Raw genomic sequence first — 122,934 nt, forward strand, 5'->3', positions numbered from 1 at the left:
CTCCTGGTCTCCGGCCCCGGCTCGGACACTCACCTTCTCCGCCTCGCTCTGAGCTCTCCCCGGCGTCATGCCAGCGGCCCCGAGACTTGGGCAGGTGAGAGCGATGGGGAACGTACACCTGAGGCTGCGCGGGGCAGGCGCGCACGAGCTCTGCGTGCGCACGAGCGCAGAAGTACGAGAGCCACGACAACGTGGGCCGAAATTGCGCCCGCCCCCGACCCTAATTGGACGGTGCTCCTGGAACACGCACCCTGATTGGACAGAGTTCCAGGACTCCACGCCCTAATTGGCGGGTTTCCAAGTTTCTCCTGACCCTTGATTGGGCAGTTCTCCAGTCCCTACTTTCAGATGAGAGGTTAGTCCTCCAGGCCCCGCCCCCGCCGTCCCTAAGTGGACAGCGTCACGGACTCCCTGGGAACCCGAGCAAAAGGCCAGCTGAGGTCACGTGTTGTCTGCCTCAGACGGTACCTACGTGGCCTCCTTCCCGGGACGTGTCTCCGAGCGGAAACCCCTCCCGGCAAGGCGGACTTGCCGTCCGCCCGCCACTCGGCGGCCACTCGTCGTCCTCCTGCTGGACCTGGATGTCCTTGACTCAGTTTCCTTGCGGAGCGCCCCATGTCCGGAGTGGGGCCGGGAAGGACGAGAATGGGACAGGGTAGGGGGTGCTGTTCTGGTGACCTTCGGAGTCCCGATGCGAGGTCATCCTGGGTCTGTGCCCTTTGTTTAAGAACAGACTCAGTGATGTCACCGCGTGCAACGAAGGGTCAGGCTTCATCCCACAGGTGACCTTTGACACGGGGAGGGCCCGCCTTCTATCCCCTTCCCCATCTCTTGGGCTGGAGGTCAGCAGCCCTCAGCCAGGGACCTTTGCCCCATGGGAATTCGGACCCCCAGGCCCCAGACTCCTTGCAGGACCGGTCTCAGCACAGCCACAGGTATGAGAGGCCACAGACCTCAGGTGTGCATTTTACACTACAAGGAAATTTATGTCAGATCAGGCTTTAGTCAGTCCATGTGAAATTTGAAACGTTAAAAGCTATTATTTCCTTTTTTAGATTATAGAGTGATGGTTGCACAGGTGAGCGACATACACAAAACAGTTTTACACTTAAGAGTGAACGTTATGGTATGTGAGTTATATCGCCATTGAAAAAGAATTAAAAGCAGCAATAGCCATGATAACTCTTACCTCCTGGTCACCACTAAAATGTTTTCTGATTCTAGATTTGCCTATTCTGGATCTTTTATATATATATATAAATCATACAATATTGGCCTTTTCTTCCTGATTTTTTCCTCAGCCTGTTTTCAAGGTTCATCCACGTTGCAACATGTGTCAGAGCTTCCTTCCTTTTTGTAACTATTATTCTCATCTTATGTACAGGTTACACTTTATCCATTCATCCACTGATGGACATTTGGAATGTTTCACCTTTTAGCTATTTTAAATAGTACTGCAACCAGCATTCATGTACACGTATTTGAGCATGTTTCAGTAAAGGCAGGAGTGGAATAGCTGGGTCATAGGCTAATTGTGTTTAACTTTCTAAGGAACTACTAACATCTTACTTGCAGTGGCTGCACCATTTTACATTCCCACCAGCAGTGTACAGGGTCCTAATTTCTCCATATCCTTGACATTTCTTTTCTGATTTTTTTATTCTACTCATCCTGGTGGTTGCAAAGTGGTTTTGACTTGCATTTCCCTGATGATTAGTGATGAATATTTTTTCTTTTTTTTAATCTTTAAACAAAATTTTTAAGTTTTTTAACATCTTTATTGGAGTATAATTGCTTTACGATGGTTAGTTTCTGCTCCACAACAAAGTGAATCAGGTATACATATACATATGTTCCCATATCTCTTCCCTCTTGTGTCTCCCTCCCTCCCACCCTCCCTATCCCACCCCTCTAGGTGGTCACAAACCAGTGATGAATATTTTCATGTCTTTATTGGCTATTAGCATGTTATCCTTGGATAAATGTCTATTTAACTCCTTGGCCCGTTTTTTAATTGAGTTGTTTGCATTTTTGTGATTGACATGTTAGGCTTTTTAATGTGCTCTGGACAATAAAACCTTATCACATTTATGATTTGCAAATACGTTCTTCTATTCTGTAGGGATGTCTTTCCAGTATCTTTTGATGCACAAGAGATTTTAATTTTGATGATGTCCAATTTATTTTTTCTTGTGTTGCTTGTGCCTTTGGTGTCATATTAAGAAATCATTATGAAATCCAGGTTCATAGATTTATCCCTGTGTTTCCTTCATTCACTGGGTTACCCAGGGTAGCCCGCGGGGTGGGGATGGGATTCTCAGCAGACACTTCCAACTCCTGGAACTGGAAAGAAGCTCCTGGTAAAGCAGGTGTCCTAGGTAAATTTTTAATGTGAAAGCCCGTGACGTTTAAGGTATATCACTCTTTTAAATGGTAATCATCCATTCCTATGGGAACATACTTTACTTTCATATTTTCATAATTAAGATACCAAGGTAAGTTTTTTGTTTGTTTGTTTGTTTGTTTTCTGCGGGACGTGGGCCTCCCACCGCTGTGGCCTCTCCCGCTGCAGAGCGCAGGCTCCGGACGCGCAGGCCCAGCGGCCATGGCTCACGGGCCCAGCCGCCCCGCAGCATGTGGGATCCTCCCGGACCCGGGCACGAACCCGCGTCCCCTGCATCGGCAGGCGGACTCCCAACCACTGCGCCACCAGGGAAGCCCCCAAAGTAAGTTTTTAACCCTTGATCATTTTAAGCTAACCACACCCCAACGTTCAGAAAAACACTGCTACTACTAAACATTTGTTCTTATTTGTAAAGCTTAGAAGTGAAATTTGTGAAGTTCTAAGAAACACTGATTGTAGAAAAAAGGGATTTTATGACGACGCTATAGCCATTTGTGAAGAACTGACATCATGGTGATACTGCTCTCTCCTTTCTTAGAACATGCTTTACCTTCCCATTTATTTAGTTTGATGTCATTCAATATAATCCTACATTTTTTACATTAGGTTCAATCTTTCATTAGACTTATTTTGACATGAGTGTCATTTCTACTTTGGGACACATTATCTTTTAAATTAAATCCTCAACCTCTTTTCCATAGTGATTAGAAATCTAATGACTTTTTTGTTTGTTTGTTTGTGTTGGGTCTTCGTTGCTGCGCGGGCTTTCTCTAGTTGCGGTGAGCGGGGGCTACTCTCCGTTGCGGTGCGCGGGCTTCTCATTGCGGTGGCTTCTCTTGTTGCAGAGCATGGGCTCTAGGCACGTGGGCTTCAGTAGTTGTAGCACGTGGGCTTAGTAGTTGTGGTTTACATGCTCTAGAGCTCAGGCTCAGAAATTGTGGTGAACGGGCTTAGTTGCTCCGTGGCGTGTGGTATCTTCCCGGGCCAGGGCTTGAACCCGTGTGCCTTGCATCAGCAGGCAGATTCTTAACCACTGCACCACCAGGGAAGCCCATGACCTTTATTTTTATAGAGTTTGCATCCAGAAAACGTGTTAATCGTCTTTTTTCCTATGGTTCCCTTATATACTTTTGAGGTTCTATATACACAATTGTTTCAGCTATGAAACAAGATGAGTTACTTTTTTCTTGCTTTATAATTCCTGTACCTATTTCTCATGGCACTGGCTAGGATATCCAGTAGACTGCTGATGGGGGCAGGACTATGGGTATTCTTGTTTTGTGTATAATTTTATTAGACAAGTGACCTTTTGCCAATTGACAGTTCTCATCTATTCCTTACTAACCAATATTTCAGAAACAGAGGCCTGATTGAAATACAGAGGCATTGACTTGGGATTTGTTAGGACTGCAGCCTGGGAGATGCAGATTCAAGAAGTGCTTGAGGGACTTCCCTGGTGGCACAGTGGTTAAGCATCTACCTGCCAATGCAGGGGACATGGGTTCAAGCCCTAGTCCAGGAAGATCCTACATGCCGCAGAGCAACTAAGCCTGTGCGCCACAACTACTGAGCCTGCGCTCTATAGAGCCCACGAGCTACAACCACTGAGCCCGCGTGCCACAACTACTGAAGCCCATGTACCTAGAGGCCGTGCTCCACAACAAGCCACCACAATGAGAAGCCCGTGCACCACAACGAAGAGTAGCCCCTGCTCGCCGCAACTAGAGAAAGCCCGCGTGTAGCAATGAAGACAATGCAGCCATAAATAAATAAATAAACAAACATTTATTTTTTTAAAAAAGCCTCTGCACTCCCAATGATGGGGGCTTGGATTTGATCCCTGGTCAGGGAACTAGATGCCACATGCATGCCACAACTAAGGACCCAGTTAGCCACAACTAAGACCCAGCACACCCAAATAAATAAATAAATATTTTTTAAAACAAGAAGTACTTTAATTGGATTTTGCCTGACTACAAAATGGAGGACGATTATAGAGGCAAAACTGCAAGGCGACACTTAGTTGTTTGTCAAAAATTATAATTAGATCCGGCAAGAAGGGTGCTTGTTAAGCAAGGATGTGTTGGGGTCTGAAATTGTTACATAGTTCCAAAGGAGGACCTTGAGAACATAAGGTGTCAGATTGGTGGATTGTGTTCTGAATAAAACTGGTCGTGTTCTTGGGTCTGGTCATGTTCAAAGAAAGTTCAAGTTAACAGTGGAGGAGGGACCTGTCCAAGACCAGATCCTTGATGGCTGCCTGACCCCATTTCTGTATGCCTGAACTAAGACTATTCCCTTATAATTACAACTTGCCTTCATCATAAATTATTAAGAAATTAGTCATTCATAAATGTTGACTAGTATAAAATGTTTTTCCACATCTATTGAGAAAACTTGAGATAGTGGTTTTTTTTATATGGGTTATGGTGCTACTGTGGTGAGTTATATTAATTGACATCATAGTATTTTACTAAAACACACATGAAGAAAAATGCAAGAAGTATACATTTGACAGAAATATTATGATATAAGCATCCATGACATCACAAACCAAAGTACATGTGACATCCCACTTGGGTTGGTGCCCTGTCAGAAGCCCCACCCTGCTCACAGCCACCAATATCACACTTTTTAAAAAAATTGCATTAATTAGTTCAGGGAAGAAATCTTCACTCTTTTTTTTTTTTTTTTTCCATGACCCACACCACATAGCTTGCAGGAACTTAGTTCCCCAACTAGGGGTAGAACCCAGGCCCTCAGCAATGAAAGTGCGGAGTCCTGACCACTGGGCTGCCAGGGAATTCCCACCATACAATATGACTGACTCTATAAATGCTATATATTACATCCCTGTGACTGACTTTAAAAGGACTGGAAGTTTGTTCCATCTCCCTCACCTATTTCACTCATTCTCCTTACTACCCTCCATTCTGATGACCACTTGTTTCTCTGTATCTGTGAGTCTATTTGTTTTGTTATGACTCTCCATTTTTGTTTTCTTCATTCCACATGAGTGAAACCACACAGCATTTGCCCTTTCTCTGCCTGAGTTATTTCACTTAGAATACCCTCTAGTGCCATATGTTGTCCCAAATGCTAAAATTTCATTCTTTTCTATGGCTGAGTACTATTCCATTGTACATACATGCACCGTCTTCTTTATCCACGCTTCTGTTGAGAGACATTGAGGTTGCCTCTGTACCTTGGCCATTGTAAATAATGCTGCAATAAACATAGGGGTGCATATGTTTTGTTTTGTTTTTTATGGGTGTGCTGGGTCTTCATTTCTGTGCGAGGGCTTTCTCTAGTTGTGGCAAGCGGGGGCCACTCTTCATCGCGGTGCGCGGGCCTCTCACTATTGTGGCCTCTCTTGTTGCAGAGCACAGGCTCCAGACGCGCAGGCTCAGTAATTGTGGCTCATGGGCCCAGTTGCTCTGCTGCATGTGGGATCTTCCCAGACCAGGGCTCGAACCTGTGTCCCCTGCATTGGCAGGCAGATTCTCAACCACTGCACCACCAGGGAAGCCCAGTGTTTTTGAATTACTGTTTTTGTTTTCTTCAAAAAATACCCAAAGTGGGATTGCTGGATTGTACAGTAGTTCTATTTTTAAGACACTCCATGTTGTTTTCCATAATGGCTGCAGCAATTGATATTCCCAGCAACAGTGCACTAGGTTACACTTTTCTCCAAATGCTTCACAACACTTGTTATTGGTGGTCTTCTTGATAATATCCATTCTGACAGGTGTCATTGACAGGTGTTATCTCACTGTGGTTATGATGTGCATCTCCCTGATTAGTGATGTTGAGCAGCTTTTCATGTGTCTGTTGGCCATCAGTACGTCTTCTTTGGAAAAATGTCTATTTAGGTCTTGTGCACATTTTTTAAGTGGTTTTTTTTGTTCATATTTAGTTGTACAAAGTCTTTACATATATGTGTGTGTGTATGTATATGTGTGTGTGTGTGTATATATATATGGCATGAGAAAAAAGTCCAGTTTGATTCTCTTACATGTAGGTGCCAGTTTTCCCAACACTATTTATTGAAGAGGCTGTCTTTTCCCCATTGTATATTCTTGCATCTTTTTTCCTACATTAATTGACCTTACATTGTATTTATTTCTGAGCTCTCTGTTCTGTTCCATTTATGTATGTGTCTGTTTTTCTACCAGTATGGTTATTGACCTGGGTCCTTGGACTCTAATCAATAGAAATTGAAACGAGGCCAGACGAGAAATTCAGGCAAGGCTTTATGGGGACTCATACTGCTCATCAAATGTATGTGTAGTTGGAGCTCTTCCATATGGGCAGAGCCAGAAGTCAGAAAACTGTGCTAGAACTCAGGGCCAGTAGGCTGCCATGCATCTCTGTCTCCTGATGGTACAGAAGACCCGAGGATCATGGTTTCCTTGGGGACTTCCCTGGCGGTCCAGTGGTTAAGATTCCATGTTTCCACTGAAGGGGGCAAGGGTTCAATCCCTGGTCAGGGAACTAAAATCCTGCATGCCAAGTGTTGCAGCCAAAAAAATAATGATATTAGTTTGAACAAAAAGTTCATTCAGTTAGTGAATACATTATTCAATAAAATTCTTGGTGAAAATGAAAAATGTGAGTTTCTATTTTTACTTAAAACTGAATGAACTTTTTGGCCAACACAATAATAAAATTTAAAAAAGGAATCATGGCTTCCTCACTTCTGCTTTCCAGACCTCATGCATCTTCCTCTTCTCAAGAACTTTAACTCAGAACCACTAACAGAAGGACTCTGGATATAGTTTCCTACCTTACCCAAGATGACAACACAGTTCAGTAGAACAATCTGGACAGGAGCTTTCATCTTCACCCACCAGGTCGCCCTTTTTTACTTTTTGGGGGGCCGGGGGGGTTGGCCACACAGCATGTGGGATCCTAGTTCCCCGACCAGGGACCAAACCCGCACCCTCTGCATTGGGAGCTCAGAGTCTTAACCACTGGACCGCCAGGGAAGTCCCTCAGGTCGCTCTTCTTAACTCAATGTATTGTGTTCGATTTGCAACCAAGATCATGGACATGAACAGAGGTCAGATTATGAACATAATCTGGTAAGCCTGTCATCTTCCATGACCTTCCACAATTACTAATTTCTGGGAGGAACACATATACGGTATCTGCTAGCAACAAACAACTTGGAAGACACACCTTTCAGTAATGAAGACTCAAGGAGAGGGTAAATATTGATTCAGGAGATTCCAGTATCTCTTAACAATGGACAAGGGAAGATATTTAATTAATGCCAGCCTCATATCATGATCACATATTAGGAACATAATGGAACATAATGGAAAAGAAGAATCAAAAATCTGTTCATCAAAAATGAAAGAAATCACAAGTTTGCACATGAAAAAAATCACAAACCAAAAGCCACTTAGCACCGCTGGTATCAAAAACATTCTAATGGAAATGAGACAAGTTTTATATGATTGTACAATGATATAAACTCAGAGATAACAAAATGTAAGTGGTAAAGATGAACATGGAGGGATACTTATTATGTGTTCAGATCAGCAACATGAAGTACAAATTAATATACTGAGACCAGTATTGAGGATAAGACACTTACAAAGGAAAAAAAATTTTCCAACATTTTTTCCTTATATAAGATTGCTCAGCAATTCCCTGGTGGTCCAGTGCTTACAACTCTGTGCTTCCACTGCAGGGGGCCTGGGTTCGATCCCTGGTTGAGGAACTAAGATCTCACAAGCCATGTGGTATAAAAATAAATTTCTTGACACTGTTTTCCTCCCACTTCTAAGTTTTAAGAAAGGCTTTCCCACTATTCTTGGATTCAAGTTTTCCCACAGTATGTGTCTTCATGTGTCTTTGCAGGGATATAACAGTAGGCTTTTTCACACTGCTGACATTCACACGGTTTCTTTTTACTGTGTGTTTTCATGTGTCCTTTCAGATATATGGGATATTTGACGGCTTTCCCACACTGCTTACACTGATGGGGTTTCTCATCACTGTGGGTAATCATGTGTCCTTGCAGAGATCTCTGAAGCCTGAAGACTTTTCCACAATGCTGACACTGATAGGGCTTCTCTTCACTGTGTGTTCTCATATGTTCTTGAAGGGATGAGGGAGTAATGAACACTTTCCCACATTCTGTACATTCATAGGGTTTTATTCCACTGTCTTATGTGCCTTCTAATGTACCTGGGACAATGGAAGGCTTTTCCACATTCATTACACACATGAGAAGGCTTCTCTCTAGTGTGCATTCCCATGTGTCCTTGCAGGGATTTGCAATATGGGAAGGCTTTCCCACACTGCCTACATTCATAGGGTTTCTCTCCAGTGTGCATTCTCACATGTTCTCGAAACTGTGTGCTGCGAGTGAAAGCTTTCCCACATTCTTTACATTCATAGGGTTTCTCTCCAGTGTGAGTTCTCACATGCTGTGCAATCTGGGAATAATAACTGAAGGATTTCCCACATACTTCACACATGTGGATTTCCGTCCATAATGACCTCTCTTATGTCACTGAACAGATGGCAGGCAAGTGAGAGCTTTTCCAGATTTCTTAAGCTCTAAAAACTGTTTACTACTGTCACTCTTCATGTACCTCTTAGATGTTCTCCCAGCATCCTGATGTTTATCATATTTCTCTGCAATGTCTGTTTCCTCAGGAGGATTTAGGCACAAGACAGAGCTGCAGGCTTGCCCACATCCTTTGCATGGATAAGGTTTGTGTCCAGGGTGATAGCTTTGCTGATTCCTCTGGAAAGAATGATCCCTGAAGGTTTTTCCACACTTAGTGCATTTATAGGGCTGAACTGCAGTGGGATAACCCTTATGCACAGTAACACTTGTAATCTGGTTCAGGGTTTCTCCATATTGATCATCTTCTTTACCTTCACAGAGACTCTCCACCAAATGATTTCTGTTCAAAATGGGAAGCACACTATTAGGGATTAATACTTATCAGTAATTTACTAATTAATGATTTACCGATGACTGTTAGTATTTGTGTTGACTAAGTGTTTGCCATTGGCATGTTTCCAGCATGCTCTTCAACTGTTACAAAGTGCAACAAATTTAATACTCTAGCTGAGGGCTCAAATAGAACCGTAACTTTCAGTGTTTTCCAGATGAGGTTTCCTGACCATTGTTTCCTACTGAGTTATGTTTCAGATGCTTAATATCAACATCATATTTATGAAAGTACTGTCTTGTGAAAATACTCTGAATACACAATTGTTTAACTAGGTTTCTATTCAATTTCAAGTGAGTCTAACACTCTTGACGACACCCACCCCACCGCCACCCCCGTGGGACTGCCACTCACCTCAAACGCCTCTCCTGGGTTACATGCGGATCACGCATGTTATGAAATGCCCAGTTTTCTCCAAAAACAGACTAGGAATCATTTCTTCTGAATCTTACTATTTTCTGTTCACTGCATAGTTCATTCTCCGAAATATCCCACTGAGGACTTGATCCACTGGTTTTAACTTGAGGGCAAGAACCTGCAACAATTGGTAGCATAACTAAATCCTTGGGGAAGAAATGGTGGGGAAAAGGAAAGAAAAGAGACCATATGTAGATGTCTTTCCACAGACTGATTCAAAAATGTAAAACTAACTTTATAAGGAAGGATGGTCATTTGCAACATTGTGGCTTATAAGAAATACATACATATATTTTTGGTCATTCCAATGAATGACATATATTTCTCAGATAGATCAGGTCCTCATCCACAGTTTCCTGCTCAAGCGTCCCAAAACTCTTGGAATTTCCTGAGCAATAAAAGCAGTGGAATAATATTTGGTCTCCTGTCCTCAGTTCCTGAAAATGCTTCAGGGTCAGAAGGGTGAAATGAGTGTTTTGTTACTCATAACAAGCCCTTTCCATCACAATTCATGAAGGTGACTGCTGGAAAGCATCGAAGGATGGGGGCTGGTTGCAAATGGAGACACCATGTGATTAAAGGGTGGAACTTTCAGTCCCACTCACACCACTGGACACAGCACCAGCAATGGGGAAGGGAGAGAGGCTGTAGGTTGAATCACTTGCCAATGGACAGTGATTCCATCAATCAGGCCTAAGGAATGAAGCCTCCAACCAATAAAAGGGGGGTTCAGAGAGCTTCTGGGTTGGAGAACACATGGAGCTGTGGGGAGAGTGGCACCTGGACAGGGCGTGGAAACTCCATGCCTTCCTCACACAGCTTCCCCTATGAATCTCTTCCATCTGGCTATTCTTCAGTGATATCTGTTTATGTTAAACTGGCAGTGAAGTAAGTAAAATGTTCCCCTGAGTCCTGTGAGTGTGGTAGCAAAATAACTGGACCTGCGGAGGGGGCGATGGAAAGCTCTCATTCACAGCCAGTTGGTCAGAAGTAAAGGTTAACAACCTGGGCTTACAAATGGAGTCTGACGTCTAAAAGGAGGTCACTGGAATCTCCAATGTTAGATGTTTGGTCAGAAGCACTGGCAACAGCCTGGCCTTGTGATCCGCATGTGACGTGGGGTGTGAAGATGCAGCGGTGGAGGGGGGAGTGAGTCTTGTAGGACTGAATCCTTCAGCCATGGAATCTGTGGCTATTGCTGGGTAGATAAGCTGAGCATTGAGCTGAATTCTATGATGCCCTGCTGGTGTCCAAAAATTGTTTATTGGTGTGCGGTGCCTTAACACATGCCCACAACACATGGGAACTGGGTCCACACCTAATTTAACACTCAAGCCAAGAAAATGTTATGAGGACCATGGCTATTTGGAACTTCCACCATGGTAGGGAAACTGAGTCAAAGTGGCAGCCTGATCATTAAGAAATACTTCAAAAGAGATGGAGATTGGGGAATTCCCTGCCAGTCCAGCGGTTAAGACTCTGCACTTCTACTGCAGGGGGCACAGGTTTGATCCCTGGTCGGCGAACTAAGGTCCCGTATGCTGCAAGGCGTGGCCAAAAGAATTAAAAAATAATAAAATGTTGCTTCTTTTAAAAAAAAGAGAGAAAGATGGAGACTGATATTGAGATCAATATTATCAGAGAAGTAAAGTAGGAAGGAACTGGGTAAAATGCACATTCTCAAATGCTCCCTTTGTAAAAGGAGCTACAGAAAGACTTCCCAAGTAGGCAAGGATGGGTGAAAACTCCAAGAGGGAAGCCAGGTTAATGACAAATGTCACCTTCTCAAAGAAAGAGTCATGTTTCTAACAGGTATGTCCAAATATCACTCCCTGATCCAGAACCTGCTCCTCCCGAGGTGTGCCCTCCTGGTGATCGCAGGCACAGAGGCCCTAGAGGAAGCCTATCTCCACTGACCCAGCTGCCACTGGGAAATCAGATGGTGCGTGGCTGCTGTCCTGCTCATGGAGAAAAGCTCCATAGGGGGAGGATGGAGGACCACAAGCCATCCATCAGATGGGTTGCTTCTCTGGTCCTCAAGTCACTGAGGATGGGTGAGTGTGAGTTTAACTACAGCAAGATTATCATCTCAAATGTGTACTGATCACAGTGTAACTTTCACAGGGTGAAAACTGAAACACTGCTCTCATCGCCCCAAAGTGACACTGGAGACCACGCTCACATTTATACAGTTAGGGAGCCTCAGGATTCTGATCAAGAGTAACAAAGAGTCAATCAATACAGTAAACTTTGTTTTCATGGAAAAGCTACCTGACCCTAAGTAGGTTTCATGAAAGCTTGGACTGTGTCTTTTCCCCAACATATTCCCATCCTTGTTCCTAATAAGACAGGACAATTGTTAAGAAATATTTGTTCCCTAAAGACCAAGTACAGGGAGGAAGCCATCCTCACCCACAGAGGCCAGGTTCCTGAAGGTCTCCAGCATCACGTCTCTGTAGAGCTTCCTCTGAGCCGGGCCCAGCAAAGCCCACTCCTCCACAGTGAAGTTCACAGCCACGTCCTCAAAGCCCACCGAGTCCTGAAACAGCCACAGGTTCCACATCAGCAAGGCTCCCTCTTCACCCCCGTGTGTGGGAGGATGGGGAGGCCAACAGTCGGGAACGGGACTCAATTCCTACGACTCCTGAGCTTACACTCTTGTGGGAAACGAACACACACAAGCCAATCAAATGCATTTTACTCAGTGATGGTAAGTGCTGGAAACTGAAGCAAAGTGTAATAGCAATATTAGATAAACACTCATGCACACATAATGAAAAAGAACTGTTTTTTTTACCAAATATAAAATAGATAAACAGGGACTTCCCTGGGGGTCCAGTGGCTAAGACTCCACGCTTCCACTGCAGGGTGCATGGGTTCAATCCCTGGTCGGGGAACTAAGTTCCCACGTGCCGTGCGGCATGGCCACAAAAAATAAATAAATTTTAAAAAGTAAACGTGTTTTAAAAAATAGATAAACAAGGATTTACTATATACCACAGGGAACTATATTCAAATCTTTTAATAATCTATAATAAAAAAATCTGAAACAAAGAATATATATATACATGCATGACCAAATCACTTTGCTGTATACCTAAAAGTAACACAATATTGTAAATCAACTATACTTCAATTCTTTTTAAAAATTGTTTTTGGTGAGAGAGCAGAACCTGAGGTGGTAAAGACTGAAAATAAAATCATCATTCAGATAAAAAGGAAATGAATACTTGGTTTGGTCAAAAGTTATTTCCTTGAAACTCCAAGAACAGGAGCAAACTGTCAGGAGGTTGTTAACACTGATTTTCCAGGGCCACTGCATCTGAACAACTCTCGCCTGGACTGAACAGCATGTAAAAGCCTGGGCCAGTCCCTTCATATCCGACAGAGGCAGAGACACGACCCCCTGCCAGGATGAGGTGGACACTGAGGGCACAGACGCAGGCCAGGGCCCAGGGCCTGGGACAGCTGTGGGGTAAGAGGCGGCCTGTTTTCTGAGGGATCTGTCAAGCCAGCAAGGCCTCTCAGATAAATAATCATGTGCCCAGAAATCGAGGAAAATGTTCCACAAAGAAGAGTCGCAGAATGATGTGACAGCAACAGGGCCAAAGGTAACTTTAACATAGAGAAAAAAAAACACCTAATTATTATCTGTAGGACAATATGGATGACAACAGACCCCTGAAATACAAAGCAAGCAATTATTTTTATAAATTAGAATTTTAATCCAAAATATATTCTGACAATCTAAATTATAAAAAATTCCAAATACATCAGCTACAAAGAAGGCAAGGCTGCCTCACCTGGGGCTGCAACTGGGGTTTGCTAATCACACACCTGATAAGAAACTTGTATTTTAAATACATTTTTAGGGACTCCTCTGGTGGCGACGTGGTTAAGAATCTACCTGCCAATGCAGGGGACATGGGTTCCAGCCCTGGTCCGGGAAGATCCCACATGCCTCGGAGCAATAAGCCCATGCACCACAACTACTGAGCCTGTGCTCTAGAGTCCGTGCTCCAACACAAGAGAAGCCCCTGCAATGAGAAGCCCTCCCACCACAACAAAGAGTAGCCCCTGCTCGCCGCAACTAGAGAGAGACCGCACACAGCAACGAAGACCCAATGCAGCCAAAAATAAATAAATAAAATATTTATTTTTAAAAAATTTTAATTAAAAAATAAGAATGAATACAACTGGCCAATCAATAAGCTCATGAAAAGATGCTGGACATTACTCATCAGGGAAATGCCAATCAAAGCTACAAGCAGACATGTCTTCACACCCACCAAGATGGATATAAAGACAGAGAAACAAGTGCTGGCGAGGATACGAGGAACTTGGAACCCTCACCCAGTGCTGGAGGGAAGGTAAGATGGTGAAGCCACTTTGGAAGACAGTCTGGTAGTTCCTCAAAATGATGAACACTGAGTCACCAATTTCACCCTAGGTATCTATCTACTTGAGAGAGGCGAAAGCAAACACCAACATGAAAGCTAATAGACAGCGATTTCCCTGGTGGCAAAGTGGTTAAGAATCCACCTTCCAACGCAGGGGACACGGGTCTGATCCCTGGTCCATGAAGATCCCACATGCCATGGAGCAACTAAGCCCATGCACCACAACTACTGAGCCTGCGTTCTAGAGCCCGTGAACCACAACTACTGAGCCCACATGACACAACTACTGAAGCTGCCACAATGAGAAGCCCACGCACCGCAACAAAGAGTAGCCCCCACTCACCGCAACTTGCAAAAGCCTGCACATAGCAACAAAGACCCAACACAGCCAAAAATAAATAAAATAAATAAATTTCTTTTTTTTTAGTTTTTAAGGGTGCATATATGTATAACTGATTCACTTTGCTGTACACCTGAAACTAACATAACATTGTAAATCAACTATACTCCAACAAAGATTTTTTTAAGATAATGAGCAGAATAAAAACAAAGAAACAAACATAAATAACAGAACTTGGGCACATAAAAGACAATGTGAATTGCATAAGGAGCAAAATTACAGATGTTTCAGAGATCCAGCAGGTTAAGGAGATATTAACAAACCAATTATTAAGGATGTACATGCCCCACAAGGCAAAACTGCTTGCCAGCAACTGAAATACCAGTCTTGGGAATCTATACATCATCTGCTTTGTAAGTTCCTTCCTATTATTCAACAGGGAACTGCTCCTCTTTACTGAATAGATATCTGTGTACATCGCTGGGCTGCTTTGTGTCAAGATGTGATTGACAATTGACCATGACAGCTTTCAGGGTATGTAGAACTGGAAAATATATTTTTAAAAATCTGCCCAATGCATTTGAGCAGAAGTGCTGGTTTCTATTTAAAACCTGTTTTTCTGCTCTATATACAGGGATGGAAGCAAAAGATGCCTTAATATGTCACGTGTCACGTGCTGGAGACAAGCAGCTTGGTAAATGGCTGTTTATCTTCTCTTCTGTGTTTCTAGTATGGATGACTGAGGTCTTGAGTGGTTTATCATAAAACCACACTTCAAGTCTTGTTTCTGCTCACAGAATCTTTTCAAATATCCAAATGTATTTCTCATCCTGAGCTCTTGGTAGTAATAGATATAGAAAGCTCTCTAATGGTGATCAGTAGTACATGCTTGATTTTTTTTTTTTTTATGACTGTGTTGGGTCTTCGTTTCTGTGCGAGGGCTTTCTCTAGTTGTGGCAAACGAGGGCCACTCTTCATTGCGTTGCACGGGCCTCTCGCTATCGTGGCCTCTCTCGTTGCGGAGCACAGGCTCCAGATGCACAGGCTCAGTAATTGTGGCTCACAGGCCCAGATGCTCTGCGGCATGTGGGATCCTCCCAGACCAGGGCTCGAACCCGTGTCCCCTGCATTAGCAGACAGATTCTCAACCACTGCGCCACCAGGGAAGCCCCATGCTTGATTTTTAAAAATCATTAATAGAAGATCAATGATGTGGTTTTACCAGGAAAAAAATACAGGCAGACCTCAGAGACATCAGTTTTTACTCCAGACCACCCAGATAAAGTGAATATCGAAATTAAGGGAGTTACACAAATATTTTTGTTTCCTGGTGCATAAAGTCATGTTCACACTATACGGTAGTCTACTAAGTGTGCAAGAGGATTGTGACTAAAACCTTGTACATACCTTAATTTTTTAAAGACTTTATTGCTAAACCATTAGTTTACCCATTAGTAAGCAAATGCTCTTGGGGAAAAATGGCACCCAAAGACTCGCTGGATGCAGGGTTGCCACATACCTACAATCTGTAAAAATCAAAGTATTTGCAAAGTGCAATAGTCGTAACAGGATAAAACACGTGCTTTTATTCATAGCTCAAATGACTGTCTATGTCTACCCAAAAAGGATATTAAGATAATCACAGATGGGAGGGAGATGCAAGAGGGAAGAAATATGGGGATATATGTATATGTATAGCTGATTCACTTTGTTATAAAGCAGAAACTAAAACACCATTGTAAAGCAATTATACTACAATAAAGATGTTTTTAAAAAAAGATAATCACAGAATCAGATTTTTAGTACATTTCCATAATGCAAACTCATAAATCTCAGTGTACTTTGATCATTAGAAATAAGTAGTTGAAAAGTAAATGTTTAAAATTTTATAAACATAGACTTTTAAAACTACTTGGGGGAATTCCCTGATGGTCCAGTGGTTAGGACTCTGTGCTTCCACTGCAGGGGGCACAGCTTCGACCCCTGGTCAAGGAACTAAGATTCCGCAAGCCGCATAGCGCGGCCAAAAAAAAACCTACTTGGCATTAAAACTAATTTTCTTTTGAGATGCTCAACATTGCTAATTATTAGAGAAATACAAATCAAAACTACAATGAGGTACTACCTCACATTGGTCAGAATGGCCATCGTTAAAAAGTCTACAAATAACAAATGCTGGAGAGGGTTTGTACAAAAGGGAACCCTCCTACACTGTTGGTGGGAATGTAAAGTGGTGCAGTCACTAGGGAGAATAGTATGGAGGTTCCTTAAAAAACTGAAAGTAGAGCTACCGTTATGATCCAGCAATCCCACTCCTGGGCCTATATCGGGAGAAAACCATAATTTAAAAAGATACATGCACCCCAATGTTCATTGCAGCACTATTTACGATAGCCAGGACATGGAAGCAACCTAAATGTTCATTGACAGATGAATGGATAAAAAGATACACACACACTCACGTATACTACTCAGCCATAAAAAAGAATGAAATAATACAATTTGCAGCAACACGAATGGACCCAGAGATTATCATACTATGTGAATTAAGACGGACAAACTAATATCATATGATACCACTTATATGTGGAAACTTAAAAAAATGATACAAATGAACTTATTTACAAAACAGAAACAGATTCACAGACTTAGAAAACAAACTTATGGTTACCAAAGGGGAAAGGTGGAGGAGAGGGATAAATTAGGAGGTTGGGATTAATATATACACACTACTAGACATAAAACAGATAATCAACAAGGACCTACTGTATAGCACAGGGAACTTTACTCAGTTTTCTGTAATAACCTAAATGAGAAAAGAATCTGAAAAAAATATATATATAGTATAACTGAATCACTTTGCTGTATACCTGAAATTAATATATTGTAAATCAACTATACTACAATATAAAATGAAAATTTAAAAAAAGAAATGCTGAACACCACTGGGTTATCAGTAAAAACCAATATACCATCACAAGGAGATCCCGTTTCAGACACTTGAGATGGACAAAATTAAGGTGGATTCTCCAAGTGCTGGAAATGGCGTGGAATAAACACTCGACTCCAGCCCAACATCCACACTTCCTAGTATTTTTAAAACATCCAGGGGCTTCCCTGGTGGCGCAGTGGTTAAGAGTCCGCCTGCCAATGCAGGGGACACGGGTTCGTGCCCCGGTCCGGGAGGATCCCACATGCCGCGGAGCGGCTGGGCCCGTGAGCCATGGCCGCTGAGCCTGCGCGTCCGGAGCCTGTGCTCCGCAACGGGAGAGGCCACAGCAGTGAGGGCCCGCGTACCGCAAAACAAACAAACAAACAAAATCCATAATCTACAACCTGGCAATTTTTGCCCACGAGTAAAAAATTTGTGACATATTTGACCCAGGAGACAAAATGGAGTGTAACAGCATTAGTGACAGATCAAAAATTAACATGAGACGGAACTTCTCAGGTGGCGCAGGGGTTAAGAATCCGCCTTCCAATTCAGGGGACGAGGGTGTGATCCCTGGTGGGGGAACTAAGATCCCACATGTCTGGGGGCAATTAAGCCTGCGCACCACAACTAGAGAAGCCTGCGTGCCGCATCGAAGAGCCTCGCAGGACAAAACATTTAAAAAATAATAAATAAATTAACATGAGACAACCATGAGCAAAATCCACAAGGACTGGATGGAGGAGTTAACCGGGGGAGCCCTTTCCTCTGACTGCAGCACGTGTGAAACAGACTGCGACTGAGAGCCACACAGAAGCCTTCCATGTGATGTCGCTGTTGTAGCACTGCTGATATTCACTTATCGCAAATTCAGCAGAAGCAAAATCAAATAAAACACTGCTCAGTGATGAAGGACAGACGTAAAGCTGCAAAGAATACCAAAAAGACCAGGACAGCTGTCACCCCAGGGGCTGCCCACTGGGAGATAAATAAGTTTATTGGACTTGTCTGTGGCTTTTGTTATACCTTGTCTGAGTTACAATTCTTTGCCGTTCGCCAAAGAAAAGAAAATTTTTTCCTGCTGGTAAATAACTGACTCATTTTTAAGGTCAACAGCCATTTCTTACCCAAACTTTGCTCAGACTTCTCCTCCAGAGACTTTGGGCCCCTCCTCAGCCCCCCGCACCCCGACCCTGAGCAACACTGAGCTGCAGAACAAGCCCCTGCAGACCTGGGTCCAGAATGCACTCACTGACCACAGGGGGCCCGGACCCGACAAAAATCCTTGCTCTCGGGCTTCCCTGGTGGCGCAGTTGTTGAGAATCCGCCTGCCGATGCAGGGAACACGGGTTCGTGCCCCGGTCCGGGAAGATCCCACATGCCGCGGAGCGTGAGCCATGGCCGCTGAGCCTGCGCGCCCGGAGCCTGTGCTCCGCAACGGAAGAGGCCACAACAGTGAGAGGCCCGCATATCACAAAAAAAAAAAAAAAAAAAAAAAAAAAAAAAAAAAAAAAAATCCTTGCTCTCAAATCCTCACAAAGAAGAGAAAAGCCCTTGGCAGTGGGTTAGAGGTGGTGGCACGTTTTTACACAAACATGTCTCCCAAATTGCGATTTTTAAGACCCCAAACAAAGTTCTTTGTTCTTTGCAGCCTAAATACAGATTTTCTACAGGCGACAGGAGGGCCTGGGGACCTCTTGAGTCAGGGGTCAGTCCAGTGGGCAAGGTCGCTGTGGATCGGTGCCTTTTTTTTTTTTTTTTTTAGGCGGTGGGGCATGCCAGATTGAGATCCCTGAGCAGGGATAGAACCCATTCCCCTGCAGTGGAAGCGCAGTTTTAACCAATCGACGGCCAGAGGAGTCCCTGGATCGGTGCCCTTTGTTTAAGCACAAAGACACTCTGCGATGTCACTGCGTGCAAGGAAGGGGCGGTCCTCGTGGGTTCTCCCCTGATACCCTCCCCCCATAACTGGCCTTGCCAGCTTCTCCGCATCCCATTTCTTCCCCCACATCATCAGGCTCACCCCCGCAGCACCTAGGGTACAATGAAGTTCAGAACAAGACCCTGGTCAGCTTCTCAAGAGAATGGGCCCACCCATGGGACCCTGTCGAGTCCAGCCTCGCTGGTCCCGCAGTCCGCGCACCGCCCTCACTAGCCCAACTTCCCTCTTCACACAGAAAAGCCCTTTTCTGTGCGTTTGGAGAGGCGGAGACGCTGGCACATCTCTGGGATCTGAACCTCGGCCCTATCGCAACAGTATTTGCAGTCTCCTTCACCATCTCTGGACTTGACTTGATGAGTGAGGTCCAGGGCGGATATCCCACAGCGCCTGCCCATCCTTTCCTGCCTCGGACCCCCACTCAGCCAAGGACTCATTCAAGAAGGCTGGACCACAACCAGCGGCTGAGGGCTGAAACTCAAGTCCGGACCTGAGGACAACACGCCGGGTCCCCACCCCGCGGCCGAGGGGGAGACTCGGGTCTCGACACGGGACAGGACGCCGGGTCCACACCCCGAGGCCGAGGGGGAGATGGGTCGGGACCCCGTGGTGGGTGGGACGTGGGGAGATCCTGGCCCGCCGCCGCTTTCGATAGGCTCCGGTCTATTCTACGCAGCCTCTTCCAAGTTCGGGTCCCGGGCCGTGCACTCACCATCTCCGACCCCTTCCGGGTCCTCCGAAGCGTCCTCACCGCGGCCCTGCGACCCGGGCAGGTGAGACCGATGGGGACGGAACACCTGAGGCCGCGCGGATTCGCACAAGAGGCGGGGCTGCTGAGAGAAACTTCCGCGGGCTGGGAACGCGCCCGCCGCGCGTCCTCATTGGACGGCTCTACGGCACCCGGGCTCTGATTGGATAGTAATCCGTGCCCCGCCCCTGCCCTGACGGACAGCCCTCCTGGTCCCATTCGGCACAGATGGCGGTTTGTCCGGACCCCGCCCATTCGCCGCTGACTGGACAGTTCAACCAGACCCCGCCCCTGCTCCTAAGTGACTGGCCACAGTCACACGCGTATCTGATCCTCCCGCCTGGGACTTGGGCTCCGTGCAGAACGGGCTCTGGGCGCGGCGCACCCTGTGTCATCTGCCCACAGCTGGGCGGCTCTCCTGTGTCCTCCTCCTGCACCTGGAAGTCCAGACTCAGTTTCCCCGCGGATCGCTCCATATCCGAAGTGAAGATGAGAAAAGGCGGGACACGGCAAGGGCCGAGGTCACCGTGGAAATGTTCCCTTTAAGAACAGACTCGCAGTTACATCACCACATGCAAGGCAGGTTCACGTTAGGTTTTGAAGTGTGGCACGGGAAAGCCCCGCCCTTCGTCCCCTCCCCCGCCTCTGGGGCTTGAGATCAGCAACTCAAGCGATCTGCCAAGTAACTTTCCCCCGTGCAAAGACGGACCCTGAGGCCCCAGCCACCGAACAGGACTGGTCTCAGCACATCCACAGGTGTGAGACGCCACAGTTCTCAGGTGTGCATCTTACACTGCAAGGAAATGTTTTTTAGATGTTTTTGAGTGTTGCTAGAAAATTTTGAAATATGAAAAGGCTGTGATATCCCTAAAGCAATTGAACTCCTATTTTAACTGATTGGGGAAAAAAAGCAATAAAAGCTTAATTAAGTTTGCGTTGGACCTGAAAATTCTTAAGGTTCTGATTAAATTAGCCCAAAACAATCCCACATGCCGCGGGGCAACTAAGCCCATGCGCCACAACTACTGAGCTCGCAGGCCTCAAGAGAGAGCCCGCATGCAGCAAACTACAGAGCCCATGCAGCCTGGAGCCCCTGTGCCACAACTAGAGAGAGTAAACCCACACGCCACAACTAGAGAGAAGACCGCATGCCACAACAAAGAGCCAGCGGGCCGCAACGAAGATCCCACCTACTGCGACTAAGACCCAATGCAGACAAATAAATAAATAAATAAAATAAATAAATAAACATTTATAGCATTTCATATGACTGCTCATTTCAGAAAATACCCTCCAACTTGAGATGGAGTAAAAAAGTAAAAAACTTCAATACAACTGACCATTTTACTTATAAACATAGTTATGAAAATTCATTTTCTGTGGTTTGCGTAAAGGTTTTATTCACTTTCATTAAAATTATAGTTCAGGGGGACAAATTTTAAAATGCTTTCCTATAGTAGAAAAGTGACTTCCAATTACAAGTAAATTACTTATGATTCCTAAACAATTTTTAATTTTTTTTTTCATTTTGTGAATTAATAATGAATGCTGGGACTTCCCTGGGGGCGCAGTGGTTAAGAATCCACCTGCCAATGCGGGGCACACAGGTTCGAGCCCTGATCTGGGAAGATCCCACAAGCTGCGGAGCAACTAAGCCCGTGCGCCACAACTACTGAGCCCGCGTGCCACAATTACTGAAGCCCGCGCGCCTAGAGCCTGCGCTCTGCAACGAGAAGCAACCGCAACGAGAAGCAACCGCACCTCAACGAAGAGTAGCCCCCCCCTTCACGACAACTAGAGAACGCCCGCGGGCAGCAAACGCAGCCTAAATTAATTAATTAATAATAATAATAATGAATGCTGTTTCGAAAAACTTTGCCTGAGATTTAGAAATCTAAGAGTTAGGGAGGAAGAATGTCAGCTACCATTATCAGTAAACAAAGGAAGTTGCAGCCATCAAGTCAGCTTCCACTGCAGCCGCCCCCAACTGTGCACCCCAGGGGATTCAGGATTAAGAAAAGCAGGAGACTGGCCCTAGATACTTAAGGTGCATATCAAAGAAATGATTTCAATCATCCACTCTTGCGTCTTCCCATACCTAGAAAAGCACTAAATTCGGTAACTTGAGATGTCTGGTTTTCTTTAATTAACAGTAATCTTTCGATGTTTCTACTACCTGATTTTTTGTTGCAAAATTCCTATCCATCCTGGTTCCTCCCTTACCTCTTCAGAGAGGTCCCTCAGGGCGATCTGAGAAGCCGTCTCCTGACTTTCAATCCTCAGAAAGTCTGCCAACGATAACATAATTCTCCACTTTTAGGTTGTGCATTTTTTTTCAGTCCACAATTGTGAATCACTATGTTGTACACTTGAAAATTCTATATTATACATCAACTATACCTGAATTTTTAACAAATTAAATAAAAATAATTTTAGAATTTTAACTTTTTAAAAATTCTTAAAACAAAAATAATGCGGTGGAGAAAATGATGCTGAGAAATAAAATACTGCCTGCCCCATCAGTAAACAAAGGATGTCAGTCATCAGCGATTGCACCCACCTCCTACAGTGAGCCGGTGAGCCCTGAGGGAACTCAGGAAGGAAAGAAAGAATACCTGCCATCTAGCAGCCATCAGACTGCAGCCACTCCCTGGTAAGCCCTGAGGAAATTCAGGACGTGTCAGGACACTGGCCCCAGAGAGCTGAGGTGCATATCAAAGGAATGATTTCAGTGAGAGCCTCTTGCAACTTCCCATGCAAAGAAAAGTGCCAAATTCCTTGAGATATCTGGTTTTCTTTAATTAACAATAATCTTTGGACCACTACCTGCCCTTTGTTGCAAAACTTCTATATAACCTGGCTTCTTGCCTCCTTGGAGCAGTTTCTCAGAGTTAACTGTAACGCTGTCTCCCGGGCTGCAGTCCTCATTGCGCCCCAAATAAAACTTAACTCGCATCTCTCACGTTGTGCGTTATGTTTGTTTTAAGTCAACACGAGGTTCGGCTGCTCACTGCTCATATGCGAATAATTCAAGAGGCAAGCGTCGGTAGGAAAGAAAAGGGCTTTAATCAGAAAAGCTGGCAATCTGGGGAGAAGGTGGACTTGTGTCCAGAGACCAACTCCAAAGATTCTGCTTAGCCATGACAGTTTCTAAAGGGGGAAAGGGGGGGTGGGGGAGAATCTCAGTGAATCATCGAGGCAGGAGGTTGAGTTCTGCATCATTCTCCATTGCGAGCAGACTAGCTGACCCTCTTCAGATGTTATCTTGCCTGTGTGATCTGCCTGCGGGATTGCTAAGGGGGCTGTTGGGGATAGACAGCTAGTCATTTTTTACCTGCTTTATTCTTCATTCTTCCTTTCCATCTAGGAAAAGAACCACCATGTTAGACAAGGAATGGTGTACATTCAGGAGAGCATAAGTCAGGAGTTAGTATCAACTGCTTAGTGATCTCATTCCTATAATTAGGTCTTTTAAGGTTAGTGGGGGACAGAAATGGGTAACAGGAAAGGGGCAAAAGAGCTGCTTTCAATCCCTATTATATGCACCTCAGCTATCTAGGGCCAGTTCCCTGTGCTTTCTCATCCTGAGACTCCTCAGGGCGCACGTCGGGAGCAGCTGTAGTGTGATGGCTTGACGGCTGCAACATCCTTTGTTTACTGATATGGTAGGCAACATTTTTCATTCAGAGTGTTTCCCACTGGTCGTAAATTCCAACAATGTTTGGGAGATATCTCATGACCAATTTTGTCCCATGGTGCTAGGAAAGCTCATTCCTAGATCAGGTAAAGATTCTGTTGATATGCCAATTTTTGGAATAAGCCTTGTTTTTTTTTTTGTTTTTTTTTTTTGCTTTTTAAAAAAATATTGATTTATTTATGGCTGCATTGGGTCTTCGTTGCTGTGCCCAGGCTTTCTCTAGTTGCAGCAAGCGGGGGCTACTCTTCGTTGCAGTGTGTGGGCTTCTCATTTCGGTGGCTTCTCTTGTTGCGGAGCACAGGCTCTAGGTGCGCAGGCTTCAGTAGTTGTGGCGCGCAGGCTCAGTAGTTATGGCACATGGACTTAGTTGCTCCGTGGCATGTGGGATCTTCCCGGACCAGGGATCAAACCTTTGTCCCCTGCATTGGCAGGCGGATTCTTAACCACTGCGCCACCAGGGAAGTCCTGGATGGGGCCCTGTTGATAATTTGAAATTCTCTGAATCATCTGTCTTACTAGTTTACTATGATCCAGGAAATGTTTTCCCCTGTTGCTTTTTCCCATACCTAGAATTACACTATTACAATTGTTCTGTCTAGAGATATAAACGAGATCTATTTCCTCAACATGTTTAGCCATCATCAATTTTGTTGGAGGCCTGGTTACATACTGGGTAATGTAAGAGACAACAATCTTATAAAATAGACAGGATATAAGTAATATACCTAGTAACATTAATGAAGTCACAAGTAGGGATTTAAGCCGTGAGCTTCCAGAACAAAACCAGCTTCCAAAAGGATCACCAAGGCTAGGAAGTAGGTCATCTAAGGCAGCAATCTGATTTTTCAGGTAGCTTATTAAATGTATTATATTGGAGTATTCATCTGGTATGAAAACACAGGATTCAGTTTGAATTACGGCACAGGTGCCTCTCTGAGATGCTGTAAGGATATCAAGCACCATATGATTTTGTAACACAGCTTTCCTCATCATAGAGACCTCAGAATTCAGTAGGCTAATAGCCTGGTTCCTATCCTTTAAGGCCTTATGGTGAATTCTGTTAATGCTTCACTGTGGGAAATTACATCTTCCAGTCCTACTGAAGGCACAAAATAGCTGCTAAGTGATCCTACCAGTGAAACACAGATCTCTTGGTCCATCCGGCTCACACTGATGGTAAATTTGCTGGGGTTGCGTCTAAGGGAATCCTGAAGTACATCTTCCTATCCATCCTGGCAGAAGTCAGTGCCATAGGTTGAACCCACAAAGCCATCGAGTCCCATTAGGTGCAACCCATTATATTCCTAGTCACCTGACCTAAAATGTTCCATACCAATCACTATCTTTTTTTTTTTTCTTTTCTTTTTTTTTTTTTGGCCACAGCAAACGTCTTGTGGGATCTTAGTTCCCCGACCAGGGATCGAACCCGCACACTCAGCAGTGAAAGCACAAGAGTCCTAACCACTGGACCAACAGGGAATTCCCCAGTCACTATCTTGAAGGGAAATGAAATGACACATTGGCATTTTTTAATAAGGTACCCAGCCTAATTTTCTAGTGTTGTTAGGCGGATTATCTTTAGTATGATTTAATTGTTCGCAACACATGAGGGGGCCTTTAAACTTAGACGACCATAGCCTGGTGTTAGCCAAATAAATCCATCCCATAACTGAGGGAAGGTCCCTCCTAGTAATCAAGAGGTGACTTTTTTTTTTTTTTGGCTGCGTTGGGTCTTCGTTGCTGTGCGTGGGCTTTCTCTGGTTGCAGGGAATGGGGGCTGCTCTTCGTTGCAGTGCGCAGGCTTCTCATTGCAGTGGCTTCTCTTGTTGCGGAGCACGGGCTCTGGGCGTGCGAGCTTCAGTAGTTGCAGCACGGGGGCTCAGTACTTGTGGTTCACGGTCTCTAGAGTGCAGGCTCAGTAGTTGTGGCGCTTGGGCTTAGTTGCTGTGCGGCATGTGGGATCTTCCTGGGCCAGGGATTGAACTCGTGTCTGTTCCCTGCACTGGCAGGTGGATTCTTAACCATGCGCCACCAGGGAAGTCCCAAGAGGTGACATTTTTAAATTGGAATTTGGCTCATTGTTCTGATTGAGCTTGAGTAACCTTAAGGGAAAACTCATATTTACGGCCAGGGTAAGAATAAATCTGTTGGATTGCCCAAGTCCAATCTGGTAATATCAGTAGTGGCCCGGACAGAACTATAGCTTCTTTCTTTTAAAACAAATTTTTTAAGGCCCACCCAATAAAAGCCTTGGAGAGGAGAAACCCACCAAAGTAAAAGAGAAGTACTGGATGCAGGTAATTGACCACAAACCCAACAGTTGGATTATTTCTAAAATTCACATAGGATCATGCCCATGATGGAAAAACATTTGGTTTGTGGGCAAAAGCCCAAGAAATCAAGAAGAAAACATTATAAATAATCTTATGGGTCAGGTCCAGCCTCTTGGGATAGCTGTCTACTTCTGATGTTACCTTCTTCTGGTCCTGGCACTGGTGTTTCTTTCTTTTTAGAGCATCATTACATTAGAGTATCACTTTAAGGTGAGTTTGAGGTCAGCAGTTCTCTCTATAGACCAGTCCAGTGCAAGGGCCCTTTTTAGGTGGGAAATGTAAATCGAAGAGTCAATTCTTTTCAGTGGGGTTTTATTTTTAATATTTATTTATTTAGACTGCTCCGGGTCTTAGTTGCGGCACACGGGATCTTTTAGCTGCAGCATGTGGACTTCTTTAGTTGCGGTATGCGGACTCCTGGTTGTGGGACACATGCAGGATCTAGTTCCCCGACCAGGGATCAAACCCGGGCCCCCTGAATTGGCAGCACGGAGTCTTTCCCATTGGACCACCAGGGAAGTCCCAATTCCTTTCAGTTTTAATGCACTTGAGTTAGGTAAAAGAACCTGATAAGGGCTCTTCCATCTAAGGTTGGAGGGAGGCTTTTAAATGATGGTTTTTCCATTACACATAATCTCCTGTGTGTAAGTCATGGAGCACCTGATCTTCATCTGAGGGTCAATTACTGTGATAAGCTTCAGATACAAGATTAGAGGGCTTCCCTGGTGGCGCAGTGGTTGGGAGTCCGCCTGCCGATGCAGGAGACACTGGTTCGTGCCCCGGTCTGGGAGGATCCCACATGCCACAGAGCAACTAAGCCCGTGAGCCATGGCCGCTGGGCCTGCGCGTCCGGAGCCTGTGCCCCGCAGCAGTGAGAGGCCCGCATACCGCAAAAAAAAAAAAAAAAAAAAAAGATTAGAATGTCCTGTTAAAGTATGAAGGTTCCTTAAAAAACTAAAAACAGAGCTACCATATGATCCTGCAATCCCACTCCTGTGTACATATCTGGAGAAAACCATAATTCGAAAAAATACATGTGCCCCAATGTTCATAGCAGCACTATTCACAATAGCCAAGACATGGAAACAACCTAAATGTCCATCAACAGTTGAATGGATAAAGAAGATGTGGTATGTATGTATAATATAATAAAATATTATTCAGCCATAAAAAGGAATGAAATAATACCATTTGCAGCAACACGAATGGACCTAGAGATGATAATACTAACTGAAGTAAGACAGAGAAATATCATATGATATCATTTATATGTGGATCTAAAAAACAAAAAAGAGGGCTTCCCTGGTGGCGCAGTGGTTGAGAATCCGCCTGCCGATGCAGGGGACACGGGTTCGTGCCCCGGTCCGGGAAGACCCCACATGCTGCAGAGAGGCTGGGCCCGTGAGCCATGGCCGCTGAGCCTGCGCGTCCGGAGCCTGTGCTCCGCAACGGGAGAGGCTACAGCAGTGAGAGGCCCGCGTACCGCAAAAAAAAAAAAAATAAATAAATAAATAAATAAAAATAAAAAACAAAAAAGATACAAATGAACTTATATACGAAACAGAAACAGACCCACAGACATATAAAACAAAACTTATGGTTACCAAAGGGGAAATGGGGTAGAGGAGGGATAAATTAGGAGTTTGGGATTAACATATACAGACTACTATATATAAAATAGATAACCGACACAGACCCACTGTATAGCACAGGGAAATATACTCAATATTTTGTAATAATCTCTAAGGGAAAAGAATCTGAATCACTTTCCCATATACCTGAAACTAACACAACATTATAAATCTATTATACTTCAATATTAAAAAAAAGAATGTCCTGTTGATAATTCCATTAAGCCTTTGCAATAATGTAATATATCTCCCTTCAATAATCTAGGTTCATATAATCCTTCATCCAATCTCATTGGTCTCCCCATGATAATCTCAAAGGGAGACAAATGACGTTTGCCAAAAGGGGTGGATCTGAGGTTGAGGAGAACCAATGAAAGGGTCTTAGGCCAGGGTGAGGAATAAGCATTCATAATTTTAGCCAATTGAGGGTTTTTAAAAATATGTATTTATTTATTCATTTTATTTATTTATTTAGGCTCCACCAGGTCTTAGTTGCAGCACGCAGGCTTCTTAGCTGCAGCATGCGGACTCTTAGTTGCAGTATGCAGATTTCTTTAGTTAGGGCATGCGTGCAGGATCTAGTTCCCCACCATGGATTGAACCTGGGCCCCCTAGCCGATTGAGTTTTAAGTGTTCCATCTGTCTTTCTAAAAACCCAGAAGACTGGGGTTGATTGGCACAATGGAACTCTTGCATAATCAGCCAAATCTTACAAATTTAACAATTTGTCCAATAAAATGAGTTCCTCTATCATGATGCAGTCCTGAGGGGATTCCACAAATGGGAATCACTCTTTCTAAAATCAGTTTCCCAGGACGTCCCTGGTGGTCCAGTGGGTAAGACCCCACTCTCCCAATGCAGGGGGCCCGGGTTTGATCCCTGTTCGGGGAACTAGATCCTACATGCATGCCACAACTAAGAGTTCACATGCTGCAACTAAAGATCCCACGTGCCTCAACTAAAGATCCTGTGTGCCACAACTGAAGATCCTGCATGCTGCAACTAAGATCCAGCACAGCCAAAATAAATAAATAAAAATAATAAATAAATAAATATTAAAATCAATTTCCCCACTGATTGTGCTGTGGCACATCTACAGGGGAATGCCTCAACCCAGTGTGAAAACGTACAAATCATAACAAGAACATATTGGTAACCATGGGAAGGAGGCATTTGTATAAAACCAATCTGGCATACTTCAAAAGGACCTGCGGGTAATGGAAAATGTCCTTGAGAACAATGGATTGGCTTCCATTGGTTATATTTGGGACAAGGACTGTATCCTGAATAGACCTTCGGAGCTACAGTAAAAGAAGGCTTCCAAAAGTATTGTTTACCCCATAACACCATCTTATGTGAGTTCCAATGGGTTAACTCATGAGTATACTGTAAAATAGGATATTGAGCTCCAAACGGAAGGATAAGCTTCCCTTTTGGGCCTATCCACAGCTCTGTGTTGGAGTTGAATCTTCCTGCATTCTGTGTCCAGGTGTCTTTTTCTTTCTCTGGTACCATTCTCTGAAACTTGAACAATATGTCAGTAAGGTTACTGGGAGGCTGAAAGGGAAAGGCAGTGGTTAGCTGGTCCTTGTTGGTTTGTAAAGCTTCTGCTTGGGAGTGTTATCCACTAGAGAATTTCCTTTTGCTTCTGCAGTGTCAGCCTTAGAATGACCTGATGCCTTAACAATGGCAAGTGCCCTTGGTAGCAGAATTGCATCTAGGGACTTCCCTGGTGGTGCAGTGGTTAAGAATCCGCCTGCCAATGCAGGCGACACAGGTTCAAGCCCCGGTCTGGGAAGATCCGACATGCCGCGGAACAACTAAGCCAGTGCGCCACAACTACAGAGCCTGCGCTCTAGAGCCCAAAAGCCACAACTACTGAGCCCACATGCCACAACTACTGAAGCCTGCGCACCTACAGCCCATGCTCTGCAACAAGAGAAGCCTGCCCACCGTGACGAAGAGTAGCCCCCACTCGCCGCAACTAGAGAAAGCCCATGGGCTGCAACAAAGACGCAATGCAGCCAGAATAAATAAATTAAAAACAAAAAAACTGCCTCTAGTAACTCCACTACTTATTTCTCATTTTTTAAAATTTAAGTATAGTTGATTTTCAATGTTGTATTACTTTCTACTGTCCAGCAAAGTGATTCAGTTATGCATATGTATATACATTCTATTTTATACATATATTCTTTTCCAATATGGTTTATCACAGGATATTGAATATGGCTCCCTGTGCTATACAGTAGGCCCTTGTTGTCTATCCATTCTATATCTAATAGTTTGCATCTGCTAACCCCAAATTCCCAACCCATCCCTCCTCCACCACCCCCTCTGCCTTGGCATCCACAAGTCTATTCTCTATGTCTGTGAGTTTGTTTCTGTTTTGTAGATAGGTTCACTTGGGTGGGTCTGTTTCCCACTTCTGATACACTGTCCTGAAGATGTTAGTAAGTCCTCTTTGGAACTTCCCTAGCTATCCAGTGGTTAAGACTCTGTACTTCCAATACAGGGAATGCAGGTTCAATCCCTGTTTGGGAAACTAAGATCCCACATGCAGCGAGGCCCTCCCCCCACAAAAAATAAAGGCCTCTTTGTTTCCAAAGCATACCAAAATCATATGTCACTCCAAAAGCATACTAGCCGTGTAAATATTGACAAATTTTCCTTTTTCCAACCAACAGACTCTTATTAGTACTATTAATTCAGTCTGTTGGGCAGAACAGATATAAGGCAAGGGACCATTTTCAAAGACAGACACTGGAGAAACAATGGCATAGCCAGCCTGGTACCTTCCATGAGGTCCTTGTACATATGAACCATCAACGAGTAATATAAAATCAGAATTATGCATTGAGCTTTCTCAAAGGTCAATCCTAGGAGATAAAAGAGTGTCAGTTAATAAAAATAGAGTTGCCATATAAGTCAGCAATCCCACTTGTGGGCATATATCTAGACAAAACTATAATTCAAAAAGATACACACATCCCTATGTTCATAGCAGCACTATTTACAAAAAAGCCAAGGCATGGAAACAACCTAAATGTCTATCGACAGATGACTAGATAAAGAAGATGTGGTATATACATACAATGGAATATTACTCAGCCATTAAAAAAGAATGAAATAATGCAATTTGCAGCAATATGGATGGCCCTAAAGATTATCATACTAAGTGAAATAAGCCAGACAGAGAAAGACAAATACCATATGATTATCACTTATATGTGGAATCTAAAATACAACACAGGGAATTCCCTGGCGCTCCAGTGGTTAGGATTCCATGCTCTCACTGCCGAGGGCCTGGGTTCAATTCCTGGTCAGGGAACTAAGATCCCACAAGCCTCGTGGTGCAGCCAAAAATAAAAAAATAAAATAAAGTAAAATACAACACAAATGAACTTATCTACAAACAGAAACAGACTCACAGACATAGAGAACAGACTTGTGGTTGCCAAGCGAAGGGGGTGGAGGTGAGAAGAAGTAGGAGTTTGGGGTTAGCAGAAGCAAACTATTATATATAGGATGCATAAACAAGATCCTACTGTCGAGCACGGGAACTACATTCAATATCCTGTGAGAAACAATGGAAGAAAATATGAAGAAGAGTGTATATAGACTTATAACCGAATCACTTTGCTGTACAGCAGAAATTAACAACTCTACTTCAATAAAATAATAATAATAAAATAGAGTAGCCAATTCACCATCTATGCCTTCTAAAAAGGCAGAGTTAAGTATAGGATCATTCTGGTGGTTAGAGAATGAGTCAGGTGTCACGCCTGAATATTGTTTCGAAGTTTTCTTGAAGCCCTCATGGTAATCGCGATTGATTCCTCTGGTCTTTGTCTACATTGCTGAACCTTTGGCCAGTCTAAGGCTTTGGGGAGAAGCCCTGGGATAAGTCTGAGTAATTTACCAGCTAACTGCCTGCATTCAGCTCCAGTCTGCGGGCTACGGATATGGAAATTCTCTAAGGGCGTCTTTCAGCCTGCTTTCTCTATCCACTCCTGTGCTCTACTTTCAGAAACTAACAGCAATATTAATTGATACAGATCTGCAAAGCTGGGCTCATAGGTTCGGATGGTTAACTCAAACTCCTTAGCAAATCCCAGTGGATCTTGACTAGGTTTGGGAAATTCCTTAGCTAAAGCTCTAAGTTTCGCTCTGGTCCAAGCGTGTGCACCCAAGCACCAAGGACAGTTCACCTCTCCCTGTAACAGTTTTCTCCATAAAGGGAGCTATGATTGCTTCCGATTTTCTGTCTTCCTTTGCTGGGAAAGGGGAAGCAGCAGGAGGCAAGGTTGATGGGAGGGAGGGCAAGAGAGAGAGAGAGAGGGAGGGGGAGAGAGAGAGAGAGGGAGGGAGGGAGGGAGGGAGGGAGAAAGAGAGAGAGAGAGAGAGCACGAGCCTCAGGATCAGGCATTTCAGATAAAAGAGAGAGAGACAGAGTTAAGGCTAGTGGCTTTTTAAATTCCAATATACACCTCAGCTATCTGGGGCCAGTCTCCTGGGCTTTCTCATCCTGAGTCTCCACAGGATGCATCATTGGAGGGTGGGGGGTGGCTGCAGAGGCTGACAGCTTGCGGGGGGGGGGGGGGGGGGGGGGGACGGGACACATCCTGTCTCCACCTTGAGTTCCCTCGGGGCTCACCTTCGGGGGTGGCTGTCATGTGATGGCTGCAACATCCTTTGTTTACTGATAGGGCAGGCAGCATTTTTATTTTATTTATTTTATTTTTTATTTTGGCTGCCCCGCAGGGCTTTGGGATCTTAGGTCCCCGAACAGGGATTGAACCCAAGCCCCCCAGCAGTGAAAGCACCTAGTCCTAACCACTGGACCACCAGGGAATTCCTGGCAAGTAGCATTTTTAATTCACAAAGAGTTGAAAACAAGATTTCCTGCCAACCCAGAAAACCTCTCACAAATGTAGAAAAGAAAGAAAACAGATACAGAGTCATAGGTGTAGAAAACAAACTATGGTTACCAGCGGGGAAACGGGGGGAGGGATAAATTGGGAGATTGGGATTGACGTACACACACTATTATATATAAAACAGATAACTAATAAGGACCTACTGTAGAGCACAGGGAACTCTGCTCAATACTCTGTAATGACCTATATGGAAAAAGAATCTAAAAAAGAGTGGATATATGTATAACTTATTCACTTTGCTGTACAGCAGAAACTAACACAGCATTGTGAATCAACTCTACTCCAATAAAAATTTTTTAAAAAAAAACTTTTATTATTAACAGCACTAAGCCAAAATGTGAGGCACATCGCAGGCAATCTGCTAAGAGGTTGCAAAAACAGAAAAACATTTCGTCCCCTTTTGGAGCCAAATGGATGCAACTCATGGATACCTGTTCTCAAGATAAGCCATAACCAGTCCTCAGGTGAGAGACCCGGACAGCATCGGTCACGCTTAGTTCAAATTCACTCCTTCTGGTAGTTGGGTGACCATCTGTGTTCGTTAACTGACTTTATTCAAAGGCAAAACCCACTTTTACCTTTAGAACAGGAGGGAGTTTTGCACAGAGGGGCACGGGCTCCCCTGACAACTGCATTTCAGGGAAAAGGCTCTCAAGTCCTCCCGAAAGACTCCTGGGTGGTAAAGCTGGCAAGAGCCTTATTTAGTTTTTAAAAAGGTTTATTTACATTTCAAAGGACAGAGAAAGAATTTATCCCACCACACATTCTCTAAAGAAAATGCTCTACTAGGGCTTCCCTGGTGGCGCAGCGGTTGAGAATCCGCCTGCCTGCCGATGCAGGAGACACGGGTTCGTGCCCCGGTCCGGGAAGATCCCACATGCCGCGGAGCAACTAAGCCCGTGAGCCATGGCCGCTGAGCCTGCGCGTCCGGAGCCTGTGCTCCGCAACGGGAGAGGCCACAACAGTGAGAGGCCCGCGTATCGCAAAAAAAATAAAAAAAAAAAAAAATAAATAAAAAAAATAAAGAAAATGCTCTACCAAAAGGAGGAGGGATAAATCTCTTTCCTTATTTTCAACAGGGAGAGTTAGGGCTCTTGTTCTCAATTTGATTTGCCCTTACATCTGTAAAAACAAAAAAAAAAAACCCAAAAAACCCAAAACAAACAAAAAAAACAATGGTTAAGTTTCAAGGGACCGGAATGAAAGATTTTAGAAGCTCTTCCAAACCAAGATTGGAATCAAAACTGGGAGGGGGTGACCTAATATGGTGAAGAAAATATTGGAAAACTGGATATTGTTTCATGCTTAAAATCACCTTTGAAATATTATGGAGAAGTACGATATGTGGCACTCAGAAAAGAATGCACTAAATGTTGTACGTGTTCAGATTGTGAATGAAGACTGCTGCCTGCCGTATCAGCAGACAAAGGGTGCTGTGGCCATAAAGCCATCAGCCACTACCAGCCCTACCCCGCCGCCCCCGAGCCCCAACAGTGAGCCAGGAGGGAACTCAGGATGGAGACAAAGGGGCTGCTGCCCGCCAAGTCCTCGGTCACTGCAGCCACTCCCCAAAACGGTGCACCCTGGGGGCGGTGGCGAGGCGGGGGGGTAGTGGGGGGGGCTCAGGATGAAAAAGAACAAGATACTGGTCCTAGACAGCCACGGTGCACAGCAAAGAAAGGAATGATTTCAATGAGCCCAGACTCTTGCATCTTCACAAACCCAGAAAAGTGCTAAATTCATTAACTTGAGATGTCTGGATTTCTTTTTTTTTTTCCTTCATTTATTTTTTTGTATTTTGGCCACACCGACTGGCATATGGGATGCTTCCCGGACCAGGGAGCGGACCCAGGCCTTTGCAGTGAAAGGTCCAAATCCTAACCACTAGGCTACCAGGGAACTCCCTGGTTTTCTTTAATTAACAGTAATCTTTTTGCTGTTCCAACTACCTGGGTTTTGTTGCAAAACTTCTCTGTACCCTGGTTCCTCCCTTACCTCTTTGGAGCGGTCCCTCGGAACGATCTGAGAAGCTGTCTCCTGGGCTTGAGTCCTCAGAACATCTGCCAAATAAAACATACTTCTCAACATTTAGGTTGTACATTTTTTTTCGGTCACCAAGCTTAAGGAATAAATAAGAAACGGGCACCGTAGACTGGGCACCCACACTTATGAACAGACTGAGGCAGCTCCTGGTCTTTTGAGGGTGCCCCACTCTGACTGCTACTCACCCAGCCCACAGCGGTCACCACCACCCTGAATTTTGTGGTAACTCTTCATAACTTGTATCATCTATTATTTATTACTAAGCAGGGGTGGGGTCTAATTCTGCCGTCTTTGAATTTTCAGAAACTATTCCTGGAATTACCCTGAAAAGCCTTTCCTGTGGTGTGTATGTGTCTATGTGTTCTTACCAGGCTCTGTTCAACCGAGTGTGTGCAGTTTCTTTTCTTTTTTAAAAAATTAATTAATTAGTTAATTAATTTTATTTTTGGCTGCATTGGGTCATCGTTACTGTGCCCGGGCTTTCTCTAGCTGCGGCGAGCGGGGGCTACTCTTCCTTGTGGTACGCGGGCTTCTCATTGCAGTGGCTTCTCTTGTTGCGGAGCACGGGCCGTAGATGCATGGGCTTTGGTAGTTGTGGCGTGCGGGCTCAGTAGTTGTGGCACGTGGGCTCAGTAGTTGTGGTGCACGGGCTTCGATAGTTGTGGCGCCCGGGCTTAGCTGCTCCGCGGCACGTGGGATCTTCCTGGACCAGGGCTCGAACGCGTGTCCGCTGCATTGGCAGGCGGTGTCTCAACCACTGTGCCAGCAGGGAAGTCCCTGTGTACAGTTTCTTAAGCTCACCTAGTGTTTCCCTCAGAGAAAACTGCACCCAAACAAATGTGAAATTCATGTTATGCTCAATTCACTCCCATATATGGAAGTCATCTTGTAACCCATCTGTGCTCAAAACGCAGGTGTTCAGGCAGCCCTGACAGTGCCTGTCCTGGACTAAGAATGTTGCCTGCCCCATCAGTAAACAAAGGATGTTGGGGCTGGCCAACCAGCAGGCCCTGCAGCCACCCTCAGCTATGCACCCTGGGGCGATTCAGGGTGGAGAAAAGCAGGATACTGGCCCTAGATGGTCAAGGTGCATAGGAATGGAATGATTTCAATCAGCCCAGACTAAAACAGAATAGAGGGACTTCCCTGGTGGTCCAGTGGGTAAGATTCTGCGCTCCCAAGGCAGGGGGCCTGGGTTCAATCCCTGGTCGGGGAACTAGATCCCGCGTGCCGCAACTAGGAGTTCACATGCCGCAGTGAAGACCCGGCACAGCCAAAATTAAAACACACACATGCACACGCACACACACACACAAAACAAGTACAGTATTGCAAAACTAGCATAGCGTATTAAAACAAAAAAGAATAAAATAACAGGGACCTACTCTACACCACAGGAACTATACTAAATATCTTGTAATAACCTATAATGGAAAAGAATCTGAAAAAGAATAGAGATATATATATGTATAACTGTATCACTTTGCTGTACACCTGAAACTAATACAACACTGTAAATCAGCTATACTTAAATTAATAAAGTTCAAAAATAAAAATAAGCCCAGACTCTGCATCTTCCCTTACCTAGAAAAGCGCTAAATTCACTAACTTAAAAGACGTTTGGTTTCCTTTAATTAGCTGTTCTGACTTCCTGGGGGTTTTTTTGTTTTGCAAAAATTCATATGGGACTTCCCTGGTGGTCCAGTGGTTAAGACTCCTCCGCCCTCCCAATGCACAGGCCCAGCGTTCCATCCCTGGTCGGGGAACTAGATCCCACATGTATGCCACAATTAACAGTCTGCCTGCCACAACTAAGGAGCCCGTCTTCTGCAACTAAGACCCAGCACAACCAGATAAATAAACTACATAAATTTTTTTTTTTTTGCGGTACGCGGGTCTCTCACTGCTGTGGCCTCTCCCGTTGCGGAGCACAGGCTTCCGACGCGCAGGCTCAGCGGCCATGGCTCACGGGCCCAGCCGCTGCGCGGCATGTGGGATCCTCCCGGACCGGGGCACGAACCCGTGTCCCCTGCATCGGCAGGCGGACTCTCAACCACTGCACCACCAGGGAAGCCCTAAAATTTTTTTAAAAAAACAGCTCATATATATTCTGGTCCCTCCCTTATCTCTTTGGAGCAGTCCCTCAGACCTATCTGAAAGGCAAAATTCTCAACTTTTAGGTTGTGCATTCCTTCTCAATTGACAGTGCATATTTACTATTTACATCTAAGTCAAAATTGAAGGCAATGTTCACATCCCTAAATACTTCCAATTAGTTTGCCCCAACAAACTAATACATCTAGTAATCAAGACAGTGTCGTATTGCCATAAAGATCGTTGAATTGGGCTTCCCTGACAGCGCAGTGGTTGGAAATCTGCCTGCCAATACAGGGAACACGGGTTCGAGCCCTGGTCCAGGAAGATCCCACATGTGCGTAACAACTAAGCCCATGCGCCACAACTACTGAGCCTGTGCTCTAGAGCCTGCAAGCCACAACTACTGAGCCTGCGTCCCACAACTACTGAAGCTCGCGCACCTAGAGCCCGTGCTCTGCAACGAGAAGCCACTGAAATGGGAAGACCACACACTGCAACAAGGAGTAGCCCCTGCTCGCCACAACTAGAGAAAGCCCAAATACAGCAATGAAGACCAATGCAGCCAAAAATAAATTTATTAAAGGCAATTTTTAAAAAGAGAGTTGAATTGATGGATGAAATGGAGTTTAAAAATCCAGTGGTAGGGGCTTCCCTGGTGGCGCAGTGGTTGAGAATCCGCCTGCGGATGCAGGAGACACGGGTTCGTGCCCCGGTCCGGGAGGATCCCACATGCCGCGGAGCGACTAGGCCCGTGAGCCATGGCCGCGGAGCCTGTGCGTCCGGAGCCTGTGCTCCGCAACGGGAGAGGCCCGCATACCGCAAAAAAAATAAATAAAAAAAAAAAAAAAAAAAAAAAATCCAGTGGTAGACCCTACATATATGTTCAATTAATTTTGCCAAAAGGCAATACAAGGTAGAAATTGTTCTGCAACACCTGGAAATCCATATAAAAATAAACTCTAATCCCAATTTCACACTATAAACAAAAATTATTTTGAGATGAATTATAGATCAAAATGTAAGTGCTAAAGTACAAAGCTTTTTATTTATTGACGTATAGTTGATTTACAATGTTGTGATAGTTTCCAGTGTACAGCAGTGATTCAGTTATATATGTATCTATCTATCTATACATGTATATATTCTTTTTCAGATTCTTTTCCATTATAGAGTATCACAAGATATTAAATATAGTTCCCTGTGCTATACAGTAGGACTTTTTTATTTTATATATAGTAGTATCTGTTAATCCTAAACTCCTAATTAATCTCTCTCCACCTTCCCCTCTGATAACCATGTTTGTTTTCTATGTCTGTGAGTCTGTTTCTGTTTTGTAAATAAGTTAATTTCTGGCTTACTTAGTATGATCATCTCTAGGCCCATCCATGTTGCTGCAAATGGCATTATTTCATTCTTTTTTATGGCTGAGTAGTATTCCAGTGTGTGTGTGTGTGTGTGTGTGTGTGTGTGTGTGTGTGTGCGCCACATCTTTATCCATTCATCTGTTGATGGACACGTAGGTTGCTTCCAGGTCTTGGCTACTGTAAATGGTGCTGCTATAATGTAAATAGTGCCACTATGAACATAGGGGTACATGTATATTTTTGTTTTAGTAGATCTTTACCAGAGAGTAATTGCTTCACAATACTGTGTTAGTTTCTGTTGCACAACAAAGCAAATTAGCCATATGCATACACATGTCCCCATATCCCCTCCCTCTTGAGCCTCCCTGCCATCCTCCCTATCCCACCCCTCTAGATCATCGCAAAGCACAAAGCCGATATCCCTGTGCTACGCTGCTGCTTCCCACTAGCTATCTATTTTACATTCAGTAGTGTATGTATGTCAATGCTAGTCTCACTTCACCCCAGCTTTGCCCTCCCACCCCATGTCCTCCAGTCCATTCTCTACGTCTACCTCTTTATTCCTGCCATGCCACTAGGTACTTCAGTACCAATTTTTTTTTCCTAGATTCCACATATATGCATTAGCATAAGATATTTGTTTTTCTCTTTCTGACTTACTTCACTCTGTATGACAGACTCTAGGTCCATCCACCTCACTACAAATGACTAAATTTCATTTCTTTTTATGGCTGAGTAATATTCCATTGTATGTATGTGCCACATCTTCTTTATCCATGCATCTGTTGATGGACATTTAGGTTGGTTCCATGTCCTGGCTATTGTAAATAGTGCTGCAATGAACATTGTGGTACATGTCTCTTTCTGAATTATGGTTTTCTCAGGGTATATACCCAGTAGTGGGATTGCTGGGTCACATGGTAGTTCTATTTTTAGTTTTTTAAGGAACCTCCATACTGTTCTCCATAGTGGCTGTACCAATTTTCATTCCCACCAACAGTGCAAGAGGGTTCCCTTCTCACCACACCCTTTCCAGCATTTACTATTTCGAGATTTTTGGATAATGGCCATTCTGACCCATGTGAGGTGATACCTCATCATAGTTCTGATTTGCATTTCTCTAGTAATAAGTGATGTTGAGCATCTTTTCATGTGCCTCTTGGCCATCTGTATGTCTTCCTTGGTGAAATGTCTATTTAGGTCTTCCACCCATTTTTTAACTGGATTATTTGTTTTTTTGATATTGAGCTCCATGAGCTGTTTGTATATTTTGGAAATTAATCCTTTGTTGTTTCATTTGCAAATATTTTCTCCCATTCTGAGGGTTGTCTTGTCTTGTTTATGGTTTCCTTTGCTGTGCAAAAGGTTTTAAGTCCCATTTGTTTATTTTTATTTCCATTACTCTAGGAGGTGAGTCAAAAAAGATATTGCTGTGGTTTATGTCAAAGAGCGTTTTTCCTATATATTCCTCTAAGAGTTTTATAGTGTTTGGTCTTACATTTAAGTCTTTAATTCATTTGGAGTTTATTTTTGTGTATGGTGTTAGGTAGTGTTCTAATTTCATTCTTTTACATGTAACTGTCCAGTTTCCCCAGCACCACTTATTGAAGAGGCTATCTTTTCTCCATTGTATGTTCTTGACTCCTTTGTCATAAATTAGGTGCCCATATGAGCGTGGGTTTATCTCTGGCAGTCTATCCTGTACCATTGATCTATATTTCTGTTTTTGTGCCAGCACCATACTGTCTTAATTACTGTAGCTTTGTGGTATAGTTTGAAGTTAAGGAGCCTGATTCCTCCAACTCCGTTTTTCTTTCTCAAGATTGCTTTGGCTATTCAGGGTCTTTTGTGTTTCCATATGAATTGTAAGATTTTTGTTCTAATTCTGTGAAGAATGCCATTGGTAGTTTGATAGGGATTGCATTGAACCTGTAGATTGCTTTGGGTACTATAGTCATTTTCACAATATTGATCCTTCCAATCCAAGAACATGGTATATTTCTCCATTTGTTTATGTCATCTTTCATTTCGTTCATTAGTATATTATAGTTTTCTGAGTATGAGTCTTTCACCTCCTTAGGCAGGTTTATTCCTAGGTATTTTATTCTTTTCCTTGCGATGGTAAATGGGAGTGTTTCCTTAATTTCTCTTTCTGATTTTTCATTGTTGGTGTATAGGAATGCCAGAGGTTTCTGTGCATTAATTTTGTATCCTGCAACCTTACCAAATTCATTGATTAGTTCTAGTAGTTTTCTGGTGGCATCGTTTTTTTTTTAACATCTTTATTGGAGTTCTGGTGGCATCTTTATGATTTTCTATGTACACTACCATGTCATCAGCAAACAGTGACAGTTTTACTTCTTCTTTTCCAATTTGTATTCCTTTTATTTCTTTTTCTTCTCTGATTGCTGTGGCTAGGACTTCCAAAACTGTGTTGAATAAGAGTGGCGAGAGTGGACATCCTTGTCTTGTTCCTGATCTTAGTGGAAATGCTTTCAGTCTCTCACCATTGAGTATGATGCTTGCTGTGGGTTTATCATATATGGCCTTTATTATGTTGAGGTAGGTTCCCTCTATGCCCATTTTCTGGAGTTTTTATCATAAATGGGTGTTGAATTTTGTCAAAAGCTTTTTCTGCATCTATTGAGATGATCATATGGTTTTTCTCCTTCAGTTTGTTGATATGGTGTATCACATTGATTGATTTGCGTATATTGAAGAATCCTTGCATTCCTGGAATAAACCCCAGTTGATCATGGTGTATGATCCTTTTGATGTGCTGTTGGATTCTGTTTGCTAGTATTTTGTTCAGCATTTTTGCATCTATGTTCATCAGTGATACTGGTCTATAATTTTCTTTTTTTGTGGTATCTTTTTTTGGTTTTGGTATCAGGGTGATGGTGGCTTCGTAGAATGAATTTGTCAGTGTTTCTCCCTCTGCAAGTTTTTGGAAGAGTTTGAGAAGGATCGGTGTTAGCTCCTCTCTAAATGTTTGATAGAATTTGCCTGTGAAGCCATCTGGTCCTGGACTTTTGTTTGTTGGAAGATTTGTAGTTACGGTTTCAATTTCATTACTTGTGATAGGTCTGTTTATATTTTCTATTTCTTCCTGGTTCAGTCTTGGAAAATTGTACCTTTCCAAGAATTTGTCCATTTCTTCCTGGTTGTCCATTTTACTGGTATATAGTTGTTTGTAACAGTCTCTTATAATCCTTTGTATTTTTGCAGGGTCAGTTGTGATTTCTTCTTTTTCATTTCTGATTTTATTGATTTGCATCCTCTCCCTTTTTTTCTTGATGAGTCTAGCTAAGGATTTATAAATTTTGTTTTTCTCAAAGAACCAGCTTTTAGTTTTATTGATCTTTGCTATTGTTTTCTTCATTTCTATTTCATTTATTTCTGCTCTGATCTTTATGATTGCTTTCCTTCTACTGACTTTGGATTTTCTTTGTTCTTCTTTCTCTAGTTGTTTTAAGTGTAGGGTTAGATTGTTTGAGATTTTTCTTGTTTCCTGAGGTGAGACTGAATTGCTGTAAACTTCCCTCTTAGAACTTCTTTTGCTGCATCCCATAGGTTTTGGGTCATCAAGTCTTCACTGTCATTTGTTTCTATGTATTTTTTTTATTTTTTTCTTTGATTTCTTCAGTGATCTCTTGGTTATTTAGTAGCACAATGTTTAGCCTCCATGTATTTGTGATTTTTACAGTATTTTTTCCTGTAACTGATTTCCAATCTCATAGTGTTGTGGTCAGAAAAGATGCTTGATATTATTTCAATTTTCTTAAATTTTCCAAGGCTTGATTTATGACCCAAGATGTTCTGTGTGCCCTTGAGAAGAAAGTGTATTCTGCCATTTTGGGGTGGAATGTTCTATAAATATCAATTAGACCTATCTGGTCTATTGTGTCATTTAAAGCTTGTGTTTCCCTCTTTATTTTCTGTTTGGATTATCTGTCCATTGGTGTAAGTGGGGTGTTAAAGTCCCCTACTATTAATGTGTTACTGTCGATTTCTCCTTTCATGGTTGTTAGCATTTGCCTTATGTATTGAGGAGCTCCTATATTGGGTGCATAAACATTTATAGTTCTTATATCTTCTTGGATTGATCCTTTGATAATTATGTAGTGTCCCTTCTTATCTCTTGTTAACAGTCTTTATTTTAAAGTCTACTTTATCTGATAAGAGTATTGCTACTCTAGCTTTCTTTTGATTTCCATTTGCATGGAATATCTTTTTCCATCCCTTCACTTTCAGTCTGTATGTGTCCCTAGGTCTGAAGTGGGTCTCTTGTAGAGAGCATATATATAGGTCTTGTTTTGTATCCATTCAGCCACTCTGTGTTTTTTGTTTGGGGCATTTAATCCATTTACATTCAAGATTATTATTGATATGTATGTCTCTATTACCATTTTCTTAATTGTTTGGGGTTTGTTTAATTTATTTATTTAATTTATGTATATTTGCCTGCACTGGGTCTTCTTTGCTGTGCACGGGCTTTCTCTAGTTGCAGCAACTTCTTTGTGTGGTGCATGGGCTTCTCATTGTGGTGGCTTCTCTTGTTGCAGAGCACGGGCTCTAGGCATGCGGACTTCAGTCGTTGTTGCACACAGGCACAGTAGTTATGGCACACGGGCTTAGCTGCTCCATGGCACATGGGATCTTCCCGGACCAGGGCTCAAACCTGTGTCCCCTGCATTGGCAGGCAGATTCTTAACCACTATGCCACCAGGGAAATCCCTTTGGGTATGTTTTTGTGGGTCTTTTTCTTCTCTTGTGTTTCCTGCTTAGAGAAGTTTCTTTAGCATTTCTTGTAAAGCTGACTTGGTGGTGCTGAATTCTCTTAGCTTTTGCTTGTCTGAAAAGCTTTTGATTTCTCCATCGAATTTGAATGAGATCCTTGCTGGTAATCTTGGTTGTAGGTTTTTCTCTTTCATCACTTTAAGTATATCCTGCCACTCCCTTCTGGCCTGCAGAGTTTCTGCTGAAAAATCAGTTGACAACGTTATGGGGATTCCTTTGTATGTTATTTTTTGTTTTTCCCTCACTGCTTTTGATACGTTTTCTTTGAATTTAATTTTTGTTAGTTTGATTAATATGTGCCTTGATGTGTTTTTCCTAGGGTTTATCCTGTATGGGACTCTGTGCTTCCTGGACTTGCGTGACTATTTCCTTTCCCATGTTAAGGAATGTATATATACATCCTTTTTCCTATTCTTTTCTATTATGGTTTATCACAGGACATTGTTACTGCTGTACATTGAAAACAGTTCCCTGTGCTGTATAGTAAGACCTGATGTTTATCCATTCTATGTATTATAGTCTACATCTGCTAATCCCAAACTCCTAGTCCAGCCCTTCCCCATCCCCTCTCCCCGTTGGTGACCACAGGTCTGTTCTCTATGTCTGCAAGTCTGTTTCTGGTTCGTAGGTAAGTACATCTGTGTCCTGTTTTAGATTCAATATATGAGTGACATCATTGGGTATGTGTCTTTCTCTTTCAGACTTACTTCACTTAGTATGAGAATCTCTAGGTCCATCCATGTTGCTGCAAATGGCATTATTTCATTCTTTTTTATGGTCGAGTAGTATTCCATTGTATATGTGTACCACATTTTTATCTGTTCATCTGTCAATGGAAGATGCAGTAATAATACAGAGACCTCTCATGTGCATTTTCCCCAGCTTCTCCCAGCGGTAACATCTTATGTAACTGCAGTGTGGTGTCAAAACCAGGAGATTGGCTTTGGTTCAATACAAAGGCCTTATTCAGATTTTGCCAGTTTCACATGCACACATTTGTGTGTGTGTGTGTGTGTGTGTGTGTGTTTACATGTGTGTGGAGTCCTGTGCCATTTTATCATGTGTGTAGGTTCTTGCACCTGTCACCAAAATCAGGTCACACTGCTGTTTTTTGTTTGTTTGTTTTATTTTATTTTATTTTATTTTATTCGGTTGCATTGGGTCTTTGTTGCTGCACTTGGGCTTTCTCTAGTTGCAGTGAGTGGGGGCTACTTTTTGTTGTGCTGAGTGGGCTTCTCATTGCAGTGGTTTCTCTTGTTGTGGAGCTTGGGCTTTAGGCGTGCGGGCTTTAGTAGTTGTGGCACGTGGGCTCAGTAGTTGTGACTCGTGGGCTCTAGAGCGCAGGCTCAGTAGTTGTGGCACACAGGCTTAGCTACTCTGTGGCATGTGGGATCTTCCCAGACCAGGGCTCGAACCCGTGTCCCCTGCACTGGCAGGTGGATTCTTAACCACTGTGCCACCAGGGAAATCCCCACACTGCTGTTTGTCACTACATAGATTCCTCTTTAAAAAAAAAAAAAATTATTTATTTATCTATTTTGGCTGAGCCAGGTCTTTATTGCGGCACGTGGGATCTTCGTTGCAACATGTGTACTCTTAGCTGCAGCATGTGGACTTCTTCATCGTGGCATGTGAACTCTTAGTTGCAGCATGCATGTGGGATCTAGTTCTCCGACCAGGGATCAAACCCGGGCCCCCTGCATTGGGAGCCTGGTGTCTTACCCACTGGACCACCAGGGAAGTCCCTATAGATCCCTCTTGAAGCCATTGTTTTAAGGATGCTTGCAATCCCTGATGCGTCCAATATGTTGTTACTTTAACATAAACTCTCCATGTGGGTTCGTTACAATTGTGTATTTTCTAATTGTTGGTTTAATAGTTTTATGTAAGTTCATTAGATCAAGCTGTGAGAAAACCTGAAAAACAACTGTGGAAACTAATTTTTAACTGCTGGAACTTACTCTTACTCAGAGAGTTGTGCCTAAATCTCCCATTTTGACTGTGAATTTTGCAGTTTCTCCTTTAATTCTGTCTTTTTTTTTTTCTTACAGTATTTTGAGGTCAAGTTATTAGGTGCATACAGGTTTAGAAATTTTATAGAGCTCCCCTGACCCTTATCTGCAATTCCAAAATCCACAAGTCTTTGAATGGGTAATTTTGGCAACTCATTTTGTAGTAATGTAAGATCATTTTTGCATTAATTTTTGGGAAAATCTGACCTCAACTTCTGTACAGCACTTTGTAGTGTTATTTATCCCACTTAGGATGACTCTTTCTACACTTCACTGTAGAACTATTAATATGTCTTCTGTGGGCTGAAGGCTCTGAGCACTGGGCATCCTTGCAGGGCCTCCCCCTGGTGGGTTCTCACGCGCTTCCGGAAGGATGACAGACTTCCCAAGTTTCTTGCGAGCACTTGTGCCACGTCACATCTGGGCTCCTCCTGGAGGCTCTTCCGCCCCATAGGGCCTTCCCCAGCACGAGCCTGGCAGTGATCACAGACGCAGAGCCTCTGGTTCTGGGCGAGTGTAAGCGAGTGTGAGAGGAGCCTGGGTCCTGAGTGTGTGTGACGCGAGGAGGGTAAACGCATTGCCAGAGATTCCATCACACTTGTGGCTCTCCTGAGACAGATTACAGGAAGTGGGTTTTGGATCCCTGTTTAATTCTGAATTCTCCTTCAAACACTCACTCCAACTGAGGAACGTCTGTGGAAATGTTTACTTCTGGGAATGTTCCAGAAAAAAACCTTTTAAGTTAGGTTTAGGGTGGGGCCAGCAAACTCTGGCCTGCTGGCCAAATCCAACCCCATGTAAATAAAGGGTTACTGGGAGGGAAAAAGAGGGTTATTCGAACACAGACACGTTCCTTCCTTTATTGCCTGAACGGCAGAGGCCAGGTGTTGTCATAGAAAACCCACGGACCTCAAAACCAAAAACATTTGCCAACTGGCTTTAGGCAGAAAAAGTTTGCATTAGTTTTCTCCTGATTCATATTTTTCAAAGACTTTCCCCAGAGATACAATTTTGTCTTGAATAAAAGTCATTTGCCTCACATTTCTCTCCTGATCCCAACTGACTTTACCAAGGGCAAAGGAACAGGATCTATCCCTCCTGAATCTTACCATTTTTACGCCCTCAAATGTCTTTTCTCCAAAAATATCCTGTTTAGAAGTTGACTCCTTGGTTGTAAGCTGAGTCCTCCAGTCTACAATAAAATGGACAAAAAAAATTACTAAGGTCTTAGAAAAAGAGAGTGATACTGGACAATAAAAAGAAAAAAACAATTAAAAATGGACAAAGGATTTTAATACACATTTCTCCAAATAAGACATATAAATGGCCAATAAGCAGAGGAAAAGATGCTCAACATCACTACTCAATGTAAATCAAAACGACAATGAGATACCACTTCACACATATTAAGATCAACAAGACTCATACAGGGACTTCCCTGGTGGCTCAGTGGTTAAGAATCTGCCTGCCAATCCAGGGGACACAGGTTTGATCCCTGGTCCAGGAAGATCCCACATGCCGCAGAGGGGCTGGGCCCGTGTGCCAAAACTACTGAGCCTGTGCTCTAGAGCCCACGAGCCGCAATTACTGAAGCCCGTGCGCCTAGAGCCTGTGCTCGGCAACAACAGAAGCCACCTCAATAAGAGGCCCGCACACTGCAACGAAGAGTAGCCCCTGCTCGCTGCAACCAGAGAAAGCCCACACGCAGCAACAAAGACCCAACGCAGCCAAAACTAAATAAATAAATAAATGTATTTTAAAAAAAAGAAGACTCATACAGGGGACTTCCCTGGTGACCCAGTGGTTAAGACTCCATGCTTCCACTGCAGGGGGTGCGGATTTCATCCCATGCTGCACAGCATGGCCGAAAACAAAAACTCATACAAAAGAGTGTTGGCGAAGATGTGGAGAAAGTGGACCTCATGCACTGCTTGTGGGACTGTTAAACTGTGCAGCCACTGTGGAAAAGTTTGACAGTTCCCCAAGAAGTTAAACATGGAGTTACAAGAGAAATGAAAACAGATGTCCCCACAAAAACTTATACCCAAATGTTCACAGCAGCATGATTCACAACAGCCAAAAAGTAGAAACAACCCAAATGTCCATCAATTAATGAACGGATAAACACTATGTGTGCATCCATACAATGGAATATTACTCAGCCATGAAAAGGAGAGAAGCACTGACACTCGCTACAACATGGATGGACCCTGAAAACACGATGCTCAGTGAGAGAAGCCAGACACAAAAGGACACACAGAGTGTGATTCCATTGATGTAAAACATCCAGAACAGACTTCCCTAGTGGCACAGTGGTTAAGATTCCACCTGCCAACACAGGGGACACGGTTTTGATTCCTGGTCCGGGAAGATCCCACATGCCGCAGAGCAACTAAGCCCATGCACCACAACTACTGAGCCCACACGCCGCAACTACTGAGCCTGCGCGCCTAGAGCCTGTGCGCCACAAGGGAAGCCACTGCAATGAGCAGCCCGTGCACCACAACGAAGAGTAGCCCCTGCTCGCCACAACTAGGGAAAGCCCATGCGCAGCAACGAAGACCCAATGCAACCAAAAATAATAATAATAAAATAAAATAAAAATAATTTTTAAAAAAAACCCAATCCAGAACAGGCAAATCTACAGAGGGTGCATCTGTGGTTGTCAGGGGCTGGGGAAGGAGGGTGGGGACTGACTACTAATGGGCAGGGGCTCTTGTTTTGGGAGTGATGAGAATGTTCTGGAACTAGACAGTGGTGATGGCTGCACAACCCTGTGAATATACTATAAACAAGTGAATTGGACAGTTTAAAATGGTGACTTTTATGGTATGTGAATTATATCTCAATTTTAAAATGTTAGAAAGAAAGAAATGGCTGGACAAAGGTGAGTAAAAACAGGCAAACCCCACAGAGATATCTTAAAACATGGGCCCCAAAATGTGAAGGGAAATGTGGGGAAGCAGCATCCACCACTGAGTAGAGAACAGGGCTGGTGTTCACCTCCAAGGGGTCTGCTGATGCTGGCAACAAAGGGTAGAAATGACAAATACTTTTTTTTTTTTTTTTTTTTTTTTAGTTTTATTTTGTTTGGTTTTTTTTGTTGGTTTTTTTTTTTTGCGGTATGCGGGCCTCTCACTGCTGTGGCCTCTCCCGCCGCGGAGCACAGGCTCTGGACACGCAGGCCCAGCGGCCATGGCTCACGGGCCCAGCCGCTCCGCGGCACGTGGGATCTTCCCGGACCGGAGCACGAACCCCTGTCCCCCGCATCGGCGGGCGGACTCTCAACCACTGCGCCACCAGGGAAGCCCTTTTTTTAGTTTTTTTAATTTAGTTTTTTCTCTAGGTACCCTGGAGAATTTTTCCATCCAGAGTCCCTGACTCTTCTTGGTCCCACTGGGAGAGCCTGGGAGGTCTGTGGGGCTTCCTGATTGCACAAGAAGATGTGGGATGGATGGTGTAGGACGCAGCCCCGAACTACAAATCCTTCCCTCAGACTGGAGCCGATACTGCCATCTCTAGGGCTCCGAGGATTGGCAAATCTGACCCTAGACCTGCCAATGGGGACCCAAACTTCTGTGGACACAGGTGATGGTTTTCACGGGACCAAATACCCCAGCCGCCCTCACCCTGCACACCAAGAGGATCAGGAAACAGGAGGTCGAGTCACTGCTGGGGAAACGTGGCCGCCTGGGGAGGGCTCTTCACTGAGGGCAGGTCCCGGTGCTGTTGCCATGGCTCCCGAATCCAGGGAACACTCCAGCAAGAGCAGAAGCCAAATAAACACACCTTGCCTTAAGGTGAGAATCTGCCTGTTCTCACCCAGGTGAGCCTGCCCCTGGACATGCGGACATGTCTGGCGACCTCTGGGATTGTTACCACTGGGGGGCTCCCGGAATCAAGGGGGCGGGGCCAGGGATGCCACTCCGAACCGCACAGCGCCCAGGACAGCCCCCATGTCAGCAGTGCCGGGGAGCCCTGGCCCAGGGAACATGGAGGAGTGGACAGTGTTACCAAACAAGGCCAGGTCTCCAGCATCATTTCTCCGTGGACATTCCTTTAGGAAGGATTCGGCAATACCCACCACTCGGGGTGAAGTCCACAGCCACATCCTCAAACACTCCTGAGTCCTACGCCACCCCACATGCCTACGGGGCTGGCTGAGGAGGGGAACCAGCACACGCAGCATTGTTCTGAGCCCGCTCTCCAACCTGGCCGGCACTGTGGGTACCTGACGGTGATCACCTACCAGCTGGAGGTTCCAGAATCGCTCTGATGCAGGTCTGGAGGCTGAATGTGGCTCTCTGCTGTCAGACCAGCTCGTCCCACCTCACCCAGACCTGTCCCAGGTCCACGCAGGCCCAGGCCCACTGAGGGCACGGAGGGAACACCCAGGGAACAAGTCAACATCCCCCCACGGGGACTGAGAGTTCTTGGGACATTGGGGCCTCACAGCTCCTTCTATGTCCCCACAGGACCTCAGGACATGCAGCAACTAGTCGGCTAAAAAGAGGTGTGAGAGAGACCCCGTGTGTCAGGGCAGCCCCTCCAGGCCCTAAGAGGTCTGGGGACTTGAGGGAAACTGGAACCCGGCCTTGGCTGGCTGCTGACTCCAGACTGGGAAGGAGAGGCGCCCACCCTTGAGAAAATGGGAAGTCCTAGAACTTCCCTGGAGGTCCAGTGGTTAAGACTGCACCTTCCAGTGCAAGGGGTGTGGGTTCGATACCTGGTTGGGGAGCTAAGATCCCACATGCCTTGCAGCCAAAAAACCAAAACATAAAAACAGAAGCAACAGTGCAACAAATTCAATAAAGACTTTAAAAGTGGTCCACGTGAAAAAGACCTTTTATTTTTTTTTTTTTTTTAATTTTTTTGTGTGGTACGCAGGCCTCTCACTGTTGTGGCCTCTCCCTTTGCGGAGCACAGGCTCCGGACGCGCAGGCTCAGCGGCCATGGCTCACGGACCCAGCCGCTCCGCGGCACGTGGGATCTTCCCAGACCGGGGCACGAACCCGTGTCCCCTGCATCGGCAGGCGGATTCTCAACCACTGCGCCACCAGGGAAGCCCGAAAAAGACCTTTTAAAGAAAGAAAATGGAAAGTCCTTCTGAAGGAGGAGGGATTTTCTACTCATTCACTTACAACCAACTGATCAGAAGGCCAGCAAACATCCCGTCTTCTACTGGGTTCCCCTCATGGAGAGGACAAGATCCTGAGCAAGCAGGGATGGAGGGAGTTAGGTAGACAGAGGCCAGGTGACCTCACGCATCCCCAAGTCCTCCGGGCCACCACACTCCTACCCCCAGAGACCTGTGGCCTCATCACATCCAGGGCCCACCCGCACAGCCCACAGGAGTGACAATATCCCCAGTGTGCACAGGAGGAGACCAGCTCAGAGAGATCAGCTGTTTAAGGGGGCAAATGAACTTTCAAGTGGGGTTCTGGAGTTGCACTCTCAGAAAATGCCCTGCCCAACTCAGACCTCAGTCAGCTGGGCGCCTGGCCCTCCATCTGGCCAGACTCTGGCAGGACCATGCAACATCCCCACCGAGGGAAGGTACCCACACCAAAACCAGGGACTCACCTCACTCGGGGTGCCAGTCAGCAGCTGCCGTCTGGTGAGAACATCCGTACCACTGTTGCTGGGCTCAGCAGCAGCAATGCCAGAATGTTCCCCTTCATGGCCCTGTGGCTTCTCAGGGAGTGGTGGTTTCTGGGTCCTGTCCAAGCCATCAGTCACTAACGCCAGCCCCGAACAGGTCCCCATCCCAGGGGAAGAGGCTTAACATGAAAACCACCCCAAGTTTAAGATAGGGCACAGTCTTATTAATAATAAAAGACACCACCCCTGAGCAATGATGACACACCAGATGGGCTGGGAACTCGGCACAGGTGAGTTCAGTAAATTTCATAATAATCCAGTGCCTGCTCAGGCTGCCATAACAGAATCCACAGACTGGGCACTAATCCCATCATGGGGCCCCACCCTCATGACTAATGACCTCCCAAAGGCCCCACCTCCCAACACCATCCCAAGGAAGGGAGGGAGGAGGAATCAGCATGAACTTGGGGGGGACACATTAAGTCTACAGCAGATACTAAGCATGGATATAAAAGGATGATAAAAGCAACAGAGTTCAAAGTGGCCAAATACCGTACTGAAGTGACAGAGAGTAGAATGAACTTTATCAGGACCATGCAAGGGAACTATGCAGTGGTGCAAACAGGTGAGACTCCATATGGACACGGAAATTTGGCCATGTGGGAGAACAAAGGGAAGAGAGGGGGTGAACGTGCCCAGAACTGAAAGAACTCTGGACAGAGTGCTCCCTCGGGCCCCCCTCCTGGCTGCCACTGCACGGCGTCTTCTGTCTTAGGTCCTAAGTCTCTCTTTGCAATCAGGACAATGACTGGTACCCCTGCTGAGCAGGACAGTTTGTCCATTCCCAAAGGCTCTTCTGCCTATTTCTGCTACCCACACTCCCCCCTCCCAAGTCGTCCTCTCCCCACTGCCATCACCAACTTCCTCTCCGGTCTCTCTCACGTCCCCCTCCCCTGTTCACTCCCCTTCTCCCTCTGGTGCTACCTAGCACCCTCGGATCTGCATCATTCATGGTCCCAAAGTCCCCAACAAGGACACTCCCAGCGCTCTGCCCTCCACACCCTGGACTCCTCACCGCCTAACCCTCCCCCCAACTCCCATGGCCTCTGCTCCTGCCTTGTCATCACCTGCCAGGGTCCCCCCTCTGCTGCAGGTCAAATTGTGTCCTCCAAAAAGATATGTTCAAAGCCCAACCCCTGGCACCTGAGAAGTGGGCTCTATTTGGAAACAAGTCATGGCAGATTTCATTAGTTGAGATGAAGTCATACTGGAGTAGGGTGGGCCTTTCTCTAATGATTGGTGACCTTATAAGAGGGAAACCCGACACAGAAACACAAGGAAACGGCCATATGAAGGGACTTCCCTGGTGGTCCAATGGAGAAGACTCTGCGCTCCCAATGCAGGGGGCCCTGCTTTGATCCCTGGTCAGGAACTAGATCCCACATGCCACAACTAAGACCTGGTGCAGCCTAAATAAAAAAATAAATATTAAAAAAAAAAAGGCCACATGAAGAGGCTGGCAGAGACTGGTGTGATGGTCTACAAGTCAAGGAGCACCAAGGGATTGCCAGCCACCAGAAGCTGGAGGAGACAGGAAGCATCTTCTTTCAGAGACTTCAAACACCTGCCGACACCTTAATAAGCTCCTCTTGTTTGATGCCATCTGAGTTGGTGGTCCTTTGTTACGGCAGCCCCAGCCCATGGGCCCTTCCCCTCAGCGCTCACGCACGCTCAGATCATTTTGATCTCAAACCAAAACTTCCAGCTGACTCCCACTTCCCTCCTACTATGTCCCTCTTCCGGCACCCACAGGCCACCTGAAAGGCCCTGGCGCCAGCCGAGCTCTCCCAGATGTTATCTGTACCCACCCGTGCAACTGAGACACAGCACTTCCACCTGCAACCTCAACACCCCCACGATCCATGAAAGAAAGGATTGATAGGGACTTCCCTGGTGGCATGGTGGTTAAAACTCCACGCTCCCAATGCAGGGGGCCCGGGTTCAATCCCTCGTCTGGGAACTAGATCCCACATGCATGTCGCAACTAAGAGTTCACATGCCACAACTAAGGAGCCGGCGAGCTGCAACTAAGTAGCCCACATGCCACAACTAAGACCCAGCGCAACCAAATAAATACATAAACATTTTTTTTAAAAAAAGGTTTGACAAGTTGGACTTCCTGCCCTGTGACAGGCGCTGCTAAGAGAATGAGAAGACAAGCCACAGACTGGGAGGAAAAAAAATCTGAAAAACACACATTTGATACAGGACTTGTGTTGAAAATATACAAAGCATGCTTCAAACTCAACAATAAGGAAACAAATGACCCAATCTAAAAATGGGCAGAAGACCTAAACAGACACCTCAGCAAAGAAGATACCAATGAGCATATGAAAAAATGCTCTACATCCTGTGTCATCAGGGAAATGCAAATTAAAATGAGAAACCACTACCCATCTATGAGCACGGCCAAAATCCAGAACACTGACACCACCAAGTGCTGACAAGGATGTGAAGCTACAGGAACTCTCATCCATTGCTGGTGGGAATGCAAAGTGGTCCAGCCACTCTGGAAGGTTGGCGATTTCACAGGTTGGTGATTTCTTACAAAACTAAACATACTCTCACCATATGATCCAGCAATAGCACTCCCTGGTATTTATCCAAAGGAGTTGAAAACTTATATTCACACAAAAATTTGCACATGGATGTTTACAGCAGCCTAATTTGTAACTGACCAAAACTGGGAGCAACCAAGATATCCTTCAATAGGTAAATGGATAAAGTATGGTACATCCAGACAATGGAATGTTATACAGTGATAAAGAGAAATGAGCCATCAAGCCACAAAAAGACATGGAGAAACCTCAAATGCATATTACTAAGTTAAAGAAGCCAATCTCAAAAGGCTACACACTATGATTCCAACTCTAGGACATTCTGAAAAAGGCAAAACTATGGAGACAATAAAAAGATCAGTGGTTGGACTTCCCTGGTGGCGCAGTGGTTAAGAATCCACCTGCCAACGCAGGGGACATGGGTTCAAGCCCTGGTCCAGGAAGATTCCACATGCCGCGGAGCAACTAAGCCCATGCACCACAAGTACGGAGCCTGCGCTCTAGAACCTGTGATCCACAACTACTGAGCCCACGTGCCACAGCTACTGAAGCCCGCATGACTAGAGCCCATGCTCCGCAACAAGAGAAGCCACCTCAATGAGAAGCCTGCACACTGCAACGAAGAGTAGCCCCCGCTCGCCACAACTAGAGAAAGCCCACGCGCAGCATCGAAGACCCAATGCAGCCAAAATTAAAAAAAAAAAAAAAAAAAAAAACTTAAAAAAAAAAAATCAGTGGTTGCCAGAGGTTGGCAGAGGGAGGGATGAAGAGGTGGAGCACAGGGGATTTTTAGGGCAGTGACCCTATTCTGTATAATACAATAATGATGGACACATGCCATTATACATGTGTCGAAAACCACTGAACTGTACAAAGCCAAGGGTGAAACCTAATGTCAACTAAGAACTTTAGTTAATAATAATGTATCTGGATAAACAACAAGATCCTACTGTACCTAGCACAGGGAACTATATTCAATATCCTGTGATAAAACATAATGGAAAAGAATATTAAAAGAATGTCTATGCATGTATAACTGAGCCACTTTACTGTACAGCAGAGACTGGCACAACATTGCAAATCAACTATACTTCAATTTAAAAAATGTTAAAAATAATGTAACAATATCAGCTCATTAATTGTAACAAATGTACCACATGAATGCAAGGCAGGGAAACTCTGTGTGTGTATGTGTGTGTGTGGTGGGCAAAGGGTATGTGGAAACTTTCTATACCTTCTGCTCAAATTTTCTACAAACCTAAAACTGCTCTAAAAGATAAGGTTTATTAATTTAAAAAAATTTTAACCAATTAAGATAATATATATATCACAAAAAAAGAAAACTACAGGCCAGTATCATTGATGAAAAATAGATGCAAGAATCCTCAACAAAATACTAGCAAACCAACTCCAACAGTACATCAAAAGGATCATACACCATGATCAAGTAGGATTTATCCCAGGGATGCAAAGATTCTTCAATATCCACAAATCAATCAATGTGATACAGCACATTAACAAACTGAAGAATAAAAACCATATGATCACCTCAAGAGGCGCAGAAAAAGCTCTTCATAAAATTCAACATCCATTTATGATAAAAACTCTCCAGAAAGTGGGCATAGAGGGACTATATCTCAATATAATAAAGGCCATATATGACAAACCCATAGCTAACATCATACTCAATGGTGAAAAGCTGAAAGCATTTCCTCTAAATCAGGAACAAGACAAGGATGCCCATTCTCACCACTTTTATTCGACATAGTTTTGGAATTCCTAGCCACAGCAATCAGAGAAGACAAAGTAATAAAAGTAGTGCAAATTAGAAAAGAAGAAGTAGAACTGTCACTGTTTGCAGACAACATGATACTATATGTACAAAATCCTAAAGATGCCACCAGAGAATTACTAGAACTCATTAATGAATTAGGTAAAGTTGTGGGATACAAAATTAATATACAGAAATTGCATTTCTATATACTAACAATGAAATAGCAGAAAGAGAAATTAAGGAAACAATCCCATTTACCACTGCATCGAAAATAAAATCTTAGGAATAAACCTACCTAAGGAAGCAAAAGACTTGTACTCTGAAAACTATAAGATACTGATGAAAGAAATCAAAGAGGACAGAAACAGATGGAGAGATATACCATGTTCTTGGATTGGAAGAATCAATATTGTTAAAATGACCATACTACCCAAGGCAATCTATAGATTCAATGCAATCCCTATCAAATTACCAATGGCATTTTTCACAGAACTAGAACAAAAATTTTTAAATTTGTATGGAAACACAAACGATCCCAAAAAGCCAAAGCAATCTTGAGAAAGAAAAACAGAGCTGGACGAATCAGGCTCCCTGACTTCAGACCATACTACAAAGCTACAGTCATCAAAACAGTATGGTAAGGGCACAAAGACAGAAACATTAAATCAATGGAACAGGACAGAAAGCCCAGAAATAAACCCATGCACTTATGGTCAATTAATCTACAACAAAGGAGGCAAGAATATACAATGGAGAAAAGACAGTCCCTTCAACAAGTGGTGCTGGGAAAACTGGACATCTACACATAAAAGAATCGAATTAGAACATTCTCTAACACCATGTACAAAATAAACTCAAAATGGATTAAAGACCTAAATGTAAGACCGGATACTATAAAACTCCTAGAGGAAAACAGGCAGAACACTCTTTGACATAAATCGCAACAATATTTTTTTGGATCTCTGTCCTAGAGTAATAGAAATAAAAATAAACAAATGGGACCTAATTAAACTCAAAAGCTTTTGCTCAGCAAAGGAAATCATGAACAAAATGAAAAGACAACCTACCGAATGGGAGAAAATATTTGCAAATGATGTGACCCACAAGGGATTAATTTCCAAAATATCCAAATGGCTCATACAGCTTTATATATAAAAAAATTAAAAATAAAAAAATGGGCAGGGCTTCCCTGCTGGCACAGTGGTTGAGAGTCCGCCTGCCGATGCAAGAGACGTGGGTTCGTGCCCCGGTATGGGAGGATCCCACGTGCTGCGGAGCGGCTGGGCCCGTGAGCCATGGCCGCTGAGCCTGTGCACTCGGAGCCTGTGCTCTGCAACGGGAGAGGCCTGCATACTGCAAAAAAATTTTAAAAAAAAAGGGCAGAAGATCTAAATAGACATTTCTCCAAAGGAGATGTACAGATAGCCAAAAAGCACATGAAAAGATGCTCAACATCACTAATTATTAGAGAAATGCAAATCAAAACTACAATGAGCTATCACTTCACACCAGTCAGAATGGCCATCAGCAAAAAGTCTACCAATAATAAACACTAGAGAGGGTGTGGAGAAAAGGGAACCCTCCTACGTTGTTGGTAGGAAGATAAATTGGTGCAGCCACTATGGAAAACCGTATGGAGGGTCCTTTAAAAAGTAAAAATAGAGTTACCATGTAATCCAGCAATCCTGCTCCTGGGTATATATCCAGACAAAACCATAATTTGAAAAGATACACATACCGCAATGTTCATAGCAGCACTATTTACAATAACCAAGACATGGAAGCAACCTAACTGTCCCTCTACACATGAATGGATAAAGAAGATACAGCACATATATACAATGGAGTACTACTCAGACTTAAAAAAGAATGAAATATTGGCATCTGCAGCAACATGGACGGACCTAGAGTTTATCATGCTAAGTGAAGGAAGTCAGACAGAGAAAGACAAATATATGATATCACTTATATGTGGAATCTAAAAAAAAAAAAGATACAAATGAACTTACTTACAAAACAGAAACAGACTCACAGACATAGAAAACAAACTTATGGTTACCAAAGGGGAAGGTGGGGAGGGATAAATTAGGAGTTTGTGATTAAAATATATACACTACTGTACATAAAATAGATAACCAATAAGGTCCTACTGTAGAGCACAGGGAACTATACTCAATATCGTGTAATCATCTATAATGGAAAATAATCTTAAAAAGAACAGATATATATGTATATGTATAACTGAATCACTTTGCCATACGCCTGAAACTACACAACATTGTAAATCATCTATATTTCAACAAAAATTTTAAAAAATTATACATACTGCTTTGTAACATTTTCATTTAATAATATACAGAACACTTTCCTCTGTCATCAGATAATCTAAAATACAATTTTAGTGACTGGTTCATAGTCTTTCAAAAAAGATAGCTATGTAAAATACGATACCATTCACATTTATGTAAACTTTCCAAAGCCACAGAAGAATTCCACACACTGCTCAAGGATGCTCACTCAGGTAGTAAAAGTGTAACAACATAAACAGAAAGACTCACAGACGCTAAACCCTGCTTACCTCTGGGGAGAGTGGAAGGGGCTTCAAAGGGAGCTTCAAATACATGTTTTATATTTTTATGCAGGCAAAATGCCACACTGTTCAATTTTATTAAACCTGGGTGGCAAATATGAGAGGGATTTGTTTTATTGGTCTCTGAACTTTCCTTTGTTTGAACTATTTCACACTCAACAAGAAATAAAATGCAGATGGAAGGAAATGGTTTAAATGCCCGAACACAAGATTCAAGAATTAAATTGGCTCTGAACGTAATTTGTGATGAAACTGAATAGTAATAAGGATGTGCCGTTTGTCAGAAATTGTCTGCACCCTTTTGCACGTGCGATGGGTGATGATAAAAATCTCAGCTCCACTAATACAATACTTGCCAGGTGCTGACATTGCTGGAAATGCTTCTGTGTTAGCCCATCAGGGCCTCCCCAGGCAAAGACCACCAGGCACATGCCTCTGGTTGAACAGAGTGCGTTTATCACTCCCTGCAGCCAGGAAGAACACATAGCATAAGGAATCATGGCGTTGCTCTAAGAGGATGCTTGAAAAGACTTACAGTGATTTGGCTTAGGTGCGGTGATACTGAGGGAATTCCCTGGCGGCCAGTTGTTAGGACTTGATGCTTTCACTGCTGGGAGAAAAGGTTCCATCCCTGGTTGGGGAACTAAGATCACGCAAGTGGAGGTGGGGGCAAAAAAAAAAAAAAAAAAAGAAAAAAAGAAAAAGAAAGAAAGAAACTAGGTTTGGTGATATTGAGGAAGGCTTAAAGAGAGCCAGGCTTGGGCTTCCCTGGTGGCACGGTAGTTAAGAATCCGCCTGCCAATGCAGCGACACGAGTTTGAGCCCTGGTCCGGGAAGATCCCACATGCCATGGAGCAACCAAGCCCGTGCGCCACAACTACGGAGCCTGCGTTCTAGAGCCCGCGAGCCACAACTACTGAAGCCCACGCGCCTAGAGCCCGAGCTCCACGACAAAGAGAAGCCACGGCAATGAGAAGCCCATGCACCACAACGAAGAGTAGCCCCCGCTCACCACAACTAGAGAAAGCTCACGTGCAACAATGAAACTCCAACACAGCCAAAAATCAAATAAATAAATAAATAGGGAAACTGAGGCACTGGGAGGGGGCGCAACTCGCCCACCATGGCAGTGGGACCCCAGACCGGTGTCAGAAGGAGTCTGGCAGCGGGACCATCGGGGGTCCCGGACTCCCGGGGTGAAAACGTCGGGAGCCCCTACCTAGGTCCCCGAGGTCTACCGGCCTTCGGAGCTACCTCCATGGGGCAGGAGACGGTGTCAAAACGACCCTACCCGCTGCCCTTAGAGCTCCGCCCCGGCCTGTGACCGCCCAACCCCTCGCTGAGCCCCCGCTGGGCTCGGAGAACTGGGGCCGCCCCAGCAGTGGCGGGAGGTACCACCACCACTCTGAGGCCGGAAGAGATGGGGCGTTCCAGGAATTGGCGGAACCTCTGGGGTGGGAGGAGTTCCCGCCCACTGCAACGGATTGAGCTCTAGGACAGAATCCATGCACCTAGGGCGTGTTTTGAGGCTGAGACTGCTTTTCCCCCATGGGCGTGGCTGTATCTGTCCCCGCCCTTCTGGGGGGGGCGCACCTAACAGATGATGCTTCCTCAGGGGTGTGGTTTCTATTTGTCTACACCTCTGCGAGTGGTTTTTGTGTCCCCCCCCCCCCCCCCGCCGCCGCCTGCTCGAGGAAGTTTTACTTTTCTGCATGTTTATAAGGCTATCAAAGGATATACCCATATTCAGGATTTTCTCTTAATTTTTTTACAAAAATGGGATCGTTTCATACACATTTCTATGCAACTAGTTTAAAAAAAAAAAAAAACTAAATAAATAATACAATGATAATCTGCCCAAACCAAAGCATAGGGTCTCTTTGAAGGCTAAGGACTTTTTCTGGCAATCCATTGTCAATAAAAAGATCCTCTCAGTCCCAACACCCTGTCCCCCAGCACTCTCCCCAAAGACAAACACTGTCACCAGCGTTTTGTGTAACGTTTCAAAGACTTTCTGTGTGTGCACAAACAAAAATGCGGCTGATTCCTCTAATAAATACTCATTAAGCATCTCCTATGTCCCGGACCGGTCTCTGCACTGGACGATATGGTGGTAAATGACCGCAAAAATCCCTTATCCTTCTTAGATTCCAGTGAGGAGGAACAAGAAATAACCCATATTGGGAATTCCCTGGCTGTCCAGTGGTTAGGACTCCATGCTTCCACTGCCAGGGGCCCGGGTTCAATTTTGGTGGGGGAACTAAGATCGCACAAGTCTCTGGGCACGGCCAAAAAAATAAAAAAGTAAACAATGGATGCAACTAGAGATTATCATACTAAGTGAAGTAAGTCAGAAAGAGAAAGACAAATACCAAATAATATCACTTACATGTGGAATCTAAAATATGGCATAAGTGGACCCATCTACAAAACAGAAACAGAGTGACAGACATAGAGATCAGACTTGTGGTTACCAAGGGGGAGGAGGGTGGGGGGAGGGATGGACTGGGATTTGGGGGTTGATAGAAGCAAACTATTATATTTAGAATGGATACGCAACAAGGTCCTAACGTATAGCACGGGGAACTATATTCAATATCCTGATAAACCATAATGGAAAAGAATTCTAAAAAAAGAATGTACACATGTGTGTACGTATTTGTATAACTGAGTCACTCTGCTATACAGCAGAGACTGGCACGATACTGTAAATCAACTATACTTCAATTAAAAATAAAGAAAGATTAACCGTATTAACAAATAGCATATATAATAAATATAATATATCCCAGTATGGGGGCACATGTTAAGGGCACAGTACACAGGTAAGGAACAGGGGAGTGTCTGTGAGCACCTGACCCTCTGCTGCCTCTCCCAGGCCCAGCACAGCTGTTTGATTCCCATCACACACAGGGAAGCCTCCACTCTGCCCTGACCCCCACCTCACCCACACCCCACCTCCCCAGAGAGCCAGCCCCAACCTTCTCCAGGTTCTAGAAGGAATGCTTCTGGTGCTGGAGGGCTCACCCAGGGGGGACTGAACGGGGGTTGGGGCAAGGCTGGGGATGTGTTTACATGATCTAGAAAGTGAAAAGCCAATCCACAGAATAGGAGGAAATAATTGGAAATCATATATCTGATAAGGGAATTGTACCTAGAATGGATTTTTAAACACTCCTACAACTCAAGAATAAAAAGATAAGTTATCCAGTAAAAGTGGGCAAAGGAGCTAAAGAGACATTTCTCCAAGAAAGACACACAGGGAGCCAATAAACACATGAAAAGATGCTCAACACCATGAGCCACGAGGGAAGTGCACACCCAAACCACGACGAGGTATCCCTCACACCCACTAGGGCAGCTGGAATCAAAAAGTCAAATAACAACGAGTCTTGGTGACATGTGGAGAAATCAGAATCCTCCCTCACTGCTAGTGGGAATGTAAAATAGTGTAGCTGCTGTGGGAAAAGGTCTGGCAGTTCCTCAAGTGAGTAAACATACAGTTCCCACATGACCCAGCAATTCCACTCCTAGGGATCTAGCAAAAGAGTTGAGAACGGCTTCAAACACACACTTGTACACAAATGTTCACAACATTTGTTCACAACGCCAAAAGGTGTTAGCCACCCAAGTGTCCATCAGCAGATGAATGGATAAACATGGGGTCCATCCTCACACGGGACTATTATTCAGCCTTAAAAAGGAAGGAAATTCTGACACAGGTTACAACGTGGATGAACCATGAAAACGTTATGAAAGAAGCCATTCGTAAAAGACCACATTCTCTATGATTCTATTCATACGAAATACCCCAAAGAAGGAAATCTATAGAGAAAGAAGGTAGATTAGTGGTTGCTTAGGGCTGGGGTAGGGGTTGGGGAGATCGGGGGTGACAGGTAAAGGGTACAGGGTTTCTTTTTGAGGTAGTGAAGATATTCTTAAAATGACTGTGACGGGAGTTCCCTGGTGGTGCAGTGGTTAAGAATCCGCCTACCAATGCAGGGGACACGGGTTCGATCCCTGGTCCAGGAAGATCTCACATGCCACGGAGCAACTAAGCCCGTGCGCCACAACTACTGAGCCTGCGCTCTAGAGCCCACGAGCCACAACTACTGAGCCCACGTGCCACAACTACTGAACCCGCGCACCTAGAGCTCGTGTTCTGCAACGAGAAGCCACCATAATGAGAAGCCCGAGCTCGCCACAACTGGAGGAAGCCCACACCCAGCAATGAAGACCCAATGCAGCTAAAAATAAATATAAATAAATTTATTTTTTAAAATGACTGTGATGATGGTTGTCCAACTCTGCGAATACGAAAAGCCATTAAAGTGTACACTTCAAATGGTGAATGGTATGGTACGTGAGTTATATTTCAATGAAGCTTTTCGAAAAAAATACACACTAAGCTCTTTAAATAAAAACAAGATTTGTGGCTATTGGCTATCATACTGGTCAGCACATGCCTCCGTGAAAGAAAAACACCAGAAAAATCAGAGCTTGCAGGACACCAAAAACTGCAAGTATTCACTCTGAGAAATCAGACAGGGTAGAAAAAAAACCCGTGGACTAAAATTGACAGAAGAATCATATCTTCTTAGCAAAAGTGAGCTCTGCAAAACCTGGCCAGGGAATCTTGCCATAGAAGGAAACTTCAAAAAGATGCAAAGCTAGCTTAGGTGAGTAAGGTGAACCCAGCCACACAAGTGAGGGCTGACTCAACCCTTCCACCTCACCATGAACTTGAGAGCTGTGTGCTTTCAAGTACTGGCCAGAATTCGGGGGGGTGGGGGGAGCTCGTTTCACACCCCGGGGAGCCACTCCCAGCACAATGTGGCATTTTCCATTACAATCGAAAATGTATCCATCAGTTGTCTTCTTGGGCTTAAAGAACACACGTTGGTACATGCAGAGATCTAAAAACTCACAAAAGCAACTGGAAATTTTGATGGCTTTCAAGGGGCTCAACCAAGTGACATGAGGACCCTTTTCCACAGTGTACCTTTGGTACCAGACGTTGCCCAGTTTTTCACAAGGAGAATTTGTTCACTTAACTACACAAATTAAGATAGGCTTGCACCTGGACAAACATCTCCTGGAGCACCAGAATCTCCGCAACAGAATACAAAGAAATTATAAGGGACTAAAAATAACTCCATCCAAGCACAGTTGTGGCGAATTCTGAACAAGATACAAAATGACCCAAAACCCAGTTGCTACTTCTGAGGTGCTGGGGGAAAAGCAGGGTACTGCGCATGATACCTGCACGGCAGCACCACCAAGGGCGTGAGGCCACCTACGCCACCCCTCTGGGGGGACCCATGGACCTGCCCCATTTAAAGGACCAGCTCCCCCGCCTCAGGGAGCGAGCAAGGGCCCCTGATACTTGTTTCTTCTCCCTCACAGCACGAGTACCAGTAAAACCCTGCCTTAATTCCTCATCCGGCTTCCTATCAATTTCTATTGATTAAAGAGTCCAAGGATGGGTCTTCCCTGGTGGCGCAGTGGTTGAGAGTCCGCCTGCCGATGCAGGGGACACGGGTTCGTGCCCCGGTCCGGGAGGATCCCACATGCCGCGGAGCGGCTGGGCCCGTGAGCCACGGCAGCTGAGCCTGCGCGTCCGGAGCCTGTGCTCCACGACGGGAGAGGCCACGAGAGTGAGAGCTCCGCGTACCGCAAGGAAAAAAAAAAAAAGTCCAAGGAGCCAAGTGGGTAACAAAATTGTAAAACACTGAGGGAAAAAAAAACACCACGTACAAAGGAGATGTCAGGAACTAATTACATCTTAACATATATACTGGTTCTCTATCAAGGGCAATTTTGCCCCCTGGGGGGACCTTGGCAGTGTCTGGAGACAGTTTGGAACGTCACGACTGATTGGGGAGGGACTCCCACTGGCATCTGGTGAGTGGAGGCCAGGGATGCTGCTCAACATCCAACAGTGCACAGGACGGTCCCCCAAAAAAGAACTATCTGGTACTAAATGTCAACAGTGCTAAATTTGAGAAACCCTGGGGTATAAAAACTAAATCCCAAAAATAATGTTGGAAGGGGAAAAAAGAAAAAAGCAGGCGAGGACTATGCAGAGTAGTATTCCATTATGTCAGTTTTTAAACACACACACACACACACACACACACACACACACACAACCAACCAATCAAACAAACAAAAAACCTACATACACAGACTAGAAAGTGATATGTCAAATTACAGATGGCTACCTCTGGGGAGGGAGGGAGACAAATATCTGTACTGTTTTCCCAGTGTGTGCAGCAAATATGACTAAATGTTAAAATTTGTATATTACTTCTGTACATTTCTTTGAATTATTTCATTAAAAAGCAAATATGGAAATGGTGTTTCGTTGAGATTAAGGAATTACTTTGGATCTGGAAGAAAATCATTTCTCTGTGAAAACTCAGCAATAATAGAATAACGGTATCATGGTAGCTAATGAATGTCTACTCCACATCATGCATCACTCACTCTAAACAGGTTTTCTCCATATCTGCACTATTAAATAATTTTAGTTGTTAAGTGCAGCCCCATTCAGGGCAGGGTGTGGAGAAGCATCCCTGGCTTCCACCCACTAGATGCCAGTAGCACCCCACCTCCACCCGCCAGGTGGTACAAAAATGTCTCCAGATATTGCCAAGTGTCCCTGGGGGTAAAACTATCCCAGGGTTGAAAAATCACTGCTCTAGACCGTTCATTTGATACTAGAGTCTTTTCTCCCAAGTCCAAGGTCGTAAGTGCTGTCATTCTGCCGCCTGCATTTCAGGGGTCTAAGACTTTAATATGAGGATGACGACCACAGTGATGACCTGAAACTAACAATAATCAACATCTTTTTTTTTTTTTTTTTTTTTTGGCCAAATCGCTTAGCATGCGGGATCTTAGTTCCCCGACCAGGTATTGAACCCGGGCCCTCGTCGGTGAAAGCTCAGAGTCCTAACCACTGGACCGCCAGGGACTTCCAATAATAATCCACACTTTACATCCCACACATCACTTGCTAAATGCACGTACCGTTATGCACGTTCGATTTACAGACTGGAAACAGGCTCTGAGGCTTAGCAACTTGCCTACTATCACCGGAGAGCTGATTAAGGCTTGCGGCCACGACTGGCGCCCAAGACTGGCGCCCAGCTGAGCAGAAGGTCTGACGGGACACGAGTGAGATAGTAAAAATCAGCTGAGAAAGTACCTGCCCTGTCATTCATCATGCTGGGAGGGCGGATGAAGCCAGCTGCACAATTAGCAGGAAACGTATCCTCCAAGAACATGCTACAGCTGTAAAGTGTCAAAACAACTCCCTTTTGAGCCATTCCCGTCTACCTCGCTGAATACTCTGTCCATTAAAAGCACAGCTTCTGACCAAAGTCCAATCAAAAGGAAGGCAACGTCCCTCTCCTGCCTGTCAGGCCTGATTTTCTTGGACACCAAGAATCCGTCTCCACCTCCACCTAGGTGCAGGGCTCAGATAAGGGGTTTCCGAACATACAATCCACAGGCATCTTATCTTCGCGGTTCCCAACGAAACAGGGCCTGGGTCCACGTCGCCGTCCAGACCCAACGCTGACCCCTCTGCACGGAGCTCCGTTTTGCTCTGAGCCAATGGAAACCAGGCTGCACTTATATCTCACCTACACCCACCCTTCCCCAAAATCCTACAGTGAGTCCGACCCGGGTCCTAAGGTCCCGCGCTAACCAAAACCTCCGGGGCTCAGTCCCGTCCAACCGGCCTCCACCCGGGCGGGACCCGGGAATTCGCGCTTTAAATGACCCCGCCCCCTACTCTTGGTACTGTGCCCCGCCCTCTGACCCATTCCCACCGCCGCCCGCCACTCCTCCAGCCTCGGCCGACGAGCTGACCCGGGGCCAGGACCTGTGGTGGACACAGGAAAAACCTCCCTCTGGAGAAACAAGCTGTCGCTTGAAGGCAACCGCAGCTCCCGGCGCCCGCTCCCCGACAGCCGCTTCCGCTTCCGGCTCCAGGGCTGCTGGGAGCGGAAAAGTGGGCAAGCCTTCGGCTTGGGACTGGTGGAGCCCCGAGGATGGGCGGGCCAACAGCATCCTCCAATCATCGAGCAGAGAAAGGCGATTTTTTTTTTTTCCCCCGCCCCCCCCGCGGGACGCGATTGGACCCAATGTCCAGGCCCTCCCCTCTAGGTTGTTCCTGAAACCGAAATTAAGTTGTGGGCGCGGTTAAGGAGGGACCCGCCCAGTGGGCGTGGTTATCGCCTAACGAGGCCCAGGGATGCTGCTGGGGGCGTGGCCTCCCGCTAATCCCTGAGCGCCCAGGTTACTCTGATAAGCAACGGCCGCTCGCATAAGCAATAAATGCTTATTTCTCTGAACATGTTCCTCATGCTAACACACCCCTATAAAAAGACATTCCCATTGTTGGAATGTTTCTCCCCTGAAAGTGTTTTATTTCTTGGGGAAATGGGGTCATATTTTATTCATTTCTCTACGTGTTGCTTTTGTTACTAATCTATGCCTTGTGATATCCTATAGTGGCCACTGGATGGCGACCTAGTTCATGTTTTCACTTTTGTACCTATATATGTATTTGAAGTGGGTGTACCCGGGGAAAATGCGTGGGTACTCCTCAAAAAAAATGCTCTTTAAGCATCTCTGTATTCCAGACTCTATTGTCTGCATGCGGGAAGACAGCAGTAAACGAACACAAAAATCCTTGCCCTCATTCTTCTTAGATTCCAGTGGGGAGGGACAAAAATTAACCATATAAAGAGCATACATAATAAATATAATGTATAATGTGGACAGGGGAGTGGCTCTGACACCTGCTGCTTCTGCTGCCTCCCCAGGGCCCTGCACAGCTCTTTGGTTCCAATCACACAGAGAAGCCTCTACCCTGCCCTAACCGCCCCCTCTCCCCCTTTAGGGACCCATCCCCAGCCTTTTTCCAGGTTCTAGGCAGGATGCTTCTGGTACAGGGAGGGCTGCCAGGGTGACTGAGGTGAGGCTGGGGCAGGCCTGAGGGCTCTGCGAGCAGTTCCTGGCTGTGAACTGTCATCTCAGGCGTTTGGAGAAGTTCAGATGTGCAGTGGATGGTGTCCAGGATGGGCTGCAGCTGGTTTATTTGCATTAAATTAACAGGCTCAATTTTGGGAGAATTGAAAATTCTTATAGGTCTCCTTTTTTTAAAGGCATGTCTGTCGATTCAGAAATGATAACTTCATCATAATATAGTGTACATAAGTCAGTTCAGAGTGAATCATGGAACCGAATGTAAGAGATAAAATACTAAAACATCTGAAAGACACACAGGAGAAAAAATCTTGGGACTTCCCTGGTGGCTCAGTGGTTGGGACTCCGCACTCCCAATGCAGGGGTCCCAGGTTCCATTCCTGGTCAGGGAACTAGATCCCACATGCATGCCACAACTAAGAGTTCACATGCCGCAACTAAGGCCCAGCGCAACCAAATAAATAAATAAATACTAAAAAAAAAATCTTTGTGACCTTCGGTTAGGCAAAGAATTCTCAGCTAGGATATAAAATGTGGCAAATGCACACAATGAAAAGATCAAGTTGCTCATTAAACTTTTAAACATTTGCTCATTGAAAGGCACTATGAAGAAAGCAAGCAGGCAAGCCACAACAAGGAGAAGATATTTGTGAAATAGACACTAACAAAGTAATTGTATCCACAATATACAAAGAAAGCGTTCGGTGGAGAAAATAGTGACCACAAGAGGGCGCCCTTTCACTAGCAAAACCTCCTAGTTGGCTGTTTTGGTCGGCACAGCCACTTAAGTATTTCAGGATAAAGGGGATGTTACCGAACCAAACTGGGTCTGCTCACCTGCGGGCAGTAAAACCAATTTACTGACCCGGGTTGTGGTGAAGGAAAGGGCAGTGTTTATCGCAGGCGCCAAGCCAGGAGTCCAGGCAGCTAGTGCTCAAAAGCCCCAGACTCACTCCCCAATAGTTTTCTGGGAAAGGGTTTTAAAGACGGGGTGAGGGAGGGGGTGGTGTGTGTGCGTGATCAGCTGGTGACGTTCTTCTGATTGGTTGGTGGTGAGGTAGTCAGGCGTGAACATCTTACACCTTCTGGTTCCAATTGGTCTGGGGTCTACGTGCTTGTGGGAATCATGCAGTTTACTTTTTCCACCTAGTGGGGGTTTCAGTATCTGCAAAACAGCTCAAAGGACACGGCTCAGAATATTATCTATAGCCCTTGAGGAGGAACGGAAGGTCCTTGACTTTAATGGCTAAATCATTGCTATTTCGTCTTGCTTGGCTGTTTTACTTTCTTTCTGCATTTTCTCCCTTCTCTGATTGAATTTATTCTTTGGAACTTGAGGAAGGCCTAGGAGGCTAAAGGTTTTTTTTACAGACGGGAGGAAGGTGGAGGACGTGGTGGGCGGGTTTGTCCTGCAAAGGCCCCATAGGGTCCTGCTTGGTTACAGGGGCACAGAATGCAATTTACATCCAGAGTTACGGGGGGAAATATGAATAATTTACATATACGTATGTATATATACACAGAGAGAAAATGAAAAAGCAAAAGGGACGAGAGATTAACATTGGGGAAAGTGGATGAATGGTATATTCAGGAGTTCTTGGTGTGATCTTGCAACTTTTCTTTAAGCTTGAAATTATATCAAAATAAAAAGTTATCCCCAAGTAATGTCCTAGTTTGTACCAGAAAGCATATAGATAGCCAACCAGCGATAAAAGGACATGAGTAATCTATTTTAATTGTCCACAACCATTTGCTTTCATTCTTTTTCCTGGTTTTATTGCTGTGCTGTGTTTTCCAAGAATATAACTGGTAAGATCATCCCTTTGAGGAATTTTATAATAGCTTATTTGTGGTTGAAAACAGTGGGTCCCGGGCTTCCCTGGTGGTGCAGTGGTTGGGAGTCCGCCTGCCGAGGCAGGGGACACGGGTTCGTGCCCCGGTCCGGGAAGATCCCACGTGCCGCGGAGCGGCTGGGCCCGTGAGCCATGGCCACTGCGCCTGCGCGTCCGGAGCCTGTGCTCCGCAACAGGAGAGGCCACAACAGTGAGAGGCCCACAAAAAAAAAAAAAAAAAGAAAGAAAAGAAAACAGTGGGTCCCAAATGAGGCTGCTTCCCTCAGTCACGTGGAAGCTTTTTCTTTTTGGTTTTTCATGCCGAATTTTATTCTCACATGTATTTCCTTAAATAATAAACTAGACACACAGATTGGGACAGTAACAGGACAAATTCTCCATCGTCACTTGGAATCATGTCCAGCACTGCAAATCCAGGGAGAGCACAGGTTCTCACACTGGGATGGCCAGACCAACTGCATCAGCTAGCCACTCCCCCCACCCCGGTCTGGCTAGAAATGCAAATTCTCAAGCTCCCCCCACCCACCAGTAGGGGTTCTTATTCACACATGAGTTGAAGAACCATTGCCTCAAAAATATGAAGGTAAATAACCTAAGAACAGTAACAAACAGCAGACTTCAAGGAACCCCACCGAGGACACAGCAGGGGATGCTCATTTGTCATTTGAGATCTTTGGGTTCCATTTGCTTCATGTTATTTTGTGTTTATATTTTTAAAATTGAAATCTAGTTGCTTTACACTATATTAGCGTCAGGTGTGCAGCATTATGATTCAGTATCATTACAGATTACACTCCATTAAAAGTTATTACCAAAGAATGGATTTATTTCACGTTTAGAAGCAACGTGTCAGTGTACTTCTTTGGTGGAGCGTTATTTTAAAGTATCCTAGATGCTAGATAATAGAAAGATGGATAAACAGAGGAACTGAAGGGTCAGGGCTCCACCCACAACAACGACCCAGATCCCTCTGACTCTGTGATTCTGGCGTCCCATCTCAGAGGATGGGCAGGAATGAGCCTCTAAATCAGGACTGGAGGTGGACAGCCTAGAGGCTGATGAGGGCAAGCTGGAATCTGGCTATCAGGAGATCCCTTCTGAGAAGGAAGAAGTTCCTACCACCGTGAATCCCCTAATGTGAAAGCTTCCCCGCTGGGAGGATGTGGAGCCACCGGGCCCTCAGGCACTAGGGGTGGGAAAGGAAGATGGGGCAGCTGCCTTGGAACAGCCTGGCAGCTTCTGAAAAGGTTAAGCAGACACCTGATCAGACCATACCTACCTTGTGGGCATCCACCTGAGAGAGATGAAAGCAAATGCCAATGCACAGACCTGTACACGGATATTCATAACAACTTTACTCGTGATCATTCCAAACTGGAAACAAAACAAATGTCCATCAGCAGGTGGTAGAATAGTACTAGGCCATAAAAAGGAAGCAAGGGGCTTCCCTGGTGGCGCAGTGGTTGCGAGTCCGCCTGCCGATGCAAGGGACGCGGGTTCGTGCCCCGGTCCGGGAGGATCCCACATGCCGCGGAGCGGCTGGGCCCGTGAGCCGTGGCCGCTGAGCCTACGCGTCCGGAGCCTGTGCTCCGCAACAGGAGAGGCCGCGACAGTGAGAGGCCCGCGTACCAAAAAAAAAAAAAAAAAAGGAAGCAAGTACTGATACATGCAAAAACATAGAGGAACCTCAAGAAGATATGCTCAGTGAAAGAAGCCAGACCCCAAAGATTACAATCTTATGACCCCATTTACACGACATTTCTAGAAAAGGGGAGACAGAGAGCTATGGATGTGAGGGGAGGAGGGATCCACTCCAAACGGACAAAAGGGACATTTCTGAGGTGATGGAAGTTTGCTCAAATTGGATTGTGGTGATGGTTGTACAATTGGACAAATTGACCAAAAATCATGGAACCCTGTGCTTAAACACAGGTCAACTCGCATTTTGTACACGTCAGTGAAGCTGTAGTAAAAAGTTTCCCCAGAAGAGGGCGCCAGAGACCACAAATTCAACTCTGAACACGCCTTGGGTGGGAGACGTACGGCCACCTTCCCCTCTTTCCACCTCATAAAGGGAGTGAGCTGGACCCCGAGGACGGTGTTCTGCAGCCTCTCCACACCGTGGGGGGTCTCGCTGGGCTAAAGCCACCCCCTTCCCTTAGATGATGCCATTGGAGCAAACAACTGGCCAACTGGGAGTTTGTCCATAAGCCCTCAGCAGCCTAAAATGCCTGGTTTAACCAACCGTAGTCCCGCTGAGCCCTAAATGTACACCAGGGGGCTGGATGGTCAAGTCAGTTAAGCACGTGACAGGGAGGGGTGATGTTGGGACATCACCTGGGTCACATCCCTTCATCAAGTCCCAGCGGAGGGGTATTTACGGTGCAAAGTATGGATTGGGATGAACTGACAATATCGGATGTAACAAGGGGGCCAGGGCTTGGCCATCAAAAGACAACCTCAGGGGACTTCCCTGGTGGTCCAGTGGTTAAGACTCTGCGCTCCCAGTGCAGGGGGCCCGGGTTCGATCCCTGGTCAGGGAACTAGATCCCTCATGCCGCAACTAAGACCCAGCACAGCCAAAGAAAAAAGAAAAAAAGACAACCTCAGTACCACCACCCTGCCCAGCCCCGTTGGGGAAGAGTCAGAGGACGCAGAACTTCGGGGGGGGGCCATCTTGGACCCCCACCTGAGACCCAGCCATCTGGGGGAAATAAGCCCCCCCAAAGGCACTTGGATGAACACAAGAGTCACCCACCCAGCCACCCTTTCAGCCACGCATGGACAGGACAGACAAGAAAGAATTAAATAGGGACTTCCCTGGTGGTCCAGTGGTTAAGAATCCGCCTTCCAATGCAGGGGACGCGGGTTCAATCCCTGGTCAGGGAACTAAGATCCCACATGCCGTGAGGCAACTAAGCCTGCGCGCCGCAACTACTGAGGCTGCGTGCCGCAACTACTGAGCCTGCGCGCCACAACTACAGAGAAGCCTGTGTGCCGCGACAAAAAGCCTGCGAACCGCAACAAAAGATTCCTAGTGCCACAACTAAGACCCGACGCAGCCAAAAATAAAATAAATTTTAAAAACCAAAAAAAATCACAGGGTGGTGAGTAGGATTAGGGGAGCAAGAGAGAGAAAGTGATGGAGCCTTACTGAGAAGAGATTTTAAATTGAGTTCTGGATGGCAGAAGACGATCCCTATAAAAAAGGAAACAAGAAAGGCTGAAACATGGATAAATGTTCACCAGTGACCCAGCATTGAACCAACCAGTGAAGCCACCTCCAGATTCCTGACCACTAGAACCTGTGTGAGGTGATGTTTCTTATTTTAAGGCACTAAGCTAGGGGGCACTTTGTTATGCAGCAGTAGCTAACTAATACATCTGGATTTCTTCAGAAGTTCCAGGTCCCGGAGACCAAAAATCCACTTCTGGGATGGACACATCTTCCTCTAAGCTTAGGTCCATGGGATGGCCCAACCTATCGCTACATGGACAGTTCAAATGTGGGGCTTCCAGCAATACCACTCCTGGGCATATATCCTGAGAAAACCATAATTAGAAAAGATACATGCACCCCAATGTTCACTGAAGCACTATTTACAATAGCCAAAACATGGAAGCAACCCAAACGTCCATCAACAGAGGAATGGATAAAGAAGTTGTGGTACATATATTCAGTGGAATATTACTCAGCCATAAAAAAGAATGAAATAGTGCCATTTGCATCAACATGGGTGAACCAAGAGATTGTCACACTAAGTGAAGTAAGTCAGACAGAGAAAGACAAATATCATATGATATCACTCATATTTGGAATCTAATTTTTTTAAATGATACAAACGAACTTATTTACAAAACAGAAACAGACTTAACAGATATCAGAAACAAACTTAATGGTTACCAAAGGGGAAACGTGGTGAGGGTGAGGGATAAATCAGGAGCTTGGGATTAACATATACACACTACTATATATAAGATAGATAACCAACAAGGACCTACTGTATAGCACAGGGAACTCTACTCAATATTCTGTGATAACCTATATAAGAATCTGAAAAAAAGGAATATATGTATATGTATAACTGAATCACTTTGCTGTACACCTGAAACTAACACAGCATTGTAAATCAACTCTACTCCAATAAAAAAAAAATTTTTGTTTTTGGCTGCACCACGTGGCTTGTGGAATCTTAGTTCCCCAACCAGGGATCGAACCCAAGCCCTGAACAGTGAGAGTGTGGAACCCTAACCACTGGACTTCCAGGGCAGTCCCAACTATACTCCAATAAAATTTTTTTTTTTTTTTTAATGAACCATTTCTGGGCTTCCCTGGTGGCACAGTAGTTGAGAGTCCGCCTGTCGATGCAGGGGACACGGGTTCGTGCCCCGGTCCGGGAGGATCCCACGTGCCGCGGAGCGGCTGGGCCCGTGAGCCATGGCCGCTGCGCCTGCGCGTCCGGAGCCTGTGCTCCGCAACGGGAGAGGCCACAACAGTGAGAGGCCCGCGTACCGCAAAAAAAAAAAAAAAAAAAAGAACCATTTCAGCAAGTACTGAAATAAAGGAAAATTAATTTCATTCGCAAAAAAAACAACAAAAAAACGTGGAAGCTTAATTTAGATCTGGGCATTAGGGCGTAAGGGTTATACATGTACATCATGGGTTCAAATCCCAGCTTAGCCACTTAGTAACGGCACGACCCGGGGCAGGTCAGTTAACCTCTCTGAGCTTCATTTTTCTCCTCTGTAAAAGGGGGATGTCAGGATTCATGGAGGATAGAGTTGGTTGCTATAGTTACTTAATTTTTCTTTTGAGCCTTGTAGAGCATAATTGTACCCCCTAAAAACATACATTTAAATCCTAACCCACGTTAGCTGGGAATGGGACCTTGTTTGGAAATAGGGTCTTTGCAGATGTAATTAGTTAAGATGAGGTCATACTGGAGTGGGGTGGCCCCAAATCCAGCGACTGGTGTCCTTGTAAGAAAAGGGACATTTGGATACAGGCATACACACACACACACACACACAGACACCATGTGAAGACAGAGGCAGAGATTAGGGTGATGCTTCTACAAACCAAGGACACAGAGGATGGTCAGAAACACCAGAAGATGAAGAGGCAGGAAGGATCCTCCCCTGGAGCCTTCAGAGGGAGCAGGGCCCCGCCTGCCAAAGCCTTGATTTTGGACTTCCCGTCTCCAGAACGTGAGAGAAGAAATTTCTGTTGTTTTAAGCCACCCAGTTTGTGGTTATTTGTGACAGCGGTGCCAGGAAAGGAATACAAACCTCTTTCCACCAGGTGGCAGAAAGCAAACTTCAATCAATTCTGAGTAATTTGATACATTCACTTTTCCTGGGGCCAGGCTAAGTTCAAGGGGATTCATGTGGTGGCTGAGTGGGGACAGCTGGGGGGCACTGGGCCCTTGAGCAGCTCCCAGCCCGGCCAGGCCAGTGTCTCTGGAGGGTTCCTGTCCTGCTGCTTCTTAGTCATTCATCTGTTGCCTGGACACAAGGGCCGTTTACCTACAGGCTTCTGCAGCTTCCCCTCACTCCTGTCACTTGGCTATGGTCTCTGGCCCACGAGGCCCACTGGGAGGTTCTGGGGAGAGAATTTGGGGGGTTGAAACCTGTCACTACCTCCCAGCTGTCAACCTCCCTGAGGTCACTCCACAGACCCCTCTCCACCCTGGCCTCTCTCTTGAGCCCTCTGCCTGGTCTACACGCAACCCAGGTGACCCTGTGGCCTCTGGGCCTCCAGGTCTGAGGTCTCTGGGGGTGAGCCCAGGGAATTCCAAAGCTTTGGAAATGCAAACTGTTTTTCTCTCAAACTTTCATCCAGACCCTGGATTTCCAAAGTAAACCACAGCAACTTGAGAGCCAAGAAGGAAATCTTTGCTTCCTTCTCTCCTAGCTGCTGTGTCATCCATCCCCTTCCTGAGGGCTCAAGGAGGCTGCTTCTCTGTCCGCCAGGCTGGGGCAAGCGGGGGACGGTAAAAGGAAGAAGCAGGGATGAGCCCACACCAGCCAAAGGGCCAACTATCACCCCAGCCCCAGGTGCGGGGGGCTTTCCACGAGTGAGGATGAAATGGCTGCTATAAAACGGCTCCGATTTCTACAAGGACCTAGGAATTTCTCTTTTTTAAGAACCTCAGATCTATGAAACTAATACAACATTGTAAATCAATTATACTCCAACATAAATTAAAAATTAAAAGAAAAAAAAGAGACTCAGATCTGCATTGACCAGCAGAACTTTCTAAGGTGATGAAAATGTTCTAGGTCTGCAGTGGGGACAGTCAGGTGTGGCTACTAAGCAATTGACATTCATTTGGTCAGTGGCCCCCAGGAACTGAGTTTTAAATTGTATTTAATTGTTATTCATTTTAATTTAAATAACCACAGGTACCCAGTGGATACCGTAGAAGACAAGATAGCCTCGGATAAACTGATGTGTCCAGCTGACTGTCTACAACCAGGGAGCGGGGGAGCACACAGGAGGCAATTAGCAGTCTGGACCATAAATAAAATACACTTCCATTAAGGGCCAGTGGAGGGATTGTGGGCGAAAACCTTTATTTGCGGCTCGTACATGGCAGCCCTCACTTTGTCCTCCATAGACAAGCCACAGAACCCAATTTGTGTGTTTACATCATAACCTCTGGGGGATACGCATCCAAAGATCTGAACCCTCACTCACCCGTTTTTTTCCATCCTCCCCCCATGGCAAAGCACAGACTTGGGTGGGGGGAAAGAGAGAGTGCTCTGGTTTGTGTGGACCCCGAGCCAGCATACCCACCCAAGTGCCTGTGACCAGGTGCAAACAAGTAGGAGAATCCCGTCAGCATTAGGTGAATTTTGAACACAGCAGGGCATAGGGCCATGGAGATTACAAGATTAGCTCCAATAGAAACCAGATTTGGAGAAAAATTAAAAAAGGGGGATGGAGGCCTCCCTGAGGTGGTAACCTCTGAGCCAGAGCCGAAGGTGAGATCCAGCCAGTGGTAGTCAGGGGACAGACTCTTCCTGGCCCAGGAAGGAACAGTCAGTGCAAATGTTCTGGGGTAGGTACAAAGTTGACCTCTCACCCCCAGACACTGGACTGACCACTTCCCATCTCAAGCAGGCACTTCACACCAAAACAGGACTCCTGAATCCCTCCACATACACCCCACCACTTATCTCTGAGGTCACCCCAAGCCTAGAGTAGGCACTACGCTTCCCTCCTTGGCCTTGAACCTGGAAAAACTGTACCAGCCTCAAGGCCTTTGCAGTTCCGGCTTTTTGTTCTCAGATTTCTCAGAGTCTCTGTCCCTGGGCTTGAAGGGCAGCTGGGAAAATTCGCTGATAAGATGCACAGCCCCGGGCTTGGCTCCTAGGAAGCCTGGATAAAAGGGAGCCGTTGAGTTTTCTCCAAGAAAGGGGACTGAAGCTTCGTTTGCATTGCACGTTTAATATTTAATATTTAATATTGAGGAAAAGGTCCAGATCTAAGGATTGGAGTGGGAGTGCAGAAGACTCCCCCTATCCCTACCCCCAGCCATGAGCCACTCCTGGGCAAGACGAAAAATTGACAGGGCTTCTCACCAAACAAGGCAAATACACACCGCCCAGTCCCTCCTCAAGTTACACCGTCTGACTCCAAGCCCCTTGCCCTTCTAAATATCCTCATCCCTGCCTGGATCCCAACCTGCCTGCGACTCTGCACCCTACCCTTCCCCTCAGCCGTACCGCAAAGGGTTAAGCGGCGGCGCCCCGCACACTGATTGACAGCCCGGCCAGAGGCTGGGGAGAGCCGACCAATCAGCGACGGCGACTGAGGCCCACGTGGGCAAACGGCCTCGCGATTGGTCGGCACCGCCAGCGGCCGCCCGCGGAGCCCGAGCCCACGTACAGCTGCTGCTAGTTCACTGACCAGCTTCGCGTTGCAGGTGGCGGCGGGGCGGGGCCGGGGCGGGGCCGGGGCGGGGCGGGGCGGGGCCCGATGGGTCAATTGGACCCCGGGGATAGGGGGACGTGCTTCCTGTCGGCCTGAACTTGGCTGACCCCGTGGCTTCCTCCTCGTTCCTCCTGGGCCACCATCCTAAGGGAGGCGGGTAGGCCTTCCAGTCTTCTGGAGGACCCCATGGCCCCTGGGCTGGGGAGGAGCCTAGAGGGGAGCTGAGGGGCAGAAGCGAAGTAAAGAAGGGGCTTGGTGTCGCAGGAATGATTGGGGGTAGAGAGACGTCTCTTTCCTCCCGTCTGAGAAATTTCTCCCAATTCACCTGGCCAACTCTTACTCATCCTTCAAAACCCCTTTCCAAATGATGTTCTCCCGTGCTTTAGGAAATTGTCTCAAAACTAAGGTTGAGCTTTGATATCTTTCTCTGGGGTACCTCCAGCCCTGACTGCTCCTGTCAGGGAGTGTGTTTGGCACCATACGGCACCCCCCATCTCATAGGGTGAGGCGCCAGGGGGTCCCCACCACTAATCAGCACAGCTGGAAGCACCAGAGAGTGATGAATGAAAGAACAGAGGATGTAGGGAATGCAGTGGGGTGCTGGCAGTCAGGGAGGGGTTTGGGGGCCTGGGACTGAGTCCTGGAGGAGAGAAGACCAAGGTGGATGGTGCTGGAGGCCGAGGGTGGGGTGGGGCTAGTTCTGTCCTCTACCACTGCCCAGCCTTCTGCGCTCATGATCTGACATCTCCTCTTTACTTTTAGAGTCCCTGGCAAAGTCCTTGTGACTCCAGCCTGAAGAAGGGCCATCTCAGCCCCCACGGGCACCATCAAAGGATGGTGAGGCATTAGCCCCTGGGGGAGGGGGCAAGAGGCTCAAATTTTGTTTTCCTGCTCCTGCGGGATGGACATGAGCCGGCTGGCCAGGCCTTCAGCTGGGGACAGTAACCCATCATACTTTAAGGCACTTTCTTTTTAAACTTATTATTACCGAGGTGATAAAACATAGGGCTACATCATCTACTCAGTTAATATTTTACAAGCAAAAGTCCCTCTCTGCGCCTCCCCACCCGCCATTACTTCCCAGGGAAAACCATTTCTAACAGTTTAGGCCAGGGGTGGGCAAGCTTCTATAAAGGGCCAGAAAGTAAATATTTTCTACTTTAGGCCAAAAATCAAGATGGAAGATACCCTGTGGGTACTTAAGTAATAAGAGAGAAAGCAAACTACCTTCAGGTCTCAGGAGGCCCTACCTCACCCTCTTTGGGGCTGATGACCTGACGGCAGGGATATGGGGAGGCTGTGGGTTTTCTTCATCCCTCCTTCGACCTCTCCAGGCTCACCCTGAGGCCGGCCTTCCAGCCCGGAATTATCAGGACGCCCTGCATCAGCTCAAGCAGCACTTCCCGAGGTGAGGGCGATTCTCGGGGGCTGGAGGCCCCACTGGGGCCCTAAGTCCCACCGAGGGAAAGAATCCCATCCTTGTCTCCATGGCCCAAAGACAGGACCGGTGCTGGTGGGGGGCCGGGAGCGGGGAAGGAGCCATCCTGAAGGCTGAAGCAAAAGGAAAGGAAAGCCAGTAATACCAATCCTGGCTTTCATTTAAATTTTTGATTTTGTTGTTGTTCAGTGTGAATTTGCTTGCATTCAATTATGTTTTTTAAAATACCGCATTAAAATCATATTCGTCTTGGAGCCTTCTTCAATGTGGCACCTGGAAGGGACTAGCTCACTTGCCAGAACTGCCCTGCTGGGGGGCTGGGGGCAGGGCTCATTCTGGGGAAGGGTCTTGAGGCCTCCTCTTGCAGCGGGTTTGTCTTCCCTGGCAGGTTCCCCACTCACTTGACGACACAGATGGACAGCGCTTACTACTTGGTGAGCCCCGGCCCGGGAAGCCCCGCCCTCTCCGAGAAGCCCCGCCCTCTCCGAGAAGCCCCACCCTCTCTGAGAAGCCCCACCCCTACTCTCCCCAGGTGGTCCCTCAGGAGCCTCCTGGAAAGGCTTTTGAGTTTGGCCTCAGGATCCGGGTTTGGGGGCACCCTCTCCTCTACTTACTTTGCTTATTTTAGGCAAGTGAGTTAACCCAGTGAGCACCAACTTCATGTGAGTTTTTCTTAATTAATAAAAACCTTGCTGTGAAAACAAGTAATTCTGTATTTAAATTAAGGAGAAGTTTCTTCAGCCCACAGCTGACGAGTTAGGGGTACAGCACGTGTTGGAAGTTCCTGTCCTTCAGGAATGTATGTTCTAGTGTGTGCTGTCTTCTGGAACTTTCCACAAAGCTAAGAATGTTCTCTATCAACAGGGTCCAATATGGCACCCACCAGCCACATGTGGCTGCTGAGCTCCTGTAAGGAGCTGAATTTTAATTGACTGAAAGTTAAAGAGCCACGTTTGACTAGTGGCTACCCTATAGGACCCGGCAGCTCTAAGGGAAGGAGAGAGACAAATAAGTAAATAGAGAAACAAGATTTACAAAATGTTAAGTGCTTAAAAGAAAATAGAAGGTGAAGCGGTGAAAGTGAGTCAAGGTTTTGAGCTAAGGTAGTCAGGAAGGGCTTCTTGAACATGAGACACAGTGACACCATGTCTCACTGTGTCTCACGTTCACAGTGAGACATAGAAGATGAGTTCCTGCCACCCTAGAGAGGACAGGGAAGGCTGTTTCAGGCAGAGGGCACGGCCCGTGCAAAGGTCCTGGGGCAGGATCGGGCCTGGTGTGTTGGAGGAACAGCAAGGAAGCCTGTGTGTCTGGAGCAAAGTGAGCGAGGGGGAGAGAGGGAGGAGGGGAGGGCAGGGAGGGAGCAAGGGCGGGTTGTGCCCCTCTTTGACCTCCACCTCATACCTAGAATGAAAACCAGATTACTTCCTAATCTGAGTATGGTAGTCAGTAGAGAGCAGGAACCAGAGAGGTAGCATGAGTTGCCCAGGGTCAGACAGCTGGGGAGAAACATGCACAGCAGTCAGTTCTGCACTCTTGCCCACTTCCATTGACCACCTCCCAGTGCGATCGTTGTTCTTCCTTTGCAGTTCCAGGAGATCCGGCAGGGGCTCCAGGAACATCACAAGCAGGTGAATGAGTGACCAGGAGCTTGGAGCAGGGCGGCCCCTCCTTGCAAGGCAGGGGAAGGGGGGAGACAGGGAGGGGGTGAGGACAGGGAGGGGACAGGGCAGGTCTACTGAGCCTTGTGGGCCGCGGAGGTGGACTTGAGCTTTTCCCCCTGAGGGAGGTGGGAGCCCTGGAGGGCTGGGGGCAGAGGGGGCGGGGCCCAAAGTGGAATCCCCAGGGTATCATTGGGTCCCCCACATCTCAGGAGTGCATCTCTGGTCCTGAGCCTCTTCCCTCTCCGGTCCTGCTCCCTGGTCCCCGCGTGCCTGGAGGAGGCCAGGGACCTGTCAGCACATCACAGGTTAGTTGCCTGTGCTAGGAAGGGGCTTTTATGCACCAGGCATGGCCGGATGTGGTCTCCATGTGTCTGAGGTTCCCAAGGGCCTGGCTCACACTCGGGGGTGGGGGGAGGGACAGGCCTGCACTGGGGGCCCAGCTCCCAGCACGGGGAGCCTTGGCTAGGCTGAGCATGGCTTCCACCCCGCCTGTCCTCCCGCCACCTGGCCCCTTTCTCCTGGGTGCTGGCAGGACTTCCTGCCTGTGCCAGATGTGACTGGCAGAGGGCCAGGGCTGTGTCTGCGACTTAGTGGGGCCTGGGGTGGGTAGCTCAGGGAACAGGGAAAGACGGATCCAGAGGCCAGGGTAGGGTGGGGCAGGGCAGGAAGCAACCAGAACACGGTTATTCATTCAACAGATATTTATCCATCACCTCCTTGCCAAGTGCAGTTGTAGGCGCCAGGGAAATAGCAAAGGAGAACACAGACAAACCGCTGCCCTTGGGGTGAGAGGAGCTTGGTAAACAGAAGTGTCAGATGGTGAGGGCTGGGCAAGGCCGGGGTGGAATCGAGCAGCCCCAAGGCGACGTGGGGGGAACCGAGGTGGGAATGGGTTACAATTCAGGGTGGTCAGGGAAGGAGGCTCACTGAGAAGGTGACATTTGGGCAAACTCTTGAAGGAGATCAGAGAGGGAGTGTAGATGTCTGGAAGGAGTAGACCAGGCAGAGGGCACAGCCTGTGCAAAGGCCCTGGGGCAGGACCAGGCCTGGTTCATTGGAGGAACAGCAAGGAGGCCCGTGTGTCTGGAGCAGAGTGAGTGAGGGGGAGAGAGGGAGGAGGGGAGGGCAGGGAGGGGACACGGCAGGTCGGCAGGTCGGCGGGTCGTGCAGGGCCCTGTGGGCCGCAGGGAGGACTCTGGCTTTTATCCCCAGGGCGGTGGGACCCTGGAGGGCTCTGGGCAGAGGAGGGGCGGGGCCTGACTCAGGTGCTCACGCGTGCCCTCTGGTGCTGCTTTGGGGAGGATGGATATTTGGGGGCCAGGATAGGAGTTGGGGTCCAGTTGGACCATCCAGGTGTGGGAGGCTGGTCACTGAGCCAGTTTGGTGGTGAGAAGCAGTCAGAGTGTGGATGTGTCAGGAAACTGACAGCATGTGCTGAGCATCCAGACGTCAGGGGAGGAATTCCGTGGTGGTCCAGTGGTTAGGACTCCGTACTTCCACTGCAGGGGACACGGGTTCGATGATCCCTGGTCCGGGGAGTTCTGCATGCCGTGGGGGTGCTGCCAAAAGAAAGAAATAAATAAAATGTAAGGGGAGGAGGACCCAGGAGGGTTGCCCCTGAGCACCCTCCTCCCCCAACAGAAGGCCCCAGGTCATGATCCCTAGCTGACTTGTGGTTTCACAGGGACCACCTCCCCCTCCCCTGTTTCCTGTTCCTCGTCTCCCAGCCTGCTTGCTGTGTATTTAAAATCCTGAGCAGCAGCAGCAGCAGCAGTGGCAACGCCCCCCGGTTTCCCAGCCCGCCTGCACACAGCTCTCCCCAGGGAGGATCTGCATGCAGGCAGGAGGGAACAGCACTTTTCATGCTGAGAGCATTAAAGTGCCAGTAAATTGCGCATTAATGAGCCAGGGAGAATTGGGGAAGGCTCCCCTGGGCCTCGTGCTGCAGGGAGGCCCAGCTGGGGAATCCATCGCTGGCTACCCTAGGAGGCAGCCACCTGGAGCGCCCAGAGCTCAGGGAGGGCGGTCCTCCATTCCGGCCTCTCTCTCCACCATCCGGCTCACCCCACCCCACCCCCCCTCAACCATCGAGGGGCCGGGGGTGGGACCAGGCTGCCAGTGGAGGCAGGTAAACACTGCTGGGCCCCAGGTGTCCTGACTTTAGGAAACTGACTTGGATGCTCTGAGCCTCAGTTTTCTCATCTGCAGAATGGGAACCCCAGTGGTGCCTGTTCAACAGAACTGACAGCCGCAGGCCTCAGGCCACGTTCCTTAGCAATTATTTCTTTCTGTGAATCACAATATTTTCCCAGGATTTTGGAATTCGCTCTGGGCCAGACAGCTTCTTGGCATCCACCATGGAGGTGCATGTACATTCAGAAGGCCCACGGCACTGCCTCCAAAGCCAAAGGCCAAAGACTAAACCCATGTCACCCTCTGCAGTAGCCACGGGACACACGTGGCTATTTACACTTTAATTGGCAGTCAAGTGGCACCGTCCACATTTCAAGTATTCAACCTTAGCTGGCGTTTCTAGAACATTCCTAATATCACTGTATTTAGTCCATCTGGACTAAATATAGCTGCACATTCCCGTAGAGCCCCTTATCGGGCCGAGAAGGTGGGTCTCCCCACAGCGAATTCCTGACAGTACTGGCAGTTCGTGTCTTGCGTGGTTTGTGTCCTCAGCTGGCTGCCAGGCACGTTCTAGGTTCGTGCCTCGCCGTCTGCTCTGGCAGCCCCCAGCCCCAAGTGGCTATTGAGCACTTGACATGTGGCCCGTGGGACAGGAGGGATTGCATTTTTTTTTTTCTGAGATTGCATTTTTAATGAAACTTAACTTTGTATTTAAATAGTGACCTGCAGCCGGTAGCCACTGTGCAGGGAGGTACAGTCTTGAGGAAGGAGAGGTTAAAAACAAATCTGGTACCTGGGCCAGATAGATGCTCTTGAGAAAAGCAGTAGGGACGTGCCATAGGAGGGAGCCTGTCCTAAAGAACAGATGGGCAGCCTGCTGGGAGAGAGAAAAAGAAAATTTAGGGTGCCCTTTCACGACCACAGAAACTGTTCACTTAAATCTGGAATTGGTAACAGCCACATGGCTTGACTTTAAATATAAAGTAATATAAGTGACCCTCCCACCAGGGCCCCTAACTTCCCCGTCGCCAGCCCTGCTCCCCAAGAGGTAACCATTGGTTTCTCAGGATCTTTGCAATGTTTCAGCAGATTCAGATGTCATCCCCATAAGGGGGATGTGTGTACACACGGCTTTGCTTCTTGAAGCCATTTTAAGCAAGGGGGTGGCATTCAGGCTTTTGTTTCCAAACGTCCCAAGAAAAGCAGCTGGGATGCGAACCCAGATCTGACTTGACTTGTGACCGTATTACAGTGGTGACTGGTCATTAGGGCTCAATTTTGTCACCCGCAGCCAAGGGTGGCCTCTGGGTACCGAGAGCTTGCTTTTTGCTAGGCGATCATGAATCCACTCATAAACGTTCAAGGGAGGTGGTGTAGCCTCACTTCGTGAACAGGGAAACTGGCCTGTAGGAAGGTATTCGCACCCAGGGCTGTCCTCTGATGAAGCTTTAGCTGGGATGACATTCCCTTTCCAGGCAGAAAACTTCCTGCAGATAGTGGAGACCTGCAGCCAATCCCTGGGCTTCCAGCTGGGGGAGGTAGGTTCCTGGGTCCCTGAGTAGGGTGGGGATAGGCTTGGGGCAAAGGGTGCATCCTCCTGTCCCTCACCACCCTGTGCTTACGGCACCAGGGAAACCAGGAGTTCCCCAGTGAGCAGCCCAACCAGGACCCCCAGCACCCAGAGGCCAAGACCCCACGGGCCTCCAGTCTCCAGGGGCCAGACTTCGAAGACATCATGGCCACGAGGTCATCCGACTGGCTCCAGCAGACCCCCGGAGTGGACGACGACGCAGTGCACCAGGTGGACACGCGGCCGTCCTGGGACTCGGAGCCCCGGTTTTGGCAGGATGTTCTGACAGAGCAGCTCTGGCAGATGTTTGCTGGGACCCAGGATCAGGGGGAGCGCCCCAGACGCAGGAGTGAGTCTCCCTGAGGGTGAGGGGAAGTGGGGAATCAGGCCGCGTGGAGGGACAGCACCGGTTGAACTGGCTTCTCCCCCTCATCCCCTTCCGTCGTCATAGCAACAGAGCAGGCGCCAGGCCAGGTAAGTAACTGGAATCCTCGGTACCCTGGAGGGTGGGCTTTGTCCTGGCTGGGCCCCCTGGCTTTGACCTCTGGATGCCTGTGGGATTGGCACGCCTCCCCCACCCTCAGCCCTTGGATACCCTCAGAGGACCTGAGCCTGTCTGCAGCTCCGCCTGGACGGGAGGACGGGACTTCAGGCAGTTGGAGCATCCTGTCCACGCTGCCTGGGCCCGCCTACCGTGTTCCGGTTCCCAGACCAGCCCTGGTCAGGTCCTTTGGTCTGAACTGATCTCCCCAATTCCCGCGGGCAGGAAAGCCAGGAGCCAGCACCACGATACTTGGGAGGGAAGCTGCTCCCCGAGGACACTTTGGGTAATCCTGGTGGGAGGAGGGCAGCCCGCCCGGGCGGAGGGGGGGGAGCCACGCCTGCCACTGATCCACTCTTGTCTCTGCCCAGTTCTTAGCCCAGCTACGCCCTCCCCCAGCTCCTCTGAGGGCTCCCGAAAGGGAAGCACAGGACTGGGCACTGTAGGAGAGGGGGTGTTCTCCCGCACAGCCCAGGTGAGACCCCCGCACCCCACACAAAGGCTGGGGGGGGGGGCTGGGGCGGGAGGAGGATGTGGCTCAGCTGTGACCTCGTCCACCCGCAGGAGCTTGACGTAAAAAACTATCAATTTCTGAAGCCCATGTAAGTATGTCCCAGCCTTGTGGTCTGAGGCTAAGGGAGCCCAGATGTGGGGTTGAGAAGGCTTCCTGGAGGAAGGGACATAATGGTTAGGACCTTGAAGGATGAATAGGAGTTTGCTGGGATAGGACAAAACATGTCAGGCAGAAGGGAGCAGTGTTTGGTCATGGGAGAAGGAGAATACTTGGAGGGGTGTGGGTAGAACCTGGGGGGCGGATATAGAGTGCCGTGGAGAAATGAGGCCTGAGAGAACCCCAAATCTGACAAAGAATGAAGCCCCTCTGGGGCTTGATAGGTGCCCTGCTCCGGGCAGAGAGGCTCGCAGGCGGGCCGGTGACCCTGAGGCCTCCTCTCCCAAGATGCTGGGACCCTGAGGACTTTGAAAACACGTGGAATAGGCCTGATGCCTTGCCCTGGCAGTCCAAGAAGCTGGCCGTGCCACGCAGAGTGGAGAAGATACGGAGGCTAGAACATGGGGAGCCCGTGCTGGCCACGGCCGTCAGCAGCTTCACGCGGCACGCCTTCACCTGTGGCAGGGGCGGCGTCAAGGTGTGGAGCCTGGTGGGCCAGGTGGTGGAGGCCAGGTTTCCGGTGAGCTACCTGCGTGTACAGGTGAGGGTAGGGCTGGCTCTGGGGCGGGGCTTGTGGGAGCAGGGAGAGCCCCCCCCACCCTGCAGGGGAGGAAGCTCACCCCAGGCTCTGCCCACCCCAGACCCAGGGGGCCTACCTGCGCACCTGCTTGCTGTTCTCAAACAGCACGGCCCTGCTGACGGGCGGCCACCGCCTGACCAGCGTGAGCCTGTGGGACCTGACGGCACCCTCCCTGTATGTGAGAGTAGAGCTGCCCTGTGCGGGCCTCACCTGCCAGGCCCTGGCCGCCAGCCCTGAGGACAACCTGGCCTTTGCCGGCTTCACCGATGGCAGAGTCAGGATCTGGGACCTGCGGAACCAGAGCGTGGTCAGGTGTGGCCCAGGGGTGGGCGGGGTCACCCCGAGAGCCCCTTCCCACCTGGACCCCTGAGTAGGGACCCAGCAGTCTCAAGGCCAAAGCCCCTTTCCTTAAGGAACTCTTGCATTTGAGAGTTGAAGACCCAGGTTCAAACCGTGGCTGGGTCCTTGAAGCCCAGTTGTGGTACTTCTCGCCTGGCTCCGTTTCCCCATCTGTCACCCGGGTGTGACTGGAGTGGGGGGTGTCCTCGGGGGCCCAAAGCTTAGCGTTTCAGCCCTGACCTCCCTTCCGATGCCTCTCCTGGCCAGGGACCTGCCAGGTCACCTGAACGGTGCCAAGAGCATTGCTGTCAAAGGCCAGCACATCTGGACAGGGGGTCTGGACGCCTGCCTGCGGTGCTGGGACCTGAGGACCACTGGGGAGCCCCAGGAATACCAGTTCGAGTCTCAGGTGTGCAGCTGGGACGGGGCCTGCTTGGCCAGGTAGCAGCTGGGCTGTGCACTGAAGGAGGTGGAGGCTGGCGGGAAGGTCAGGGGTTAGTGGTACCTCAGGTCTCAGTGATGCTCTGAAGAGGGGTCCTTAGCTGCATCCTCCCCGGTTGCCCAGATAACATTGGATGCTTTCGTACTCTGTATCAGGGGTTCCTATTCTCATTGAGTCTCTGGGATAATCCCATAAAGTAGAGAGGACCCATTTTGCAGATGAGCCAGCCAAGGCCGGATATGTGAAGTTGCTTTCTGGGGGGGTCTCACAAGCAGGAAGCTGCAGGCGGTCGGCCCCCGGGGTGGGTCCCTGTGTTCCTGCCACCTCTCGGGCCCCTCTGGGAGCTGGACAGTGTTTCCCTGCTGCCTTGTCTCCAGATAATGAGCCTGTCCCCCAGCCCCTGGGAGGACTGGGTGCTGGTGGGCACAGCTGACGGCCAGCAGTGGCTGCAGCCCAGCCTCGGGGGCCAGAAGCACATGGTGGGGCGTAAGGACGGCACCATCCTCGGTCTCAAGTTCTCCCCGCTGGGTGAGTGGCCAGGATCGCGGCAGGGAGTCCGCCGTGGCCCCCAGCCTCCCACAGGGCCCTGCCTCACCAAGACTGACTCCACCCAGCCCTTTCTGACCCTTCCTGACCCCCCCCCAAGCCCTTCATCAGAAGGAACCGCCCTGAGCGATGCTCTCCGCAGGGGTGTGAGGGAGGTGGGGGGCTCCCTGTTTCCCAGATCCCCGGGGGTCCAGCCCTCAGCTCCCGGCTCTCCCCATGACCGGGCCCCCCTCTGCCTTCTCCCAGGCCAGTGGTGGGTGAGCGTGGGGACAGACAACATGGTCAGCATCTTCAGCATGCCCACGGGGACGACGGTGGCCCAGGTATGGGGGTGGGGCAGGTGGGCGGCATTCACTGGGCTGAGCCCAGGGGTCCGAATGCAGAGACACCCCCGCCCCCCCCCCAACCCAGGGACCACGTTTGAATCTATGGGCAGATGTTAAGGGCAGGGATGGGTGAATCCCGTCTCTCTGCTCCCCGACTCTCCCAGGTACCCGAGACGTCCTCCATCACGTGCTGCGACGTGTCCTCCAGCAACCACCTAACCATCACGGGGTCCAGGGACCACGCCTCAGTGTACCAGATCACGTACTGAGGGCTCACCAGGGCGGGTGGGGTGAGCACGACCGGACCTAGGACCTTTGTCCCGTGTAATAAAGCATTTGGAAAAAGCACGGATCCGGTGCTGGCTGTCTTGTGGAGATTTGGAAGGACTCTAACGGTGTGGGACTCTGAGCCTTTTGAGTCCACATTCCCTGAGAATCGGATCAGAGCCACTGACCCCTGCCGTTGGGCGAACTGGACATAGAGCCCTTCTTTTTTTTTTTTTTTTTTTTTTCTTTTTTGGCCACGCCACGCAGCACGTGGGATCTTAGTTCCCCAAGCTGGGATGGGACCCGGGCAACGGCGGTGAAAGCATGAAGTCCTCACCACTGGAGCGCCAGGGAATTGCTTGGAGCCCTTCTTTCTGCTCCACTGAGCTCATCTGATCTCAAGGAGAGACGTTTCCCAGCCCTGCCTGCACAGTCCCAGGGATGGGGTCCTTGGTCCTTCCCAAGTTACCTGTGTCCCGTTAGACCGGTGCTTCTCAGCTGGGGGGGTGAGTCTAACCCCCAGGGGACACTGGGCCATGTCTGGGGACAAATGCGGTTTGTCACGACTGGGGGTGCTCCTGGCCTTGAGCGGTTGGGGGCCAGGGACGCTGCTTAGCGCCCCACGATGGCCTGGGACGGCCCCACCACCAAGAAGTATGCAGCCAACGCCAGCTGTGCCGAGCGGAAGACAGGGGTGGCTCTTGCTGGCCAGCACTTTTCCACCCTCTCAGTAGGGCTCCGAAATCACCATTTGCTCACCCCGTCCTTCTCGGATGGACAGTAATCCCAAGTGGCGTCAACGGGTCTGGTCTCCCTAACTGGGGAATTATCCTATCCGCGTCCCATGCCTTCAGAAACCCCCTGGGCATGACTGTTTTCAGCAGCGACCCTGCCACCCTGCCATCTCCCTCCAGAAGTTTCCCAGCAGCAGCCCCACTTTGCCCCCCAGCCCCGTCTAACCCATGGTCCTCGCGGCAGCCCCCGTGAACTTCCAGAACCCAGTTCTGATGCCTTCACCACCCCCACCGGCCTCTCTCAAAATCTGGCTCACATTTCCATGGGCTTTCTCTGCTTAAGCCTGATCTGGAGCTGGGAAGGAAACCCCACCCCCACCCCACCCCCCCCCCGCTCTCCTGACTTCCACAACGGCCAAGGTCTTTACCTCTGAGCCTTCGCACATGCTGTTCCCTCTGTTCCCAGCACATCCTTCCATCACTCTTCCAAATGGCTGTTTCTCCTCCTTTAGCTCTTCTCTTTGCTGTCACCTCCTCTAGGACTGTGGCCTCTGCTCAGCACCTGACCGTGGGCTGGGCATTGTGTGCCAGGCTCTTAGGAATTATCACTGAGTCTCAAAGGAAACATGACTGCACCCCCAAATACCTTCGTGCTCTACCATATTCCCTAACGCTTTGTACGTGGGCAGGGTCTTGGGGTGAGTCTGTCCCACAGGCTGGCAGTAGAGCAGATAGGCGAAGCTTTGGCGCCAAGGATGTAAAAGCATCCCCCCTGCTACGCTGGCCTCAAAAGCTACACACTGAGGTGGTAAAACCTCCACCTGGAGCCCTGAGTGTCTGCTTGGAGTCAAGCCCCACCTGCCACACAGGTGTGGGTGAGACATAAACATCTATTGTTTCAACCGAGATCTGGGGGCTGTTTGTTACATGGCACAATGGAAGCCACACGGCCCAAGACAACACCCATTTCTTGTGGTCGACCCCTCAGCATTTCATGCGGAATGAATTCCTTCAGTGTCCAGGTGAGGAAAAAGAGGCTGACACAGCTGGCAAACGGCCTTCCCCCCGGAACAGTGCCCAGAAAGAGCAAAGGTTCCTGGCTCCTCAGCCCGAGACAGAAAGGCGGTTGTGATAAATACATTTATTTATTTCCCCCAAGTCCCCCTGCACATCAGGTCCCACATCCAGCAGGGAAGGACGTAAGGGGGTCAGCCAGAGAGCAGATGAGATTTAGTGCTCAGAGTAGGACTGGAGAGGGGGTCCTGGATGCCCCTACCTCAGGAGTTGGGCAAGAGTGGTGTCTCAGTAGACCACCTCGTACACGGTGGCCTTCTTGTCTCCAGAGCCTGTCACGATGTACTTGTTATTCCCGGAGATGTCACAGCTCAGCACGGAGGATGACTCCTTGGACTGTCGACAGGGAGGGGAAGGGGGAGAGAGAAGGGAGTGAGGCACGGCCAAGGCCAGCACGGTCTGGTTCGTGCACCTGACCACCTGCAAGTTCAGAGCAAAGAGGCAAGGAGACTGCCCACAAGGGTGAGTCTGTGCTCCAGCCTGGGCCCAAGACAGGACTCAGGGGAGCCCGGTGTGGGGAGCTTAGCAGGAGGGAGGGAAGGAGGGTGACACATTTTCCAGAGAAAGGTCCTTTGGAGCTGAGCCTCTGGACAGGTGACAGTGCTCCTGGAAGGAGCGAGACCTCGGTTCCCTGGAACAGGAGAACTGCCCTTTCCTGGGAAGCTCAGAGAGGGTGTGCACCAGGCATGAGGCCACACAGCACAGCAGAGGGCGAGGGCTCACACAGCAGGATGACCTACACCAGCGCTCTGCAAACTTTTTCTGTAAAGGGGCCAATAGTAAATTTGTAGGCCTTAGACCTGAAAGCTCACTTAAGTCCAAGTGCGCTCTGGCCATACGTCCAGAGACCAAATCAGTCTGTGTTACATCATCTCCTTTTTCTTTTACAACCCTTTCAAAAATGTAAAAACCACTCCACATCCAGCAGGATGGCTGTAAGAAAGACAACAGAACAAGTGTTGTTGAGGATGGGGAGAAATTGGAACTCTCACACACTGCTAGTGGGAATAGAAAATTGGGAAAACAGTCTGGCAGTTTCTCCAAAGATTAAACAATTATCAGCAACTGCACTCCAAGATATCTGCCCAGGAGAAATGCAAACACGCATGCACACGAGAACTTGTACATGAATGTTCACGGCAGCCAAAAAGTGGAAACAACCCTAGTGTCCATCGACGGGTGATGGATAAACACAATGTGATCCATCCACACGGCGGAATATTAGCCTTAAAAGGAGGGAAGGAGGAAAAAAAAAAAAAAAGAAGGGAAGGAGGTTCTGACACCTGCTAGAACGTTCGCGGACGACCTTGGGGACACGATGCTCAGTGAGAGAAGCCAGACACAGATGGATAAATCTTGTGTGATCCCTCATATGAGTCATCAAATCCACAGAGACAGGAAGTCGATGGTGGGGGCCAGGGGCTGGGGGAGGGGACGGAGAGCGAGAGCGAGTATTTGATGGGGACAGAGTTGCAGTTTGGGAAGATGAGAAAGTTCTGCGGATGGATGGATGGCGGGGACGGTTGCACGACAGTGTGAATGTGTTCAATGCCGCTGAGCTGTGCGCTTACAAATGGTTAAAACGGCAACTTTTATATACATGTCATCACGATTCAAAACAAAAGCAGGCTGGGCCCAGATGTGGCCCTCGGGGCTGACCACTCTGCTTTAGTAGCTCGTGGCTGGTGGGGGCACTTTCCTGTCCTGCGGGGCTGGGGACCTCAGACGGGAAGTACCTGAAAGATGCTGGCTCCATACGGCGTCCTCCAGGCATTGAGCAGGTTGTCTTTGCCCGTGCTCACGAACCACCGCCCTGGGGGAAGGGGAAGGAGGGCAGGGAGTTCAGGAGGGGGGCAGACCGGAGGAAGCCAGGGCTGGGGGCTGCGGGCAGAGACGGGGCAGCCTGGGCTGGCCTCCCTTCCCGCTCCTTTTCTCACACCTCTGCCCATCTCTGGGGGACAGGAGGCCCCTTAGCTGATGCTCGAGCTTCCCTCCCACATCCCAGATACTGAAGCCAAGGCCTCAAAGGGCTCCAACTGGCCTTCAAGAAGGGGGAGCCCCAGCAGAATGTTGCCAGGTAAAAACAGGGTGCCCAGTTACATCTGAATCCGAGATCAACCACACATCATTTTTAGTACCGGTGGGTCCTCTAGAGTACATTATCTGTTTGTTTGGGTTTTTTTTTTTTTTTTAAGTATATGTAAGTTCCATGAAATACTTGGGACATATCTATACTAAAAAAAAAAAAAAAAAAAAATATGTAGTGTAAGTATATCCCATGCAATATTTGAGATATATCTGCACTAACTCATTAGTTGCTTTTTAGTATAAGTATATCCCATGTATTTGGGGGACATACTTATGCTAATAAATTATGTGTTGTTTAGTATAAGTATGTCCCACAAAATACGTGGGATCTACTTACTATGCTAACAAATTCTTTGTCCTTTAGAGTATGTCCCATGCAATACTTAGAATGGGACAAGTAAGGAATGATCGTTGTTTGCCTAAGATTCAAATTAAACCAGGGGTCCTCTTTTTCTGTCGTGGGTTTTTTTTTGTTGCGGTTGTGTTTTGGCAACCCTGCACCAGCGCCCCGGAGTCCCCACCCCAGACCGGCAGACACACACCACAGGAAGCAAATTTGAGGGAGAGCACACAGCTCTCGTGAAGATGCAGCTGGTATTTCTCGGGCTTTCGGACGTGTAGGATCTCCACGTTGCTGCTCTCCATGCCAACCGCCAGCCAGTCCTGGTTGGGGCAGTGGCCCAGGGAAAAAATCTGGGGGTGAAGAGGGAAGACAGGAGATGAAAAACCCCTTGGGATGTGGGGGGGGATGCCCAGAGCTGGGGGGCCAGGGCGGGGAGGGGAGATGTCCAACTCTCCCGCTGCAGCTCCCGCGTGGAGAAGCAGCTGGCCCTGGGCCTGGAGCACAGCAGGCAACTGCGTGTTGAATCATTAATATTAATCAGAATTACACGGAACCCTGGGGCCTCATATCCATTATCTGCTCTGAACGCACAACAGCTCTGGGAGGGAGGGAGGGAGGGGGCGAAGCCAACAAGGACAGTAGCTCCCCTTTAGCAGATGGTGGAAGGGAAGCTGAGGCCACATCCAGCTCAAGGTCACATAGCAAGTCCATCAAAGACCAGGCCTTCTGACTCTCAACTTGGAACTTTCCCCACTTGCCAAAACCAATTTTGACTTTGATTTGAAAGTACGCAGTCGCTTCACAAGTCTGTGCCCCATGCCCAGCGCCGCACAGAGAGGCATAAGACCCTCACCCATCCTAAGCCTCTCAAAGTCTTACTGACAAATGAGACATGTGTGGAAAGAACCATAAATTCACAACAAAGCCTGAAAGGTTTCACATGTTCCCGGCCATACAGAAGTTTTCCTGTATAAAGAAGGGCCCGGTGGGATGGGAGATATTCACCATGGGATCACCAGATATGTATGCCACCCATCTAAATTTTGGGGACACGGGATGGACAACTATACCCACCTGCACCCCTGATTTCCCTATCAAAGGAAGCTTCAAGCTAAAGAGAAGGTAAAAAAGAAAGAGTTCGGGGGCTAGTGCCCACCAGATTTCAAGGAGAGGGCAAATTGGAGATGGGTTTTGAAGGATGTGTAGGAGTTTACCAATGGGAGAAAGGTAAGGCAAGCCATGTCAGCCAGAGGGAACTGTAAGTGCCTGGTCCAGAGGTATCACATGGCATGGTGTGTGTGAGACTAGAACACAGAGGTCTTAAAGAACAGGCCAAGGAGCTCACAACCTGCCCCCAAGGCAATGGGAGACAGGATCTGGGTCCGGGGTATCTGGAGACCTGTCCTTGACTCTTTGCTCAGCCCTCGGGAGCCCCATGATTCTGTCCAACCCCTTCACCACATCCTTCAATCTGGCCTTCCACAGCACCCCCAATAGAGACCTCTCTGTGTCCGGCTCCTATCTGTCCCCTGGGGTCAGCAGCTTCCCCCACGATGAGTCCTGGTGGGGGGCGGTGGTCAGGAGCTCTCAGTAGGGTCAAGGGGTTGAAGGCTGGGAAGAGAAACCAGCTACACAAGAAGACAAAGGGAACAGAGGAATGGCTTGGCAAGAGCATCTGGGAAGATGATCTGAGGGTCTTAGTAGCCCCACAGCTTGATACAAATCAGCTCCTTTGGGCTTCCCTGTGCCGCCTTTGAAGAATTAAAGAGGAAGGTCTGTGGATTTGCCTCAAGGACAAGAAAGATGGACACAGAGAGCAGGTGGTTGGTCCTGCCCGGCATCTGGAAGTGGGTGCCTCAGGGGGAGAGGAAGGGAGGCCGGATTCCTGGAACTCGTGTCCCCCTTCTGCCAGATCCTGTGCGGCACCTGGGAGCTGAAGTCATGCTGCTGCAGCTGGCGGCCCTCCCGCAGGTCCCAGCAGCGCACAGTGTTGTCCAGGCCCCCCGTCCAGAGCCGAGTGCCGTAATCAGAAATGTCGATGCAGCTGGCCCCATCCGTGTGGCCCTGGAATTGCCTGGAGAAAGGAGGGCCAGGTGTCCATCCTGGAGGTGGTGCTGTTCCAGCATCCTCCCAGGCCGCTCCCACAGCACAAAGGGGAGACGGCAGGGGCTTGCCCGAGGTTACAGGGCACCGGCCACCCACCTGACCATGGTCTGGTTCTGCAGGTCCCAGACCACGATGTTGCCGTCGCTGCAGCAGGAAAAGCAGACCTTGGCGTCGGGGCTGACGGCCAGGGCGTAGCAGGCAGGCGCCGAGGAGGTCAGCTCCGCCTTGATGCGAGGGGTGGGGGCCGCCAGGTCCCAGATGGACAAGGTGCTGGCCTCACCACCCACTATCAGACTCCGGCCGTCCGGCAGCAGCTTGCAGGAACGAATGTAGTTGTCCCGGTTCTGGGAGGGGAGAGAAGCAAGGGCGTGGGGTAGTACCCTCAGCCAGGCCTGCCAGAGCCCAGCTGAATAAACCACCCCAGTTGGCCTGTAAACTCTGCCCCTGGTTGGCCTATAAGCTCCACCCTGTAGGCCTTAATCTCCAATCCTGTTGAACTGTAAGTTCCACCCTCATTGGCCTATAAATCCTGCCCCTGGTTGGCCCATAAGCGCCACCCCACTGGCCCATAAGCCCCAACCCTGTTGGGCTCTAACCTCCACCTGTGGGTGCCCTAAGAGCTCTGCCCCAAATTGGCCAACAAGCCCCACCCTGGTTGGCCAATAAACTCCACCCATTGGCCTATAGCCCCGCCCCGCTGGCCTGCAAGCTCCGCCCCGCCCTCACCAGGCAGTCCAGCTGGGCCACTGGCGTCTTGGCGCCCGGCTGGCCCACGTCCCACACCTTCACACAGCCCTTGCCGCCCGTGTACACATGCTGCGTGGTGCCGCTGATGGTGACCGCGCAGACCACCTCGCCGTGCGCCAGCGTGTGCAGCTGCCGCGCGTGCCGCGGGATGCCGGCGCCCACCAGCGCGTCAGAAGGGAAGGGCACCGGCTGCATCTGCCCGTCCGCAGACACATGGAAGGAGTACGCCCTGGACGGGAGGTGGGGCATGACGCACGGGGAGCCGGGACCCTCCCCACCCTCACCCCCCTGCCTGTGCCCCCATGCGTTTAGGGACGGGGCCCCGGGATCAAAGGTCAGCGTGATACTGAAGAGGAAGGGGTCCGGCCGTGGCCTGGTGCATGGTAAGCAAGCACTTAGTGAATCTCCGTGGAACAGAGGATCCAGGTAGATGCCTTGGGAACTCCAGAGAACGCAGTCCAATAGCAGCCACCAGCCACAGGGCCAGTTAAATGGAAAGAAATTTAAAATTTCACTTCCTCAGTCGCAGCGACCACATTTCAAGTGCTCAAAAGCCACAGATAGCTGATGGCAATCAGATTGGACAGCTGTTGAGTGTAGCACATTCCCGTCACGGCAGAAAGTTCCACGGCAGAAAGTTCTACTGATCTTGGGGCCGGGTCATTCTCTGGGGTGGGGCAGCCCTGTGCATTGTACTGTGTTGAGTAGTATCCCTGGCCCCCACCCACTAGAGGCTAGAAGCACTTGGGTGTGACAACCAAAAATATCACCAGACATCACTAAATGTCCTGCGGTTGGTGGCGGGGGCGGGGGCGGGGGTGGGGGTGGGGGTGGGGTGGGGGTAAGGAATCACAAGATCTACCCCCTGCTGAGAACCACTAGTGAAGGCTTTGCTTGTTACATAACCCTCTCTCCAGAGAGCAACTCCCGCAGCCGCGATTATCTTACAGAAGAGACTTTCTGGAAAGGCAGCAGGGAAGCCCAACACCCGCCCCACAATGTAAGCACCTGAGAGGAGGCAGGGAGCCCCACCCTGGTACTCACGGCTTTCCCCCAGGGATGGTGGGCAGGGAGGAAGAGATGGGCGACCCTCGGAGATGTGGATGAGACTCAAATGCCATCTGCCAAAACGCCGACGGGGGTGTCATGGGCGGATGACTCGAAACCACAACTGCCCTCTCCCATGCTCACTTGCCATATTCCTCTCTGTTTATCAGAGGACACCGCCCCCCCCCCTCAATTTATCAGCCCCTCCCCAAGAAAGGGGAGATGTCCTTTCCTTTACCCATCCTACAGATGGGAAAGTGGAGGCTTTCACACGAGGGAACCCCAAGGTCTCTGGCTGGGGAATCCTATGGCCCCAGAGGTGGAAGGATCCTGATGAATCTTCTGTCCAATGCACAGAACAGGGGTCAGCAAACTCTGGCCCCCTGCTTGTTTTCATAAATAAAGTTTTATTGGCACACAGCCACACCCATTCCTCTCTATGTTGTCTATGGTGGCTTTTGAGCTATGAAGGCAGAGTTGAGTAGTTGTGATAGGGATCAACTGGTCTGCAAGGCCAAAAATACTTACCATCTGGCCCTTTACAGAAAACGCTGCTGACCCCTGTTCTACAACACCCTTTGCAAGTGCCCACCCAGCCTCAGGCCTTGAATAACTCCAATGACAGGCATTTTATTCCCTCTGGAGGCATCTACACCCACTTCAGGATGGCTCACTCTAGCAAGCATCCGTCCCAGTACTGGTACTGCCCTCTGGGGCCCACGCAGACCCTGTCTCCTCCCCCTGCACCAGCTCAGGAGTCTCTCATGCCTCTCCTTCAACTCTTTCCCATGGTACATCACTTCCAGTCTTCACCCTGGGGTAGTCCTTCCTCTACAATCTACCAGAATCACCAAAGTCCCTTAAAAATCAGGGCAAACAACTGTACACCAGGCTGAAGGGGACCCTCACATCCCATGGCTGAGGTTCTCTGTTTCTCTTAACGCAACATAATCACAGTTGCTTTTTCCACAGTCCCAGGTGCTTATTTGCATTAAGCTTGTGGGGCTACTGGGACCCTCAGATCGTCTTCCCACACGCACTTGCCAGGCCAGGACTTTCCTCCCTTTCCCAGTTCCCCGGTCTTTCTGTGTGTACCTGGTTTCTCCTCCCAGCTCCCAGCCCCTGGGCCCTGCTCACACCTCCCTCCTGGCATCTCCCACCATGAGGACTCACCATGGGGGAGCGTCCATACATCACAGAGCCGCTGACCTGGGGGGACAGGTGGAGGCTGACGTAGGAGCTGGGCACAGAGAGGTCCCCATTAAGGGCGCTGTGGGAGCCCAGGCTGAAGGATGTGGTGAAGGGACTGGACAGGGTCAGGGGACTCCTCAGGGCTGAGAGAGAAGAGACAAAGACAGATCTTCAGACACGCTGGGTCCAGATCCTGCCTTCCACTGCCTTGGGGGAGCTCCAGGGCTCTCATGCTCTGGCCCAGCATCCACCATACCCTGTCGTATCTCCAGACATTTACAGATGCTGTTCCCTCTGGCCAACAAGCCTTTCCTTTTCCCTTTTCAGTTGTTGAACTCTTACTCATCCTTCAAAACCCAGGCTCAATGTCCAGCAACATCTCAGAAACCTCCTTGAGCCTCCCCACTCCACCCCTTGCCTCCAACCTGGCCCATCTTGGGTCCCTTCCTCTACCCTAGACCTGATCACACAGAGCTGGGAGTTTTGGGGTCTGGGTCTCCCCCCACCACCACCTGGGAGCTCCCTGGAGGCAAGTTCCAGGGCTAGTTTCTTTCTGGGACTCCAGAACCAGCCAGAGCCCGGCCATAAGACAGAAAAGAGGAGCACTGTCATCGCCATATTAATGATGGGGAAAGTGAGGCTCAGAGAGGTTGGTCACTTGCCCGAGGTCACACAGCTGGTGAGTCTCCAAAGCTGGCCTGAAACCCGAGCCTGTCTAACACCAAAGCTTGTCTCTCCAGCACTGGGCTGAAGCCCCAGAGCAAGTCACTTCCCCTCTCTGGGCCTCAGTGTCTCCACCCATCAAGACAAGACAATGAAGAAACAGAGGCCCAGAGTGAGGCAGTGTCTATTCTGAGTCATGGAAAGGGCAAGGCAATGCCCCAGCTGGAATCCACACATCCTGCCTCCCCCACCCCCCACCATTTTTTTAGAACTCCCCGGAAAGGAGGCCTGTCCTGGCAGGCAGCAGCAGGTGCTCACCAATACTGTCCGTGGAAGGTGCTGGCTTGGCCGCGAGCTGGCGGAGGTGACTGGCGGAGCTGGGCCCAGGGGTGGACGCGTCCTGGGGCGGGGAGGAGTCGCAGGACTTGGAGGCAGGGGTGCCGGCAGGAAGATCGTTCTGGGGGAGAGAGAGGGCAGGACTGAACACCCCCAGGCACCTGGTGCCTTGCAACCCAAGGATCTGGGCAGAAGGTGAGTGGGAGGGGGGAGTACACCTGGAGCAGGCCAGGGCTCATGCAGGGACACACACACCAGGGGCGCGGGCCCCGCAGCCGACCTCCTGAGCACGGGGCCCGTGTGAGCATGTGCACGCATGAGAACACCAGGCGGACACCTGAGCGTCCACCCCACGGGGTGCACACACGTGCGTGCCCACGGGAACCCAGGCAATCTTGGGAGAATTGCGCCTGCCTGTGATGAGGTACACAGGGCAACCACAGGGTAAGGGATGCGGTGAACGTTCCTACATCTGGGGCACGGTGGGTGCACAGGGATCACGAGAGAAGGCGATGCACAAAGTGAGAGGCTGTCGCATCCTTTAGGGCCAAGGAACAAACTCTAGGATGGGGCTCTCGAAGCAGGAGGCCACAGTATGCTCCCAGATGCAAGACCCTCACCCAGTACTGCTGGGCACCCTCTTACTCCCCACGAGGAGCTCCCCCACTGCTGTCCCTCCCCTTGGGGACCCCGGAGGAGAGGGGAAGCCGGACCTCCTTCCCGGAGGAACAAGCTCTGTCTCGGCTTTCTGCCATCGCTTCCTTTGCCTTTCAGGAAACTTCACATCCTCGTCTTGTGTGGGTTGCACCCTATCTTTCCTTTACAAGGTCACATGTTTTGTGATAGCCACACTCACACACCCACGACAGGGACTGGACGGTGCCAACGTGGGGACCAGGGGGGCCTTCTCCATTAGAACAGCGCTGCCCCTCCCCCTCTTTGTCTCCTTGGAGTGGGAGGAGGGCACAAGAGATGCCATGGGAGCCCCAACCTTGGCGGTTGCCATAGCAACCTGCTGGGAGGGGAGGCCTAGAAACCGACACAGTCTCCCTGGTAAGGGCAGGGCAGGGGTCTGGGGAAGATTTGGGGGCAGGGACAAAAGGAGCTGAACTGAGAATGCCTGGGGGAGTGCTTTTAGGTGGTCCGTACAGCTGGCATTAAACATCAGGAGGCCCAGGGAGAGAGTTGTTTGGATATGGATCCTCTTTTCTTGAAGGGACCACATCTCAGGTTAGGGCTGGTGTGTCTCCAAGGCCTTAACACTCCCAGGACTGGAATCAGCCTGGCCAAGCCAGCTATTCTAGAGTTTCACTGTGTTTCTGTTCACTGATTTCCTATTTATTGCAAGAGATACTAGGTTTCCACATAAGATGGTGAGCTGCCTTTTTTTTTTTTTTTTTTTTTTTTTTGCGGTGCGCGGGCCTCTCACCGCTGTGGCCTCTCCCGCTGCGGGGCACAGGCTCCGGACGCGCAGGCCCAGCGGCCACGGCCCACGGGCCCGGCCGCTCCGCGGCACGTGGGAACCTCCCGGACCAGGGCACGAACCCGCGTCCCCTGCATCGGCAGGCGGACTCCCGACCACTGCGCCACCAGGGAAGCCCTTGCCTTGTAATATTATTTACAAAGTTGCCTTTTCAGATTTACTGAGGTTCCATAGAGTGAGTCCACATAGGAAAAATGATTGGACTAATGTAGAGGTGGTTTTTAGGAAGGCAGCAAAATAATCACGAAGGGAATCCTGGACCATAATAGCCTGTTTCATTTCTCATCACCCCACATCTAATGTGGTAGAATGTTTCCAGGTCCCCAGGATGAATAAAATGAGTTTCAAGGCTTCCCCTACTCCTTACCAAGACGAGCTCCTTGGTTCTGGGGAGCGGTGAGCCAAGGCTGGAGGCCAAGGAGGCTGGACTGTCCACCAGGTCCCGACGGGCAGGGATGCAGATGGGTGCCTTTCCACATGGGGTGGTTGCTGGGCTGGGGGGCTCGGAGGGTTGGTCCTGGGTTGGAGGAGGTGATGATGAGTGGGGGAGCGGGGTGAAGTGGCAGGGGAAGGAGAGGCCCTCTCTATACCCTGCCCGTGTCCTACCCCCAACCTTTAGACTGGGCACCTAGGACCCATCTTGGGAGGATTATGAAACCTCCCTGAGCCTCAGTGGACTCATCCGTAAAATGGGTTAAATGACATAAGCACACATAGCAAGGACTATATGTGGGCTTGGTTTTGTTTTCCCCCATTGAACAGATGGGGAAAAGTGAGGCCGGGGAAGGGGGTGTCACTCCCCCAAAGTGACATGGTGAGCCAGGGCTTGAAGCCGCTTCCGTTGCCCACATCCAGGGTTCTCTGGGTCTCCGTTTACCCACCTGTGCTATGGAGAGGAGGTCAGCCTGGGGTGCCCCTGTTTCTCCTACTTCCCCTGGCCCCATGCAATCCCCATCCCAGCCACCCCATAGAGAGGGGAACACCAGGACACCCACTCCCTCTGGGTCCCCCAATTCCCCAGATCACCCACTGCCTGCTCTGTGCCCAGACCTCCTAGTCCTGAGGTCAGAGTGGGAGGGAGGCTGGACCCCGACTCACCTCGTCCACCACCAGGTTGTAATCGCTCTTGTCCTCATCACTCTCCTGGAGGGACATGGGGGAGAGAGCTCACCCTGGCCATGCTCCTGCCTCCACGACCCCTTACATCTCTTCAGGAGGGTTTGACTGGGATTCTGTGGCTTGGTTCATTTGCTCAAGTACAAGGGAGGCGGGGGGAGGGGGGAATCCTTCAATGGAGGAGGATGGAGGAGATGGAGCTGAGTGCCCAAGAGCTGCTGTGTGGCCTCACTTTACTCCTCTGTGCAGTGGGGGAAGAGCCAGAGACCAGAAGGCATCCTTACCTCCTTCCCAGCTCTCGACCCACGGGGGGCAATCCATCTCTCAGGCTGGTCCGCCTCCCACACTGTCCGCCCACCCCAGTCCATGTGTGCCCCCCCCCCACTCACATAAGGTCCCGACAGATCCTTCTCCTCGGCTCTCTGCTTCCCATTGCCACCCGGGCCGCTGGGTCGCTCCTCGTCCGCCACACTCTCTGGAGGTGAGGGGGAGGCACTCTGCAGAGACACAGGGCCCCAGACTGCATCCCGGTCCGGCCAAAGCCAAGGGTCCCCATCACTGTTATTAGGATCTGTGCCTCAAGCTTCCCATCTGGGAAAAGGGACCTTCCAAGGGCAGAGCCAGTGGGGTCATGACAACCATAAATGTACCCAGACATTGCCCAGGGTCCCCTGGGGGGGGGGGACACTAGCGTGAACTGAGATGAGCTCTAAGTGCAAAATGCATTCGGATCTTGGAGACGTAGTACAATAAAAAGAACGGAAAAGATCCCATTAAAACTGCTTTATGGGGCCTCCCTGGTGGCACAGTTGTTGAGGGTCCGCCTGCCAATGCAGGGGACACGGGTTCGTGCCCCGGTCCGGGAAGATCCCACATGCCGCGGAGCGGCTGGGCCCATGAGCCACGGCCGCTGAGCCTGCGCGTCCGGAGCCTGTGCTCCGCAACGGGAGAGGCCACAGCAGTGAGAGGCCTGCGTACCGCAAAAAAAAAAAGAAAAAAAAACAACAAAACTTTTATGTTGGGAGTTTGGGTTTCGTGGAGGGCATGAACCAACCTTGCAGGTCTCCTTGCATGACCCTGCAATAAACCTTTCTCTGCTCCAAAAAAAACCACCAAAAAACAAAAACAGAGACCGTTTTATGTTGATTACAGGTTGAAATATTTTAGATGCATTGTGTTAAATAAAATTTACTATTGAAATTCATTTCACCTGGTTAACTTTTTTAATGTGCCTACTAGAAAATTTACAGTGATGTTTACACAAAGCTAAACGTGTGACTGAAACTGCATAAACACACACACACACACACACACACACACACACACGAGTGCATGTAAAACCGTGAAGAGGGAAAAAGCCCTGTGGGTTGCACCCATGTCTGTTTCCTAGCTTTGATAGGGTATTTTAGTTTTGCAAGATGTTATCATTGGGTGAGGGGTGCATGGGACCTCCTTGTACATTTCTTTGCAACCTCCTAGGCATCTGTAATGATTTCAAAATTAAACAATTTTTAAAAAATTACCTACAGGGCTCACATGGTATTTCTATCGGTCAGCAGCACTCTTGTATATGATAAAATGGAGTGGATGAGGGATAAATTAATGACGGAGGGATGGATGGTATGCCACCCAGGCACGCATTCATTTATTCAATTGCAAAAACTCGCTAGAGATGGAAAATTTTTAATAAATAAAACTCTAGTCTTATGGGCATCCCCCCCACCAAAAAAAAAATTGGCTACACAGTGTGAAAGCAGGATGCGGTCTCCTTCTGAGGCCCCTATCAGCTCAGAACAAGCAGCTTCAGCCACATGTGAAGACAAAGCGAATGTTAGGTAAGAGGCCAAATCCCCCATGCCCCTCAACTTACCCTGCTTGGGGCTCTCTCCACTGGCAGGTGGGGGCGTGGTGAAGAGAGAGAAGGAAAAAGAGTGAGGGATTTGTATCCCACCGTGCCAGAGCACGGAGCCCTCCACAGTGTATAAAGCCCCCTTCCCAGCTCTGAACCCCCCTTCTCCTTCCAACACCCTTGCAAGGGGTGGACAATCCCTTCCCTGCACCCAGACAGACGCCCAGAGAGGGATAGAACTTGCCCAAGGACACACAGCCCACTGGGAATAGAGTTGAACCCGCGACCCTGCAGCCCCTGTGGTGAGTTTTTTTTTTTTTTTTTTTTTTTTTTTTGTTTTGCGGCATGCGGGCCTCTCACTGCTGTGGCCTCCCCCGCCGCGGAGCACAGGCTCCGGACGCGCAGGCCCAGCGGCCATGGCCCACGGGCCTAGCCGCTCCGCGGCATGTGGGATCCTCCCGGACCAGGGCACGAACCCGTGTCCCCTACATCGGCAGGCGGACCCCCAACCACCGCGCCACCAGGGAAGCCCCCTGTGGTGAGTTTGATGGTCCTGCTATCCTCTCCTTGGGCCCCTGCGTGCCCCCAGCCCGCGGCATCTGGTGATGTCCACTCACCTCTGGACCCCTCGGCCTCCACGCCTGCCCGGTCCTCCTTGGCGATCGCGGCCAGCTGAGCCTGGGCGGCCAGGGCTCCCGACAGGGCCAGCAGCCCCGTGGCACTGCCGCCCACCAGCCCAGCCGGACGAGGGGTGAGGGGCACAGGGGGGGCGTGGTGGGACAGCGGCTGGAGCTGCTGCTGCTGGAGAGGAGGGGGGTGGGCCAGGGGCGGGTGGGGGCGGGGCCCCAGCCGAGCCCTCCCCCCCCATCAAGCGGCTACGGAGAGAGCGCCTGGACAGGCAGGGTCCAGGCAGAAGGGGCACCCTTGGGATCTCCAGGGCGGCCAGAGCCCAGGCCAGCTGCCCACCCGGCACCCCCAGCTTCACCACCCACGGCGGGGCGGGGGCCGGAAGACTCACGCCGATGAGGCTGTTCAGCTCCCCCACGGTCACCTGCTTGGCCCGCTCCACGGCCTGCAGGACCTGCTGTTGGTGCTGGGGGTGGGTGGGGGGAGGACGCTCAGGAGAGCCCCCCGTCTGCTCGGCAACCCCACCTCCCAGGCCATGCCCTCCGGGGCCCCTCTTCTTCTCTCACTTTTTTTTTTTTTGGCGTCGGGATCTTAGTTCCCTGACCAGGGATCGAACCCGTGCCCCCTGCCATGGGAGCGTGGAGTCCTAACCACTGGACCGCCAGGGAAGTCCCTTTTCTCGCTTGCTCTTTGTAGTTTCTTTCTCTCCCTCTCTCCCTTTCCTTTCAAAATCATGAAACAGACAGACAAAGAAACAAAGCATTTAAGTGCAGTTCAAACTAATAATTAGAAATCGGGGTTTACACATCAGGGTCCCTCCCTCGGCACTGCTTACATGGGGGGCTGGGTCACCCTCTGGGGGCGTTCGTCCCAGGCACTGTGGGCTGTGGAGCAGCATCCTTGGCCCCCACTCACTCGATGCCAGGAGCACCCCCAGGGGTGATGACCACAAATGTCCCCAGCATCACCCAGTGTCCCCTGGGGGCAGAGTCACCCCCAGTAAAGAACCACTGTCCAAATCAGTACCCGAGTACCAACCACCCAGGTCACAAAATACACACTGGCAGCCTCTAGAGGCCCCGTGCACCCCACCCTCATCCCACCCTCCTTCCTTCCCCTCCCCACCTTCCTGCAGTGATCAAATGTCCTCAATCTGCACTGTTGGATACAGAAGCCACATGTGGCCATGGGCACTTGATATGTGGCTGGTGCAACTGGGAACAGAATGCCTCCTTTAATTTAATTTAATAGAAATTTACATGTAAATTTAATGTAACACATTTTAAAAGAAATATAAAATAATGTAAATGGCCACACATGGCTGGTTGCTCCTGTGTGTGCTCTAAGGCCACTTGTGCACCTGCAACTACCCAGGATGGGGATTTGGGCTGTGTGACATCACTAAGGAGGTGTCAGGATGCTAACCAGGCGCTCCTGTACAGGTCATACCTGTGAGAGTGTGTCCAGGCCAGGAATTAGTACATTTTGAGTGTAAAGGGCCAGACAGTCAATATTTTCAGTTTTGCAGGCCTGAGGGTCTCTGTGGAAACTCCTCAACTCTGCCATTTTATGGGGAAAGCTGCCACAGACAATAAGGCCATGAGTGGGCGTGGCTGTGTGCCAATAAAACTTTATTTACAAAACAAGTGAAGGGCCAGTAACTTGGCCCTCAGGCTGTACTTTGCTGACTCCTAGTCTAGAAGCATGGAATTTGCTGGGGCACACATGTGTCTTAATTCACTCCTTCCTAAAGTCTTTTTACCCTGTTTCCTGTGTTTTTGGCCTTTCTCACTCTGGGCCACCTCGTCCCCATCCTGGGCTTTCAGACACCATCTCTAAGTCTCAGACCAGACAGAATCTCACTCCATCCCAAGAGCCCAGAAACCTCAGATTCAATGAGGTCCAAACCAAGAGGAGCACCTTTCCCTTTTTTGGTCCCCAACACAGTAAGGGCCCCCTGTATCCACCCTGTGTCAGAATCCATCCTCTTGTCTCTCTGGAGACAGGATGCTCCAGATGGAAGCAGGAACAGGGGATGCAAAGGTCCTGAAGAACTTGGGGCATTAGCACAAGGGCTAACTTTATTTTTTTAAGTTTTAATGAAGTGCTCATATTCTATTGTTTTATCTGCCCTGTTCCACCTTTTTGTACTATTGTGGTTACAAATACGTAAGAGTTGCCCTTTTAACCATCTTTAACTGCACAGCTCAGTGGCATTAAGTACATTCACACTGTCCTGCGACCAGCCCCACCATCCATCTCCAGAACTTTCTCATCTTCCCAAAAGGAAACTCTGTCCCCAGGAAACACTGACTCCCCACCCTCCTCCCCCAGCCCCTGGCCCCCACCATCTACTTCCTGTCTCTATGGATGTGATGACTCTAGGGACCTCCTGTGAGTGGAATCAGACAGTATTTGTCCTTTTGTGACTGGCTGATTTCACTCAATATAATGTAGGGACAAAGTACTAAGGACTAATTTTTATTGGGTGTTTACTAAGCACACAGCATCATCTTCACCACCTTGTATGTATCAACCGTTCTAAATTTCATGACAGAGGCACAGAGAGGGCAAGCCACTAGCCCAAGGCCACACAGCCAGGACTTGGAGCTAGGCAGCCTGGCTGCAGGCTTGAGCCCCCATCCTCCCCCTCAGCCAACACCCCCCCTCCATCCCTTAGGCCCCAGCCCACACAGTGCCCAGGCCCCCAGGCCACCCAGCAGAACCAGTGCCTGTGGCATCCAGCCAGACCCCCTCCCCCACCCATCTTTCCAGCTCCGCTCCCCATGCCCCCACCAAGCCCACTCACCTCCTGCGTCAGGAAGGGGATAATCTGAGCACAGATACCACTGAGGCGCTTCACAATCTCAGCCTGGCAGGAAGCAATGGGGAGGAGGCTTGGAGGGGAGGCTGTCAGTCCAGGACCTCCACTCCACGGCATAACAAGCCTTTGCAAAGCTTGGGGGGAGGGGCCTGTCACCCCCAGGTGCAAGTGTGGGGCACAGGCTCGGGGACAGACTGAGAGCCTGGTGAGGACACCGTCCACCTGATGTCCAGGGCAGCCTTGAGCCAGAAGACAGGACAGACAGATACACCACCTGCCAGACCCACTCAACAGAGATTTCCAGAAAGCAGCTGCGCAGCCATCCAGCGCAGACTGGGACCCGGAGGAGCTTTGAGCTTGAGCCCTGGCTGGGCCCAGGTCTCTCTCGGGCAGGGCCCCTCTCTGGGTCGTGCCTGTGCCCTGGGGCTTAGTCAGGGGCAATCGCAGGGCACCACACTCAGGGGTGTGATGCTGTGAGATAAGAAATATACATTTGGGAGAAAAGAATTTGAAAAAGAACAGGTACATGCATATTGTATCACTGAATCACTTTGTTATACACCTGAAATGAACACAGCATTGTTAATCAACTATAGTCCAATATAAAATAAAAAGTTTTTTTTTTTTTTTTTTTTTTTTTTTTTCTGTATGCGGGCCTCTCACTGCTGCGGCCTCTCCCGTTGCGGAGCACAGGCTCCGGACGCGCAGGCGCAGCGACCACGGCTCACGGGCCCAGTCGCTCCGCGGCATGTGGGATCCTCCCGGACCAGGGCACGAACCCGTGACCCCCGCATCGGCAGGCGGACTCCCAACCACTGCGCCACCAGGGAAGCCCAAAATAAAAAGTTTTTAAAAAAAAGAAAGAAATATACATTTGGTCTTTGCCCCAGTTCCTTGGCACAGAGCTCCTAAACCCCTAGAGATTTCTGAGTAGTAGAGGCAAGTAGGAGCATCTTTTGTTATTCACAATAAGCCCGTTTCACCTGCACCTGAGTTTATTAAGAGGGATGGAATTTTCAATCCCACCCCCAACTCCTGACCTCCGTGGAGGCAAGAGGAGCTGGAGGTTGAGTCAATCACCAATGGCCAGTGGTGCAATCAATCGTGCCTAATGAAGCCTCCCTAAAAACCCCTAACTGACGTGGTTTCCAGAGCTTCCGGTGGGTGGACACGTGGAGGTGCTGGGAGGGGCCGCCCCTGGAGCGGGCATGGAATCTCCATGCCCTTCTCCATACCTTTCCCTGTGTATCTCTTCTGGCTGTTCCTGAGTTATATCCTTTATCATGAAAGGGTGATAGTAAGAGCTTTCCCAAGTTCTGTGAGCCATCATTATAGCAAATTATCAGACAGAGGAGTGGGTCGCGGGAACCTTGATGTATATAGCTGGTGGGTCAGAAGCCCAGGAGGTCTGGACTTGCGATAGGCATCTGAAGTGGGGGCAGTCCTGGGGGGCTGATCCCTGAACCTGTGGGGTCTACACTGACTCTAGGTAGTGTGTTAGGATTGAGCTGAAGTGTAGGACGCCCAGCTGGGGTCAGAGTTGGAGAACTGGTTGGTGTGGCAAAAACGAAATATTTGGTGTCAGAGGATAGAGATAGGATACAAAGAGTGTGGTTTTACTTGTAGGTTTCATCTGGGACCGGGGCTGGGCCCTGTAGAGGCTGAACAGAGGGGACGCATGTGGGTGGGTAAGGGGGTGTTTTGTCAGCCTGTGCCTCGCCTCTGCCTCAGGAGTGCTGGGTGCTGTGTGTATCTGGGTGAGGTTTGTGTCTTCCATCTGCTACCAGGAGGGTGGAACGAAGGCTCCTAGGGCCGGTACCCTATCCCTTACTCTCCATCCTATAAGGGGGTCTATCTCATGCACACATGGGACCACACCATGCTCCAGGCAGACAAGCCCCCCGCCACCTACACCAGATGCAGCAGAGCCCCCAGAGACCCAGAAAAGCACGCCCAGGCAGGCGCCCCCAGGCACTCCCAGCGTACCCCTACTTCTTCCCACCCACCAGAAAGACCCTAGGTTCTGCCTGTTTATTCTAATATTTGGATGGACAAAATCCAAGATTCCTTCAACCTCAGAATCTCGGGGTCCCTTTCATCCCCTTAGAAAACATCAGGGTACATGGGTGGTAGAATGCCTCGCCTGCCCTAAGAAACCATCAGAAAATCTCGAGCTCAGTCTCAGGATCTGGGGGTTAATCTTGGGCAACTGAAGTCAATTGCAGAACTTTCAGGTCTAACTCAGAACCTTGAGATCACGCTCAGAAGCTGAGGACAATCTCAGAACCTCAGATCATTAGGGTTAATCTCAGAACATTCAAAACAGCGACAGAACCTTGGGGTCCATCTCAGACCCTCAGGATCCATCGCCAAATGTCAGACATGCTGATCTGAAAGGGACCTCTAAGACTGTCCGTTTGTCCCCCTCCTGGGACAGAAGTCCCTCCCCAGCCTGGCTGACCTGGCTGCTGGCTTCTGCTATGAGCCTTCCTTGACAGGGACGCCTGGCCCCTGTCCACTGCCCAACTCTCTTGTAGCCAAGGTCTCCAGAAGCTCATTTTCCTTCCATGAGGCTGAAATCTGGCCCCCTGATCCCAGAGATTTCAGGATAAGACCTCTGTTCCCTGGAGCGGAGGGAGTGCTGGGTCCCTCTCACAACTTCCAGACCTCCCCGCCCCCCGCCGCCACTGGACACCCTTACCCCCAACACACAGTTACCTGCTTATGCATTTCAATGTTGAGCCCGTAGGACATTTCATAGTACTGCAAAGGAAAAGCTGTCTGGCAATGTCCACCGTGCCCATGGATGTCCAGCTGCTCTGGGTGACGCTGGGTCTTCCAACAGCCCCCAGACTGGGAGGGGGGAATCACAGCAGGACCCAGAGCCTCCCAGCTCCTTGGGGGCCCAGAGGGGGAGCCCAGAGAAGAAAGCAGGAACCCCCTCCATTCTCCCCAGGGGAGTGGGGGAGGGGGGCAGTACCCAGATACCCTAGCCCCTCAGAGATGCTCAAGAGAAGAGTGAACATCCTTGCCTTATTGTTCTTAAGAGCTGGGAGGGCCCTGGGAGACAGTCTGGAATCCCAAGCAGCCCACTTTACAGATGAGAGAAAATGAGGCCCGGAGCAGGCCGGGGACTTGCCCCAGAGTGGTACTGGAGTCGGGGTTCACACCCCCCACGTGTTTCCACTCACAGCCAAGCCCTCTTCCCCGCTCTCCACCCCACACCCCGCCCCGTTTTGACAACCCGCCTTACCATGACATAATGTCGCTGCATTTCTGTCTTCTCACTGGCCAACTTCTCACACTCCAGCTTGAGGCTGGGAAGGAGATGGGGCATCAGGATCCCACTCTCCCTGCCCCCCCAGCAGGGACACCCACGGACACCTTCTGGGTCAGTTTCCAAAGCGATGGGATTGGCTCTCCCCCGCCCCACTTTCTCACACACACACCCCACCTCCCGTCCCCAGGCCCACCCCATCCCTTCCCAGGCTCAAAATGTCCCAGCACTGGACCATCCGTCCTCCTCACCTCCCATTCTACCTGGAAGCCCTCCCTCCCCACGCCCCTGGGGCCCCTCCCTCCTCCCTGCATGCTAGAGGCCCCGCCCATTCGCCCCAGTGGGCCCCGCCCTTCGCCCACAGGTGCGCCCCCGGGTGAGATCCCGGGGGGCCCCCCCGCCCCCCCTCACCTGTGGTATTGAGCCTGAAGAAACTGGAATTCTTCTTTGATGCGGTCGCAGATCTCCAAGATTGAGAACTTGAAGGGCTGGCCGGACTGAAGCGGGGTCTGGGGGTGGGAAGCCGGGGTCTGAGTTCCCGGACGCGCGACACCCCCTACCCCCCGCAGCCCGGCCCCCCACTCACCGGGTGCCTTCCCTGGGGGTACATCCTGTCGATTTGGGAGGCCCCCCCCTCCCACGCCGCCTGAGCTTGACGATATGGGGACGGGGGGCGGAGAGGCGGCGGCGGGATGGGAGAGAGGCTGGGGTGGGGGGCTGCCCGAGAAAGAAGGGGGCAGCGGCGTGGGGCAGGGGACCCCGGAGTCCCCCGCCCCCGGAGCGAGCGCGCGGAGTCGCGGGGACCGAGGGGTGCCGAGGCCCCTGCCGGGCGTGGGGCGCGAGGCCGGCGCAGAAGGTCGGGCGAGCAGCGGCCAGTTTCAGAGGCGCGGGCGACGGGCCCCGTGCAGAGCCGCCTCCCTCCGGCGGGGCTCGGCCGGGAGCCGCGGGCAGAGCCGCCTTAAGGTGGCGCCGCCGCCCTCCGGCCCACCCGCCCCATGCACCCCCGCGACCGCGGCCGCGGCCTTGGGACCACCCCCTCCCTTCCACCAGGGACCAGCGGGGAAACTGAGGCTCGCGTCCAGCCCCGCAAACGTCTCCCCCTCGCTCTCCCTGAGGGCCCATGAGAGAAAAGCCCAATAAATACCTAGTGGCCCACTGTGGGAGTAGCTTGGTGGGGAGGGGCGCAGTTGGGGGCCAGAAATGGCCTTTCTGAGGAAGTGGGCTAAGACAAGGTTCAGGAGGAAGCAGCCTGCCGAGTGCTGGCTGGGAAACCCAGAAAGGGACCAGGTGAGGGATGGGGCTGGAGGGCAGAGCTAGGCCCTTGCCTTTTCCTGGCCTCAGTATTTGCATCTGTAAAATGGCAGAGGCAGGGGGGCTATTTTTAAAGGACACGGCACATGAACAGCCCTCAGCCTGGCCTGGCACAGAGTAGACTCCCAGAGCTGGGAGTTGGGTTCTGGTGGCCACCAACAGCAGACTGGGCTGTCTCCCCTCTCAGACGATGGGCTCCTAGAAAGCACAGGTCCCAAGGAGGATGAAAACGAATCTCTGCCATCAGACTGAGGTCTCTCTGAGGGCAGGGGCTCCATCTCCCATCGCAGACCACAGATATCTAGTGAGGTAGGAGGTGGGACATTCTTCTTCCCATCATGCTTCTGAGAAACTTCAGGGTTGTTTGTTAAGTCAATCAACAAACACGTGTTGACAGCCTACTGTGGACCAGACACTGTTCTAGGCACTGGAGCTCAGCAGGGAAGCAGACAGAGAAAATCCCTGGCCTCACGTTAATAAGCTGCCCCTGTGTCATTAGGTGAGTAGGCAGAAGCGTACAAAAGCCCTATCAAATTTATTGAGCATCTATGACATGCCAGGCAGGCATCCTTCCAGGCACCAGGGTGGATGGAGAACAGATTCCTGCCTTCTCTGAGTTCAGGGGATAAAGCAAGATCACAGCTTGGAAATTATGGAATTCTGCGTGCATACAACAAAGAGGAGTTTAGGGGGCAGTTATAGAGGTAGCAGAGGGAATCTACTTATCTGGGGTGTCTGGGAGAGACCTCTTGGAGGAGGTAATATTGGAGATGAGACCTGGAGGATAAAGATGGGCGGCCACGGGAGGGGAGGGGAAGAGAGATCCTGACAATAAAGATATGAGTGTGTATGTGTGTTAGAGGGAGTGAGTATTTGATGGCTCCCTATTGCCATCAAGATAAAATCCAAACTCCTCCCTCTTCCCACAAGGCCCTGCACAAACCCCCTCCCCACCCTCCCTTCCCTGATCACAACTCCCTTCACTTTCACCCTCATTCACTCTGCTCCAGCTACACAGGCTCCTCCTCGCTGCTCCTCCTGCTCACCTGCTACAGTCCTGCCCCAGGGCCTTTGCACTTCCTGCTCCCTTTACCTGGAATGCTGTTCCCTTGCTTCTCATCATTCAGGTCGCACCTCAGATGGGCCCTTCCCGGCCACCCCTCTAAGCAGTGCTCACCCACTCCACCCTGTAATTCTCAAACACTGCATCCTATTCTCTCTCTTTCTAGGTCCTATCAGAGTTTGTTTCGTTTGTGTTTTGTTTTGACATGATTGTGTTTCTTCTTGGGTTGTTGTACTCATTATTTGTTTCCCTTGCTAGGTTGTGTAGGGACAGAGCCCGTCTTGGGGCCTGCAGAGACTGGCACACAATAAGTGCTCAGGAAATGAACAGGCACCGGTGTGAGAAGAAGAAACAGCAGATTCAGCTAAGGCTAGAAACCACTGGCCACACTCCTGCTCGGGAATTCTAAGAAACAGGGGGTTCCACAATTCCATGATGCTGAAAGTTCATCATTCCAAGTTGTGGGGCATCTGAGAAGTCCTAATTCCAAGACCTTTCCAGGAGGTGCCTTACCTCCCCTGGGAAGACAACAGCTCCTCTCTCTGGGCCACTAGTCCAAGCAGTGGTACCCCTTCCTCATCCTCTTCTTCAGAGCCTCTGTCTTCTCCTGGGCCTTCTCTTGACAAAAGCCCTCCACCTGGGGCTTCCCTGGTGGCACGGCGGTTAAGAATCCACCTGCCAATGCAGGGGACACGGGTTCAAGCCCTGGTCTGGGAAGATCCCACACGCCGGGAGCATCCCACAAGCCCGTGCGCCACAACTACTGAGCCCACGCGTCACAACTACTGAAGCCTGCATGCCTCGAGCCCATGCTCTGCAACAAGAGAAGCGACCGCAGTGAGAAGCCCGTGCACTGTAACGAAGAGTAGCCCCTGCTCGCCACAACTAGAGAAAGCCCGCGTGCAGCAACAAAGACCCAATGCGGCCAAACAAAACCCAAAGCCCTCCACCTCTTCAAGTTCAACAGCTCCTTCTTGACCCTCATCTCGCAGCTCTGCCCAGAGCAGCCTTTCCTCTCCCTGCCCTCATGCCCTCCTGACCTGTTGGCCCTCCTTCCTCTTTGAGGGCTGGTCTCTTTCCTCCTAGCCTAGTCACCTGAATGTCACCTTTGCCCACACCTCTGGTTGCCCAGGCTCTGAGCCACCATGTTCCCTTGGAGGCTTCAGGCATCACCTTCATGAAGATGGCTCCAAGCTCTGGCTCCACTCCTGGTCCCTACCCTGAGACCCAGCCCTGTGAGTAGAGCCACCAACTAATGGATGTCCCCTTGGATGTTCCCCAGGCCACTAGATGCAGCACCTTTGCCCAGACCTGTCCCTCACCCTGTCAGGCCCCAGTCCACCCTGAGCCCCCAAGACAGAGCATCAGCCTAGCCTCTCTTCTCCCCTTCTCCTGCCATGCAGCCCTGCTCCCCATCCACACAGCCCCCTACTGCACCAGCGCTTCATCCTCTCCCATCTGGACCTCAAGCCACCTTCTCACTCTGAGCAGCTTTCACTATTGTCACCTTCTGTTTGAGTCTCGCCCTCCCTCACTTAAAACCCTCCCATGGCTTTCTATGGTCCTTGGGACAAAGGTCCAGCTCTTTAGGCTAGCATCAGATGCCCTGCACCACCTGGCCCAGCCCAGCTTCACTTCCCTCCACCAGTTCAAACACCCTCTGCTCTGGCCCCATCAGCCAGATTACCTAATCTGTGTTCCTCCCCACCTCTGGATCTTTGTTTATGCTGTTATCTCTTTCTAGAATTCCCTCCCTCTCCTTTTCTGCCTGGAGAAAATCCATTCTGTCAGGGCCCAACCCAAAAGGTACCTCCTCCAGGCAGCTTCTCCAAAAGGCATCTCCCCCTCCACACACAGACTGTTTAAAGTTGGCAGGTACATGGGTATTTATTCTATAACCACCTCTTCATGGGGAAGATGATGGGGCCCTAGCGAGGACCAGCCCCAGGCCTAGCCTGGGAGGCTCCTGGGAGGCTCTGTCCCCAGCTGAGGACACACTGCAGGCCCACCTAATCAATGCCAGGACAAGGGAGCGCCCAGGGCCTAAAGGGCCCAGGGGAGGAACAGGAGCTCTGCCTGCTAAGTTCAGAGAAGGCTTCCTGGAAGAGAGGACTTTCACCCATCAGTTTTTAGATCCCTCAGCCAGCCACACTCCACAGGAGAGGGTAAATACAGATTTGTGGATTGCCTGAGAAGCCACAAAACCACACACACGCACATGCGCGCGCGCACACACACACACACACACACACACACTCTCACACACCTCTTAGTGTGTGTAATCTGCCAGGAAGGAGGAGATGATTTGCTCTGAGCAGCAGCAACCCGTTTGGGGAGCAGCTTTGAGAATTTGGGGAGTCTCAGCAGTCTGTGAGATGGGGATGAAACAGGAGGGGAGGGGGCAGGGCACAACCTTTGAATGACATAGCCTGAGGACAGGACATAAACTGATTACAACCAAATGGGTCCAAGATGGCAGATAAGTCGGACAAGTCAACTTCCAGTAGACCTTGAGCCTCAGTGTATGCCCACTGTAACACATCAACAAGCTGAATGACACACCCGCAGGCGCCATGACAATTCCAAAACCAACTATAAGGATCAAAAAGTGGGCAGTGGCCCAATTCCTGGAAATCCCCGCCTCTTCCTAAAATAGCTGGAATACTCCTCCCCCTCATTAGCCTATGAAATTACCCAGTCCTATAAAAACTGACAACCCCATAGCCTGGTGCCTTTCTCACCTTCTGAGATGGTCCACGCTCTTGTGGAGTGTGTTTCTCTCTAAATAAATCCACTTCTTACCTATCACTTTGTCTCTCACTGAATTCTTTCTGAGATGAGACATCAAGAACCTGAGCTTCAGGGCTTCCCTGGTTACACAGTGGTTAGGAATCTGCCTGCCAGTGCAGGGGACACAGGTTTAAGCCCTGGTGCGAGAAGATCCCACATGCCGTGAGCAACTAAGCCCGTGCGCCACAGCTACTGAGCCTGCACTCTAGAGCCCATGAGCCACAGCTTCTGAAGCCCACGCGCCTAGAGCCCGTGCTCCACAACAAGAGAAGCCACTGCAGTGAGAAGCCCGCGCACCACAATGAAGGGTAGTCCCCTCTCGCTGCAACTGGAGAAAGCCCGCGGGCAGCAACGAAGACCCAATGCAGCCAAAAATAATAAACAAAAAAATAAATAAATTAAATAAAAATAAAACTTAAACAAAACAAAAAAAAGAACCTGAGCTTCATTAAGTCCTGAAACCAGGTGTCTGATCTCAGTTGGAAGACTGTGGGTTTTGGCCGGGTTTGAGTCTCAGCCACGTGGGTTCAAGTCCCAATCTGAGGTGCACAGTTTCAGGGGGACCCCTAGGCAGCACTTACTTGATAACTCACTGAAATGCCACATCCGGCCAGAGCAGGAGGCAGGGAAAGGACTGCCAGGCATGAGTTACAGCCTGGGCAGTCTAGCACAACCTTCTCATTTCTCCGGGAAGGGTTTCGCCAGCTAACTCATTTGCCATCCAGGGCTTCAAGCAGCACTCCTCTGGGGTCTCAGTTTCCCCATCTGCAAAACCCAGGGGGAAGGTGCAAAACTGGGGAAAAAGGCTTAGCTTTTGATCTCTCCCCTCCCACTGTACAGAAAGACTCAGCCCCGGTTCCTGGCTGGGTTTTTATGATGTGGATGTTTTTGCTTTTTTTTTTTTTTTTATAAAGGAAAAAGCTGAGAAGCAGCCCTGGGACACGGGATTGTTCAGACCACCTTAAATCAGCCTCACCGCCCCAGCTACTGTGGAAATTCCTTTCTCCGTGGTGGTTGGCTGGGCGCACCAGCCAATCAGCCCGCGGAGCTCCCACATGGGTCCGTGACATCACAATGAGCGCTGGCCAATGGGGATCAAGGAACCGGCAACCAATGGCAGAAGGCGCTAGGATCGGCTGGGCCAATCGGAAGGCGGCGAGGCTCTCCCAGCGGGGTATGGGGAGTGTGGCTCCCCCTCCCTAAGAGAAGCTAAGACCCTCGTGGACGCCTGATCCTAGCGGGTTTGGGGCGGGGTGGGGGGGTGAACTCCAGCTCTGTTGGTATCCAAAAAACAGAGAGAAGCGATCCACCACATAAGCCTGGCGGGTCTTCCCTTAAAAAGAAGGGTCCCTCGTCCAACATACTACCTTGCAAAAGCCTGGCCAGCAGGCTGGACCGACTGGCATCTTTCGCCCTATTTCACAGATAGGTCAACTGAGGTAGAGACGTTAAGTCACTGCGGACGCTCGGGGGAGAACTGAGACTCTCACTCGAGCCCGGAGGCTCCCAGCATGGTTCAGTTTCTGTCTTCAGGTCGGATGGGGAGGAATGGGCCCAGGGGTAGGCGAGGAGAGGGGGTTGCTGGTCCCCGCGCCTCAGTTTCCCCAGGCGCGAGCGGGAGACTAGACTGGAGCAGGGGTTCTACGAAAGACTACGAGCCCCAGAAGCTCCTGCGCGGCGCTCGCCCGGGCTGTCAATCAAAGTAACGTGGGTCCCTCTCCGACCCGCGCTCCCCCGCCCGCCGCCTTTCTCCTGCCAGCGCCCGCTCCCTCCCCGTCGGCTCCGGGCCCGGCGCGGTATAATTACAGCCCATTGATCCGACCCGGGCCGGGAAAGCGGCTCCCTCGGGGAGGCCTAGCCTTTGGCTTCCGACTTCGCCAACCTCTGCCTACCGACCCCCTAGCCGAGCTGCTGGGCCACCAGCCAGGCCTGTCCCCTCCTGCTGGCCAGGGCTCGCAGGTGACCTCTGAGCCTCGGTTACCTTGGCGGTGAGCCCCCCTCAGAAAAATTACACACAGGTTTCCTTCCACCCAAGAACTTGGGGCGCCCTCCTGCCCTGTTCTAGCGCCCCCCACCTCCTCATGTGACCTAGAGACTCTTGAGGGCCTCTCCGTGGGCCACAGTTTTCCCACCTGTACAGTGAGATGGTTGCACAAGACTTATTCATGAAACCAATGCTTTCTGCTGGCCCCAAGCGAGCAGCCAGGGCTAGGCCATGAAGGAGGGGTTCCTGAGTTTGGGGAAGTAGGAGGAAACCAAGCACATAGTTCTCAGACCCCTGAGAGTGGTCAGGGCTAGGGAAAAGGGAGGCACTGGGGTGGAGGTGGGGGTGGGGGCAGAGCCAGGAGTGAAGTGTCTGCTTGGGAAGATGGAGAGGCTTCCTAGATGTCAGGTGGGGGTGTTTAAGCTGGTGTTCTGCAGAATGCATAGGAGTTGCCTCATTTGAGCTGTGCCTTTATATAACCCTAGACCAACATGGAAGAGGAAAGATGGGGCAACTTTAAACCCTGCCCTGGAGTTGAGGAGCCCTGAGCTCTGACCCCTTGCCTTGCTGAGTGGACCTCTGAACATTCCCTGGCTGTGAAGTGGGGAGTGGACACACCCATGGGTGTAATACCCCTCTGCCTACTTTCACATGGGTCCATAAAGCCCCAGTAGGCTCTGGCCAGTGGGAGATGAGAAACTGCAGCCAATGGCTAGAGGCACTAGCATTGGTTTCGGGCTCCAAACTTCAGCCTACCCCTGGGCAAGAACTGGACAGCTCAGGGGAAAAAAAGAAAGGGCTTTTGGAAGTCCAGGGTGGAGCTGGGCTAAGCTGGGTAACCTTATCTGGAATATGAGGTTGATAATAGAATCTTCAAATAAGTTCAAGTCTACAAAGTACTTAAAATAATTCATAGTAAATGCTCAGAACCGGGTAGCCATTTGCACTCCCTTTATGCTCCAAAGGGCCCTTCTCTCCCAGCCTCACTTCACACCCCACAGCTGGGCTATGCACTCACTCTCCACTCCTCCCATATTTTTGATCACCCAAATGTGAATCAGTTCTCCTTCTTCCCTCTGCTCAAGAATCTTCCATAGCTCCCCATCACCCTCAGACTAAATCCAAACTCCCCACCTCTGTCTACATGATCCTACCCCCATCAATTTCCTACTCTCACTCCTCCCTCACTCACTCCCTTCCAGCCACACCGACCTCCTACTGTTCCTCCAACACACCAGACATGGTCCTGCCTCAGGGCCTTGGCACAAGCTGTTTCCTTTGCCTAGACCACAGCTGGCTCAAAACATCAGCACCTGGAGAGGCCTTCCCTGGCCAGCCTGGCTGCAATAGCCCCCAACCTCCCTACCTGGTCAGCCTCTATCATTTCACTTCCTTCAGAAGCCTCATCACTCTCTGAACACTTACAGTTTATTTGCTTGTGTGTTTATGGTCTGTCCAGGCCCAACACAATGCCTGCCCCACGTATCTGTTGGGAAGATAAAGGGACGAGTTTAGAGAGGGTCAGAGCCTCTTCCAGGTCACACAACATGTGGGGCAGGGCCCCAGAGCCCCTGACAACCTGCCCAGTGCTAACCCAACCTGCAGGGGTCCCCTGCAACCTGAAGGCCTGGGTTCAAATCCTACCTTAGCCGCTGTGTTGCTGTGATTCTGTAAAATGGGGGTAATGACAGAAATTTCTTCATCCCGTGTCATAGGACTCCCAGCATGACATGCAGAACTTCCCAGACCAGGGATCAAAGCCCCGTTCCTGCAGTGGAAGCGTGGAGTCTTAACCACTGGACTGCCAGGGAAGTCCGAGGCATCCCCTATTTTTGAACTCCTGGGGTCTCCTTGTCAATGTAGCCATCCCAGACCCTCACCCCTCTGGACCCTCCCGTCTGGCATCTCTGTGAACTGTACCTCCATCTCTCCCCTGGGGCCGGGGGCGGGGGGGGGGGGGGAGGTGCTCCCTGCTGGACCACAGACTCACCCAGCCCCCAGGCACTGCACAGGTGTGGGTGGAACCCTGTGGCCTCATATGAATCTTACTCCCTTACTTCTGGTTTGCAGGGAGACATTTTATCCTCTCTGGGCCTCAGTTTACTCATCTGGAAAAGGGGGCTGCCCTTGGTAATGGTACCCATGGCGGTTATTACTCTGGGCTAGCTGCTCTATTCAGTTGACCTGGTGTCTGATGCTCACAACTGCGCTGCAAAGTAGGGGATGAGAACCTGCAGTGGACCAGGCAGAACTGCCTCCAGGCTTCTGCCCTGGCCGCCCTCTGCCTGGAACACCTCCCCGCCCCTAGCCATCTCCCTGAGGCAGGCTCCTTCTCTGATCCAGGTCTCGGCTCAAATGTCACCTCCTCAGAGAGGCCTCCTCCCATCTCCTGGCTCAAGTAGCCCCCTGTCATTCTCTGTCTCCTGCCCTTGTTGGATTTTTCTTCCTAGCACTTGACTGTTCTTGGAAATTATCTTATTCGCTGGTTTAGTTGTTGTCTGTCTTCCCTACACGCTGTGGGTTCCACTAGGGGCAAGAGGGGCCCTGTCCTGGGTCCAGGGCAGCCACCACAGAGCCTGGTACACATCAGGCGCCCAATATAAATTCCGGTTGCCGGTCGGTCTGGCTTGGGAGTCGGGGAAGGAGAGGCGGCCAGGGCCAGAGACGCCTAGGGATCTATCCAAGGTCACAGAGAGCCGCGCTCCGGGTGGGCGCTCGGTGGCTGGCGTCCTGGGGTCCCGGGGCCACCCCCTCCGCAGTTCGGGCCGAGGGTGCCGCGTGCCAGGTGGTCGTCCCCTCGTTCCCCGCGCCGCCGCGGCTGGGGAACACACCGGTAACCACGTGGGCCGGGCCAGCGCGTCACCCCAACTGGCCGGGACAGGCCCAGTGGGGCACGGGGAGCGCGGGCACCGCCCCTTCCCCGCCCGGGATCCGGGAGGCCGAGGAGGGGGAGGAGGAAACGGAGGGGACAAAGGGGGAGGAGGCGGAGTGGCGGGGGGAGGGGCAGAGGGCGAAGGGGGCGGAGGAGGAAGGGGCTGAGGGGCGGGGAGGGGGAGGAGGACGCGAGGGGGCGGAGGGTCAAGGGCGGGGAGAAGCGGACTTCCTGGCCTGGCCCGCGCGCAGCAGCCCGGCCCGGGGGGGCTGGGTGGGTGGGAGAGGTTTGCGGGGGAGGGTGTGGGGGGAGCACTGGCGAGGTCGGCTGAGAGGCGGGGATGGCGGGGAGGGAGCATAGTAGAAGGGAGAGATCAAGGGGGAGGAGAGACAGAGAAGGACCTTGAAAGACAGAAACAAAGCTGGAGAGACAGAGACCCAGAGGCTCCCGGAAGCAGTGGGGGTGAAGAGATAGAGGGGGGCAGATCCCGGGAGAGACCCTCAGAGCAGGATGCTTGGCTGTGGGAGTGGGGCTTGGGGCGCATGCAGCTCCCTCTTGCAGCTCCTAAAGTCAGAAAACATCTAAATACTACGCAGGCTTCCTCCTGGGGCCCTGCCTCTGTCTCCCCTCCAGCCGGGCCCCTCTGCGACCCCAGAAGATCTTGCTCATCGTGCACCTGGCTGCGCCCCTCCTCCGCTCAAACACCTTCCATGGCTTCCTGCAGATGGCTCTCCCACTGAGCAGGCTTCGTCCTGCAGGGCTGGCCCAGGCCCACCCATCTTGCTGGCTCCTTTGCCATTTTCTCACTTTCTCCCTAGATCTTCCATGAACACCTATTGTGTGCCAGGCAGCAGCCTAAACCCTGGGGATTCAGCCGTGACCAAAACAGACCCAATTCCTATTGTCCTGAAGCTCATCTCAGAGTGGGGAAAAGCAGAGGACAGGGAATATTTGTTGACCTAAGTTGTTCACAGCGATCAATGCTGTGAAGATAAAGCGAGCAGGAGAGAGGAGGTGGTGATGGCGGGGAGTGCACGGACTGTGGGGACAGTGCGTTCCACGCAGAGGGTCAGGCCCAGAGGTGGCACCGTGCTTGGTCACCCTCAGACACGGAAAAGAGGCCAGTTAGAATGAAGGCCCCTGAGCAAGGGGAGCGGCCATAGCTCTGCCCACCTGCACTGGATCCAGGCTAAGATCTGGACCTGGCAGCCTGCATCTTCCCACATCGGAATCCTGGTCCCGTGGCTGTGTGCCCGGGGCCGGTCACTTTATATCTCAAGCCTCAGTTTCTTTATCTGTAAAATGGCCCTTCCTTCACCAGGCATTTTCAAGAACTGATTGAGAGCTGTAGCTGAAGCCCTGAGCCGAAGCCAGAGCATGGTAGATGTTCAGCAGATTGCAGCCATCTATGATTTCTGTTATCCTTAGGATTTGCGTTACTTTCCTGATTATTTTTTAAATATGTATGTATTTATTTATTTGGTTGCACCGGGTCTTAGTTGCAGCAGGTGGGCTCCTTAGTTGTGGTATGCGAACTCTTAGTTGTGGCGTGCATGTGGGATCTAGTCCCCTGACCAGGGATGGACCCCGGGCCTCCTGCGTTGGGGGCGCGGAGTCTTAACCACTGGACGACCAGGGAAGTCCCCTGATTATTTCTGTTTGTGCCTAGCGGGGCTGAGAGCTCCGCCAGCCAGCAGAGGGCAGGAGACCGGCTGTGGCCCTGCCTTGTTTTGTGACTTTGACAACTTCCTACCCTTCCTCCGGCCTCAGTTTTCCTGTCTGCACAATGGGGAGAGCATGTGGTCACTCCAAGATCTCTGATTTCACATCACTGCAGCTGCTTTTTGTTTCTCCTCCAAGCCCAAGTCCAAGGCGCAAACACACAGACTCTGGAAGGAGGAAGGCCACGTAAACATTTCACGCAGTAGATGTACCTGGCCCGCCTGGACTGTGAATGTTTAATGTGTCACATCCTAGTTTTCGCTGGCCTTCACAGGATGTTTTTCTCCCCAGCTCGGGGATCTGTTAGTCCTTGACCCCTTCTGAGCCCTGGAGGCCAAACCGGGAGGAGGTGGGCCTGGCTTGGGGAGGGGGGGTGCTGGGGTGCAGGATGGGTGTGTGGGGACGGGGCTGGGTCGGTCTCATGCCACTCTGGGGCCTGTGGGACTCTCCAACGCTGTGGACATCATTGTGTGCACTGGGAAGTCAAGGCTCAGAGTCAGGGAGCCTCACAGCCCGGTGCACACAGATCCCTCCCTGGAAAGACCCCTAGAAAGGGGGAGGGGGCTGGAAGAGGGAACTCCCAGAAGGGCCTGGGGTCTAGGCGGGGTGGGGGTGGGACCGGGGGGGGGGGGCGGGGAGTCAGAAGGGATGGGTTCACCCAGTCCTGTGTCCCAGGAGCTTTGAGCATAGCTCTGGCTCGTCCTCCTCCTCCTTTCTGCCCCTCCCCCTCGCCGCCCTCCCCCGCATTGCTCCTTCATTCTCTCTCATCCCTCCTCCCCATCCCCCTCCGCCCCCCTCTCTTCTTTGCTTCTCTCCCTCCTCCCTACTTTCCCTAACCCCCCTCCTCCCTCCCACCCTCCCTCCCCCTCTCCCCTCCCGTATCTCCATCCTCCCTCTTGCCCCCCTCCTCCCTCCCGCCTTCCCCCTCCCCTCCTCCCTCCCGCCTTCCCCCTCCCCCCCCTTCCTCCCGCCTCATTAGGCGTGCTCGCGGCGCGGGGCCCATTAGCGGATCAATTAGCCGAGGTCGCCGGCAGCCCGGTCGTTAAGCGCTGGAGGCCGCACCTCCGCCCGCCCCGGCTTCCCGGCCGCGATCGCGTACCTCCAGGACCCTCCCCACTGCGGACTCCTGGGCCCGCCCTATACCCTCCCCAGCCCCACGGGCGGGATGAGACCCACAGGGAGACCCCAGGTCACAGATGTGTCCGTGGCTAGGCAGGACCCTTTCTGCTTCGAAGACCCCTGGGGGGGACTGTCGGGTTTGCCCCCCTCCCCAACGCCCTTCATCTGCCAGCAACATCAGTAATAATAATATCAGCTGACGGCTGGTGAGCCCTTGCAGGCTTTCTGCTAATCCTCGGAACCCGCCTCCCAGAAGCAGATCAGAGCAGTGATTTCACTTGCCTCACTCCCCAGAGCTCCTCTGCCTGCTGACACCTGCTGACACATTTTGTATTTTCCTACCGCCGGCCACAGGGCGGGGTCTTAAGTGTCCTGTTTCCTGCTGTGTCCCCAGGGCTCAGAGTAGGGGTGCAATAAATGAATGAATGAAAAAGATGAATAAATGAATGGGTGGGTGAGGGTCTGCTAAAGCACTTCCCGCGGAGTCAGTAATAGGATCTTCATGACAACCGTGGGTTCTGTGATTATACCCATTTTACAGATAGGGAGGGAAAACCAAGAACCAGAGTGGTGAAGCCACTTGCTTGGATCACCCTGCTGTGAGAGGAAGAGCCAGGATTTAAACCCACGCTGGAGACCCCATGCCCAGAACCACTATGTGACAATAACCACCACTGTTCCCTTCCAGGGGTGGGGGTGTCCCAGAGCCTTGCTTTGGGGGGAGGGTCAGGGGTGGCCTTCAGAAAAGTGACTTCTGGGAGTCCTGGGGGATTAGAACAGGGGAGGGGGCGGGGGAAAGAACGCTGTTCCTGCCAGAAGGAACAGCATGTGTGAAGGCCGCTAGGCAAGGAACAGCCAGATGTTTCAACCTGGCTGCAGCCTCCTGGGAAGGAATGATTAGAGGGCTGGGTAGCAGGCCCTCGGGGTCTCCTGGGCCTAGCATTTATTCCAAGGACCATGGAGGCCAAAGATTATCTATTCTTTAAATCCTTTTTAAAAACTGTGAAATAGAACACACAGAAGAGTGCCCTGATTGTAAGCAAACAATTTGATGAATTATCACAACGTGAATAGACTCGTGTAATCAACTCCCAAATTACCGTCACCCTTAGAAGTCTCCTTTGGTAACTCCATGACATCTGGTGCTATAGGTCCTTTGGGCCTGTCTTTGTTCTGTATATAAGTGGAGTCACACAGCATTGACTTTTTCATACCTGGCTTCTTCAGTGTTCTGTGTGCGAGATGTATAGTGTCAAGTGCGGTGAGGTCTGGTTCTTTTTCTGGCTGCATAGTATTCCACGGGCAGCTAATGTCACAACTTACCCTCTGCCCTTTGATGGACAGCTGGTGGTTTCCAGTGTGGGGCAATGAGGACTAATTACAGCTGCTGTAAACATTCTTGTGGCACGTGTGTTGGGTGGATCCAGCATTCAAATCCAGGCGTATCACTGGGTGCTAAGCAGCCTTTTGAGGCAGATATAACAATTTACACTCCCCAGGTGAGGGGTAAAATGAGTTCTGGTTTTCAGCACAAGGATATACATTAAGCAGGGAGTGAGCCCGTCTCACTGGCATTTTTGGAGGTGATTTGGCTGCAGTG

The 122,934-nt window shown here is 49.4% G+C and overlaps 2 protein-coding genes and 1 pseudogene across 11 annotated transcripts; 1 reads left to right on the top strand and 2 right to left on the bottom strand.

Annotated features, from left to right (window-relative positions):
• Positions 1–5,261: 5,261 nt before the first annotated feature.
• On the bottom strand, positions 5,262–65,747 carry LOC131754457 (zinc finger protein 77-like; annotated as a pseudogene).
• Positions 65,748–75,392: 9,645 nt separating this feature from the next.
• On the top strand, positions 75,393–86,970 carry TLE6 (TLE family member 6, subcortical maternal complex member). The gene is made up of 18 exons (XM_067033327.1): positions 75,393–75,497; positions 77,212–77,286; positions 77,784–77,857; positions 78,276–78,321; positions 78,420–78,473; positions 79,477–79,518; positions 83,163–83,225; positions 83,318–83,606; positions 83,670–83,731; positions 84,024–84,084; positions 84,170–84,273; positions 84,363–84,400; positions 84,757–85,009; positions 85,110–85,360; positions 85,655–85,796; positions 86,207–86,357; positions 86,622–86,698; positions 86,866–86,970. Exons 1-18 carry the CDS (start codon positions 75,393–75,395, stop codon positions 86,968–86,970), a joined length of 1,992 nt encoding a protein of 663 aa, XP_066889428.1.
• TLE2 (TLE family member 2, transcriptional corepressor) lies at positions 85,323–109,389 on the bottom strand. Of its 10 annotated transcripts, none has more exons than XM_067033113.1 (22): positions 109,060–109,365; positions 108,885–108,982; positions 108,450–108,513; positions 107,915–107,959; positions 105,182–105,244; positions 102,939–103,094; positions 102,764–102,838; positions 102,363–102,546; positions 101,767–101,786; positions 100,286–100,393; positions 99,879–99,923; positions 99,148–99,297; positions 97,280–97,418; positions 96,281–96,441; positions 95,105–95,181; positions 94,040–94,289; positions 93,410–93,657; positions 93,134–93,281; positions 91,407–91,557; positions 90,513–90,589; positions 88,979–89,112; positions 85,323–85,337 (listed from the first exon to the last, which is right to left on the bottom strand). In XM_067033113.1, exons 1-21 carry the CDS (start codon positions 109,081–109,083, stop codon positions 89,005–89,007), a joined length of 2,391 nt encoding a protein of 796 aa, XP_066889214.1. In that variant the 5' UTR covers positions 109,084–109,365; the 3' UTR covers positions 85,323–85,337; positions 88,979–89,004. The 10 variants fall into 10 exon arrangements, with proteins under 10 accessions (XP_066889214.1, XP_066889213.1, XP_058916004.1 ...); XM_067033112.1 differs by lacking the exon at positions 85,323–85,337 and adding an exon at positions 88,205–88,275; XM_059060021.1 differs by lacking the exon at positions 85,323–85,337 and having other exon boundaries at positions 88,829–89,112; positions 102,363–102,543.
• Positions 109,390–122,934: the final 13,545 nt, after the last annotated feature.

This window comes from Kogia breviceps, chromosome 4 (genome assembly GCF_026419965.1).
Source record: "Kogia breviceps isolate mKogBre1 chromosome 4, mKogBre1 haplotype 1, whole genome shotgun sequence".
In the NCBI taxonomy this organism is placed as follows: domain Eukaryota; kingdom Metazoa; phylum Chordata; class Mammalia; order Artiodactyla; family Physeteridae; genus Kogia; species Kogia breviceps.

Coding starts and splice junctions, on each gene's coding strand:
- TLE6 (XM_067033327.1), top strand. CDS start 75,393: ATGGAGATTACAAGATTAGCTCCAATAGAAACCAGATTTGGAGAAAAA. Junction 78,322..78,419: donor TGGACAGCGCTTACTACTTG/GTGAGCCCCGGC, acceptor TACTCTCCCCAG/GTGGTCCCTCAGGAGCCTCC. Junction 84,085..84,169: donor GCTCCCCGAGGACACTTTGG/GTAATCCTGGTG, acceptor GTCTCTGCCCAG/TTCTTAGCCCAGCTACGCCC.
- TLE2 (XM_067033113.1), bottom strand. CDS start 109,083: ATGTACCCCCAGGGAAGGCACCCG. Junction 95,182..96,280: donor TGTATGGACGCTCCCCCATG/GTGAGTCCTCAT, acceptor GCGTTTTGGCAG/ATGGCATTTGAGTCTCATCC. Junction 93,282..93,409: donor CAGAACCAGACCATGGTCAG/GTGGGTGGCCGG, acceptor TCCTTTCTCCAG/GCAATTCCAGGGCCACACGG.